Here is a 144,179-nt window from a genome sequence, read left to right as displayed (position 1 = left end):
TGGCACACCAGATAGCTCTGCTTGACTGCTATGTCCAATTGGGGTCAGTAGGCCATATAGCTCCAATGACTGATTTGAGTTTTGTTTCACACACACACACACACACACACACACCACTACCACCACCAGCAGCAGCTATGTTTCTTGACTGGCCTTTCCCCTAATTGTCATCTTGAATACTGATACTTTAAAAAGAAAGGGTCTGGTTATGGGATCAGTGTGTGTGGGGAAAAGGGGACCGGTGGTGTGTATTACTGTAATGCATTAGCCCTGAAGGCTAAGACCTCCACGAAGAGTTTATCTGTGTCTAAAAAAGGCCAGCTTCTTCCCTGAGTGTTGAATTTAAAGGAATTCTTCACCCTGAAATGCTACGTTTGCAAATACTTCATAAAAATGAGTGAAAATTTGACATCTTTTCCTGTACTGAGAAAATAATGGAAAACCTGTTGACTGGAAAGTCACGTATGTGTGGCGCTTTGGAAAAACCTGGCACATGTTGCTGTGGCTAAATTCTGGAAAACAGCCAGAAATGAAGAGTAATCAAGTTTTGACCAAATAGTAATATACTTTGACATCTCTACTTTAAGAAAACATAAATATATTTTTTCAATACAGCATGCAAATGTTTTTATTTAGGCTACTATTTAAACTTGCCATGGGTATGGAGCCAGTTTAACAAACAATGACTGTACCTAAAGATGTCTGAAACCTTGTGAGCTAAGTCCGATTTCTCCACACAGTGAATTTCATGCTTCGATCAATTTGATGGATAGCTACATGCCAGAATAAAAAAAAGACAAAGAGAGGAGTAAAGAGACAACAATGAGGCTCGTGATTAAATGCCATGAGTGATTTTTACCTCAGACAGAGACAAACGTGGATGATGCTGATAATCAAAGTGAGAATTAATTTCCCATCATAAATGTATAATTCTTTTTGCAGTACTGTTGTTTTTCCATAAGTACATTAGGTTATAAATATAGAAGTAAGTGCAAGTCTTTCAGTGGACTGAAATCATTAAATGTATTTTTCTCCCTTTTCACCTGAACTAGACTTTAAAATGCCAGAACTGGTTGAGATACATGCAAAAGAGTAACATATTTCAGTAGTTTTCAGAACTGTATATGGAAGAAAATGTCAAAATATGACCATGTGAAGTATTTTCCATGTATAATAAAAGCCTTAATGTTGAATGTTGATACTGAATTCCATCAAAAAGTTTTAAAATACACCACTATATAATACTAAGTTGTAACTACACCTGTTGCAAACAATTCCAACTCTTAAACACTGGAGGAATGTAGTAAAATTACTGGTTATTTATGCTCTTGTGGTATTCTTGTGCAATCAAACCCAAACAAATTCTTCCCTCTGAAAACAGGACAAATTATAGTTTTATTCATTATGCATAATTGATATTGCTGGAATTCTTTTCTCAGTTACGGGAAATGTGATAAAAGTTTGGCCCATAGTAATCACACATACAGTACACATCCGGCAGATAGAGGTTAGGTTTGAAAAAAATGAAAAGGTTGAAAAGAGTATTCATTCATTAGAGATGAATGAATCAGGATTTGTTGCTCAGTCCGGGGGAAGCACACCTGCGCAGCGCAAGAAGATGAAAACACACACCACAGGAGGTATGCACATGTTTTGGTCTTTCGACATGAGGTAGGTCTTGGACTTGAACGATAGCTCAGTGCATATGGCACTAATACTGCAACTGACATCATTTCCAGTATATGTGTGGCCCAAAAAAGGGAAGCGGCGCTGGTCTGGTCAAACGGCTGCTCTCTACTTCGACTTGCAACATCAAGGCTGTGAGGCAGCTTGTCAACAAATGTGCTCTCCACATTTTGGAGGCTTGCACACTACCGTACGTGCACGAGTAGGTGATTGATTTTGTTTGTCTCGACTGTACAGAGACCATCAGAGTTGCTGTTCATCCTGTGTTTTCCTTCGGACATTTGTGTCTGATTTTCCATTGGGTTGGAAGCATAAATGTACCCTTCAGAATTTATTTATAATTCCTCAGAGACGATGGTTAGTGGCTGTGTTTGTGTAATGTGCAAGCAGAGCTGGTGGTTAAACCATGTATGTGATGCATGGCCTCTGTGTGTGTGTGTGTTATGATTAAATCCACTAATGAGCGATTTACCGTCATCAATGTAGGCCTCAGTGCTAATTAGTGACCCCCACTCCTTTCTAGGAAGGCTGGTTGTGTTCTCTCTGCTTGTTTCTCTCGATCGACCCACCAAACCACCCAGCTTGAGCTCATAAATCATGGGCGGGAGATCAAGAACGTTGCCACCAGTCATTCGTCCTGCAGCGTCCTGCAGCCAGCCTTCTACTAATACCCCCCTGGTTTGAGCATGCAACACGACATTGCTTCTCGAGCCCTACAAAACGATTTTTTATTCATTTTGAGTTAAAACAATTTTATATAAAAAGTCATTCAGATCAGAATGAATTGCTTGATTACCCCTTTAGCCAGAAGATGAGATCATCATATACTGTAAAACAGTTGACATGGAATTCCCAGCATTGGTGTACAGCATTCCCAGTCCTGCTAAACACTGCTGGGATGGGTGAGTGTGTGTGTGTGTGTTCATGTCGCAGCTGCATCACTGTTCCTCGGAACGCTTTGATCTCTCCGATAAGTGCCATACCTAATCAGGTTAAAGTAGCGCACGGCATGGAGGAAGGAAATTCCACTCTTAATGGTAACATATCAGCCCCGGTCCTATGTGTCGCATTCCTCCAGCTCATTAGGAGTAAATACCTGACCTGAGGAGCATCTGTATTAGCCCCTGCCCGTGTGGTCCATCTGCTCCTTTTTTCTGCCTATGCTAATTTGGAACACAGATGACACAAAACACAAGTGGCTTGCTCTCTTTCTTCGATTTTCACTTCATCAAATACACTCGTGATCCTGTATTTTTCTCACATTTCTCTTTTCACTTTTCCAAGGCGTCAGGCCCGATCATTACAGCAGGGCTATCGGTTATTCCGGGGCTCTAATTATCTCCTCTGAGTGACCTGCGGGGTCGCAACCTCAGCATGTGGCTCTCTATGCAACTTTTGTTCTCTCGCACCTCCCTCTCACCGTGCTTTCTTTAGGCTCACTGACTCAGAACCAAAGACACCGTCGCTGTTGCCCTGCGCCTGGTTCAGGGCTCATATTTTGGTGAAATATGAACTCCACCATCATCATCACTTCCCTCCCCACACACAGTGACATAGGGGTATGAGCAGTGATTCATTTCTCTCTTTTTTGTAACATAATGTGTGTTCCAACTATCACTCCAGAATCAATATTTCGCTCTCTTTGTTCTTCAAACAAGAGCAGATGATCATCGAGTGCCACCCAGAGGGCTAGTGCTTATAGAGGCCTGCTACGAATGACAAGAAATTGGTTTTTAATGAGTTATAATTACAGTATCATTTCGTGAAGGAAGTGTCATTATACCTTCTTTTCCTTGTAATCTCTCTGTGTGGTTAAGGTTGTCAGTGATCCATTACCAAAAGAGGACATTCCAGTGAAGTTCTCCAGTTTCAGAGCACTTCCTTAAGTATGCTGTCAGGACACGGAGGGTGACTGCTCACGGCAGTGTGCTTTCACCAGCTCACACAGAACACACTGATATTTAAATGCTTAAAAATACTAAATTGCACAATTTTATGTTGCCATGTTTTTCCTTGAGTCCACAGCCGGAGCAATAAACAGTAAAATACTGTCCAGTAAATGTCCATAATTCTGTTAAGAGCAGCATAACCGGCCTGAGCTTAGTCATCTGACGCAAGCAAGCAGCCACAGTATGTGCCACACACAGAGAGAGGAAGTGGTCTGTCTCAATACACTTGCAGTGGTTTGTGTTGTGACAGAGAGACCAATGCATCGAGTATAGCTAATGATTTTGAACCGGCATGCACGAGTGGATATCAGCCTCCTCTCGCTGGTCCAGCTGGACACTGGTCAAGAGCAACTCTATTTGAGGCTTGGCAGGCAGCTCAAAGGGTGCAATTGTGAGCCACTGTGGGTAGCAGGAGTGGATGGGAGGAAGGCTGAGGCAAGCTGAAGTCACCGCAGAATGATTTGTGAGCCCATGTTTATGAAGCAGCCATAATTTACAGGGCAATCCCAAAAACCAGCCAGTTCCAAATGCTGTCCTCAAGAACCCTCAGCCAGACCGTATTCCTGTCCCAAAACACCTGAATCAGGTAGTCAGAGGCTGTAGAATAGTGATGAGCTGACCAGGGTGTGCTGGTAGAGCTGAGAAACTCTTCCTCAGAAAACTGCAGGGTACCACGGATGAAGAATGTCCAGTGAGAAAAGCAGGAGATGGCTGCAGTAAATCAGGTAGCAGGGGGCAGCTTTGCTGTATCACAGTTTAAGGGTTTCCAGTTCGATCCTGAGCACAGATCACTCTCTCTGTGTGGAGTTTCATGTGTTCTCCCCATGTCCAGATGGATTTTCTCCTAGTTCCCTGGTTTCCTCTAAACTCCCAGAAACTTGCCATTGGATTGCTGACTCTAAATTGCTTCTTCACTCTTAAGGGTTGTTCTTCTAATTAGAAACTAATCATCCAATGAACCCTTAATGAACCTTTCAAGAATACATTTTTACAAGTGTACCAAGTACCAAGCTGGTTTTAATTAAATCTAAACATCTGACAGATTCTAAGTATAAAGAAGAAAATCATTTACAACAAAGGTTTGTACCCCACACGTATCCAGTCTAAGAGTGTACAGTGCTGCTAGAAAGTTTGTGAACCCTTTACAATTTTCTGTATTTCTGAATAAATTTGACCTGAAATGTGAACCCAATTAAACAAATGACACAAAAACAGTTATAGTTTTTACATTTATTTATTGAATGAAATTATCCAATACTAAATATCTTTGTCAGAAAAAGTATGTGAACCTTTGCTTTCAGTAACTGGTATGCCCCCCTCGAGCAGCAATAACTTCAACCAAATGTTTCCGGTAACTGGTGATCAATCGTGAACAGCGGGTTGGAGGAATTTTGGCCCATTCCTCCCATTCCTGCTTAGGCAACTTTTCAACTTTTTCAGAAACTTGCAGTATTTATTATGGCAGTGACTATGCTTAAAGGCAAGAGTTGGGCAAAGGTGACAATTTCTTGTATATTGGATTGTCTATCTTGTCTATCTAAAAGATATTGGGTAGGTTTTCTAATAGAATACAAACTGTTTCATTACAAATTTTATATTCAGCAATAACTTGAGTGAAAAGTAGACTTTTCATAATATTTACTTGAATTTCAGACTGTCTTAGTATTTGACAGCTTCCACTTGAGTTGGCATGGACTCCGCAGGTTTGTGTAAAACCTGATGGTGCATGTAAGAACGAATAACATCATCTGAACATGTGCTTCAGTGGAAGAGAAAATCTGGCCTTTCATACAAAAGCCTTACAATGGTCAATACCACAAATCTGCTGGAATTTAAATAGTCTAGAAATAGTGCAGAGTATTGAATAGTGAAGATATTGAACTTTGTTCTTTGTCTTAAAATTTTCAGAATTCTAAAACTTTTTATTTCCAGATTTAAATTAAAAAAAAAATCACAGATCAACATGGTCAACATGCTCTGACACTTTTGTATATTCTTCAAGTATGCCATTTTTTGCATTGATTTTTAAATATTTCTGTGGGTGTCAGTACTAATATTGCCAGTGTTTTGTGAAAAAATGCTGCTAAAATGGAAGTTCATGAAAAATGAAAATGATAGCCTGGACATTCAGTGTGTAGATTCAAATATTTCATCATGTATCTCAAACTATTCTATTACAGATTGGTGCCTTGTTCTTTAAAGAGGTAGAAAAATTATTAAAGCTACTTAAGATGATCTATTAAACCATCAAATATTATTTATCAGAGCAAAATCAAGCACGGAAGTATAATCACTGCAGCATGTAATCTGAACGTGAGCTTACATGACATGACATTGTTCATGAGGAAAGATCGGGAGGTTCTGAGGAGGTCTTCCAGCTGGCTCCTGCATGAACGCTGCCAGCCTGTGTTTACTCTGAGATGGTAGTTAACTGATCAGAAAACCATATTTATTCCACTGTGGTAACCCGAAGCACATTTCTAAGCCTTTGAAGCGTTTTGCAACCAAAACAGCTCCCAAATGACATGGGAGGCACGGGAGAATGCTGGCGAAAGACTTCACAATCTATTTTCATCTGAATTTCAATACTTTTCAGGAAAATGTGAAATATTTGAATATTATAAAAGGAAATCGTTTTGGAAAAGTCTAAAAAAAGTAGTGGTAAGGCTTTACACTACAGTTTCCATAACTGACATTATTTACCACAAGAACAAACCATGAACTTGGAACTTTGATACACTATAAGGAAAATTAACACGTAGGTCTATTAATTGATTTTTTTTAATTGTTTTAAATAATTGACCAAATAAGCCAAATAATCGATAACTGCATTAACCATCAAGGAGTAAATCCACAATGATCAACATGAATAATGTATTAATTATCACATTTCTGTTTAACTGGCAAAATTCAGAGCTGAGGCTGAAGCAATATTTTTTCAATATTTACACCTGAAGACCAGAATTCAGGACGCTATCAACATTTAGTTACACGTTGTAATTACATTTTTGCTAATTTACATGGACTTATCTTTAGTAATGGATTAAACAATCAATGCAGGTGAAGTGGCTTGACTTTATTATTTTGTTAAAATTACTTATGATTTATTATATGACAGTGCTGCTGAATTCTCAGTTCTGATTGGTCAGAAGGTGTTGATTAATTTTCTATAACAGCAGCTCTGAGGGTAGTTCCGGCTCCAAGACGAATCACAGTTTATATTAATGCACTCGTTCTAAAGCGTTATCGTTTCTATAGTAATAACTAATTCACATGGTTCCTGTATATTGGACATGTTAAGCAAACAAATTTTAAAAATGTGTGTAATTGTTGATGGTGATGTTTTCAGTAAGGAGATGATTATTTAACATTTATGGAAGGAGTCTCCAGTGTCACCACTTTTTAACAGTCAGAGGTAAAGCTGTAAATGTATGTTTTCAAAACAGTTTGCATGAAAATCTGTGTTTTTTTTTTTTTTTGTCATATTAACTTTAAGATGGAGAAAAAGAGAGTCTAATGAGTGAACAACTGTTTATAGCTGTTATAATGTAAGTGGTAACAGGAACTAACTCATTTTGTGGATGTTCCACAACATTAAATGTAACTATAAAGGAATAAAATGTATGGTGTCGTTCTTTAATAAATAAAAAAATCTTACTCTGGTTTAAGAGGAATAAAGCACTTCGGGATGTGCTGTTATAAAATAAATAATCAACTTCATCAGCTTTACACCATTGATTGTCATTGATTATTTTCCTATAACAGCACATACTGAAGTGTTTTATTCCCTACTTAAAGCTGAAGTTCACAGTTTGTTAATGTTAACTAATACAGCAAATAATGTTAATTAAGACATAAAGTGTTACTGGAGTAGTTCTTATGAATTAGTGCACTAGTTAGCGTTGTCATATCAGCATTGAACAACACGTGAACAACTTTTCATATTGCATTTACTTTCAGTAAACCTTGAATAGGGTTAGGTAAACAGAAACAAAAATGCAATTTAATCTCGCCTCATTTTCAATGTATTGTTTTGAACTACATATTGTGGAACCTCCAATTTAAACTCAACTAATTTGATTGGTACTGAGCCAGGAAAGTGGGTGTTCGCTGCCTTTTTTCCTATACATAGTGGTCACAATCATTAAGGATTAGGACAGAAATAGAAATCAATGCACTCTGTAGCTGACTGTCTTCCCTTTAATGTTAAAAAGTTAGATAGATATGGTTTAGGCCTCCAACAATCAACAGACACATACAAATTACAGACTGTGGCTAACTTTTAACGGTAACAGACGTGTGATTATGTGCTGACCACCCAGTGGACCGAAGCGTGTTGGGAGAGGGGGGTATTTTGGGAGTGCTGTCGTGAGGAGACATGCGGGGAATGAAGCCTGCAGGCTCGTGATCTGTGACTGCAGATAGCAGATAGCACAGGTCAAGCAGCCCGGCGGCCAAAACACACCTCCTCCACTCGTCATGCTCATACAGATGCTCGTCCAGAACACACACGCATTAGTGGCCAGGGTCCAGGTGATCGTTATGGGGTCAAGCCCAACACAAGAGTCAGCGAATGAGTGTATGATGGAGTGAAAAGTGGAGGGGTGTGAGGGTGGTGGGGGTGGTGTGTGTTACTGCCAGAAAGAAACTACACAAAATGTATGTGATACACTTTCACAAAAAAATCATACTACACTGTACTTCTTCTTTGCTGCTGGAGTGGTACACATTTGTATGTCTTTTGTACCTTTAATATGTATCTTTCACCAGGAAATGTGGATATAGTGCACCTTCGGAATGTTTTAAGGTACACAAGTGTACGGTAATTACTTTTTTAGAGCAAAAGTTGTACATTATATGCACCTTTCTAGGTAAAAGATACATACTAAAGGTACAAAAAGTGTATGCTTGATGTTATTACCCCAAACAACAATGGAACGGTACTGCATGCGTATTTATATTTGCATTCCTTCATTTGGGAGAGGCTTTTATTCCATGTAAGTGAGGCAGAATTCAGTCTAAGCAAAAAGCTGAGTAAGAAATGTGTGTTAATGGCCAAACATTAGCAGTCTTGGCATTTGAACTCATACTTTTGTGTCCACTGAAATCTTTACCACAGAGCTACCACTTCCTTTATAGCACCATATAGCAGAATGAGTGTGTGTGTGTGTGCGTGTGTGTGTGTGTGTGTGTGTGTGTGTGCATGTGAGTGCACTCCCTGGGGAAATAAGCAGCCCAGGTGGTCCACCATGACCTACCTGTAAATCTCATCCCATCAGGCAAACAGTCTCCTAAAAATGGGAGGAAACTCAACACTTCACACCCCTGCCTGCACCTGACCTCCCCCTCTCTTTTATTTTTGGACCTTTTGTGCTATTTTATTAACTACAATTACATCCAGGGCAGTACAGTGGCGCAGTGGGTAGCAATAACGCCTGACAGCTCCCAGATTCCTGGTTCAAGCTTGAATACTTTCGGTGTAGAGTTTTTCGTGTCTGTGTGGGTTTCCTCCAGCTTCTGAAAAACGTGCCAGTTAGTGGATTGGCTATGATAACTTGACCTACTGAAGGTGTGCATGGTGCCCTGCGATGGACTGGCATCCCATCCAAGGTGTATTCCCCCCTCACACCCAGTGTTCCCTGGCTTTATATTTTCGATAAAGTGCTTACCGAAAGTGAGTGAATTACATACAGTAATTAGAGTTTTTGTGCACATTTTGTTCATTTGCAATTGTACCAACTGACTGACAGGAAAAAAATGGTGGGTAGGGGGCCAAAAACATCAAAATGTCATTTAGAGGTAATGACTCTTACCTTGTGTTAAATAGTTGGACTATTTGCTGAGACAGACAGAGTGTAAGATGTTACAAACACAAGCACACTCCAAAATGCTGATAAAATTCTAAACTGAACTTGACTGAACTTGATTTCACCTTAATGAGCAAGAGCAGAATGATTGATTTTTATTAAATTTCATTCTAATGAAGTGAAAAGATGGGAACCCCAAGCCTTTATAAGTTTATGAAAACTTTTTTTTTCATATGAACATGTGAACTGTTCTGAATTCGCAAGCATGAGCTTGAGCTAGGGGGCATGGTGGCTTAGTGTTTAGCACTTTTGCCTCACCCTTCCAGGATTGGGGGTTTGATTCCCACCTCTGCCCTCTGTGTGTGGATTTTGCATGTTCTCCCCATGCTTCAAGGTTTTCCTCTGGGTACTCCAGTTTCCTCTGTTGTATTGTAGGCTGATTGGCATCACTAAATTGCCCATAGTGTGCAACTGTGCCCTGCAATGGGTGGCACCCAGTCAAGGGTGTCCCCTGGGATAGGCTCCAGGCTCCCCCATGACCATGTGTAGGATAAGCAGTACAGAAAATGGATAGATGGAGACTGAGCCTAAAGTCCTGCTTGCATTCACATAAACTTGGTTCAGACTATTTGTAGCATACATGCAAAATGGAGATTTTCAACAAAGTGCCAACTCAGGGTACATGTTGCATACGGTTTATTGTTTACTTATGCAATCAGAATGCATCTAGTAAGGAATGAAACATGACAGGGTATTTTGTTATAGTTTGAAAATAATCAACAACAGGAACACCAATACCAACATGTCTTGAAGTGTTTTATTCCTCTTATAATACAGCAACGTGCCAACGATTATAATTTTTTTTTGACATGCCATACCCTTTTATGTGTTTATATTGTAGTTAAGGTTAATCCAGTTGAATATTCACAAATCAGGTTAGTTCCTGTTATAACAGCTACATTACCTCATCAGCCTTTCTTTTTATCCTAAGAAAAAAAAAAACTTGTTATTTTACAGAGAAACCAGAATGTGCAAACTCCTCTGTCCTGAAGACTTTCCCGTGGCGGAAAATTTACTGTTACAAAGTGCTGACACTGGAGACTCCTTCCATAAATCTTAAATAATACCTCACCATAGACATGTTTTTTTAATCTGTTTACATGGAGCATGTTCTATATATGTCCCAGTTTATGTTGTTACTATAGAACCAATAATGAGTGTGTTAATATAAATATGTGATTTGCCTTGCAGATGGAGCTGCGGTTATAGAAAATTAATCAACTTCTTCAATCAAAATTGAGAATGTAACAGCACCGTGGTATAATACAGATTAAAGAATTGTTAAAGTCTCCAGAAGACACAGCTCTTTTTGGGTTGCAGGATAAAGGAAAGCTCGATCAAACTTGCTCTGAGTGGCTGTTAGAGGAGCAGCGCTGCCATGTACAATCCCGATGTAAGCTTTAATCAGGGTAACCTGATACAGTCCCAAAGCATCTTTATATTAGAGACATTGCAGAAAGAAATAATAAGGCTTGTCATATTCCATCAGTGTTCCTGAGCGAGTATGATCCAGGCCAGAAGCGAGCAGGCCTCCTGCTGACATGCACTACATCATGGGGGTTAAAAAAAAGGGGGAAAGAACCCTGGCTGTGATTACTAAATGTAGCAGATCAGGAGTTCTTGGAAGCACAGCTGCTTAGAGTAAGGGCCTCCGGAGGTAAAAGGTATTGGCTTCTTCCATTCATCTTCATTTTGCAGGAGGCGGCCTTTGTTCCCTTTCACTTCCTTCCATCACAAAGCATTTTGAGTTGGGAGCCAGAGAAAGTCAAGGATTAACCGCACGCTTGAGGGGGGGAGAAGAACATCGTCTCTCTCCCACTCCCACGTATGCATACCCACAGCCAATCACCCATACACACACACCCTCACAGACACAACCACCCATGCACCACTACACACATACACACTTTTTTTTATTGATTGTCCATTTAATCATGGCCAGAACTGTCTTGTGGATGGAAAAGTACACAATCGTCATGCGGTGGATCCTGTTTACAAAGAAACCTCCCTGCTCTCTTGTCCAATGGAAACCCCTCAGCACACAACAAACCAACCACCTTCGACTGGGAGCCGCTTAAAGACACAAGTGTCAACAGGACGGTGGGAAAAAACACAAACCCAGCCAAGTCCTGAAGAAAAAGTAGATGCATGATTAACCATGATTAGCACATTCCACTAGCATAACATAACTCCTGCTACACATAGCCGTGCTGGCAGAGTGGGCGCTAGGTGTATGAAGCCTAGAAGTGGATGCTGACAGACGCTGGAATGAATGGGGTCCCGAATGAGTGGTGCTGAGAGCGCTGACACCCATCCAATGAACAGCGAGAAACTGAGAGGAAAAAAAGCACGATTTAATTAAAGATTACGACTGAGCAGGGTGCAGGTGTTGACAAGACGATAACGGGAAAGAAACAAGTTTAACTGACAGACACGTGACAGGTTGAGAGAGAAAGAGAGGGGTACAGCAACAAATGTGTCAGAGAAGAGAAAAACATACAGTGATCATTTCATACCTTGGCCTGGTTTGGCTTGTTTAGACATAATTAGTATGCGTTGACTCTCACCTACTTTACAAACTATACACTGCTACAGTAAATAAACTCTCATAGCTTAGCTTTACCCTGTATTTATTTAGTAACCCAATTCCTACTCTGAGGGTGAAGAAGTGACTGAGAAACCAGCAAAGAAAAACCATATGAGCTGTTTTATTTATTTTTTGACAACAGGAATCATTGGTGCCTGATTATCAGCTCTTACTCCAGGGCACTGGTGCATAAAGTATTAATTTATAAGGCATGTTGTAAATTTAAATTTGTGCGTCTTTGCATGAAACGTGCAAATGTTTTTTTCCTCCTGAAAATCTAGCTATATTACAGGTGTAACGCAGCAACACTATCTGTATCTATATCTGTAACTGTTTAGTGCTCCAACTATCTGTATTTGTATTCGGATTTAATCCCAAAATGGTTGTGTCTTAAATTTTTTAAAATTTAAATATTAACCTTATCATTATGTCCTATAATACCCTGTAGCTAACACAGAGTACATCAGCAAACATTACTGCAACTAGCAAGCTGATTTGGCTAGAGTGGTTTCATTTTACAAACCACATTATACAAACCTTATAAATAACAATTATCTCAGACGTACAATGCACATCTGTCAACAAGAATTTAAAGTCTGGAAGTGTATCATCTTGTGATACCTAAACATAATGGATGACTAAGTCTATTTACACACCTAAAGTGTCCTCCTCAGCTGCTCTGAGGTGATTGCTAGAGATTGGATAGCCTTGGAAAGTTTTTCCACACAGTAGACTACCCTTTGCCACTACATTATTAAGACATTGCTGTTTCCATATTAAATTTGACAACTGGAGACGCTATGTGGGAGGTAAACAAAACAAAAGCTTCTGAAAATACTGAGGTCTGGACCTCTGTGTCCTCATAGCAAGTTACAGCCATAGAGTTGTTGCTTTAATGCTTCATGGTCTGATTTACCTTTTACTCAGTGTTTGGTTTATATAAACACACATAAAGCAGTCGACCAAACAGAACGTTCTAGGGTTTCCACTGTACTTGATGGAAACATTATCTGACGCTACTGAAGATTGCTGTGTCATACTGTCCGCTGGAAAAGCAACTCTCACTAGCCAAGGTAGTTTTAAAAATATTTATCCACACATCCTAAAAAAAAAGGTTAGAATGAATAATTTCACCAGGATACTGTAGACTTGTTCATTTAAAGAACTGCTGTTGTAATCATAAAGCCTGTCCTGTGCTCATCCCGGACTTATTCACAATCTGATAATAATTTTTCAGTACACTCACACTGTTTGCATTTTCTTTAACTGTATATTCTATACATAAATTTATAATCTCACTATCCGGTATAGTCCAGAAGATGATGGGTTCTCTTTTGAGCCTGGCTCCACTCAAGGTTTCTACCTCATGTTGTCTCAGTGAGTTTTTTCTCATTGCTGTTGCCTCTAGCATGTAATAAAAAAATGTGACATCACAGATTTGTTACTATAACATATTGTACCAGACTGTCCTATGGAAAACCACTATTAACATGAACATGGCTTATTTTTTTTCCATGCACAATTTGTGTTGACCATCATCTACAACGTGACTAGTGGTCAGTTTTTGACTGTAACACTGCTGCTAGCTGGATATCTTCATGTTCAGGCTTTGCTCAAAGCACCAGTGCTTAAAAGCCCCAGCAGTTCCTACCAACACCATAGACGTCATGATGTTAGTGTCATAGCTGTGCTGAGAACAGTCCAGAATGCAAAAAATATTTGATCAGTGATGGTCCTATGGATGGTGGGCATGCTTCTCAGTGGACCTCACAGCTCCAGGTCCCCAGGTTCGATCCTGAGCTCGGGTTACTGTCTGCTCAGAGTTTCTGCTCATGTTTGCAAGAGTTTCCTATGAGTTCTCCAATTTCCCTTCCAGAAACATGCAGGTTGGTGGATTAACTACTCTAGGTGTGAATGTGTGTGTGCATGATGCCTTGAAATGGACTACCTTCCAGGGTGTACTCCCGCATCATGCCCGGTGTTTCCATGATAGTGTGCTTGACCTTGACCAGGATAAAGCAGTTACTGAAGATGAATGGCTGATCCTGTGGCAATCGCTTTCTATTTATGGGTGGATGATAAATTTTACTAAGCTACAGTTAGTAATTGTATCTACAAAGTGCACCTGTATTGTAAGTGAAACTCATAAAATGTTCATGCGTATGACTACACGGTACAGTGTTAGTAATACACTGGCAACTTGGTGAAAGTGAGAAACTAGGGATAATATTTTTTTTTGTTGGGATTTATTTCCATGTCACTATTGAGGTAGAGAGAGACACCATTCTTGCCACTGGCATAACATTGTTAGATGGTAAAACAGCTTTATATAACACGAGGAAGCAGTTCTGACAGCACTGTAGAAAACTTTTTCACACCATGTAATTCAAACTGCTTTATGTAATAGGAAAAAGACAGATTGTCTGCCATCAGTTCCTGTATTCAGCACCATGACCATGGAAACAGAGGCCAACTAAACTCAGCAAACCCTTGTAATTGCCTCTGTGTGTGTGGAGGCCTTCATTTCGTTTCTCCTTTTATAACTCACCACGTGTCTTCTATCATTATTCTACCAATATAATGATTACGGATTTCTACACTATGGTCAGAGTGTGCCTACAGGCAAGTGTGTGCTGTACCTATGGCACTGATTCCTATCCTGAGTTGCGAATTATAAAGCATGTGGGCCGCAATACCCACTCATTACTAAAATGAAGGGGGTTATAATTTGGGAGTGTGCACCATGGCCAAATCACACCAACTTTAGCCGCCTCCAGGAACGCAGACCTGTCATCGACAAAATGAGACAAATAGGCTTTTCCTGTTTGTGGTAAAACAGGATTTGGAGAGGCTTAGAATATCTCAGGCTGATTTCTTCTTGCTTTTTAAATTAAATTTATGAAATACATCACAAGTAATGCTTAAATGATTATCACTACTATCACTAATTACCTGTAATTATTTTGGTAGGAAAAAAAGGAGGTGTTTGTTGAGGTTTTCTTCAAAATGGAGGCATGACCACCAACATATCTGACATTTCTCCTTCTGTCTGACACACTCTTCATATATCAGGATAAATTAGAGAGAATTTCAATCACAGCTTATCATTAAAAGAAATATGCTCTAAAACACACACATAATAACATCCCCTCATCCTCTCTCTCTCTCTCTCTGTCTCTCTCTCTCTCTCTTTCTCGACCCAAAAGTTATTAATGCACAGCGTTCATTACAGCTGTTCAAACATGGGGTCGGCAAATGACCCGTGGTTTAGGAAAACACTGTGATTTACTCAGCAGTGTGTGCTAAAATAATCCAAAGGGGAGTATAATAACATTTGTCATAACTCACAGGACGCCTGGAGGAGAGAGGTGGAGAGAAAGAACAAGCAGAAAGAAAAAGCAAAGAAATGCAGCGTAAAAGATGACAGGCTAAAATTCATGAACGAGTGTGGACGAGCGGATGAGAGCATTGCTCTGGGTAAGAGCACACTCCTATTAGCAGAGAGGCGCACAGCGGAGGCTGCGCGCTCCTCAAAACCTCATCTCCTTCATCTCCAGAGGAGGTCCGAGAGTTTTCCATAAGATCACAGACAGTCTTAGGAGGCCAAAAGTAAAGTCGATGCCACGCTGTGTGTGTTTGCGTGTGTGTGTCACTCGTCCAGGGCAATTAGCATGAAAACGCCGCCACCAAGGTGGCTGAAACCGCATGGTTCCAGTGGGCAGGAGTGCCCAAACAGAGCCTCCCTCTGAAGTGCAACATGCAACGATGAGGCATGTTTGGATGCTCCTTAAAAAAAGAGAGAGGAAACAAGAATGAAGAAAACAACAAAGGAAAAGGACAAGTAAGGGAAAGGATGAAAGGGCCAAATGGGATATAACCAATAGGGAAATAGATCAGCACTGGAGCCGATACTGGACTTTGACATATTGTCTGATCCAATGTACTGACATACGTATTTTATACTGTGCACATGTGTGATGCTGACTCGTTGACTGAACAAAAATAATCAACCATGGCTGTCAAAACGAATTTTACTGTTTGAACACTAAGCAAATATTCATAATATTTATGCATTTGAAGGCAAAAAAGTAGAGTAAAGTAAAGTAAAGACAAGTTCCCATGTTCTACCTTTAAGTCAAATCAGAAGGTGTTGATTATTTTCTACAACAGCAGCTCTGACAACATTTCAACAGCTAAATCAAAGGTTTATATTAATGTACTCGTTCTAATAGATTCTGTAGTAACAACAAAATGTATAATTATTAATATGGTGAGGTTTTCCGTAAGGAGACATTTATTTCGCATTTTTGGAAGGAGTCTCAAGTGTCAGTGTAATAGTCAGAGGTGAAGCTGTAATTTTAAGTTTTCTGACAAGAGTCGATTGATTTTCTCTAACAGCAGCTCTGACAGTTAATATTAATGCACTCATTCTAATACATTATCATTTCTATAGTGACAAATCATTCAAAAAAACTTCTATGGCAGACGATCCATATAATCTAAGACTAATAAAAAATAAAAAATGGATTTTTAAAAAAATTTTATTTTACAAAGAAAAATCTATAATTGTTGATATGGTTAAGCTTTCTGTAAGGAGATTTATGGAAGGAGCCTCCAGTGTCAGTCACAAAATATTTTGCACTTTCTCTGTAACACGACAAGCTGCATTTTTGTCTTATTAACTTTAAGAGAGAAAAATAAGAGAGGTTAGTGAGAGAATGAATGCTATAATGTAAATGATAAGAACAAATGTCTCTCATGTACCTTCTACAACATTAAACATATCTATAAATGGATAAAAAGTTATAATTGTAAATAAATCAATTGTAATTTTGGAAAATTGCTTTAGTATAAGAGGAATAAAACAATCACATTATGTGCTATTATAGGAATTTTTTTTTAATAATCAAACTAAAAGTAAGAAAAAACTTTCAATTGTTGAAAATATCAAATTTTGTTATAGCAAGTGTTTTATTCCTTGCTTAATATAATAAAAAAAAATAAACATTTATATTTTTCCATTACTTTCCATCTGTGTTGACATTTCCTCCTTCTGCGGAGTTCATTAACCCTGACAACGAGACCCTCTTTTCAAGTAAAGATATAATGAGCTAAAAAATAAAAAGACCGAAGGAAAGTTTATCTGTTTCACAGGCACCAACAGGAAGTCAAGCATGGACAAGTATATTTTGTCCCCATCAGTGTCAGGACACTTTCTCTGTTTTCTCTACGTTGCCTTGTTGGATAACCCACATCAGAGAGCGAGTGGACGTGAATCAGCGTGAGCACTTGTACCGATTCTCCCAATCCCTCCCTCCTTCTCTTTCTTCTTCTCTCTCCCTCTATCCCCTGTCTCCCTCCCTCTTGTGGCCCCAGCCATAGCAGACATTTTTGTGGTGAAATCATTAAACCCACGTGCGGAGCTCTCTCTGTGGTCACTGGGGGTCTTGCTCCTCTGCCTTTAGCTGAATAAATCATAAAGTCTACCACGAGACCACACAAGAAGAAGCAGAAGCAGCAGCAGCAGAGGAGAACAGGCCTCGAGCCCTGCACGGACGCACACATACACACAGAGCCTTCCCGTCTACATACACACACGCACCCCTCCCTTTCCCTCTCCCTAACTCGGAGCTGAAGACCAAAACACCAGAGTGTTGAAAATGTGTGTGTGTTAGAGAGAGGAATAGTTATATAAAAAGTAATAGAACAAAGAAAAAACAGAACAAGAAGGAAATAGGGACCAGATACAGAAAAGATGTTGAGCGAAAGATATTGAGGGGAGACGGAGAAAGAACACATCACCCGAATTTAATGTCAAGATCAAGTTCTGTATCAGTGAAAAAGAGAGTGTCTCTTCAACTCAAACACTCATCCTCATGAGCAAGGAATCATTCAAATATGTGTTTAATCATATGAATAAGTCTGTTTGTCTACGTGTAATTAAAAGTGTATGTTGACTTGTACGGGTGTAATTAAAAGTGCATGTTGACTCAACATCCTCACAAATATAGTGTGTGTGGTTAATCATGTGAAAGGGTCTGGTTTTGTACATGCAATTAAGAGTGTGTGTGTTAAGCCAACATCCTCACAAGTGCACTCGGTGGGTTATTATTTCAGCGGAGCGTAACATGCAGCGAAATAGCTGAGGGAAAGTCTTTGAGTTCAGGAAAATCCAAAAATGCCCATTGAAGAAGTCACAGGAGGCGGACTGCTTCTGCCTGGGGGAATAAGACAGGGAGTGAAGGCATTATTTGTTAACAAGGTAGATAAAGAAAGTAGTAAAGAAAATATACAATATACCTCAAATCAATATAATGTTGTTATTATATCAATAATAGTCCTGTTTAATGTTTCAAATGTCTGTATCTGTATTTAGATTTAAACCCCAAGTGGGTGTGACCTAATCCAGATTTTTTTAATTAAATATGAACCCCAGAAACACTGGAAAACACCAAAAAAACTCAAAAGGTAGAAATATCAGCACTGTCAGCATGGTGTGTGAATTCTGACACTGACAGTTCCTCAGCCTCAGCTACATCACTAGAGATATGTTCAAGACTATGTTTTTTTTTATCTCGCTCATGCAGTTATTGTTTTTGTTTGTTCCTGCCTGCAATATTTTGGTTCTATTTTCCTAGTAGCCTAATTTAAGCACTGTGACCCTGACCAGGCAGTTACTAAGGATTCTGTTAATGCATTATGCAGCGCCAAGCTGGTCTTTCTTTGTCCTGCAAGCTTCACACACCTGAACGCTCGCTCACGCCAACATGAAAGTAAAAATACTACATTATCTACATCATCGGTGATTAGAACCCTGAAAGCACCAAAATAAAGCTTAGATCACAGAGATCTTTTTTCCATCCAATTCCCACCCACCAGCCAATTCCCACCCACCAGCCATGCCCATCATATGACAGCTACCAACCGGGAGGGTGAAGGCTAGCACATGCTTTCTCTGAGACACATGAAGCCAGCCAACTACATCTACTTTTACCGTTAGCTCCTAAAAGCAACAGAGCAATGGCTTCTTTTTTCACTCTCCATTTTCCAGTGATGTTCAATGTCATATTAATCGAGAAATCGAGTGACCTACGAGATGATGAGTGCAAGGATTGCTGTTGACAGTTTTGGAAGCTGATCTATTTGAGCAGAATGTACAGAGGAGAAGGTGAGAAAGCTGGACAGGCTAAAGGATTAAAGCACTGCTGCATCACTCTCTTTAGGTAAAGATGAAGCAAGGGCTAAACCCCACTGGCCCCACTATCAGAAGATAGTCAAATGGCGTTGTGGGTAATGTAGAAAAGAATGTGAAAATAGAGCAACATGTGGAAAATTGAAAGATGTTTAAACAAAAAAAAAAGTCATTACAAAATAAATCTTGGACATCATTGAAGATCACATTGACCATCAGTTATAAAGATTAATATGCAAGTTGCTTGGGGTGGATTTTTTCCTTTAAATCTCTATTTTGGTGAGTCTGGTGTTTAATTAGTTTTGCTTTATTCTGGTAATTATATGATGTTCAGTGCATAATGATGTGCCAAATGTTTGATTCACTTTTAGTCAACATCACTGAGTGGCTTGTTCTTATTTGTTACAGATAACATAATTCCGTACATTGTAATTAGTTAGCAGTTGGGTGAAGTCGCTATTTATATTAAAGTGTGATGACATGAATAGTAAATATCCACAAAACCAAGGTGTAAGAAATGAGCCAGGGCCTTTAGGGCTATACTTGAGGTCAGGAAAATCATTTTTGGCCTTGCATCTGTGCTAAAAATGGACCTTGCTGAGCAGTAAAATATATGTAATTTTGGATCGATGTACATTTGGAAATACCACTGCTGTGGTACACATCCACTTCACCCATGTCAGCAGAGGTACATGTTATTTTTAAAAGTAAGAATGGAATGATTTACTCCCAACCAAATTAGCAACACGCTGGCTAATTTACACTTTTGTTGAACCAGAGCAAAAAAAAAAGAGTAGTCTCTTAAACACAAGGATTATGTGATGTGGTTTACACTTCTTTGTCAGCCCAGAACTAACTTATAATTAAAATATCTATAAACTGTAAGGTATATGTGCAATTATAGATCTTTTCAGACTAGTCAACTTTGCTTTAGTACAGGGGTGCAAACAATACGCCCTGATGGTTTGATGAGTCAAATATGGGGAAAATAATGATTATTGTTCCTGATTTATCTACTAGTTGTAGACTTCCAGATATTGGGCGTCATTCATTCAAACTGGATCTAACAAATTTATTCACAAATCCCAAGATTCACAAGATCATTTACACAATAAATGTGGTAGTGATGAAAATCCAGTTAATTGGGGAAAACTTTTGTATCCTACATGAGCTCCTGAGTTTGTGGAAATGTATATGTAAAGACACTCACTAATGTGAACCTTGAATGATTAGCTTTATTGTGATTTTATACACAGATTATGTTGTCAAGAATAAATCACTTATTTATTTTAATAACACACAAATTTAATGATTTTTTTAAACTCAGTTCATTTCATTTTAATTACATTAAAGAAAGCAATCCAAAACAAATCCATACATTATTACAAATAAGACTAGCTATTAAAAAAGGGAAAAAGTAATTGCAGCTGTCGCACTATGGCATGGTACAGCATGTTCAATTCAATTTTGTTTGTATAGCGCTTTAAAAAATGACATTGTCACAAAGCAGCTTTACAGTAATAAATACATTCAAATTAAATAAAATCAAAATAAATTGTAAATGTGTGAATTTATCCCTAATGAGCAAGCCAGAGGCGATGGTGACAAGGAAAAACTCCCTGAGATGAGGAAGAAACCTTGAGAGGAACTAGACTCAAAAGGGAGCCGATCCTTATTTGAATGACAAGGGATAATGCAATTATAAATAAATCCCTTCTATAACTGTGTACTACAGGGACAAACAGTGCAATTGTGCAACCAGTAAATTCATTAGAGTTTTCACTTGAAGTCTGGTTTGTTGAACCTATCTACTGTCCACTGAAGGAAACCTGGGTACAAAACTGCTCGTGGCAACCGCAGCCCCAAAGCCACCACAGCAATCACAGTCCCAAGCCATCACAACTCCCCATATGAGATCCCCAAGCCATCTCCACGGCCCCCAAGTGGCACCATCCCCAGCAATCCCAATGATCTGATGGATGGCCGTCCATGTGGGGCCAGCCCCAGCAGCAGCGATGAAGCGATGATCCAACCGATGAGGACTCCAACCAGAAGTAGGGTATCAGGAAGGAAGGATAAGGCAGGTCCAGAGAGCAGAAGGGGTCAGGATCACTGGTATCTCAGGAGTAGCATGTGTAGCTTGACAGATAAAGGGAGAGATAGAGAGACAGATAGAGAGAGAGAGAAAGAGAGAGAGATTGTTAGGTAAGCTTTTGTCCCGTAATGGTTAAGGACAATGTAGTTTGATTGCACAGTGCAAGCAGGGACTCCGGCAAGACTAGCTATGAAAACATAACTAAACAGGAGAGCCAGAAGGTAATACAGACATGAGGGTGCCCTGGGACATAAAGAGGCCAGACACTCCAATGTCAACAAACCGAAGTGAATGGGGGGGAGGGGGGGGGGGGGGTGACAGCATCCAAACATCCCAGTTCACCACAACACTCTATGCCTGTGAACCCTCCAGATCTGCTCCTTTACCTAAGAAAAAACTATTCACAAAAGGCTTGACTAAATATGTTTTCAGCCTAGACTAAAACACTGAGACTGTGTTTTCTGAGCCCAGAACACTAATTGGAAGGCTGTTCCATAACTGTGGGACTTTGTAAGAGAAAACTCTACCCCTTGCTGTAGCCTTCATTATTCGAGGTACCAACAAATATCCTGCACCCTTTGATCGAAGTAGGCTTGGCAGATCATAAAAGACCAAAAGTTCACTCAGGTACTGAGATGCATGACCATTCAGTGGTTTATAGTTCAATAGTAGTGTTTTATAATCAATACAAAATTTAATTGGGAGCCAATGCAGTATGGATAAGATAGGGGTGATGTGGTCCTCTCGTCTGGTTCTAGTAAGTACTCTCACTGCTGCATTCTGGATTAACTAGAGCTTGTTTATTCACCTACTGGAACATCCAGACAGTAAGGCATTACAATAATCCAACCTAGAGGTAACAAAAGCATGAACTAATTTTTCTGCATTATGTAGTCACATTATATTTCTTATTTTAGCAATATTTCTGAGATGAAAAAATGACTGGAGTCAATAATCACACAAAGGACTTTTACTGCTGCACATGATGCAACAGAAAAGCCATCCAGAGATAGTGTGTAATCAGAAAGCTTACTTCTAGCTGCATGTGGTCCTAGTACAAGTACTTCTTTCTTGTCAGAATTAAGTAAAAGAAAGTTAATAAGCTTCCAGTGTCTAACGTCCTTTACACACTCCTCAACTACAACCTGGTGTCTGTCTTCTGGCATTGCTGAAACATACAATTGTGTGTCATCAGCATAATAGTGGAAGCTAATACCATGTTTACAAATAATTTTGCCCAGAGGTAGCATATATAAAGAAAAGAGCAGTGGACCTAAAACAGAACCTTGCGGAACACCAAACTTTACCTTAATATGCTTAGAGACAATTTACATCTACAACCTAACAACAATCGGTCAAATAATACCTGAGCCAGGAGAGGGCCATTTTTTTTAATGCCTACAACATTTTCTAGTCTATTAAGGAGAATAGCATGATCAGTGGTATCAAAAAGCTGCACTAAGGTCAAGCAACACAAGCAAGGAGACACAACCCTGATCAGAGGCCAGTAGTAGGTCATTTACCAATTTTACCACTGCTGTCTCTGTGCTATGACGAAGCCTAAATCCTGACTGATACATTTCATGAAATTTATTCCTATGTAGGTATGAGCATAACTGCTGTGCTACAAACTTTTCTAGGATCTTGGAGATATAGGGGAGATTTGATATTGGCCTATAGTTGGACAATTCACAAGGGTTAAGCTCAGGTTTTTTAATCAGGGGTTTGATAACTGCTAGTTTAAAGATTTAGGTACATAGCCAGTGCTAAGGGAAGAATTGATTATTTTTAGAAGAGGTTTGATTGCTTCTGGAATTATCTGTTTGAAGAAATACATAGGTGAAGGATCTACTATACAAGTTGATGATTTTGATGAGGAAATTAGTGAAATTAGTTCAGTCTCTCAAAGGGGAGCAAAACATTCTAATCATTGCTCTGTTATCGTTATATTATTATCTACAGGGTTAGTTATAAAACTGTCTGGTTTTAAATTAATAGTCTTATTTTTTTCCTGATATTTTCAATTTTACCAATGAAAAAATTCATGAAGTCATCACAGCTATATAATGATTGTAAATGTCAGTGTGGACTATGCAACATAATACCCAGAAGCAGTGGCTCTCGCAACATCTCAGCACACAGTGTTGAAGAGGCACTCTTGTGAGTTATCTCCTGAGTAGGAATCCGAAATGAGATCCTGAGTGACCAGGGCATGAATTATTAGGGATTAAATCGATTTTCACCAGTGTTTACCATCCGCATGGATGGGCTGGCCGAAAGGTTTAATCAAAGACTTAAAAATAATATTCGTAAGTTTGTTCACAATGCCGCTCCAAATTGGGATAAGTGGCTCGAACCCCTGTTATTTGCAGTATGAGAGGTCCCACAAGTCTCCGCAGGTTTCTCCTAATTCAAGTTATTGTACAGTTGCAAGCCCTGTGGTGTCTTAGATGTCATTAAAATAAAATTGGGAGAAAGGACTGCCTAACAGCAAAAACATAATTCAGTATGTTCTAGACCTGAGAGCAAAACTCCACACCTTGAGTCAACACAGTAGAATTTGCTTCAGGCCCGGGAACACTGTTCAGCTACAGGAATTCACACCAGGAGTTAAGGTGCTTGTACTATTTCCCACATCAATCTCTAAATTACTCTCAAAAGTTTGAAAGGCCATTTGAGGTCACATGGCAGGTTGGGAAAGTCGAATAGAGGTATGTATAGAGGCAATGCACTACAAATATTTCACCTCAATCTCCTTAAACCATGGAGAGAGGTGATCCCTGTGGCTCTGGAGACTGTGGCTCCTGGAACTGGGGGTGCCCATTTGGAAGTATGTTATCTGGGCTTCCATTTGGGCCATGGGCAGGGGTGTCCCAAAATTGATAAGACAGCAGCGATTGCGGCCTGCCCGAGACCCAAGACCAAAAAGGGGGTGAGGCAGATTGGACATCACCAATGCGAAGATCACTCATCGGTATCTGGCACTTCAGCCATTCAAGTTGGAGGTGGTCCACAGGCTGGGGGCAGAGATGGTAGTGGTTGATTACCTCTCCCACCAAGGTGGCTACAGGTTGGATGGCTCCCCGGCCTAAGTCAGGCAGTGGGGGTTTGTGGCATTGGGGGCTTGGTCAAGTGTCAGCTGCAGATGGAGAGGAGGCGGGTTGAACCGGAAGATAATGCGTGATAATTCTCACCTGTGTCTCATTACTGCCAGCCAACTTATGTGTGTTTCTTTGTGCTCACAATGACTGTCATAAGCCGGAGGGAGAGAGAGAGAGGCGCATAGCTGGCAGTGCAGAAATAAAAGTGAGCCTGGAGCTCTGATGAAATTCCAGCTGCCTCCCAAGCCTTCCTCCGCATCTATACACACCGGGTTCTACAGCAGCCTATAAAGGGAAGAAGAGTTAGTTATGCCTATGGTAGCTGATGAGCTGCAATAGCTGAGATGAATTGCTGGAAGGTTTACCACATATTGCACTTTCATTATTATTTTTTTTCCAGCTCCCTGGGAGTAAACATGCTTGGTATTTAATTACCAAAATTTCTGTAAATCTGGCAGAATTTTTAGTTTCTTGCCATTATTTAGCGCTGCTCCTGCAACTCAGTAGTGCATACATGCTAATGTCTGTCTACAGGCTTGTATTGTGCAACAAACTGAGAAATGTCTCAGAAATGTAAGCTGGTTCCTGAATGCTGACTGTTTTAGGAGAAATGGACAAAGGCATATTTCTTCTGTGAAATAAACCACAGGACCATTTGTTTAATTTGCTCCCAGCAAGTGGCTGTGCCCAAAGAATTTAATATTCAAATGCACCATGAAATCAGTTATGGTAAAAAGTACGAACAGTGTACATGCCAGCTATTGACAGATAGTAAATCAAGCTAACTGCATCTCTCAAAAAGCAGCAGTCTGTTTTCACTCATAGTCCAAAGATGAATGATGTTGCTGTGAAGGCTAGCAAATATCAAGACTACAGGAGTTAGTTTCAATATGTTATAGTTATAAAGCTACAGTACAACAAATGTTTATTGTTATAAAGTTACAGTACTACAAAGTATTAACAACCTGCATTGTCTATTATAGGAATCAGCCAGTCACTGATACCAATTTGAATAAACCTTATAAAATGAATAAGGTACATTTTATTAATGGAAAGTGATTGGATATATTGGTAATAAAACAATGTGATACGGACTGATACAAAGTGGAGTTACTCTTACCACCCCAAAGTTGATTAATGTCCCATTACAGGATGCCTTGTAGTTAGTGATCCTCTTATTGGCAATTTGTCAAAGATAACAATACTTTATTTTTTCAAAGAACATCATACTTTTATCCATTCATAGTTACATGTAGTTGTGTGAAACTTCCACGAGACAAATTAGTTCCTGTTATCACTTAGGTTATAGCAGCTATGAGCAATCATTCCCTCACCAGCCTCTGATTTTTCTCTTTCTTAAAGTTAACAAGACAAAAAAAACACAGCTTGTCATGTTACCAAAAAACCAGAAAGCTGAAAAAAAAAGTGTCCTGAAAATTTACTGTTACAAAGTGCTAACACTGGAGACTCCTTCCATAAATTATAAATAAACGTGTCCTTACAGAAAGCTTCCATATAGCAATCATAACACACTTTTATTGTTGTTGTTGATGAATGGCGGACTTTCAACATACACTAAAAAAAAGATATAGAAACGATATAAAAACAATAATGTATTAGAATGAGTGTATTAATATAAACCTGTGATTTGCCTTGCAAGCACATCTAATGCAGTTACAAAAATTAATATTAAACACCTTCTGATCAATCAGATTCAAGTACTGTAATGACATTTTAATCAATCAGCAAATTGCAATAGTTTCTTCCCCCATGCCATCAGACTCCTTATTATTCAGAAACTGGCCTGAAGGAACACACACACACACATACATATATATACACACAACTGAGCATCCTCCATCCTCTCTGCAATTTTTTTGCAAGTTTTTGCACATTACATTATGCTGCTACAATATTTATTATACTGTACAGAGCTGCTACTCTTATGTTTACACTATTTCAGCTACTAATATTGTACTCTTGTACTCTTTGCACTATTCTCACTAGATTCACTTTCAAATAGAACTGTGTACTGGTCGGCGCTGCACTTGGACTTACTGTGCCCATTGTCTATCCCAGTAGTCATTGTACTGTATTGTGTTGTCTGCACTTTTGCACTTGTGCACTTTATGTATAAATTTATGTAGTCCCTTGTAGTTCTGTGTTGTTCTGTGTTTGTCTTATGTAGCACCTTGGTCCTGGAGAAACGTTGTTTCATTTCACTATGTACTAACTGGCTGTATGGTTGAAATGACAATAAATTCCACTTGACTTGACTTGACTTGAAATTAGTTTACCACCCCATATTTCACCAGTCAAGAATAAAATCTAATCCAACTCAACATTGTTCACAGAAATTTTTCTGCTTGTTTTTTCTGGGACACACATATGCTTGTAGTAATGATTGGAAGTCACGCATATTGTTCTGAAGAAGAAATTAGTCATTACTAAGTTTGAGGTCCTGTTGCAGCCTCTTTTTTATGAACTGGATGTAACCAGAATCACAATCTTGGTGATTTTACACTCAGGAGGATGATAAGCTCATCAGTGTTGTTGTGATGCAAAAATTGTTATCGGATATGTTGCACTTTCACTACATTTTAGTCACAGCATGCTCATGCATGATGTTATTTTTGTGTTGTTATGCATTTACTTCATTTTACTTCATGTTTTAACCAGGACCTGCTCACTTCTCTGACACTTCTGCACTCTCTATTTACCTGCTGCTCTTCCCTACACACATACCCACACATACACACACACAAGAACACAAGAAACACACAAGAAACAGCCAGAGGTGGATTTTGGAAGAGAGGGAGAATAGAAGTAATCCTATCCTCGCCATTAGAAGAGGCCATAGCGCCTCTTGACCCAAGGGGCCAAACCTTTTACAATGACCTTTGGCCTTCTTCACTCCAAGGCCGGTGTTAGGTGCCTGCACCCCGCCCCTCTCTCGTGCTTACTGAGCCTGTGGCTTTGATTGAAGCAGGAGAGGGCCATTATTTAGAGATGGTATCGGTGTCAAGTGCGAACTGCCGATCCCCGACGGTGAAACCCCACAGGTGGCCCACAACACAGCTCGGCAAAGAAGAAAAAAAAAACTGGAGCCCCATGTTTTTGCTTATAGGATCAGAATGTTGAGGTTTCAAAGGGTTTATAGGCGGGAGGTGTTTTAAACCCTGGTCTGAATGCTTTCGGGCTGTGTGTGTTGATGTAGGTTCATGTTTTTAGTTCTCATTGTGAAGTGGATTATCAAGTGCATGACCCCTGTAATCTGGGGAATGTGACAGTCATGACCCAAAATTCATAGTTGGCAAACTGTCTGTACTTCATCAGTTCAGAGAATTTTAGAGGAGGTATCATGTGTACACAAATCATTCATTCATCTTCATTACCTACTTTATCCTGATCAGGGATGCAGCTGATCCAGAGCCTATGCCAGAAACACTGGGCTTGAGGTGGGAGTACACCCTGGATGAGATGCCAGTCTGTTACAGGACACCATGCACACGCCCTAAGACAGTCCACCTATCAAGATGTTTTTTGGAAGGTGGGAGATTCTAGAGAACCTAGAGACATCCAGAGAACATGCAAAAGTCCACACATACAGTAAACCAAGTTTAGGATCTAACAGGATGCCCTGGAGCTATGAGGTGGCAATGCCATGCACTACCAGGATGCAATATGTACTTCAGTATGAATATGAGTTGCAATGTGTAACTCAAAATGTAACTCAAATTTGGTTTCAAAAGGATTTATTTTTATTTTTATTTAATAAGGTCCAATAACCCACTAAGAAACTACATATGAAATATAAAGGTGATCAAATTGATAACCATTTGTAACACTTAATGCAAGTTCACGCTATTAGATTCTATCCATCCATCAATTTTCCGTACCACTTATCCTACACAGGGTTGCGGGGTAGCCTGGGGCCTATGCCAGGGGACTCAGGGCATAAGGTGCAGAATACTCTGGATGGGGTGGCTATTAGATTCAATTATTTACCATTACTTGAAAGCTTGATGGTCCCAATGCCAGTTGGTGCTTTGTTTCTGTCCAAAAAAACAACAGGGTGCTTTAAAAAGGAACTGTATACACCATCATTAGGTACTGACACAAATATTAAAGGCACGTTTGTGAGTAAGTGTGATAAACAGAATACATATACTGATGCACAAAAAAGTGCTTTATTTCCAACCAATATTGACACACATTCATTTAATCATAAAATATAAAATAATTCATTACAACACTTGAGATTTCTATTAGTCCTCCAGCTATTATGAGGAGAGTACTTGTTCCCCATAAGCATTTATCCCAACTGACAAGCTTAGTTCCTAGCAAATGAGAAAAAACAACAAGCAACACGAGTGATTTGTCGCTTGTTAGGGTGAATGTAGACTTGCATTTATAAACATGCTCCTTGGTCAGAACCAGGGTTGCCAGGGTTCAGGAATTGAACCAGGTTGCCCAAGTCTGCCAGTGGCGTATTTTTTTTTTTTGGCAGCCTCCAAGATCTTCTTTGAAAGCAAATAATTGGAATTCATTCTAATCTATTTCTGCAAACATATGCTATGGCAAACAAAGGGAATGTGTAAGTGCAGAAAGTGTTTCTATGATGTACAGACCCATTTCCATTGCAAGATATATTTCAAAGATTATAGAGTGGATAATATCAGTATCAGATTATTATTTGTAAGATATTGCAGATTAGAAATGCGTGTGCACCACAGTGAACTTGTTTCAAATGCAAAATTAGAATATTGTGTCTGCCTTTTTGAAATCCTAACATTTCGGATTAGTTTCAGGTCTTTTTGTATGATTTTAGAGAAGTAGTAGGGGTGGAATTATACTGAGACTTGGCAACTGTGGTCAGAGATAAAGCTCATGAAATACTGGATTACTGGATACATGTGATTCTGCCCTCAAATTTGCTAAAAATAAGCTACATCAGAACAAGGATAGCCTTTATCTGGGGAGCATACAAAAGCTGCTTCATATGCTGTCTATCTAGGTAGCCACTTTCATTGGAACATAGTGCACAGAACAAAGTACCATATTTACACCATAATTAGTGATGCATGCACTGAGCCTGAAGGACATTAGGCAAGATAGCATAGCCTTGTTGTTCCGACTATCTATCATTCATAGCTAATTAGGTGCATGAACATTTTTCAGACTATTTCCTCGAAAATGAGTACCACACAACTAACAAAACAAGATGTTGCAGCTGTTTACACAGCTAAGTCAATCGAAAAGACAATCCAATCAAAAAGACATTTGGAAGCAAACCCTGGTGGTCTACTATCTGTGTAGAGACAAGACTGGTGGGAAAAGTTGAGGGGGGGTGCTTTCTGTGTTGCACAGATCTCTCTTTATGCTTCTGTTTATTATGCTCAAGGCTTGTTCATGCCTTGTGCACTGCACCAGATCCACCATATGTCAACATCTTGCTGGTGGTTCCGTGACTTCCAAACAACAGATAGGGTGCAGTGAACCTGCCCTGTAAACTTTGGACAACGTATTCAGCAGAACTGTAATTATTTACAGAGGCTGGGGCATTGGAATTTGGCTTTTCCACTTTTTAAAAAGCCAATTTGGGCTTTGTTGATTACCCTCTGTGTTGTTGTTACAGTCGACTCCAATTTATTGTAGTGGTGACACTGAAATGGTGAGTTATCTAAGACAATGACTATAGATGGAGAAATGTATTTTTATGTGGTACATGGTCTCTCTGTGTGTGTGTGTGTGTGTGTAGGTTTTTTTATGTTGTTCCACTGTGTACCTTCAGTGCTTTAATGGTCTGATGAAGTTTTCTTGAAAACCTGGTCCACCTTTCCACATGGAAATGCATGGTGTTTCTGTCTGTGTGTATGTGTGTGTATCGGTGTGTGGGGAGGAGGGGTTGTTGGTGGGGGGGCCATATTTGTGAGCACCCCTACAATGCCCCACCTGTGCCTAAGCTGTACCCTGTTGGACCACCCACTTAGGAGAGAGAGAGGATGCAGTTGGGAAGGAAGGCCTATAACCTCTTTGGGTGGGCAACGAGACCTTGAACTGAAGTAGAGTGTTTCAGACAACTGAGAAAGTGAAAGGGGGAAACACTCTTGCCATTACTGAGTTCTACTTCTGAGTATTGCTTGCAAAACAGCAATACAGAGAAAGAAATGTTAAGTGTGTGTGTCTGTGTGTTGATTCATAATGCTTATATAGTTATAGGAAAATAAATATGACCCCAGAGGTGATTATTTTCCAATAATAGCATGTCCTGAAGTGTTTTATTCCTTTTATACCACAGCAATTTGCCAACAATTACATTTTTTATTAATGAATGAAACATTTCATATTTCTTTATCCATTTATAGTTACATTTAATAAAGTGGAAAATCTGTGAACAAATGAGTTCCAGTTATCACTTATATAATTTTAGCATCTATAAACAGTCATTCCCTCACCAGTTTCTCTTTTTCTCTCTCTTTAAGTTAATAAGACAAAAAAAGGCAGCTTGTTATCTTACCAAACACCTGGAAGTCTTATTGTCTGTTTTCAAAGCACTGACACTGGAGACTCCTTCCATAAATGCTGAATAAACATGGCCTTACAGAAGGCTTTACCATATAAGTGATTAGATATTTTTTTTGTTAAAAAAAACAATACATGTTTTAAAATCAGGCTTAGATTATGGAGAGGGTCCACTATAGAAGTCCCTGCTACTATAGAAACAATATGAACTACTGTCAGAGTTGCTGCTTTAGAAAATTAATCCTCTCCTTCTGACCAAACAGAATTGAGAATTTGACAGCACTGTGATATAAATGCATGTAACACCACAAATACGTGTTTGAGGTCTGAGGAATGTGAACAAACACAACTGGTTGTGTTGTTTATATTTCTTGGAGCTATGAATAAGTGAAAAAAAAACGAGTTTATAAAGAGAAATCCCAAACTATGCCTCGAAAACCAAAGAGATTTGCACATTCAGGCAATTGAACACTGTACAAGCTGCATGGTCGAGAAGAGCTGTGCTGCTTGTCCATGCTCGTTAGAGAGCTTGTTAGTTGCTCTGTTTTGAAACAGTAGGCCATGAAGGCTCTAATTGGTGAGATAATCCCAGCCGTGTGTGTGAAAAAGAGCTGGAGAGTCTGATGGATGAGCCAGGGAGGATGAGGGGAAGGAACACCAGCACGGTGGTCCATGGAGGAGCTGAACTCTCAGAGCCACTGTGTACGGCCTGTTAGTGACCTCCATCACCCCGGTGCTGACACCCTGAAGCTCACTGTCACTCTCTCTGCTTCTCTCTTCCACTCTCCCCTTTCGTTTATTCATCCCTCGCAGAAAAATCACATACAGATTAAATGTGATCATGTATTTCACAGGTGATTATGTGAGTAATATGTGATCATGTGAAATCATATGATTATTCATGATTATGTGAAGACTTCTAACTGTATCGCTTTCCCTATTTCTTTCTTCCATTGATTTCTTTTTTACTGTATCTCGTATTGTATCTTGTATTTATTTATTTGGCAGCCATTTTTATTCAGAACAACAAACCCCTGGGGGCATGCTGTTATAGGAAAATAATCAATGACAGGCTAATGTAGCCCAGTGTGAGGTGAAGGTTAGTGTTACCTCCAAAAGTTGAATATTTTTTAAAAACAGCACATCCGTTACCATCAAACTGTTTTATTCCTCCTACACTACAATCATTTGCCAACTCTTACCATTTTTATTTATTAGAGTTTGACACAGCTTACATTTTATCTACTTATAGTTACATGTAATGTTGTGGAACGTCCACAAAACAAATTATTTCCTGTTATCACTTACATTATAGCAGCTATAAACAATCATTCCCTCAAGAGCCTTTCTTTTTCTTTTAATAAGTTAATAAGGCAAAAAAAAGCATGTTACCAAGAAACAAGAAAGCCCAAAGCTGTCTTTCCTGATGTTTGTCTGGAGTTAAAATGTGACAAAGTCATCCAATCCAAGCATATTAAGGGTTAATATCATTGCTTTAAAGTGGCTCTTTGTCAGTTTAGGGATTTAAACTCACAAACATCTAGTTACTAGGTCATTATATGCAAATGCAGATGCAAAAAAAAGGAAATAAGGAGCAATGCATCGTCTCAGACATCAGCTTTCAGTGTGGAACACAGACAGCGGAGATAAAGTCATTTAGGCATATGATTCATGTTCAAATAAACAGAAGGGTGCATGTAGGGGGAAAGATCAAACAATCATTCATTGGCTTGCCCTGCTCAAGCAATACATACAACCCCACCACCTCCAGTGAGACAATTAAACACTGGCGCTGACCCTTGGCATGCCCAGGTTGGCTGGTTTACACCCGGTCCAGAAGCTGTCCCATCCCTGTTTATCCATGCATGCCGTCATCCTTGCTGTGATGGATTATATTGTTTGACCTTCAGTGGCTATAATTGGCTCCGTTGTATAGATTAACCCCGGGATATGCTCAGCAGATCCCAAACATGCCACGCATGGCCCCTGGGTCAATAACACTCCTATCAGTCTTGTAGCCCCCTTAATGGTAAACAGGGTCAACGGCAGCTCCGGCGCTGGCCCATCACAAGACTTCAGCCATTCGAGACCAGACATTCAGACTCACCCATTCCCACAAGTCCTTCTCTGCACTGATAAATATTTACTTCCAGATGATGTGACACAATGATAGTCCAAACAACTCGCTAAACAATTATCTGTATACTGTTCCGCCTATTTGTGGTCAGTGTGGAAAACGATATTCCAAACTCAGGACTTGAGCATCCTTGTATCATTAAGCACTTAGCAGCTAGCAGCCCAAGCCACTTGAAATGATAAAGGAGTGCAAACTGAATTTCAATCAGGCCTAAACAGTGTTTCAGGTTTGACATGCAACCTCTACAATGTGAGCAAACACACAAAGCCATGCTAAAGTGTGTTTGTAAGCCTTGACGGTGGGCAAGCAGTCCTAGCATCGTGTACTAAGCAGTGTTTATTTCCAGGTAATATAAATTCTGAATAGGTCTTCGGTGTCAACAAGCTTTATCCATTTCAACCAGTGATGAACCATCCATTTTAGGTCATTCAGTGCTGCTAATCAAACTATATTAAATCAAATAGATCACAATGTAGACATCATATATTACAACAAAGAGCCTTATACCACAGCGCTGTTGCATTCTTGATTCCAATTGGTCAGAAACTTAATTGACTAATTTTCTATAACAGCAGCTTTGACACTAGTGCCGACTGCAAGACTTAGTCAGAGCATCTCCAAAACAGCAGGTTTTATGTGGTGTTCCTGGTATACAGTGGTAAGTACCTACCAAAAGTGGTACAAGGAAGGACAACCGGTGAACCAGCGACAGGGTCATGGGCACCCAAGGCTCACTGATGCACGTGGGGAGCGAAGGCTAGCCCATCTGGTCCGATCCCACAGAAGAGCTACTGTAGCACAAATTGCTGAAAAAGTTCATGCTGACTATGATAGAAAGGTGTCAGAACACACAGCTTGCTGCGTATGGGGCTACGTAGCCACAGACCTGTCAGAGTGTCCATGCTGACCCCTGTCCACTGCTGAAAGCTCCTACAATGGGCACATTCGCATCAGAACTGGACCATGGAGCAATGGAAGAAGGTGGCCTGGTCTGATGAATCACATTTTCTTTTACATCATGTGGACGGCTGGGTGCGTATCCGTCACTTACCTAGGGAAGAGATGGCACCAGGATGCACTATGGGAAGAAAACAAGCCAGCGGAGGCAGTGTGATGCTCTGGGCAATGTTCAGTGTGAAACCTCTGGTCCTGGCATTCATGTGGATGTTACTTTGACACATACCACCTACTTAAACATTGTTGCAGACCGAGTACTCCCCTTCATGGCAACAGTATTCCCTAATGACAGTGGCCTCTTTCAGCAGGATAATGTGATCTGCCACACTGCAAAAGTTTTTAAAGAATGGTTTGAGGAAAATGACAAAGAGTTCAAGGTGTTGACTTGGCCTTTAAATTCCTCAGATCTCAATCCAATGGAGCATCTACGTGATGTGATGGACAAAGATGTCCCATCCGTAGAGGCCCCACCTCGTAACTTACAGGACTTAAAGGATCCGGTGCTAATGTCTTGGTGCTAGATACCACAACACACACATTTTATATATATATATATATATATATATATATATATATATATATATATATATATATATATATATATATAATATAACTAGACATAGTGTAACTGGAACTAACTTTTTTGGTGACATTCTACAACTTTAAATACAACTATAAATGAATCAAAAGTATGTGCTATAAGGGCAATAAAACACTTCAGTATGTGCTGTTATAAGAAAATAATCAACTTCAGGGTGGTAACAGTAACTCTGCTTTGTGTCAGGCCACATCACACCACCCCATCGTTGATTATTTTACTCTAACAGCATGCCCAATTATGTTTTATTCCTTACTTAATAACAAAGGGTGTCATATTGCTAGTTTTTGTACTTATTGTTTAGATTTTTAGTTTCCAGAAATGCTTAGGCTTAATCCTTTTCTGAAAGCCAAGAACACCCTAAGGATTCCCATTTGATTTCATCTTTTTTTTTTTTTTCAAATGCGTGTCACATTTCTTTCATGCAGATTTCTAAAATGCCTAAGCAAATCTTTCACAGCACTTTGGCAGGATTTGTCCAACTTTGCCGTTGCATTAAACAAATAATTTCACTAATAACTGCACTGCTTATGAAGGAGAGGCAAAATATTCCACAAACAAAGCTGGGTTTTAGTTTTGTCAGATTCCTCAGTGAAACTGCACCAGATCCAGACATCTCTGCAGAACTCAAGATGACTCAAACTGAGACCTACCGGCCAGTACACTCAAGACCTCACACGCTGAAGCTGGCTGCAGCCAGGACATCGATGTGCAGTCATGCTATACTGATAACATGCTATCATCACAGGCATTTCCATACAGCCGACTCATAAAAACGAAGTGTAAAGCAAGAAAAACAGTGTAGTATGGGAACCTGGTGCTACGTATCATCCAGATATAAACTACACACACACACACACACACACACACACAAACACATACTCAGCACACATATGTACACAGTCATTGGATCTGGTACGATGACCTTCAGAATATTGTACCAGAAAATTGTAACATCTTACTGATCATTCAAAACTGTATAACTATAACACTTCCCTAAATCAGATAACTCTAAAATAAATCTCTAAATAGCTGCTTAAATTAAAGTAACTGTGTGTAGGTTTATATTGCTTGCCTGTTTAGTGTCACACGATCTACAGGACCTATCCACCTCTCCAAAAGGAAATCCGGTTCACACTGTTATTACATTATGTCCAGTTTACACTGTTATTTACATTATGCTTTTGAACCATGTGTGTAACTTGCAGACAGATGCTATAACCTACTATAGAACTATATAGTTTGAATACTATTTATATACAGCTATATAAAGTTCCACCTACATGTTTATGGAGTGTTCTGAGAAAACCCATTGGATGTCACTGTGGCTGAATTCTTGCAAATACCCATAAAAGTAAATCTAATTTTGACCAACATCTTTAAGCAATACTTTAAGCAAACATAAATATATATTTCACTAAAACAAGATAGAAATATTTATATATATATATATATATATATATATATATATATATATATATGTGTGTGTGTGTGTGTGTGTGTATATGTGTAAATGTTTCTCATAGATTCTCATGGCTGGAAAATGGCTGTAGGTTATAAATAAAAGCAGGTATAAAGATTTTGCATTTTGCATATTTATTATTTTATTGTTTTATTTATTACATGATTAATTAACTCTTTCATGCATACTAGCTACACTTATGGACAGTCAAATTAAGATTTTTTAAAAATATTTTAGGAAAATTTAAGAGGTAAATTACCTCCAAATTACTTGAGAGCATTACTTTAATGTTACATGAATCATTATCCCGATTCCTGTTGCTCTCTAGCCTATTTGTCATTATCAATGTGTTAGGTCAACACCGGAATCGATAAGAAACTCCATTTCCCAGAACACACCATGGCCTACAAATATGGCCACCATGGACTACACTTCCCAACACCCATGGACTTCGTCACGTTCACGTTCACCTGATTTCTAATCACTCACACCTGAACACAATCAACTCCACACAGTATATAAAGGCTAGAGTTCCACACTCATGTTGCAAAGTAATGTTCAGTGTGTTTCTATCTGAATGGATGACACATCTCCCAGTTGTTATTCTGGTAGAATAAATTACTTTTTTGTGCCTGATTCAATGCTTTAGATTTTAAAAAATAATAATTTTCTGAGTAAATATGTTTTAATGTAACTATGTAAATTTTGTACCTGTCAAGGATATTGCTATATTTCAAAAATTATATTTTGTATGATATTTTTGGTTTACAAAAACATTTTTTTTCAGTTGTTTTATCCTTTTTTACTCATGACATTCCTACACAATCCATTTACTTTAATATAGTAAGTGATATTTAGAGAAAATTAAAATTCATGTGTCATCCAATTTTAAGTCATTATAAAACTTCTTAAGAATATGGATCTGCTTATAAATGACTTATGCATGGAAAAAAAAATTATATATATATATATGATGACCTATATGGACATACTGTATATATGAGAGAGAAAGAGAGATGGATGGATAGATATGGGTATAGATATAGATGTCTTTCAGGGCAACTAGAATGGAATCTTCAAATGCACTTTTAAGGATATGCACAAAAAGTCTATTTATATTTCGGCTCAGGAAAACATACTTTACAGTCGAAACTTTGTTCCCCCACTCAGTGTGTGGCAACACAATGAGTGCTGCTCTCTTGTCAGTTTGAGTTCACTCCATGTGCTTTTGTTTGTTTGACCATGTTTTGGTTTTGGTCTTGTCTCTGCTTTTGTCTTGTCTTTGGTTGATTACTCTATTGTGTTCACCTGTTCTTTCACCTTGATTAGTTTGGTTATTAATGACTTCTTGTTTTTTGTTTCTTTTCATGCACTTGTCTCATTAAGTCTCATTAAATCTTACCTGTCTCTTTGTTTTTAGTTGTACTTCTGTCTTTTGACCCGCAATTGTTTTTGACACTGGCTACAGACTTTGATTTTGATTTTTTGGATTTTCACTAATAAAGCAAATGCCGAGTTTACACTCTTGTGTCCTGCCTCATCAAACTGAAGGGTTTTCCAGATACTCACTTAATTACAATAATGCAGAACCATCATCAAGTAAAATATGTCTGCATTTCACATGTACAAATAAGACAATTTTAAATGTAAAAAGTATATTTAAATGGTCTGTTTGTTACCAATAAAGATTTTGGATGACAACTGAGCTATATACAAAACAACAGGACAAACTCTGTTATTTTCTACAAATGTACACTATAGGAGGATGATAATGGAAGGAAGGACATTGTCCACAAACTGGGGTTCATTAGTTAGTGTGAAATGTCTCTCTTCATGGAAAACAGACTCCATTTTTCTCACACAAACAGAAGCAATGATGCTCTAAAGACAGTGTGGAATTCTCTTTGAGAAGAATATTTAGGAGAATCAGGCAGTGTAGTGGTTGATTTGCAGGAGAACGACAATACTAGATGGTGAAACAAGCATGGCTGAGCAAAAAGAGCTTTCCTCTGCACAGCATAAGAGTTAAATCAGCAAAGCCTCAAGGGTGTTTAGATGTGACTCGTGGGTCCGCAACCGCAACAGTACACTGCCCAATTGACCATGCAAATATTTGGAGTCAGTAAAGTGCTCATATTTGGCAGTCAGCTCAGCCTCAAAGGAGCATGGAAACCACAGGTTAAGAGGGACAGAAAAAAGAAGCCGTCCCAAAGGAAAGACAAGTGCTAAAATGCCTTCGAGAGTCCTGCTGTATGCGCCAGTGATTTATGATGCTTGGTCTCCACGTCAGACCAGGTCCATTTTGACTTGGCCAGGCTGGATGTAATGTCTCGTTTCAATTAGGCTCCTAATGCAAAACATGCAGAGGTGTAGCTTAGCTCACACACAGACTGACGCACAGCACCTTAGTGTGGGAGTAAATAAAGCGTGTATGCATAAATGTGATACTCATTCTGAGATTGGAACATTTGCCAATTGCAAGATTTTTAAATACACATATCTTCAATCCTGATAAACAAGCTTCTCCTAGAGCAAGAACCAGCCTGAAGTTGCTGACGCTAGACTGGGATAGCAGCTCTACAAAGAAATTCGCATTAGATGATGTCAGCTAAATCACCCAAATTGAATCCTGTCTGATTCCTGTTATTATGATGTATATCTATGATTTGCAGAGGTGGTAAAAGTATCCAAATTCTTTTGTCAAGTAAAAGTCCAATTATTCATCTAAGTAAAACCTGAATAAATGGTAAATGAATGCCTCTTTTAACTTTGCTAACTTTATTCCTACTCTGTCAAATGTTAGCTAGCATGACAACTGGCATACAAAGTTGCTGGTTGCTAATATCTAGCTGTCAAGTGTAGATAGCAGTGTCAAATCTGTTAAATTCTTAACAAGTCTAAACTTTAAATTGTAGACAGTGTAGACAGACAGTCTGTAGACAGTGATTCAGTGTGCATTGAGTGAATCCCTGTGCAGTGACTCTATATTTGATAAATCCCTGTGCAGTGAGTCTATATTTAGTGAATCTCTGGGCACTGAGTCTGTGTTCAGTGAATCTCTGTGCACTGAGTTTGTGCTCAGTGAATCCTTGTTCAGCGGGTCTATAGTCAGGAAATCATAGTACAGTGAGTCTATATTCAGTGAATCTCTGTGCACTGAGTCTGTGTTCAATGAAACCTTGTTCAATGAGTCTATAGTCAGGGAATCACAGTACAATGAGTCTATATTCAGTGAATCTCTGTGCACTGAGTCTGTGTTCAGTGAATCTCTGTGTGCTTAGTCTTTGTTCAGTGAATCATTGCTCAGTGAGTCTATAGTCAGGGAATCACCGCACAATGAGTCTATATTCAGTGAATCTCTGTGCACTGAGCCTGTGTTCAGTGAATCTCTGTGCACTGAGTCTGTGTTCAGTGAATCCTTGTTCAGTGAGTCTATAGTCAGGGAATCACCGCACAATGAGTCTATATTCAGTGAATCTCTGTGCACTGAGCCTGTGTTCAGTGAATCTCTGTGCACTGAGTCTGTGTTCAGTGAATCCTTGTTCAGTGAGTCTATAGTCAGGGAATCACCGCACAATGAGTCTATATTCAGTGAATCTCTGTGCACTGAGTCTGTGTTCAGTGAATCTCTATGCATTGAGTGTGTGTTCAGTGTATCCCTGTTCAGTGAGTTTATAGTCAGGGAATCACAGTACAATGAGTCTATATTCAGTACATTTTTTGTGCACTGAGTCTGTGTTCAGTGAATCCCTGTTCAGTGAGTTTATAGTCAGGGAATCACTGTACAATCAGTCAGTGATATTCAGTGAATCTCTGTGCACTGACTCTATATTTAGCAAATCCTTGTGCAGTGAGTCAATATTCAGTGAATCCCTGTGTAGTGAACACTGGTGCAGTGATCAACGTGCAACGTATCAGTGCGCATTGTATAAGCGCAGAGTGACTCAGTATGCAGTGAATCTGTTGTATTTGTTGAATCTGTTTGAAATCTTGTTCATGGGTGGTACATCATGTACATCATGTGGGTAATAGATCATAGCAAACAATAACAATGGAAAGAAGCAAAGAATGAACCATACTGGCAAGATTTACCTTTTACATCTGTGTGTGTAAACAGTAGAATGTTTGCTGTTTAGCAAATGTGAATGTTGTATGCCCTTGTTGCTGTAAACCAGCATACTGACTTCATTTAAACATGAAATCTGCTTGTCGAAATAAGACTGTGAGTTTTTTAGATTTTCACCATGTGCTCTACCAATCCTTAGAATACACTATGCTCAATGAGTTCATGTCCATGTTCAGTTAATGTGTATCTAGTACATTTATGTTGAGTGAATCAGTGTATACTGAGTCAGTGTGCAGTGAGTCAGTGTTTAGTGAGTCGTTGTTGCTCTGTAAGCAGACAGGTCCTGGAGGCAGTAACTGTTTCACACTGAGCACACAGAGACAGCCGTCTCCATCCGCCCGGCTGATGAATGGCCAAGAGAGGGAAGCTCTTTATCAGACTCTTTATTCAGCTTAAGTCAATAAAGTGTGCTTCGAGTCTTTGGTGGTCCTCTCTACACTATCAGCATCTGGAATGCAAACGCAGAGAGGACCGCAATCAACACACATCTCTGTGGCTGTATCGTTGCAATTAGGCGAAGATAAACTTGGGTTTTTGCACTCTGGTGATTTATACTTTGTCCTGTGAAATATTTAGAAAATGGGTTTTCCCACACAAAAGCAGCCGAATATGGAGTGTGTTTATGGTAATAGGCACTACTTAATTTCTTGCCCAAATGAAGCATGGTTGTGAGGCTTTGAAAGGCATGATGGGATGATGTTTGTCTGTAAAAAGAAAGAGGAACTTGGTTTGATACGTGCAGTCTTGCATGCGCACATATACATGTGTTTATTTATCTGTTCATTAGGGTACAGGTTCCTGACCCTGGTCGTCCCTCAACTCAGGAAGTGCTGTTAATTAGCTGATTAGTAAAATCAGGTACGTTGGGAACAGGAAAATCACTAAAATGCACAGGACAGGGGGTCCTCCAAGATCAGGGTTGGGAACCTGTGTATAAGGGAGTAGTACTGTATATGTCTGCATGCGAGCATGTGACCACTCTGACACCTGCATTCCCCAGACAGTAATGAGAGTGTACGTCCCCGAGCTGACTAACACCCATATGTACATGACTAACTGGTGGATGATGGTAAAAGGATATGAGAAAAAAGACCCACAACTCTTTGGAAGTGCAGGAATTCAAAGCCAAAAGTGCTGGCAAGTTGAACCAGAGGGCATGAACACACAGAGTGTGTACAGGCACTTGCTTTTAGGCCACTATTATCACAGCACTATCTGTGTGGCATCAAAAAAACAAGAAAACACCGTTCAAAGACTGAAGGAGCACAAGTAGCGTGACCCGCAGGTTATATTTCATGCAGGGTGGTGAGGGAAAAAAATACACAGTGCAGCCACTGCATTGTAGTTTCTGTTAGATCTACTGTACCTTTCCCTTAAGGAGAGAAAAAACTGCAACAAAAACATTCTGGAATGGGAAGTAGGTCCTGTTAGACATGAGTCATTGTACTTAATCAGATCAAAGACAAAAAGGAAGCTTTCACTTTTGATCGTGGATATAAAAAAGAAAGTGAAAGAAAATGATATAGAGAGAAAAGGAAATAGTTGTTACAGAACGAGACCTAAGAAAGTTTTCTGGGACTAAAAGTAATAAAACTAAAAGTGCTTGCAAAGCTATAACCTTGCATATGAAGATGTGCAGAAGAGAACAAGTGTAGCACACCACACTTATATAAGCCACTTCCTCCTGGACATGTACTGTTTTTCAGCACTTAGATTTGTTGTGTACGCACTGGTGACTGTCTACGATGAACAGTGTGTACAGATAAATAACCGCATAGTCACTCCTGAGCATAATATCTGGGATATAAACATCATAGTTCACATTTCCTAATATTTCCTTCAAATTTCTTAATTTCAAATTGATATCACCGCATTAAGAACTCACACTTTCAAGTGAAATATACTGTAATTCAATTGCCATATCAGGATCCTGGGAAACATCTGAGATGTGACTCCTTTGTAACTTGTAAGAATGTTTTGTCAAATTATATTTCTTAAAAAATGTAGTACCATTCTTCAGATTGGCTGTACTCAGTCAATATCTGGTTTAAAATATGGTATGTGTAATAGGACAGGGTTCTACTTGCTTTTAACTAGGCATAAACAAGATGGCTGCTTAGTGCATCCGGCACTCATTTGGCGTGTTGGAGTGCACATCCCAAAACAATTAACATAACTTGCCTGGTGCAATAACAATGTAGATGGCAAGCAGGGAAGTTTTTGAACCTTTGGGGTCCTTAAGTGACATCCTGCTTGGGTCGCCAAACATCCCACTGACAGTCATACAGGTCAAGTCGCAAAACACAAGGCAGCCCCCTGTGAAAGTCTGAACCATGGTAACAGCAGTAGGCTCACCATCCCTTACCGGCAAAATATTGTTACAACATTATATTTTTTTTGTAAAAATAATGCATTGGTACATGGCCACTTGGTGGCTCAGGGGCCTTAAGTGATGGCTTATAGCTAGAAATGACCCTGACAGCAATCTGTACAAATTATACTCTCCATCATCACAATGATATTGGTTTAATGATGTGATGTACCATCTATGGTGGTGTCAATGCTGATATTTCTGCTGTTTTTTTTTTTTTTTTTTTCAAAATATGCTTTATCAGAAATTTTTCAACTCCCAAAATCTTGAAAATTAGAGGAAGCGATCAATGAAGTTTTTCCAGCACTGGCATATGTTTCAACTCTGCCCCTAGTGGACAGAGTGGACAGACAGCTTCTAATCCTCCAGTTGTACTAAAGGTGCACAGGTGAGTGTAAGATCAATGCTGCTTGTGTATCTGTAATCACATGTCAAGTATAACTCTGGAATTACCAGTTAAATCAACCTTCCTATCTGAAAAAAAAAACTGGGCTCTACTTACTCCAGCAGTTATTTTCAGTGTAATGCATACAACTTTTAAAATGACTGATAGCTTGCAGACCTACTCTGTGATGTTAAAGTTACATTAGCCAGTGTCTTCGCATAATTATTCTTAGCCACTGACACTTGCATCAATCGACTGTCAGGTTAATGCACCCAGCCATGTGGTCCAATCATCAATCATTGGTGTCTATATTGCCTTGCTTGCATTGCGTCTTGCCACTGATATATTTGCCATGAGTACTTTGGCAGAGTGTTGGGCCAGCTCTAGTAAAATGTCCCACTGTTTTGGACACCAGAAGGCTGTAGAAGCCCTCAATTGCTGAAAGAGAGCCAAGCAGGCCCGAGTGGGAACAGATGGGTCGAACACAGGGAACTGCTAGGATCACGGGGAAGGACCACCATCAACGCCACTGGTGCCCACAGCACACCACTCACATGGTCCTTCTCTTCTCCTCCTACTCATTAGCAGTGTATGATGCAGAAGCCTAATGATGCCTCCCTGCAATTTTCACTCACATATGGGCTTTAAGTCTAAGGGTCTGCTCTGGGTCACTGTGTTGGACCTACTGGAACCATTTACAAATAATTACAGTGTAGGAGGAGAAGGAGGTAGAGGGGAGGAAGGGGGGAAAAAAGACATCCATCTGTGGGCTAGTACTGTGCTAGCTTTCAGGATGCAGAGCAGAGCATCATGTGATCAGAATGAGGTTTGGGAGCCCAGGCATGAAATAGACGTAAATGATGTGGTTTGTTCAACATTAGTTGATCCTCTAGACCTCTTATAGAGCAGCTGCAGGTTCTCTGTGGTCTACAGAGAGAGAGATTGGTAGATGATGAAAGGTGTGTAGGGGAAAAAACGCCTCAATGATGAATACCCCTTGAATACCCCTTATGGCCTGCAGAGACATGGTTCGGTGGTGTCTCCTGAGATATGTGGTTTGGACATGCTGATGAAGTCTACACTTCCTGTAAAGAGCACTATAGTTCTCCAGCACACTACTCCAGTTCTGCCTCGAGGGTAAAGTCCAGCACCATCATCAGCCCCTCTGCCTTGTAGTGACACTTTCACAATGAGATGCTGAAATGAAAATACGGGAGTGTGGGCAGGTTGAGGAGTCAAATGTCACATTTAACTGTTAAGGGCTCTTTCGGACTCACTTGCATAACCTGAGGCGAGTCATTTGCCTCTAACAGTGGGTGAAGAGGAGGTGGTGGAGATGGTGGAGGAGTGAGAAAGATTTCTGGGTGGCTTTGCTTTCCACCCAAAAAGAAGTGGTGAGAGAGGAGGGGTATGTGTTCACCACGTTTTATACAAATATTGAATTTTTATACAAATATTGAAATGTGGGAGAGAATGAAAAAAAGGAAAAGAAAGAAATGTGTTTCCATAAAGAGAGAGTGTAATAGTAAGGAATAAAACACAATGAGATGTGCTGTTATAGTAATGGGGTGGTGTGATGAGTTACTGCTACCACCCCAGAGTTGATTATTTTCCAATAACAGCACATGCTGAAGTGTGTTATTCCTCTTATAACACAGCAATTTGCCAGTGTTAACATTTTTTAATGTACTAAGGAATGACAGGTTGTACTTTTTATGCATTTATAGTTGCACTTATTATTACATAGACAAGTTAGTTCCACTTACATTATAGCAGCTATAAATAGTTCTTCCCTCACCAGCCTCTGTTTTTGTCTAATTTTTTAAGTTAATAAGACAAAGAAATTTTCATGTTCTTCATATTAGTAAAAAAACACAAAGCCCCTGAAACCTTTCTCATGTCGAAAAACTTCAAGTTACAGCTACAGAAAAGTTACTTCAACCTTTAGCTCTGACAAAGCACTGACACTGGAGACTCCTTTCAAAAATGCTAGATAAATGTCTCTTCACAGAAAACATCACCATATCGCACATTATTATACACAATGGCAAAACTGGCCACCTTGTGATAACTATGGTAACTTTTGTTGGAGTACTCTTTTAAGATGTTTATTGTTGTAACATGTAGGAGGCTTTTTAGTTATAATCTTTGGTGTTTATTTTATTATGTCAACTTGCTGTAGAATTTAGTATAATAGTAGTTGATGCAAACACACAAGTCAATTTTTTTCTGCTGACTTTTTGGAAATTTGCTATACATTAGGAAGGAACCACAGACAGAAAGACAGACATCCAGTCATAAAAGACCCAGGCTGACAGGAAGAGAGAGAGATAGCATAAAGAGTAAAAGATATCAGACTGGAGAATCAAAAGAGTGGATAAGAAAGGAGCTGAAAGCAGAGAAGAGAACAAATAGAAGACAGATAGAGGCAGAGAACAGAACAGAGGGAAATTCAGTGTGGTCCAAGAGCTGGAGGCACTGATTTAGAGGTTGTTGATCCCAGGCAGTACAACGTCGCCACCGACACATCCCTCACTTTCACGTAAGTCACCACACTTAGAAGTCCTTATGTGTTTAGAGCTATTGAAGTGGAAATTGGGCCTTGCAGACACTAGCTGTAAAGGACTACTGGATATCTTCCTCATTTCGTGAAGGCATTCATAAACACATGACAGGACCTCATTAGATATGTCATAACTACGGAGAATACCGTGACCACTTTCCATGCTCTTGGAATGTGAGAGCTTGTGTATGAGACACTCGTTACCATTACTGTCAGAGAGAAGAACATTGGGCCATTAACTGCTAAAGCATGTGCTTCCTGTGTCATGTAACTGTAGGTCAACCAAGCGGCAAAAATTTGATGGCCCTTTTTTTATGACATCCCATAAAGCTAAATTTACAAATGAACTCTACTAGATTTTAATAGACATAATTAGCTCATCCTTCTGGACAGTCAGAAAAACAAGGTAAAAACAATATAAATATACCCACTAGGGCAGCACAACAGTGGTAGTTATGTAAGAAATAAAATACTTGAGGTGTGCTGTTATAGGAAAATAATCAATGTGGTGGTGTAATGTGGCCCAAATCAAAGTGGAATTACTGTTACAACCCTTAAGTTCATTGTTTTCCTAAAACAACATATCCTGAAGTGTTTTATTCCTATTATACTACAGCAAAGTCCTCTGTCCTGAAGACTTTCCTGCGTGCAGACAACTTACTGACTGTTAAAAGTGTTGACTCTGGATATTCTTTCCGTAAATGTCAAATAAATGTATTTTCACTCACAGATAACTTCACCATATCAACGATTATACTGTACTTTTCCTAATTAACAGCACATTTCCATTTTAAATGAATTTAAAATTAATTTAGTATCAGACTTAGAGTACGTGGAGCATGTGACATACAAATCACTGTAAATGAGCTGTTATTATAAAAATGACAACGTATAACACTTTCTAACCAATCAGAATCCAGAATTCAACAGCACTGTGGTATAAATGTCTAAATATGAACCTTAAATGAAGTTTAAATGTACACTACAGTCAATTTCCCAGATAAATAAAGCTAAGATGTACCCTTGAGGGTACCACCCTATTGGCAAGTGTTAGTACCCTGAAAGTTACAGTTTAGTAGCTTGTTTTTTCTGAGTGTACTGCACCACATGCTCGTAATTATGACAGGATAAATTTGGAATGAACTCCTTTTACCATGGAGGCCCACTAACACCTATAATTATGACAGTCTGCAAAGAAGTTGCTCTGTCATGGACTCTTGGTGTGTGCACGCCTGGACCGTTCCACCATCCATAGGTTATTCTGGGAAATCTCTCTTTCTAGCAGCTACAGCTCCATGATGACTTGTGAACATGTGGCCATTGAGATTAGGTGTAGTTGCATCAAGATTTGACAGCTCTACCTTTTCCATGGCTCTTCTCAACCAAATCATGCCAGGTCCCTAACACATGATGCAAATGAAACACTTAAAATGGACAAAACAATTGCAAATAAAAATCCATTCTTCATGGATTGGCCAATGATTCAATTGGCCCACAAGAAATCACAAGACACATCACACGACATCTGACTTACAGAGCTTTTGGTGGAGCTGATTGATTATGGATAGAAATAGTAGCCTTTCTAAGCAGCCCCCAAAAAAGAGCAGTTAACATAATTACAATCACAATACATGTAATAAATAATCACAATACATGTATTAACAAGATCAGAAAAGAAACAAATGCACAAACAAAGCATACAAGTTAGATAAGCAAGCCCCAAAGTGTTTTATTCTTTTTGTAACCCAATAATTTGCCAACACTAACAATTTTATTACCGGTCCTCTCCTGAAGTCTATCCAAGCCATATCGGTTGCTTCAGTGTTTGGTGGTTGCATATATAGCGTAATGCACTGCACATATGCAGACCTTAAAGGGATCAGACATTAATGTATAGATAATGCCCTGACATTTTTCATATACATACAGCTTCAGGTACAAATACAATGCACCATCATGCCACAAATCCCTGCCACCCCATGAAAAACCTTGTAGAGCCATCACTGCGGATAACCATAACACATAAAGCAGTGTGAGTCACTATGAGGTACATATTAGAGGTTTATATTAAAGGTAATCACAATGCAGAAAGGGAAGCACACATGTCTATAAAGAGTACACATCTGGATGTATGTGTACACACATGCACACCCGTTATGCGTCAATGTTTAAGTGCCCTGATACAATACAATGTTTTCTTTCTGCTTGAAGTAGATTAAGAGTAAATCAAATTCAAAAAGTGGTACTTTGTTACTATGCTTAAGTATTGTTTTGGCATATTTATACTTTACTAGAGTATTATACTTTAATGTAGAGTATTGAAATCGATTAATTTAATTAAGTACTCTTACTTAATTACATTTCCAAGAAAAAAAAACATACATTTTACTTCTTTCATTTTTATTAAGACCTTCAAAGTACTACAAATCCTGAATGTCTCATCTTCCCTTATCCAGCCAATGACTATATACTGCATCAATCCAATGCATCCAATTATTTCAGTTTAGCAACCGATCAAGCTTATCAATGTAGGAAGAAAAAGAATTTTGATAATTGACCTGATTCTGCACAATGTAGTTATCACTATAGCTACCTGTGTGTGTTTGAAGATAGATAAGCCACCACAGTGCTGAAACTGAGGATGACCACCCTGGTCCTACCACAGTAAAATGTTTTAGTATGCTGGAGGAAGCAAATATTTGTATCAAATCAGGCACCTCCTTTGCCTCCCTAGAGGCATGGATTGCATCTAATTTGAAAAAGCATTCTGTGGTAAGATTTGTTATATTTACTAACATTAACTGGCTATATTTATCTAAGTTATCCTGTTTTCTTAAGGAAAGGATAGACTAGCGCCAATAGTCAACATAATTTAAATTTAAATTTAAATTCTATTTAAATTCTAGCTAATGGTAAATAATACAAGCTTACAGAGATTGAATGATGTTTTCAGGCAAAATGGCATAGTTGTTTTAAAATCTTCAACAGCTTTAGACAAGTCAAAGTTAGATTTACATGAACACATTGTTAAATTTTTTTCACGTACATTTAAAAGTAGCAACTTTTTGACTTTCACTTGTCTACCACTTTCACTTTTTTGCCTTCCACTTGTAATTGAGTAAGACTTTGTCACATTATCTACTGTATACTTTCACTTAAGTGTGATTTCTTAGGACTTTTTTCACCCCTGATTACTCATATGTCCACTATCAGAGCAGTATGAAATACTACCAGAAACAGTACCAAATTTTTGTTTGGTTGACAATGATTAAACCACGATGAGAATGATTAAACGCGTCCTGAATACTACACACACCTGTAGCCTTAGCAATGACCTCTATAAGTGGCGGGGGTGCAGAGGAAGGGAGCAGGCAACGCCGACAGGCCTATATTACCTCCTCTAATGACTCTTTAGATGATCACATGAGCTTTCCACTTCTGGTGACTTGCACAGTGCTGGTGGTCCCGTTGTGGTCAGAACCATGTGTGGTTTTCTTTAAGGGCTAAAGGACTATGGGTTATGCCTTGCCATTTTCGATTGAGAAAACCAATTTTGCACCCAGGGACTTTCCCAAATGACAAAGCAAGACATATTCTGGAACTGCCCACCACAGTCAGTGTACACGCTCGGCTTCCTAACCACGGAAGTGTATTTTATATAAAACCAAAGGAACAATTGCCATAAACGCACCCAGTACTATATGACTATGCTTGTTCTTATGATATGTTTATGATTCAGCAGTTTGGTCTGGAAGAGGAGCTTTTTGTATGTGTGTGTGTGTTAGTTGCACCTCCCTAACGTGTGCTGCTTTGTTGGGAAAGTAATGTATGTGATGAGTTTATATGGTGAAAATGAGATCACTGTAGTAAAAGAAAATCGCATCAATTCAGAATTGTCAGAGAGTACAGAACGAGAGGGATAGCGTATGAGAAAGAGGGAAAACATGCACTTAAAGCTCCCTTTGGCAAAAGGGAAAAAAATGCTGGCTTTCTCACAAGCCACTTTAATTCGACCAACAGGCAGCATGGCAAATGTACATATGGATTTGTTTTAGTGGATGCAGTAGCATTGTTCCGTTGTTCTAAAGTGTCCATTACTGCAGTAAACACACCAGCCTGACTGGGGGTTTTGGTTGGGTGGTTTTTTTTTAAAGAAATATTTCCCACAAAGGAACATAAATGGCTATTGGTGAATGAAATCTTGAGCTCATTGGACACTAATATGGAATCGTGCAATAATATGTCTTTGTAACTAAACAATAAAATACAATCATGGGGTGGTCTGATGCGGCCTGTCGATTAATCTTCATTTTCCAATAGCGGCATATCCTATAGTGTTTTATTTCTCTGAACATCTTACAACAATTTGCAGATGATATCATGTTTTTAGTTATCAAATAACAGTATGTTGTGCTTTAATTCATTTACAATTACTTTTAATGTTGTGGAACATCCACAAAACAAGTTGGTTCCACTTATTGCTAACATTATAACAGCTATAAATAGTCATACCCTCACCAGAGCATCTCTTTTTTTTCTTTCCCTCTCTCTCTCTCTCTTGAAGGTAATATGGCAAAAAAAAAAAAATGCAGCTGTTACCGAAAACAGGAAAGCACAAATGCCTGTGTCTTGAAGACTTTCCCATGTTAGAAAACTTAGTTACAGATTTAGCTCTGACTGTTACAAAGTGCTGACACTGGAGACTCCTTCCAAATGTTACATAAATAAATGTCTCCTTACAGAAAACCTCACCATATCAACAATCTGAAGCATTCATCTGAAGTTATACAAATTCATGTGTAAGTTATGTTGAATATAACACACATTGTCTGCACTGGCTAGTTTTGATTTATTGTTCACAACTATCATTTAATTTACCATATCTAAAATAATAAAAAATGCTTTGGCACCACAGATCTTCAGGATATGAGTGTGAACCACTGTTCTCTTCAAGCCTCTCTAGTTCTTTGCATTAGCTCTCCAAGGCAGACGCATTTAACTCTCTTCTCCATGCACAGCTGCCTCCCACATGTTTCCACACCAATCAGGATTGGGGTTCTCATACCTGAGATGCATCTTGCAAGACCTTCCTGCTTTCATATCTGTGTTCTCCCATTCCCTGTGATCATTCTCATCTAAGGGGGCCAATGATGGGCCACACCTTTTCTGGATATTTCCCCTCGAGATCCAACCTAGAATGTTGCAAACATATTAATTGTTTCTCATTATTTTATTGACTAGCACCTGCTAACTATGGGAACTAAATGGGAATAAATACCTGTCCAAGTATGGGGATTTCACAAGGATACAGTATGTAACATAGTGTGTAACTGGGAAAATCTCATGTATGTACAATATACTCCCATGCCACACTGGAGGGCTTTCCAGTTTTCTCGGTAACATGACAAGTTGTTTTTTTTCTCTTATTAGCTTCAAGAGAGAGAAAAAAGAGAGCCTGTGAGGGAACAACTGATTATAGCTGCTTTAATATAAGTCCTAAAAGGAACTAAGTTGTTTCTTGGACATTTCCTAATATTAAATGTAACTATAAATAGGTAAAAAGTGTATCATTCTTTAATGAATAAAATTTTGTAAATGTTGGCAATGTGCTGTGGTATAAGAGTAATAAAACACATTGGGATGTGCTTTTATAGAAAATCAATCATCTTTGGTATGGTCAGTGTAACTCCACATCATGTCTGGCAGCATCATATCATCCAAATGTTGATTATTTTCCTATAACAGCATGCCCCCAAATGATTTATTCCTTACATCGTCTACCTGTTAAAGTCCATCACAACCTTGCGACAGCTTCCCGATCCAGCCATGAGAATGATTTCAACACGTTCTTCTTTTGTCAAAGGCATTTTTAAAGTCTATCTGAAAAAATATATATAATATAAACTAAGTATGAAAAATTCTGGGAGTCATTTTGCTAAAAAGTGTTTATTTCCCCTATGTATGGAGACTTTTGGGACATCCTGTAGTTACAATGACATATTATTATGCAATTACACACTAGCGGTTAATGAACTCATGATAACTGGGACTTCACAAGATTGCTTTCATCAATAACCACTTATGTTGCTTTGTGGGAAATACTTAAAAAAAACAGGGTAAGGAACTGGTCAAACAGAATTTCTCATAAAAAATAATTTACAATGAAATGGGAAACAATTTGCTACAACTTTTTTTTTTTTTTAATCATTTTTTTCCTTTTTTTTTCCCACTATTATTTTTGGTTGTACTTCACATAATATCTGCGAACATTGCTAACCAACAAAATGGAATTAAGTTAAATAGTTACAATAAATAAGATAAGGCAAACTTTTCCCATATGATGCCTGTTTGGAGCTCGGAAGCATTTCCATAACTGTTCACCATTTCACAATCAGCGTGGATTCCAGCTCCTGATCTATAACGATAAGCAAGCAGAGCTCTGGTCAGGGTTAGACCCCCAAGGAAGTGCAGGTGTGGCAATGGAGCTGATTTGAGGTCTGTTCTCGTTTCTTCTCTCTCTCTCTTTTTTTATTGCCGCGGACATTCCCTCATGGACTGGCAATCTGGAGATCTCTCTGAAGACGAGAAGAAAAGAGAACTTGTCCTGCGTTTGGCTCTGTCTTATCAGGAGCCTTCTGAAGAACAGAAATACCAGGCATTCTAACATCCCCACTTGTGTAATAGCGTAGCATGTTTTAATCAACGGAGACCATCCCGCTGTGGCCTCCTGATTAGCCCTGGAAAGAGTTTGTTTGCATTTAATGACCAACAAAAGTTAAAGGGGAGATTCCATTATCTCATTCCCCTGGGTATGCTAGATGTAGGCCTGGTTCCAACATCTAAATCAGCAAGAAAATGTTTCACTGAGTTTGCAATAAGCACAACTGTCCATGACGCCATAAAACTTGCATCAAAACATTTTTTTTATTATTATTATTTTTTTTCCCAGGGGGTTCGGATTTAATTAAAATGTTATTTGTCAGTAAAATATGCAGTATTAGAGAAGCAGTTTCAAAGACTGCCTGTCTTTTTCATTATGGATGTATTCAGTGAAGAATTTTATCCACAAAATACTTACCTCATTTGTTTTTCTTCTTCATCTTCTTCTTGTATTCTTTGTTCATTTATTGTTGTTTTTTTCATTTGGTGATTATTACACATGACTTGCTTTGTGGTTTTAATAAAAAGCAATATTTGTAATAATATTTTTAATAATAAAGCGATATTTGTAATGCTTCCTTACGGTGTTAAGTCTGAAAAGACTTAAATGTTTATAGCAATTTTGTTTTCACCATGTTGTGATAAGTTAGGGTCATATTCTGTGATATGGATAATTTCTACATTTTCAAACTGCACAGCTTTAGGTAGATAGGATTGAGGCTTTTAACTGGAAAAGAGTTTAAAAATGGAAAAAAACAGCTTAATGTTTCTGTTTCTTTTGCACCTTTAGTATGTATCTCAGCTAGAAATGTAAATATAATACACTTTTTAAAAATAGTCAAGGTACATATTCGGACCGTATTGACCTTTTTGAGTAAAACTTTAAAGGTCCACAACATTTATATTTTCAGAAAAAGATATACACTCAAGGTCCGCAGGATGTACCCTTAAGTCTACCACCCCAGGAAAAAGGAAAGGTACAGTTTAGTACCCTTTTTTCTGAGTGCGCAGGGTATCATTTCCCATCCTGGTCTGTCCTGATTTAACTCATCATCTCAAGAAGTTATTTTTTAACAGGGAATATAAACTGTAAAGTGTAGAATTAGGACTCCGGGACCATTCTTGGGAAACATGCTTATTTATTTCACTCTAAACTCTCTGTGACACTAAAAACCCCTTAAAATGTGCAGTGCGTGTGGAACTTAAGGACCTGGATGAAGAAACAGTGCTCTAACACACCCTAACACACACTTATACACTCTAACCCGTTCATTTTACACTAAGCCCTTTCTTGTGGGGGTTTAAATGGGTGTGTTAGAGAAGGGGATAACAGTAACAGTGTGCAGGATTGCGACACGAGCAATCACACCGACCCGTCCCAACAGGTAGCACACTGCGCGTTCGCCTATTGCGCGTTCTCGTCGACGCACGTCATCCGGCTCGCTTCTCGCGCGCTGGTTAAAAAGAAGACGGAGACGGATCGGGACAAGCACGTGAGCGCGCGGAAGGCATCGCGGGAGAGTGAGAGAGAGCCACACGACTAAACTTGGTGCTACTTTTTTACGCACTGCTTTAACGGGATTTAACTTTAACGCGCGAGGAAACCGGCTGAGATTATTTGTTCGGATGAATATACTTCTTTTTAATCGCGCTGCATTATGAAAGAAAACGTTTTTCACGTGTCGGGCGATCCAAAGCTGCACTTGTAGCCTAATTTATTACCGTGAAGTTGCTGGGTGCTTTTTTTCCCCTTGATATAAACTTGATATTTGGTGCGAAGTTACTTTATAAACTCAGCAAACATAAATCATTAGAGGACAGAATAAATTGTTTTGGGGGGAAAAAACTTTTCTTTTAAGTCCGAAGCAGCAGAGCAAACTCTCTTAGAGCCGTTATATATTTATTCCTCTGCAATGAGGCATCTGAAGTTCGTGCTCGTGCTGGTGATCGCCGCTGCCGACCTGTGGGAGTGCGCGGACGCCAAGTGGGGCGACAAGGGCGAGCTGAGTCCGCGGAGGCGGAGATGCTACGACGGAAGTCTGCCGAGACGCCTGAAGAAGAAGGAGCGCAAGGTAGCCGGCGGCGTCGGCGGAGACGTCTGTTCCGCGCTCTACCCGCGCGCCTCGTGCTGCCCGAGCCGCAGAGTCCCGCACCGGACAGACCCCACGGTAACCCACTCACACGCACGCGCTACGCACATGCCACACGCATGCTTGTTTTACGCTCCTGTCATCCTCGTGCTGTCCAAAGTGTACTCCTGCTCTCACACACCTGGTCATGAATCAGGTGTGTTAAAGCGCTGAAATGTTTCCTGGTTCAGCCTGATGATGTCTGAAAATGAGCTCTTGGTGTGCTGTTTGTGCGCTTCTGGATGCATTTCAAACTCTGCTTGTCAATAATCAACGTTGTGTATGCATTTCATTTAAAGTCATAAGAATGGATATGGATTAACCTCTAACCCTACTTGTAACCCAAACCCTAATCGTTGTAACATTTCAATCGAATGAAGTTATGAATGCAGTCTATTTTGGTAAAGGCTGAATTTTGGTAAAGGCTGAGAGGTGACTCATCTCACTGAAAGCATCCTGTAAAGCTTTAGAAATTTCTTCAATCATTATGTGCACTCATACATATTTCAGAACTGAGCAAGTCTTTATCTTGCTCATAACCTTTGTAACAGATTGAAAGTCATGGGAAAGTGGATCTAAAAATCTCATCTTATCTCACCAAGAACCTTCCTGTAAAGCACTTTTCAGTCATTAATGGTAATTTTGTGAGGCTCAGGAATAAACATTTTGTAACATGTTCATACTGGTTTTATCCATTGTTTTAGAAATGTTTGTGATGTGTGGTTCTGCATTACTTCATGGATGTGCTCAATGTCCATGTCCCTGACCTGTCCTGTTTTACAAACTTTCAGTCATTCTGCCCTGTCTTGTGTTGACCAATATTCGCCAACTATCACCTGAACAAATCCTGTCTAAACACCTGATGTTTCCAGCACACAGGTTTCTATTTTAATGCAGATTTACATGTCTAATTGCCAGTTCTTTTGCATCAGCAAACTGGGTCCCATTGGCTCCGTGCTTAAATAAAATCATGGAACAAATAAAAACCAACTTTGGTGATTCTATAGCGAATTCACAGCAAAAAAAAAAAAAAAGTGCCCCTTTTCTCATGTAAAAGGCCTCGGTCGAGCAACCCATGTGGCTGGGTGGCATTATACTTTGGTAGAAAAAAGCCATATTGCATCATTTCATTTGCTCAAGTCATGCAAATAAGAGTGGTTCTGAATGGAACAAAAACAGGGAGTGGACATCTCCTCCTCCCCGCTACACTGCCCACACACGGAGTCTTTTGAGCCGATGGCAAAAGAATAACAACAACACCATTGTATTTGTTAGTTTCACTAATGGCTGGAGCTGGAGAACATCACTCTCCCGAGTGCTCGGCCCTGGCCAAGTGTTAATGCCGTGGGGAGAGCGTTTGCCCTGCTCCCCCACCCCCCTCGCAAACTTACACCTATTCCCCTCGAGGGACCAAAAGTGTTTGGCTTAAGCCCTTAAACACCCGCCAGAGCTGAGCTGGCTCCTTTAGAGAATTAGATAGCCCTAAAAAATAGTCAGGCTAATGTGATTTCACACCAACAGACTCTGATCAGATCTTTGCATCATGTCTGGTGTTGTTTTTGTAAAACCTCCACTTGTACACACTCCCAGCTATCCATGACGTAATGTGACTCCTTGGCCTCCTGGTTGCCTCTTACCGTGTGGCCTTGTGGGACTTCAGCGGCCTCCATTGTGTAAGGGTGAATGACAAGCAATTGTTTTCAAGTGTGTCTTTGTGTGTTTATATGTTTGTTCTGGTAATCTCTCTGACAAAGGGAATTGTGCAGATCTTAATAAGTAAGCCTAGCAGCTGCAATATCGCTCTGGCCGATCTTGGTGATTCCTGATTAAAAAAAAACAAATGATGGCAATGATAAAACAAGGCGTAAGCAACATTTATTTAGGAAATTGGGTCATAGGATATGCACTGAAAAGAACTTTTTAAAGTGCAAGGGGATCAAAGGAAGGTTTGAAACAAATTTATTCCAGGTTTAATGTTTGTTTAATGGGTCATTTATAATATTGCTATTAATGTTAACCTTGTTGTATGACTTGGCCTTCATTCTTAAGTAAGTAATGGAAGCAATATATTCATGAAGCAACTTGTCAGGAATGACGCCTGACTTAAAAAGGCTGAAATCTGCATGACTTTCACTGATGGTTTTTCACCCCTCTTTAGGAAATACTTTCAAATTTTAGAGCACATATAGGTTTTTTTTCCCTACCCCAACAAACAAAGGTGCTCTTGTTTGTGGTACGGGTGATGGCATCACTGGAGCCTATCCCAACAGCATATGGGCACTGGGCATGCTTGAGAGCGCACAAATGCTCCTCTCCATGGACCATGTGCCAGTCCACGGCTCACTAAATCAATGGGCAATTTAGAGCAGGAGAACGGGTACTCGCTGAGCTGGGGAACCAACCAGAAGTGCCAAACTGACACAGGAGAGAAGCTTGAGATGCTTGGCATTATGTCACAGGCAGTATACCTATAGTATGTTGGAGAATCTGAATAGGTTTTGCTTCATTTCCTGGCATATCATCTTCATAGAATTGCTTTGCTGCTCCCCTAAAATTGTATTCTCAGTAGGATTTTAAACCAGTTTCATCATAGTATCTTCTTACTTGTGTAACCACCGACCACTCAAATGGCGTTCAGTGCTCATTTGGCTTAATTATAGACTTAATTATAAAGTTAAAACCCCAACTTTTGTGGCTGTAGGTTCCTGTTTAAGAGGCTGGGGGCAGGCCACAGCTTTAATTGACTTGGACAGACTGCTAATTTGTTGATCCCAGTGGTGGAATGATGTGCCTGTCTATCTCTAAATTGGTGTTTACACACGGACCTCACACAGAGCAGGCGAGTGGTACCAGGCGGCTGCTGCTGGGCCACAGGCACACGCCTGTGGAGGGGAGGCCCATTACACTGTTGTTTTATTACAGCTAATTTGTTACATAAATAAGCCCACTAATTTTCTCAGCCCCAATCTATTTGTTTGCATTTGCTGACTTAAAAGAACATTTAAAATGCACTCATTTTTTTTCTCCATTTCACTTTGCTGTGTTTGTTTTTTTTTTTTAGCATGGCATGCAGCCAACACATGATGTGCAATTTTAGATTTAACTGATTTAAATTTAACTGTTTGTCAGCCTCTACGAACAAATCTTTAAAGCCGATCCGCTTTCTCAAAGTGGCCCAGGAATCTATTTCGGAGATCAAATTTACCATCTATTTTCAAAATCAAATATTTGATTTATTCTGCTGTGAACCACTTGTACTGAGTCAATCAGACTCATCCCAAACCAGCAGGTCTCAAAAACCAATGAAAACTCATCATAATGTCACTCAGACTCACCCTAAAGCCAATGAGATAGAAAAGCCAATGTGACTCAACACAGTGCCAATCATACTCTAAGGAGGTTCTTCCCAGTGCCAATGAGACTCACCCTCCCAAAGCTAGCAAGACTCACTCCAAAGCCAAAGACACTGAATAAGCCAACGAGACTCACCTCAGTGTCAATCGGACACACTTCAAAGCAAATTGGAATCACCCAAAAACCAATAAGACTCCAAAGCCAGTTAGACTCACCCCAAAGCCAGTGGGACACATCCCATTGACAGCCTGACTCACCCCAAATCCAATCACGCAAACGCATCAAAGCCATTCAGTCTTGCCCCATATCAAGTCATACACAAGCGTTCTGCTTCTATAGCAATAATGTTGTGAGAATTCTAAAATGTTGTTGCTGTGATACTGCTTGCCTGATCTCCTCAGATCTTTTTCACCAATAACACGGAGTGTTCCAGACTGCTGGAGGAGATCAAGTGTGCCCGCTGCTCACCAAATGCCCAGATGCTCTTCCACTTATCCGAACAAGAGTCAGCACGACACCGCGAACCAGACCTGCCTCGTCTTTGCCTCGACTACTGCCAAGAGTTCTACTATACCTGTAGGGGACATGTACCAGGTAACACAAACTGGCACAAAAACACTTAAAAGCAAACCATATTTGATGCTACAGAGCTATTTATAATACCATCACGCAATGCTTACAAACCTTAAATGGCAATGTGGAATTGTACTGCACTCCAATTTGTTCCCAAACAAAAATGAACCAAATGTTGTAACAGAAACGGCTTAGCTTATATGATCAACAACATTTCAGCAAACGTCCAATTCCGTGTTTATTCTAAAGGTCTTTTCACTGTATAATACAGCTCCTAAGCTCCGATACTCAGTGAGCACATGCACATTTACAGCATGCATACTTAGCCTAAAGCCAAAGGAAAAGACGTCAGAGCCAAACCCTTTCCAAATGTTTGAATAAAATCCCAGTAAAGGTTAGAATACAAGGATTATCATTCCACAGATGCTACGCAAAGACATTTCGCGAAAGGTACTGCCTTATCCCATAGCAGCGGCCACTGTTTATGGGTCACACACATACACACACATAAATATGGTGCTGGAGGCTTCTGCCAAACCCTAACAAAGCTGATTGATTAGTCCTGGCGTTCAGGACGCACTGCTTGTCTTTTTCTCCTCACAATGCCATCCCACACGATGCGTTGGAAAGGTTCTCTAAGCTCCTCGAGCACTGCCGTTCTATGCTTCCTACTGAAAGGATTATGTGAATGTCTAAATATTTCTGCTTTTTGGTACAGTCTGAAATATGCCAGAATCCTCTTGGATTCACACCGCTTGGATTTCATGGTACAGTTTTTGTTGTTGTTATTGTTTTAGTTTGTGCTAGATAATTTTGATGAATATGCATGAGCACACATGCAAATCTCATGCTTACCACAAACCAAAAAAAAAAAACAGATTCAATTTATATTTTTTAAGTTATACAACATATAAATCTACCCTTTGATAATCTTCAGTGTTAGCACAGTGGACTTTGGCCATAATAAGTTATATCTACTCAGTGCAAGCAGTCATGTACCAAGTGGTGTTCTCACACGCTGTCATGTCGCAGCTGTCAGACACACCTCAGCACCCATGAGTGGACACACATACACACACACACATACACACACACCAAACAAAGCCCAACAATCTAGGATGAATAGATGTGAATGAATGGTTTAATGATGAGTTTCTTTTTTGTATTCCTGGCAAGCGCCTGCGTTTACGTCAGTGGAGCCTGGGTGCACGTGTATGACTAAGGTCTAGACATGACTGACCCTGACACCTTTCCCTACTGCACGATACAGCAGAAAATAGCAGCTGTTTTACGACAGCAGTCTGCTTCATCAGTTTGTTTTTCTTGGTGGTGCATTCAAGAAAGTCTAAACAGTGTGGGCTTGCTGCCGAGCAGAAAGAAGAAAATCACAATGGTTAAACGTTAAGCAGCTATCACAGGGTTTATGTTTTCTCCATAGCATGAATGGCATTAGGAACAAACTTCCTGTGTTTGCCTGGGTGTGTCACTGTGCAAGGCTGCAACTGTCACTGCTTGGCGCATTCCATCAGATGGGATGGTATGTAGATTAGACAGGGGCAGATATGCAAGCAGGCCACACACATACACACTTACAAACACATACACAAACAAATCAGTCATCCTAATCATATTGTTGGGCAAACATACTGAAAATCATCGACACAAAACTGTTGTGGTAAAAGACAGAAAGACACAGTCTGAAAGCGGTAAAGACTAGAGAACAGAAGTCCACAAACCTCAGCTCTCCTCCTCTTCCCTCCTCCCCTCTCCCTCTCTTTCAAAATCAGCATATGTGGTGACGAATGACACATTTATTTTTCTACAAAGGTTGTGTATATGTAAAACTGCTGAAGTGCATCAAGATGTCAAGTACTTTGGGTGGCCACCCAGGTTGCTCTGGAAGATAACCAGATGGAAGTATAACCATAGAAGCGGCGATGTGGACAGAGTCTCGCTCTCAGAGAAGTACAATAAAACTGGGCCGTACTGTGTGGACGCACAGACAGTGTGTGGCCACATAGTAATTTTGCCATATGTTTAGGGAAGTTGTTAACCATAAATGGCCCAAATTAGAACAGTTTTTTTTTCCATGTACATATAATTTATTTTCAAGTGAACACTTCTATATTCTGGGACTTTTTTCCCTGCAGTTTCTTATACAAGACTGAAAGAAAAAGAAAAACTCTCCTTCTCTGAGCTATATAGTAGTATAAAAGGTCAGAGCAGTGTGGATGGTGCAATTGTCATTTATAGTTTATTGCATCACCATGATCAGATTGATTAGGCAAGGAATAAACTTCAGGGTATGATGTCATTGGAAAATAATCAACGATGGAGTGGTGTGATGTTGCTCAACGAGAAATTGATTATTTTCCAATAACAGCAAGTGTTTTATTCCTCTTATACCATTTTATTACTTGCTAGCGAACATCACATTGTATTTTTTTGTCCACTTACAGTTACATTCAGTGTTGCATAATGTATGCACATAGCTATAAAGTTGATTGTTTTCCCATAACGGCACATCCTGTAGTGTTTTCTTCCTTTTATACCACAGATATTTGCCAATGATTACAATTGTTAATTTGTTAATGAATGTCATCATTTTTCATTCGTTTTTAGTTTCATTTAATTGTGGAACATCCACAAAACCAGTTAGTTCCTGTTGTAGTCAGTTATTCACCATCCTTTCTGTTTTCTTTCTTTTTAAGTTTTTAATTTTTCATTTTAATGAGAAACATTTCCTCTCAGAAAACTTTTTTTCAAAAAATATTTTTAAATATTTTTTTTATCCCTGTGTGAGTTGAACAGTAACGTATTACAATGAAGGCAAACTTGCAGTCAGACCTATTGTCAGAGCAGCTGTTATAAAAAAAATTAATCACCAACATCTGATCTATTGAAAATTTAACTGCACTGTGGTATAAGGTGAATTACGGAACTACATTACTAATGTGCTAATCACATAACTGTATACTAGACTCACTTCCAATATTGCACAGTACAAGTAGCAATTTTCCAGCTAAACTAATTAAGTTGTTAGTGGCCTAAATTAAGTTGTTAAATTGTTGTCATTGGTTAAACACCTCGATTCACTTGAGGTTGCTAATGAGTCAACTCACTCTGACATCAGCCTGAGAAAAAAAAAAAAGCCTGGACTGGAAGTCTGGATTGTGTAAAATGAATACAACTGAATGAGCATTATATCCATCCAGGTCTATGTCTACTGGATCCTTGGAATCTCTGATTCCAACTCGCCCAGTTGCCCATAAATGTTGGACAGAGCTGAGGAGACTCTATAGGCCATATCCCTTAAACCTTTCTCTTAAACGTGGTGAAGCCTCCATAAAATGAGTTGTCGTCTCATATGTATTGACTTTATGTCAAGATATTAGAGATGTATTTTAATGGCAGCAGTACTAGTAATCAGTCAGTCAATCCTTTTGGATAACTGGCCATATTTTGTTTCACATATCTACATTTTATACATTTGGCTGATGCTTTTTATCCAGAGCAACTTAGTATTGAGACAGGATACAACTGAGGAGGCAATGCTGGGATTTAAACTCACGATCTTTCGATCAGTAGGCCAAATCCTTAAGCCATCACAGAAAACACACACACACCCCAAACACTTTTTTATGTGCTCTGTGGGGAAAAAAAACTATATAAATACATTGTCAATCACCATTTCTGTAATTAGGAGAAAATGTGACTTAGCACTTGAATTGTCAGCTAGCTACACTTCACTTGATGGATAGCATTGCTAGCAAGACTTTTGTAACTTACATTTTAAATGCCATCACTGCTCATATGCTATATACTATGTTACAAGAAGTCGAAAGCATAAAATGCATTGTTAGATCTTTTTTAAAGTCCTAAAGAATCTGTGTATTTGCTTGTATGGATGTCTTTGTTCATCAGCGAACTGAAACTCCACAGAGGTGCCCTAACGGTAGCTTTTACGGGCGTCTTTCCATCCTTCAGCACCAGAGACACACCAGTCCACTTCCAGACTAGGTAGTATCCCCATAAAGGCATTTACTGCTTTTCCTCGCTCCCTCACACCGCTATGACTCAGCACGAGCACTAGCAGCCCTGAGATAACCACTTGTGCGTGGGTGGCATGGCTGAGAGTGTGTGTGCGTGTGTCTTTGATCTCCTTGTTGTGTTTAGATGTTTAGGGATATCCTATCACCTCAGTTGTTGGTGTGGTCACCCCCAGCACCAGCACACACACAAACACACTCCTCAGGCATTGCAGAGGGGCTTGGCGAAGATGAAAGTAAGGAGTGGAGTGTGTTTGTGTTTCGATCACTGGTGTATTTGCTCTGCCCTCCCCAGCAGACCCTTCTCTCTGTGAGGGTTTAGTTAAGAGGAAATCACCAGCCCAGTTGTTTTTAGGTCACTGTGGAGCTGTTAACAACCTACATTCTTACAAACATTGCTGTAAAGCCTTACCACGTAGGCCACATTTAGGTTTTATCATTCCCACTTCCTAAGTTCTCCGTGTTGTGGGCTTTTCACATCCTGAGAGATTTATGTTGGCTGTTAATAGAGAAATAAATCAGTGTGTTTCCCCTGATAGCAAGCAAGCTAATCTAATCTGCAAAGCACAATCAATCACATTTAGGTGTTCATTCATCATTTATTTGAATTTGACTGACATGTTCCAGATGAAAAATGTGCTTCAGACTGAATGTTTGACAAGTTTGAGTTTGACATGCTCACGTTTGGCGTGTTTAACGCTGTGTTTAAACCTTCCACATATGTCTAAATGAGGTGTGCAATATCTCTCTGCTGTATGTGGTGATTCCAAGATTGTGGTGTCATTAAGCCCTTGTAACTCTAAACTTTATTTTATTAGTTTTGAACACTGGATCTAAGAAAACAAGCATTTAAACATTCCAAAAATGTGTTAAAATAACATTTTTTCGTGGTTTCTTTTCTGAAGACAGCTGCCTTTTGTCTCTTACATAAGTAAGAGTTCTTTAGCGTATAATTAGAAAATACTCATAATGTGGTTATCTAGCATCCATACTAATGGCATGCAGACATTATTTTGAATGAATACTAATTTACTTTGGATTTATAATTTAGGCAGCAGGGTTGTACTTTCAAAGTGACCTTGTGAGTCGATAGCAAAACATCCCTGAAAATAAAGAAGAAAGAATGAGAGAACTTACTTTTCTTCTTCCCGTGATCTTTAGGAAATTCAGAAGATTCCACGTCCTGTTGCCTCCTGTTGAATATGTGGAATTTTTTGGAATATTTCAAATATTTCAGGGGCTGAATGTGTTCAGGGTGGCAGGGTTGAGTGAACTTTGTAGGACACTAAAACTAAAATGTTAATTTTATATAAGATAATATATGATTGCTGAAGTATTTTATTGATTATATTTCAAGGTAATTTGTAGTTATAGTTGGCCGAGACAGGCAAAAGTGCTGCAGACAGTTTTGTTTTAGTTACACATCTGAAACTTGCACATAGTTCGTTGTGAAGGATATTTTCCCTATGTTTAAATTGTCTTTTACCTTTACACCTTTTCCATACACGTTTGTAAATGAAATATCAGTGGCACACCTATCATGGACTCACCCAATGTTGTGGATTACATGTTTATGAAACAAATATAACATTGAGATTTATAAATGTTAAAGCTGGCATCTCACAGTGCCCAACCAGTGCACCATAACCACAGATGGGATTTAGCTTGAGCCTGTGGTGAGACGTCTCGAACTGTGTGAGCTTGCCTGGGGAACAGCTTTAACTACAGGGGATTCTGCTGGTCTTGGAGGCGATGACATCATCCTCTAAGACTCGCGTGGTGTCTGTTTCGGGCTGAGCGCAGTTGTCTGTCTGTGTTTGGCAGAGCTGTTCCAAGCCGATGTAGACGAGTTCTGCCAATACTACGGGAGGAGGAATGGAGGCTTGTGCTTTCCCGATTTCCACCGAAAGCTACTGCGCGGGCAGGACTCCAACTACTTGGGAGATGAGAGAATAGAAGCGATCAACAGGTATGTATCGAAGTACATTCAGATTTCAGTGGTTTATAGTTTCTTTTCTTTAAATGAGAGCAGTCCTGGTCATTCATAGATTAGACAATTTTCTTAACATCCTGCAGCATTGCTTCAGAATTAATTCCACACTGATGATTTGGAAAATTGTATTCATCAGATGATGAATGCCAGCCCTTATCAGCCCATCTCTTCTTCTTTTGCTGGATAAGAGCAGAGGTCACTGATGTCCCAACATGCATGAATGAGCCTACATGTAAAAATATTCCCGGTTGTGCTTTAGGCCTGGCTCAATGCCCCCTCCTTCCCATGGCTGAGCCACGTTTGTTTGTCCAGTGCTGGTTTAGCCAGCTTTAAGGGTACAAAGAAAGTGCTTATACTGCTCCTGCTCTGATCTGGACCAGTGGGCTTTGAAGCTTATGTGAAAAGACAAGGTGAGGGACGGAATCAGAAGAGCACCAAAAACAGGGTTTGTCTTTTGAAAACCGGTTTAGCCTAAAGACCTCAAGAGTTCACTCACATATTGACTTTGAACCTCAGGACTCTGATATGGGATACATCAGTTTAGTTTACATTTGCTTCAGAATACTTTAATCCACCCCTGATTTTTTTTTTTTGCCAAAACATTTGTTCATTGTAGCATTTGTTCAGTTCTTGGAGCCAGAGCAATGAGTAAACACTTTAGGCATGTGCAGTAATGTAAATATGAGCAGATAACTGTTAAAATATCCATATTTGTCTGATATTTATCAGTGTTATGAACATAATATCAGCATCATCACATTGCACGTTCCTAAAAGTATGGCAAATCCCTACCAGGCTGCCAACACCTGCCACCGAGTGCACTCATGCTACTGACGCACTTGGGGGTGTGCTGTTATAGGAAAATGATTGACATTGTGACACTAATGTTGATTATTCTTCTATAGCAGCACATCCTATAGTGTTTTTTTCTTCCTATACTATAGCATTTTGCCAATCATTGCAAATATTAATTTGTTAATGAATGCCATCATTTCTGTCCATTTATAGTTAATGTTGCGGATCATCCACAAAACAAGTTAGATCCTGTTATCCTTGCATTTTAGTACCTACAAATAGTCATTTCCTCACCAGCATCTCTTTTTCTCTCTCTCTTGAAGTCAATAAGACAAAAAATGCACAAAATGTCCTGTCCTGCAGACTACGCTGACACTGGAGACTCCTTCCGTAAATGTAAAATAAATGGCTCTGCACAGAAAACTTTATCATATTAATGATTTTTTTTATCCGTTTATTATTAGCCATAGATTATGTGGTGCTTCATCCTCCATACAAGTCACTAGAGAAACGATAACATATTAGAATGAGTAAGTTAATATAAACCTGTGTCTTGTAACCAGAGCAATTATCTGAGCTGCTGCTGCTAGAAAATTAATCATCATCAATTAATGACTAAATAATGAATTGTTAAAACAACAGTATAAGGCATTTAAATGATCTGACAGAGCCACTCTCTTCAGCAGGAAGCATAAGCACAATTGCTACTGTGCTCAGGAGATCTTGAGTGGGCTACGTCAGCCCGTGGCCGTGGTGCATTGTGGGGATGGCTCACAGCGACTTTTCATCGTGGAGAAGGAAGGCTTTGTCCACATCCTCACTCACGATATGGAGCTTCTTAAAGAGGCATACCTGGACATCCACAAACTAGTGCAAACTGGGATCAAGGTAAGAGAACCTGGATAGTAAAACTGACCTGTTTTTTGGCTCTGGAAAACAGCACATTAAACTTTCATCCAGGCTTATACTATGTGTTGTCGTCTGGGAAAACCTGTCGGATGTCACTGTAGCTGAATTCTAGCAAATTGCAAAAGAGATGAAAAATCAGATTTCAGATAAAAATTAGGTTTTTCTACCAATAATATACTTTGACACCTCAACCATAAATATAGTTCACCAAAACCCATACAACAAAAAAATTTGTTTGTTATTTTGAGAGTGGGCAGTCAGATATAAAGCAAAGAAAGGGCCTGTTAATTAGCCATATAATTAGAGCATATATGGTGTTTGCACTGCACTGCATGATGCATTTACTGTTCATTCATGCATCATCAGTAACTGCTTTAGCCTGTTCAGGGTCATGGATGTTTAAATGACTAATTTGTTTATATTTTGACAAATAGTACCAAATAGGCCATCAGAAAATATATATTAATAATTACAGAACCAGGTGGGGATTGGTCCTTTGGGAGTGGCTGAGAATGGGATTTAAAAAGTCCTGTGCAAACCTCTAGTATACAGCTTTGGTTTTCCCCTCAAACAAGATCTTTTGACTTTTTATGTGGCCCCTAGTTTGCAAAAACCAAGAAGCAATACAAACATATTATAATAATGAAAACTTAACATAACAAAAACAAAATTTAATATTGTTATTGATGATTCCTCACAAAGGGAACAGTATATATGCATTTTTTTATTAAATATTGCTATGACACGGTTCAGTGGGGTCTCTGTGATGTGTATTACCTCAACTCAGTGTGGAAGGATAATGCTGATATTACCAGCATGCTCTGTGGAGCAACTGTAAACACGCATATTCAGTGTCAGGCACGGTCATGAATGGTTTGGGGAGAGAGGAGAGGAGTGCTTTTTGAACACACATCGCTCTGCTTCATGGATTTGCTCCAGACAGGAAGATGTAGACATGTCTGTACTGAAAAGCAATTAGCACCTACTGGAGAGCCATCCAGCCTGGCCTCCTATTATCAGGGAAGTCTGATCTCCAGAACACAGGAGGCCATAAGGCAAATGCATTTTCAGTACATTTTCACATGGTTGAACTGAGGAGAGACTTATGAGGTTTGTATAAAAACCTAAGGCAAGACATTATACCTCCTACCTCACTCTTTGCCTGTTCCCTGCAGCCCTGGATCTTGAATCTCAAGCATTTAAAGGATGATACCAAACCCACTGGACAGATACACATATGGAAGAGGCAACGGCAAATTTTAAACAAGACATGCTAATGGACAAAAAAAAAACATTACCTCAAGCTCACTTTGATGATTGTTTGTTTTTATGTGTGCCCACTTTCTACATTACACTGATTGATGAAATAAGCAGAACATAGTGATTTTCTTTAATCACAGTTATGTTGTTAGAGGATCTGCAGCGTATAATCTGACATGGAGACTATGTGTTATCACACAGTCTGTTATAGAATTTGACCAAGTTTTTCACTGAGATCATCTTGTACAATGTGACAAGTAATAATAAAAAAAACTGAAATTGCACAATTTACAGCAGACTTTGGATGTAAAACACAGTGACATAAGACACTGTATGTTACATGCACTTGCAAATTATTGTATATGCCACTGCCAATAGAGGCAATGTTACATGTTTAAATTCTGAGAAGTAGGAAAATGTGGCCACATGATTATAGGATATCCTCCCATACGTCAGCAGGAGTTTTGCCGTGTGCCACTACGGATGTTTATCTGTCCGCATTACAAATGCACTCTGTTTAAAGGCATTTATTTGCAAAAGTGTCCCAAGATGGAGGAAGCGCTCAACGTTTTGACAGGAAGTTTACATGCGTCGCATGCTTCTTTTGCTTCCCCAGAGAGAGTGATTATGGGCTTCCGTGAATTTGACATGCGAACGCTTCGCTAGGAAGACCTTGTGCACCTTATCGTAATTAAACATAATTGGCTGTGGCTTCAACACTCATTATGTCAAAATTAGGGGAGTCTCAAGCCCTGCTAGTCGTCAAGAGTCCTATTCTGTGAAGTTTGGCTGCTATCGTACAGAGCTACACAGAACGGATGGTGTTTACACACAGCAACAACAGGATGTTGCTCTCTTTGTGTACGCGGTAGGTCCCCTGGTTCCTTAGGAAAAGTAGATAGTATTTTTATCACAACTTTGATTCTAATGTTCTATGTTTCCTTAAATCTCAGAAACAATGCACCCTCCACTAAAGGGAGGTCCCTCAAGCGCTGTGGGTGTTCTCTGCTATCTGTCCAGCCCCAAGGGGATCATTACTCTGAATGATCCTCGTTTTTATTCTAGCATAGTTTGCATGGTTGCCATTTTGCCAAGAGACTTAGACACAATGATTCTTCTTGACCTCTTTATATGTGAAGAGTCAATAGTCAGTGTTCTTCTTTCTCTGCAATTATTAAACCATCCTGCAAGCCAGTGTAATGTTGTTCATCTTTCCCTCAATTAAACCCTGTCATCTGACAACCAAGCCAACTGGCTAATCTGAATTGTTTGCAGTTTCTCAGTTTGCTGTTTGAAACTTTTTTATTCCTATTCAGCTGTGCATTGTGGGATAATGATCTTACTCAGTTTAATCCTCCACGCCATCACAGCTGTGCGGTGTTTACCAGGTTAACCAGCTGCTAACGTTGTCTGGATTTGACAGAGCAAGACCGCGCTTAAGCACCAGTGCTTTGCCAATTAACTTGTTTTGGGTTTGCATTGACTCAAGCTTTTCCAGATGCTGAAATGAACTCCAGTCCTCATGGTGACACGTAAAGACCCAGAGCATGTGTTGATCTTTTAAAATATTTGTGTGAGGGAGAGGGTGATTAAGAGTTTAGCCTTGATTCGTTGCACGTTGAATTGTTAGCAGCAACAGCATGGGACTGCTCCGCTGTTGTGTCTGCTAGACCGGGATGCATGGCGGCAGAGATGAAGACATCTGTATGCAACGTGAGCATGGCTCTATTGCCAGAGCAAGGGCAGCCAGCTGCAATAAAGTATTTCTTGCTGAAGCAAATAGTTCACGGCATGTCATGCTCTCTGTCACACTACACACACAGCTGTTGGATTTTTTCAGTCAGATGAGCAAGAAGGGCTCTCAGACCTGTCTGAGATAAGTACCCCAGCTTTGACAAATGGTCTTTTTCCTCCCCTTCACCCCCTCCTTTTTAACAGATCACTTCAGGAAACGACCACTGCTGTCATCTCACTTGACTTAACTTCCCCCAGCACTGTCCTGATCTCCAGAAGAAAGTTTAGCTCTTGAGGAATGACCAGGGTGGCCAAAAACATTGTGATTTGCGGTCTTCCATACAATTTTCCATTGTACTCCATTTCCAGCTCCAGTAATGTACAATAACAGGTGTAGGAGTGTGTGTTTTGGAGGAGGTGGAACACTAGATGTGTGCGAATCCCAAGCCCCAAGTTGAGGGATCAAGAGTTCAGGTAGCTTTTGAGGTATGCATGTTTTTTTTTTCAGTCTGCTCCCGGGTAATGTATTTTATGTAGGATTTCTCAAGCACAGTGGGATCAAAAGGTGCACTGCAGCAATGTGCGAGATATGCTATGCATCATGCCTTGAAAGCTGATAGCCAGGAAACTGGCAATGTCTTTTTGAAATATAGGGGGAGTGTTGTGTAGTTTGTGGCTGTAGCACATCTCATTCTCGCTTCCTGGCTCTGGTTCCACTACTGGCAGAACACTTGTAAGGGCAGGCTCTTATGGCCATCACTTGTTTGCTTCCCTGAATCTGGATATTGTAAAACAGACACACATTAGATATGCTAAACCTCTGTTAGGAAGGCATTTTAAAGAAGTTGGTGTTGATATAATGCAGTTAAAGACAGTTTGATTTAAAAAGAGAATCCGGAAAGATATCATAGCCTGCCCAATTCCCACTGACTTGAGTAATCTGTTATGGTCACTGTTACATAAGAAAGATATCTTACAATATGTCCAGCTTGTAAATTCCTGAGGAGGTTGCAAATATGTGGTTGGAGTGTCTTGGCTTGAGATGGGGACGCTTGTGCCAGTGTTGCAATTAAGCAGACCTGTTCACTGGGACCGAGTCTGCCAAAAACTTGCCTCCAATGGTATTCCTACTCTTCTAATGATAAATGGACAACAATGGAGTGATTTTGGCATCATTTCAGTACACTTCAGCTGTTAATTTGGATCCAGAGGAGTAGATCCTTCTTGCTGCACAGTATCATCATTAGAGTCTGCCTACTTGCATGCTCAGTGGTCCCTGGCTGGAGACCATGCAACTCACTGGAATTCCTGTCTTGACCTCCCATGTGTTTGTTTTGGTATTTGGGTCATGACATCAGTCCTACATACGGATCAGGTGGTTCAACAAAGTAATAGGAAACACACTTACATTCATTTTTTCAGTTGTATTGTACCTGCCAACTCAGGAACAGGCATTTAATAAAAACCACAAAAAAATGTCTTTTCGAGCTTAATGAGCCCATAAGTCATTATTTATCTGTCAGCTTTCACGGCTTTCCCACTCTTGCGGTCAAATCGAAAAGACTCCAGAGTGTGATTACTCAAGTCTCTGAAGATCTTTTACACTCCCCTCTGGAGCATTCCAGAGATGGTGCAGACTCGCGTCCACATTTGTGCCACTGGCCTGTCCAACTTGGATTAGTGCAGCGCAGCCTAACAGAGCTTCTCTGACCAATTTATGGTCTGTGTGTTTTGGCTCATTCTGCGGGCTGAACCACAGAGTTAACTCAAGCAGTTCACAGAAGACCTCTCTTTACTCAATTCCTGTGAAATATCGGAAAGGAATGCCGCATAACTGACATGACGGCATGCTGTATTTGTTTATTGGACACGCTGCATTGGCTCATTGTGGGGCGAAAACACTCCTCCCATGTTACGTCCGATCCCAAAGCGCTAGATCTCGGTAATGCTTGTTCAAAAACAAGCTTGCTTGAAATGCTGTTATTCACACATTCTGAACACATACGCCTGGCATTCTGTTCATTCTTTTCATTTTCCTAACAATGCAAGAAAGAGAGAGACGAAAGCCCAACCTGATCGTTTGGCCTGGGATTGAAATGATACAGCTGCTTATTACAGCTGACGATGATGAGTAGACCACCAGAGTTGTGACAACTGATGTAGCTGCCCCCGGGGTGAAACAAAGCTTTACCTATTACACAAGCAATTTCATTGCTTTTCTAAACATGTTGCCAAGACAGTGGGAGTTGGCAGTTTGCTCCTTGTTTATTTTTATTTTTTTCTCATTCCTTTTTCCTCCCCTCTCAGATTTTGCACGGATTAAAAAACAGGGGGCAGGAGGGAAATAGGGTGGGGGTCGGGATGGAATAAGGAGGTGGAGGCCCACAGCTTGGGCTGAAGGACTCCTGGGCTTTTTGTGCTCTCTATGAACTGCCAGTGAGCTAATAAATTCTTTCAGCCTCTCGCCGCTGCATTCGCGGATATCCCCCCAAAGATTACACACAAATCACTAGTGTGGTGGAGGCTGCAGGGAGGGCCCAAGCATCATGGAGGGGCCTCGCCCCAAAAATGAGCCACACATAACCAAAAGGAGGACCAGAAAGAAGGGGGTTGCTGGGAGTCAAATGTTTTATAATTGTTTGTAATGCAGTAGTCAAGGAGGGAGAAAGGGGGGCAAGAATAAAAGAGAGCTGGAGCAAGAGGGCATGGGGGTAACTGGCTCCCATATGGAGAGAGCGAGATAGAAAAGGAGAGAATAAGAAAGAGAGGGACAGAAAGGGACATGGGGGGCCTGGCTTTAGGCCTGGCCCTACGCTGGCTTTTAAAAAGGGAACATAATTAACTTCTAGATTCTTTGTGCTCCCCATCTGACTTGCAGGGAGGAGATGAAAGGGGCTTGCTAAGCCTGGCATTCCACCCCAATTATAAGAAAAACGGCAAGGTCTACGTCTCCTACACGACGAACCAGGAGCGCTGGGCAATCGGCCCTCATGACCACATTCTTCGTGTGGTCGAGTATACAGTGTCCAGGTAACAGTCAGCCACTTACACACTGCTCACATCTCAGACTGACCTGAGAGGTAGGAGGGAAATAAAATTGGTTTAATGATTGTTATTAAATGTTTCAGGATATGTGTGGTTTTGAAACCAGGTTTTTGGCTGCCAAGGGTGTTGTAAAATATTTTATGACAGTGATGGATGTTTTTATAGAGATTTAATGGTAGTGCATAATTAAACAATTTCATTGACTGGAATTCTTTTCTGCTGCGTTGCAACGCATGCTGCAGTTAAGAAAGGAAACTCACTTTAGTTTAATTATTGCATTTTATGACTAGGCTCAAAGCTTAAGCACATCAATATAGCAATCAAGAGTGATATTTCATTCAACTATGTAGTACTCAAGAAAATAGAAATTGTAAAATAGAAATTGTAAATCATTGAAAGATTTTGAAAGTTTTTAACATTTTGCAAGATTAGTATTTGTACTATGTTACAGTTCCTGCAAATAAACATGCAAGAGATAATAAATTTCATTTATAAATCATAAATTAATTTGCCATGAATTTCTATAAACTTAAGTTGGCACTTGACGAAATATATTGAATGTTCTCAATGTTTCTCTCAAGGAAAAACCCCAACCAGGTGGACACTAGGACCTTTCGAGTCTTAATGGAGGTGGCTGAGCTCCACAGGAAGCACTTGGGTGGGCAGCTGCTCTTTGGACCTGATGGGCTTTTGCATATCTTTCTGGGTGATGGGATGATCACTCTGGATGATATGGAGGAGATGGACGGATTGAGGTGATTCTGCCAACAATGTACAGCAGAAGCATCAGCTTCTAGTACTGGAGGGTCACAGCAAACATAGCAAACCCTTACATATGATAGTGCATTAGAAACACTAATCCACACACTCTCTAAAGCTCTTAAACCATATGATCAGAATCCAACATTTGATTTGATAGGATGTCTTTGACCTTGATATTAGCTACATTCCTCTGATTCTGTCAACCTACTAAGAGAGAGATTTGCTGCTGCAGTGATTTCACTGGATCAGTTCTGAGGGTGGACGTAGACATGGACCACTGCTCCACTCCCTATGTCATACCAGGGGACAACCCATACTTCAACAGCACCAATCAACCACCAGAAATCTTCGCCCATGGACTGCATGATCCTGGCAGGTGGGTGACAGTATGATGATGCTTCATAAATTTCAGAACAAAGAGCAAGTCATAAGTATAATATGGAGAACTGCTGAGGTTTGGTTTAATCTATTTTCTAGACCCATCTGAATTTTGTTTTGTTTGCTTATGCTACTTTTGCTACCTTCCTATACTTGATTCAGAGAGAAAGGTTACATTTTGTAATCTCTTAAAAAGTGGGTATAGTCTGTAACTATAGATGGCTGACAAATTAAAGGATCTGGTGGCTCTGTTATGCTATGTGGGGCATTCATTTATCATGCTGGCAAGGTTTGGCTTGACGTCTCTGCTTAGAGGGAAACATCATCTGTAAATCAATACAATGATCTTCTGACTGATCACCTTTACCTTATGATGAAACATTTCTATCCTGATGGGCATGGTCTCTTCCAGGATGAATCCACCCCATCTACATGGCACAAGGGTTCACTGATGTGTATTAAAATCATGTAAATTATATACTATGGCCGTCATACTGACCAGATCTCAACCCAGTTGAAAATCTATGGGAGATTTTGGAGCGATGTGTTAAGACAGCGCTCTCCACCATCATCAATGCACTAACCGAGGGAATATTTTTTGAAAGAACAGTGTTCTTCCCTCCAGGAAAGTTGACGTCAAGGCATATTGAAGCTGTTCTGGTAGCTTAATCATTTGTCACCCATCTGTAGGCTATGTTATCATCAAAAACTATTCACGTTCTGGTACAATTTCTGGTACAATGCCTTAAAATTCTTGGAAACAGGACTGACTGAGTGGAATAATGCCAAACTGAGCTTTTTTTTATGGAAATTTATTCACAGCAAAGAGTTCGAGAGAAAAAGATTTTAGATTAGACTTGTTAGAAATATTATCTCTGTTGTACCAATGCAAAACCAAACAATTGTATATTGGGCACCAACCAAGTCTTTGTTGCTGGAATACATTTGGAATAAGCAGAAATTGGGGTTAATCAGGATTTCACTGGCTTTATACAAACACTACTATAAGCTGCATATTCCACACAGCTCTCATAAGTAATACACACTGTGGTCATGCTATTGGCTAATGGATGCCCTAATCACCATCCTGTCTTAGGTGTGCAGTGGATAAACTTCGCATGGACACCAATGGGAGCCTCCTGATCTTGTGTACTGATACAACAGGAAGAAACACAACAACAGGAAGGATCCTGCAGATCAGCAAAGGGAAAGATTATGGTATGTCTGTCTATATTAGTAGAGCTCTAACTGTTAACTAGTTTTCAGCACTAGTTTTCATATCTTTATAACCACATGAGCATTATTCAGGACGTTTCTCAATCACCACTGTTTCTAAAACCATCAGTACAGAGTTGTAAGTTCTAATTTCTAGGACACAATACTACATTCTTTTAGAATATGATAACATGGCCTTTGAGGCATCTCCAACTGTGGAGGAGAAATGAAGAACATAAATACTTTGAATGGGTTATACAGTGTTGCCAGGGGAATGCAAGTTTGTGTTCATGAATATGACATATCATTGTCAGACACAATTAGCATGTAGATGGTGCTTTGGCACAGTTCAACCCACATTGTTGAGAGCCTAATCAATACCAGAAGATCTCAAGAATGTTATTTCCTTTCGAATCTAAGAATTAGTTGGCTTAGATGGTTACACATCTGCCCCCATGGGCAATGTTCATTCTAGCATATGGCCCCATCCTAGTATATACCCCAGCAACACATGCCCCAAAGAAGGTCTACTAAATGGGCAAATTACTGGTCCTTTTACACTATTAAAACATCACCATGCTGAAAGTGTAGGTTCATTAAACAGCTCTGAGTAGTTTTATAACACACTGACTGCAACATTATAATACTGGCCATTCCCAAAGCTGCCATAACTTATGTTGCTATACACACTGTCTCAAACACACAGTACACAAACTCTTGTTAGAAACTGGACCCTCCCTCACACAAGCTGGATGTTAATGATGCCATTTTGTGAAAAGGAGCACAGTCAGCTACCCATAAAATAAAGTTGTCTTTAATGTTCCCAAGCCAATGGGTCATTAAAACCCTCCACCTTTGGCATTCTGAAAGATTGTTGGAAATATGGGATATACGTTTCTGTTTCTCAAGTAGGCAAATAGTGCCTTTGTTAAAGCTATGCTGTGACATAGTGTGATATAATAGGAGGATGCAAAAGGTTTGAAATCAAGACACTTAAGTAACATCTGAATCATAGCTTGTGTGTTTCATAGACCATGTTCTTTCCATTACAATACAGAACTTTAAAGTCTATTATGGCCTATTATATAAGTATGCAAAACATTTTATAAACTAACATTGGTACACTGTTTCTTTTCAGATAATTAACAAGATATGTTTGTGTGTTTTTTTCTGATAGAAAATGAACCATCTATTTTTGACTTGGAGTCTATTGGTGGTGCAGTCCCAGTTGGTGGATTCATCTACAGAGGCTGTCAATCAAGAAGACTTTATGGAAGTTATGTATTTGGTGACAAAAATGGGTAAGATAATTAAGATTATTAAGATAATTAAGCCAATACTAATTGTGAATGGTTGCATGTAGTCACAAAAATAAGTTAAGTAAAACAGATCTCCTTAGCCTTTTCCTCTGAAGTAATTGTAACCTAGGATTAGGGAGTTAGCTCTAATCTGTATGATTGCAGATGTCAAGTGAGATCTTTCCGGTGGTTTTACATGTCCAAGTATACACATTTCCACCCACCCATAGAGGAAAATAGATTATTTTTTCAGTGACATTGAGATTGTGTCATTTGTTCACAATCTCATATCCTTAACACTTCAAACTAACACTAACACAACTGCTGTGTTATTCAAACTCATCTGATATGTACTAATTCTGTACAACAATTAAAATAAGGTGCATACTCTACTTAAAAAATGACTTGTTTTTGGAAACTTAACTTATTTGAATTGTCCTGAGTTTTTTTTATGTAAAAATTTTGTTGCTCTTAGAAGCCAGATTTTACAAATGTTAAATCTGTTCTCAGTGACATGATGATGAAATTTGCACCATGTTGGTATTTCAGAAACCTCAGAATACTCCAGAGACCTACTGAGGACCGGCCGTGGCAAGAGAAGCCATTCTGCCTTGGAAGTAGCAGTTCGTGTGGTTCTACATTGGTAGGCCACATCCTGGGGTTTGGAGAGGATGAACAAGGTAAGTGCAAACTCTGTTTTCTCTCTTAGATAATCATTCTGATCGCTGTTGAGCATGGGTTTGAGATACAAATAATCATTATTATTATTCTTCAGTACCTTGTTCATTAGTCCAGATTAGTCATTTTTGAAATAATAATAAAAAAATTTTGGATACAGGATGCTGGATACAGATGACCTTGAGGCAAAAAGGAGTCAAATTTTAAAAAGACATCTCTGTGATACAGAGCAGGGATTGCCGGGGTCACAGTGGAAAGCCAACTCCTACTCCAAAATACCTTTCCTCCATGGCACATTCCATTATGACAGAGTACTTTAACTTCCTGACACATGACTTCCTCTCTCTTGCTGCTGACAGAAGATATGACCAAGATTCAAAGGTCAGAATGATTTGTCAGTGACTAGGGTTTCCATTTGCAATTAACTTCCCCAACCAAACCACAAATTTAACCTCACGCCCAATGATAACAGCCTCTCTACTCTCTAGAAGAGTCATTTATCTGGACTGTGTGCCAAGTTCGATGATGAAGTTCCTCCATGTTAGAACATAGGGATTGGATTGCAGGCCTCGCTGGAAATCAAATCTCCAAGTGACTCACAGCAAGCCTGTGTTCCATCATAATGTACAATCCCGCTTGACCTCTTATCACAGGGGAACATGAACTACTTGTTCCAAATGCCTAGAATGAGCAGAGTAAGGCACTATCCTTTTGCCATCCAAACAGTGGAGGTCTTCATGGGAGGGCAAGATACTATTTGGTGCTCAGACATTAGAGGGATTCTTTCAAAGGGTTGGGCTTGAGGCCCAAGTGAAAGTTACTTGCAAAATGCAGCTCTGCAAGCTACAGAACTCACAAAAACACCAATTCTAAGGATCCATTTGATTCTTGATCCACAGGAACACGGTAGAGGGAAGACAATTTTATTTGACTAGATCACAGGTGGATCGGGTGTGTTGGGAACAAGAAAAATATGCAGGACAGGGGGTACTCCAGGACCAGGGTTGGGAACCTGACCTAGCAGATGAAGCAAGCCTTGTACTCATCACATCCTCATGGTTTCCCTATCTCCCTTTTCACCAGGTGAGGTCTACATCTTGGCATCCAGCAAAAGCTTAGCCATGCAGTCACACAGTGGGAGGCTCTACAAGCTGGTGGACCCTAAAAGGTACAGAAAGTTTGATTATTACAAAGCTCTTTCCACTCTTGTGCCTAGATGATAGAACTCTTCCGAGACCCACTAACCTGCAGAACTTTTTCCAAACTTCTGGACACAGCTCAATCAACCAATCTCTTTATAAATATTAAAGTAACATTGTATTTACAAGGTGACACAATGATGCAGCAGGTAGTACAGCTACAGGTTTCAATCCTGAGCTTAGGTTACTGTCTGTGTGGAGTTTCTATGCATGTTCTCTCCATGGGCTTCCTCCAGGTTCTCTGGTTTCCTCCCATTTCCAAAAAGATACCAGGAAGTGAAATGGTGAGTCTATTCTTAGGTGTGAATAGGTGTGCGCATGGTGTACTGTGATGGAGTGCCATCTCATCCAAAGTGTATATTCCCACCTCACGAGCAGTATTCCTGGGATAGGCTCTGCACTGCGATCCTGACCAGAATAAAATGGTTACTGAAGATGAATGAATGAATGAATTCTTGCCCCACTGTCAAGGTTTAATATCTAATAACTGCATAGAATTAGAAATGGAATAAAGGGACCATTCATGGTAGATTACGAGACAAAAAAATCTGCTTTAAAGCAACATAGTCAGCAATATTCAGCACTAGTTCTTCTGTCCTCAGTCCAATAATGTGAGCCTGGACCATTTCAGCATCCCCATGATGTAATGTCAAATTATTATCTTGCGAAATAAGACTCTGGTTTCTGTCCACCACTCATTTTTGGTGATCACCTGCATATTAAGCTTACAACAAGAAGAGTGGAATGAGAGCTTGGGATTATTGTAGCTTTTTTACATTCTTTAGCTCGAAGTACACCATACTCTCTCTCTCTTTCTTTCTCTTTCTCTTGCATGCACACACATAAGAACTGTGCCCCTTTAAACAAATCATCACACAACTGCCGGCCTCAGCCAACACAAACCTCAGCCATAATTGGAGAGTAAGCATACCATTTCCAAATGTTAGTGTAATGTGTTTCTAACACCAACACTGTCAGGGCAGTTCAGGCGTCACTGGTTAACTGGGAAGCATGTGTGGTCTGCTGGGATATTTTCCGAGCTTTGACGAGACTTGCACACCTGTCATCAACAGGAGGGATGTTTTCCTTATAACAGCAGAGAACATTCATATGTCAGGGAGTGTTCAGAGCTGAATCCACCCAAAATCCAACCGTATACTATCAAGGGTCTTGCTATTCGCAGGTTAACATGATCAATAGAGCAGACAGAAACCGGAGCAGGCAGGAATTACTGAAAGTATCTTCCTTACTGAAAATATAGCATCATCTTTTCCCAGGTGTTTTTGCTTTTTTGAATTGTTTGCATTGGGAACATGCTAATGATCAAATCAATTCTCCTTTCTTGCTTCTACAATATATGTAATTCTTTGGAACTTTCTCTTGCATGTGAGAATACTCTAGAAGCCAAAGAAAATATGGTTCTGCCTTAATTTAACATATCCCAAAACTGAATTCTTGAGCCATTTTCTTTTCTTGTCGAACATACAATCAGAACAAGCACTTTTCTAAATACTCCAAGGCAATGACAGTGCCACCCAAGTCTAACTCAATTAATTATGCAACAGATGTTTCCTCCTTGCCCAGGCCCCTTGCACTCTCTTTATTTTATTTATGTTTTTTGGCAATGCTGCATTTTTTCCAAGGAACAATTCTTTCCATGATTGATTGGGGTTGTTTAGTCTGTAGGAACTACGGTGTTGGGTGTGCTGATTTACACACTCTGTCAGTTTGCAGGATCTCGTTACCAAATGACGGAGAGCGGATCACACTACTAACCTCACTTGAACCATCATGACGGGTGGTCTTGCATTGATGTACCTGCAACTTCATACCATCATAGACATTCTGTGTTTTGGTCTTGCATCTGTCAGAATTGAAGGGCTTCAAAACAAACATCATGTTTTGATTTCGATTTGCTGTGTTGTTTTTAGTGAATAGTGAGGCTTCGGGCCTGAGGGGGGAATGCATCACATCCAATGAAATGTCCAAAATGTTTCGATAAACATGTTACAACAGAGTGACTCCGTCCATCCATGTTTGTTTAGCAGTGCACTAATGTTGAATAATAAATAGGCGGTGTTCCTGGGATAGGCTCCGGATCCACCTCGACCCTGAACAGGATAAAGCATTTACTGAAAAATAATGAATGTTTTTCTTGCTTTTTACAATGCCCAAAGGAACAAATGTTTTCTTATGTCACCCGACTTGCCACTTGATCACAGAATGTCATATAATCCTATAGCTGTGACTGGACAGGACTTTTAGTAAGCAACACGAAAGAAAATTTGAGCAGACGGTATTTAGATGTGCTGAGTGCTTTACGAGAATGTCCACTTGCACTTTTGTCGTCGAGGACATCCCCGCTGTGCGAGAAAAACTCTTTAATTCCATTTCTGACAGTTCATAAATTGAAAAGTCACTCTCCCCTTTAAGCCCAGTAGGAAGTCTATTAGGTCAAAAGCAGTGGAAAGCCTAGACGCTTTGCTCAAGTTTCTTACCTGCCCACTATTGAAATATTTTTTTTAATTTCATTAATCTACAGACCAGCACAATTTCACAAAATCTGCAAGACAACAAAGAAGCTAATAGCTTTTTTCCATCTAAGTAATTCTAAACTCCTAATAAGCAGTCAGCTGGCTGCGGTGGGTCCTTTTTGGTCACTAAGCCTTACAATGGACCCTTAGAGCATACTGTAAAGTAAAACATAGTATATAAAGCATACGTTTCATGCAGATTTTGCCCTTTCAGTGTATTGGATTTCAGTGCTGAGCTCTTGTGTTCTGAATGGGCTTTTTAGAAGCCTTTTAATGAAGTACTTTCGTTATGGAAGCCACAAATCACTTCAGGCCTTTCTCTAGAGGCTAGGAGGTATGCACGTGTGTGTGCACAAGTGAGCGAGAAAGCCAGAGATGTGTGAAAGAAGAAGTAGGATACAAATACGTCTAAAAACTGTTCACATTTTCTGGTTCTATAACCCCCAATTCTTCACCAAAGACCCCATTATTTGACTTTGTCCCCTAAATCTCACAAACTCTCCACCACGTCCTTTCCTTTGACAAAGACCCTTTGCAGTGTCACTGAATGGCCTACAGCTACAATACACAGTAAATTTTTCTGACACAATGTACTCACAAAGACTGCCGGACAATAGCAAGAGATGACAAAAAAAAAGGATAGGGGGACTGCAGTGAGCAGCGTGACGAAGCTCATTTTGGCATAGACGATGTACGTAACTCCCACAGTACACCCCACTGCTTGGATAACTCCACTGTTTTATTGTCAAATTCAGCAAGTTAAATCCCAGGAAGTAAAACTGTCTTCTGAGAAAAATGCACGTATTGTGGGACTCTTAGGTTTTTGTATGTGCATATTGTTTTGCTGATGGTATCACAGTGGCAATGGGAAAAGATAATCCATTCTTAGGTTCTGTCATGAAGGATTATATGTCGATGCACCAAATATCATATTTACAGTTTTATATACATAGGTTTATGTATAATCTATTAATCTATCATAATCATAATCTATTTAAAAATGCCAAACAAATTTGATGAAAAATAAACACTACACGCATTCCACAATCTCTCTGTTCACACTACTAAGCGACGAGTCGACAGGCAACCATTCATTTTCTATATACAATGCAAGAGACTTAGCTGTGATTACAGTAACAAAGCAACAAGATGACAATTTGAATTGATATTTTCTTAATTCTGTGCCAATTATGTATGAGCCATTAAAGCAAGAAATCCTAGCATTGGCTGAAGTGATTCCTCGGACCAGCCAAGTGGCAGTCAGACGTGTAGTTTGTTCCTCACTCAGAACTTTAGTTGCTACGCGCAATTTGTTTCCACTTTGCTGTTACAGTATACACGCCGTTTCATTCAAAGTGTACAGAGACATTACGAAGAAAAATAAAGCTTGGAAGGAAATAGCAGAAATCATGGGTGCCTCCGGTGAGTGTACATAGCTAGAACAGTTAGCTTGCTTTGCTAATCTGGCAATAAAGCTAGCATGAAGCCTAGCATGTAACATATAAGTCAAGCAACCAAGTTTCAGACTACTTAGACTACATTATTTAATTTGTGATTACCTAGTAATTTATAAGCTTTACAAGATGTAGAAGCTACGTATATATAGTTACTAGGGTTCTACATCTGGGAAAAAAAAGTTGGACAGTGCACACACACTAGAGACAAACTACAAGTAAGACGAGTGGGTTGTCAATTAATAGTGTGAACGTAGAGTTTGTGTTTTTCATAATAGATTGAAATAAACAAATCGATATCACAGTGCAAAGCTGAAATGAATTGTGAGGCACCGAGAGTTTTCCACTCTTAATACGCATTCCATTCTTCACTGATTTCATCACCTGCTGGAATCTTGTTGTTAGAGACTCGTAGTGTACAGGACCCTTACTACTATCGGTACATTACTGTAAGTTTCCAATCTGAACTAGGATCAGGATACTCAAAGAGCCGGACAAAGAGCATCCAAGCAGCTGATGTGTTCAGCCTCCTATTCAGTGCAGAGGAATGGCAGGCTCCAGGAAGGCCTTAAACTAATAAGCCATGGCCCTCCTTTAATTTATCAGTCTGTGTTTTATGCAAGTGGCCTCCCAGAGTTGATACATTCCCACAGTGCCTGTTGACCCAGCTGCCTTTGTCAAGGGCTGCAGCAGCAGGTGTTGTTTTCACGGCCACCCTGCCAGTAATGCAAACTGTTTAGTAGCTGCGCTGACCCCCGCGTCATTAACGGCGTTAGCCCAATCCTCCGGGGAACCACCTCTTTCTCTCCTTTCTCTTCCTCTCTCGCTCTTTCTTTTCCACCCTCCATCTCAGTTTCTTTCCCCTTATTTCTCTCGTTCTTTTTTTTTTTGTTTTAACAACGTACAGCCTGTCACAACAGCACAAAAAACGTGCGGATGAGAGAAAGGGGAGAGTTGATGCGGGTGGTGAAAGCAGCGGTGGGAAGCATGGGAACTACCCCCTGCCACCCCCTTCAGATCCCCTCCACCCCATCCCACCCTTCGAATACAGCCTGCCAGAAGCCCCTTGTTACCACCCTACTCCTGCCATCAGTCACTGAGGCTGTCAGGCTGGTTCCAGCATCCCACACACACACACACACACGTATATACTTAAGTCATGAATTCCTCTACCCAAAAGCCTAAAATATACCAAAGGGAGTTATCTTTCCCTCTCATATATATTTAATATCGTCAGTAATCAACACTCTTTCTCATGCAAAGGATTCTTAAACAATTTGTCACATAAGAACCAAGAGAGCACTAAAGTGTAGAGAAAGGCCTAAACGGTGGCTTGCTTTCAGTTTTCCACTTTCCTCACATGCTGGCCACCTCACTTTCCCAGGCACCACTCCCAGTGAAACACACAGGATGTGAACTAACTAAGTGCTCTTCAGCCTGTTCCTCATAGTCACTGCTTCATTGGAGTCCAATTACAGTGTGCGAGTATGTGTGTATGTGTGTGCCTGTTGGGTATGTCAACAGGTCTGCCTGCTCAGTAATAGACAGCCTTGAAGAGATTCGCCTGGCTCATTAGCCGGTGTGTGGAGGCATTAGGTTGTTTGAAGAGCTGCAGCTCTCACAGTTTCATTAGTAGCTACTCAGCGTGATGGCGAGGTTTCGCCTTCGAGCCCCATTACACACAAAACGGTACTGTTTCCACTTCCAGATGTTGCCAGGCCAAAAGAAACGTGCCGTCATCCATCATATGAAGTCTTCATTGCTAGCAATAATAATTTTCTTTCCATGCTTGCATGTTTTCGCATCTTGAGACAGTGGGATATGTATCCACCCTGATCAATATGTGCCTCAGGGTGTGTATTTATCATTGCTTAAGTAATAAATAAAGCACTTGGCGGCGTGTTGTTATAGGAAAATAGTAAATGAGGGGGGTGTGATGCAGCCTGACACAAAGCGGAGTTACTCTTACCACCCCGAAGTTGATTATTTTCCAATATCAACACGCCCTGAAGTTGGTTAGTTCCTGTTATTCCTTACATTATAACAGCATCACTTTTTTCTCTCTCTCTTGAAGTTAACAAGACAAAAAAAAATGCCCATTCATGTTGCCAAAACCCGCAAAGCACAAATTCTTGGAAAACTTAGCTATAGCTTTAACTCTGACTGGGCTGGCACTGGAGACTCCTTTCAAAAGTGTTAAATAATCCTCTCCTCACAGAAAATGTTACAATATCAATGTTTATCAGTGGCAACATGTTTTCTAATTGGTTTATTATTAGTCTTAGATTATGGGAAGTGTCCACCACCACATTCCTGTGTAAGTTGTTGCTATAGAAATAAGAATGTATTAGAACGAGCGCATTAATATTAACCTGTGATTTGCACCTGCAATACTGCCAGAGCTGTTGTTAGATAAAACTGATCAATACCTTCTGACCAATCAGATTTGAGAACTCAACAATGCTGTGTTATAATAAATGATAATTGCTGGGAGGAATCTAATCCTACAACTGCTTTTAACTGCTCATTTCTTGTGTTGAAGTGGTTCTTAGTAACAGTGTGGTGAACAGTGTGTGATGTTCCTACAGGCCTCAGGTACCTAAGGAATGCCGGCGGCCAGCAGAAGCTCCGGAGATGCTTAGCAGCTCCTGTTCTCGAGAATGCAGAAACGGACACTGCACCCCCACCGGCAAATGCTGCTGCAGCAACGGCTGGGAGGGTCCCTTCTGCTTAAGAGGTGAGACGCATACAGACACACACAAATACTCTTACATATTATAATTAATACTGGTGTTAGAATGTCAAAGATGTGGAGAAATCATAAATTCTTCTGCTCATCCTTCACAGCCAAGTGTGAACCTGCTTGCCGAAACGGTGGTGTCTGCATCGAACCCAACAAGTGCTTCTGTAAGGAAGGTTTCTCTGGGGCGCAGTGTGAGAAAGGAGAGCGAGGCGTACAAGAGGATCGGGAAAAAGATGGCATTTTGGATCACATCATTGACATGACATCATATCTGCTGGACCTCACCAGTTACATCGTCTAGATAGGGCAGGGAGACTGAGCTCCTCTACTCTGATCTGAAGGTGGAACTTTAAGGAGGCGTTTTTGAGGGTTTGCCTTCAGGACACCAACACCCCAACCTCCAACTGCATCCAATCTTCATTACCACAATCATCACCGACTGCCCATGTGGTGGGCCATCACTGGTCAACTAATGCTGGTACTTACTCCCAAATTTGGTTGATGCATTCAAATTCTTGTTGTTTGGGTAAACCACGTGGACTCATCCTGACATTTAGCAGGTTCCATTTTTTCTATTAAATTATTGACAAAGATCCCACACTGAGATTCAGTGCAAATAATATTGGTTCAGAATTATATCTGCAAATTTTGCTCCACATTTCTGATATAGAAGCACTGTCCCATGCATCGTGTTACACATCCATATACACACATAGCGATACAAGTGGGTGTCCAAGAGACGCCTTTACACAATGCTAAAGATTCCAGCACTCAGTGCTTTAGCTATGTCTTTGCTGTGTATCCTTCAGGACTCAGCCCTTATTCCTGCTTCTAAGGTCTCCCAGTGAAAAGGACCCTTCAGATGCCTCAAATCACTGGACTCACAATCTAAGCTCAGTTTGGACAGTCTGTATAAAGCCTGCACATGGCTGTAAACCAATTGTGCAACCAATGAAAGACAACTCTACAAAATCAAGACCTGTAATCAAGGCTCACTCTGGGAAATCAAATGGACAGTCTACCTGACTGAAACTCGCCACAGGAAGTCAAGATGGCCCTGGATCCATAACCTCACACCAAAGGCTTAGCCGAATAACCAATATGATTTAAAAATATATATATATGTGCGAACAGAATGTTGTATCTATTCATTTGATAAATCTCAGTTTATCCCACTCATCATCAAGATTAAAAAAAGGAACTGGTGACAATACATAATGCTAGTGTAATTCCAGCAATATTCATGGAGTCACTTAGTTGGGACTTGATGCCAGTCTATTTAAAGTTTGGTCTAGGCCATTAATAACTCTTGGAGAAAAGTCTTAGTAAAAAAATCAACTCAAACCTGAAGACGGCTGCAATCAGTGTGTACTTTGTATCACAAAAAAGTTGCCAATCAATCGAATGTTTTTCAACAGTCACTTTGATTCCGATATTCCTACCGATTTTCTTTATTCTTCATGACCATGCACGCTGCTTTCGATATAAATAATGTATCATAGATTTACATACATTTCATTAGGTTTGTGTATGTTTTGTTGTTCCTGTTTGAACTTCAGCAAAGAAACAAGCTAGTTTTGTATAAATCTTGTATGTAAGACCATTTTCACAGCAGTATTTTTTAAGCTAGTTACACTGCCACGAGTATAAAAGAATATAATATTAACGAATAATAGATTACCATCATTCACTGGGATCTTGTTTTTAATTCATCAAAGATCCATGTGTCTTTTTTTTTCAATCACTGAATGGTCTTCAGTTAATAGTGTCAAAAGGGAACAAGCATAGTGCTGTACATTTCTGATAGTACTGTACTAAGATAAGTACTACTTAGCTTTGCAAAGTAATATAGTATTACTATTGTTTCAATAGAGGAAGGTTTATTTTTTTAAGTGTAATAATATATGACAGGGGAGAGTATTACTAGAGAGCAGTTTTACATTAAGCCTATGGATTCACATTGTGTATTTTCTCGCAAAAAACATTTCCTGATTTCTTTTTCATACATAGAAAAAAGCTATCGTAAACATATCTGGATTTCTCTACATTGTGCATAGCATTTTGATTCAATCATGAGATTATTAGAAGATGTTTATCTCTATAAAAAGTAGATTTAACATTGGTAAGTGATGCAAGTCAGTGTTTTCCTTTTGATAATGACCCACTGTACTGAGTATGTGAAAAAAGAGGCCTAAAGGCAGAAACAGGAGAATGTGTAATCATATACTCTAAGCATGAGTCACCAATAAAATGAATGATACTGCCAATGGAACATTCCACATTGCAAAAGAGTGTGTGATTATCCTGACTGATTAGAGGTTCCCCCATTGCAAGCAGACAACCTAAACAGATTTGACACTTATATGATACAAAAAAAACCCTGATTTTATATTTATATAATACATAAAACTTGTTTTAAGTCTATATTTGCTAAACCTACTGCTACTCAAATTGCATTAATTCATCACTGTTGAACTTGAACTTGAATTTTGTACATTATCGACCACCACTAGTATCACACGTTGCAAATAGTGGACATTCAATTTGAGTAATTTACTTCAAATGCATCCAAAGAGATGGAAATTTCCTCTATTACATTTACTCTGAGAAACATTTGCCTCTCATTTGATTTCATAAATCAGGATCATATGTGTTATTTAGTATACCGTATCATTAGTTACCCTTTTTTCTGCTCTCAGTGTGGCTGAGAGCGTTACTTTCTTTTGAAGAAGTACACTAACGACGGTATGTTGTCTCTGATGTGAAACTGACTTCATTGCTTTCCGTAAATGTAAGGAATCTATGCTGTAAGTCTATTCTGTAATATTAGCACTTAATGTGAAACTTGCATTGGAGCTGCTGGGAAGGTGTCATGTGAATAGAGTAACCCATTTTTTTTGTTTGTTTTACTACATTATTTAAGTAGTTATGCCATAAAGTTATTTAAGTTGTCTGCAATGTTTGTTCTGTTTCATGTGAAGAATTTGATCATGTATTGTAAATAAAACTAGGGCTATCTTGGTGTCTTCCCAAAAGTATCATTATGTTTATTAAAGTGTATAGCATGTTTTAAGAAAAAAAAAACAGATGCAAGACTGTTTTTTTTCCAATACACTCAATGAATGACTGTGCAGTAAGGTATACAAAATTGTGTCTACAATGAGGAACATATTTAATAAGAATATATTGTTATTCAGTAATGTGTGTTATTACTGAAGAAAGTGTACCAAGTACTATTGAATTCTCAATTCTGATTGGTCAGATGGTGTTGATTCATGTTCTATAACAAGGCAAATCACAGGTTTATATTAATACACTTGTTATTGTTTCTATAGAAACAATGTACACAAGCACAATCCACATAAACAGATTTTTTAAAACATATATAATAGATGATATGGTGAAGTGGAGATTTATATAACATGGAATATGGAAGGAGTCTCCAGTGTCAGTGCTTTGTAACAGTCAGAAGTAAAGCTTTAATTTTTCCTCCATGGGAAAGTCTTCAGACGTATTTGCGCTTTCTGGTTTCTCCAAGCTGTGTGTTTTCGACTTATTAACTTCAAAAGAGTGAAAAAAAATTGCTGGTGAGGGAACAACTGCTTTAAAGCTGGAATTATATACAGTTGTATGAAAAAGTTTGGGTACCCCTGGGCAAATTTTTTATATATACAGTTGTTAAAAAAAAAACATTATTCTGCAAATGTTAGTGTACATTTACTTTACATTTGATGAACTTAAAAAAAGAAACAAATAAAATACTTATTGTGGCATATGCAAAAATTTGGACACCCTTTCATTTGTAAATTCTCAGAACTTGTCAGGAATAACAATTTCAGAGCATTATAAATCTCAGCTAGAACTGCCTGTCATTTAGGCAAAGCAAAATCCTCATATGACACTAACGACATGCCAGAAGGTTTCGCTGTCACAGGAGTAGTGATACAAGTGTAACAGTGGAACAGGAAACAATGCAAATGTAGATGAAAGAATGGATTCCAGCAAATTCTGGAACCAAATGTGACGTAGTCTTTCAAGAAACTGAAGCTGAAAAGAGGCTGGCTTCTGCAACAGGACCATGATCCAAAACATACCTCAAAATCCACCATGAACTACTTTAAGAAATGTGAGGTCGAGTTTTTGGAATGGCTGTCACAGTCCCTGACTTTAACATAATTGAAAATACGTGTGTACATCTTAATCATGCTGTGCATGCAAGATGACCCAAGAAGGAAGAAAATGTAGGTGAAAATTCCTCAAACAAGACTAGAAAGACTTTTCTTTTTTAAAATAGTTTGCTGCCAAGGTCTTCTTTTCACTTCAGAAATCAATAAAATATGTAATTTGGGCAGGGGTGCCCAAACTTTTCATACAATTCTAAGTGATAACAGGAACAAACTTGTTTTGTGGCCATTCCACATCATTAAATGTATTTTAATGTTAAACTGTAAATGGATAAAAAGCATGTTGTTTTTTCATTAAATAAGTACAAAATAACACATAACAGACCATGCGGAAATAATCCATCCCAGGGTAGCGTAATGCAACGATGCATAACACTAAGTGTATTATTTTCATGTAACTGCATGATCTGGAGTGTGTTATTCCGCTTATACTACAGCGATTTGCCAGCGATCACAATGTTTAATTTATTATTGAATGACACATCATGCATTTTAACAATTTAAAGTTAGATCTGATGTTGTGGAACGTCAGAGAGATAAGTTAGTTCCTGTTATTACTTACATTATAGCTGCAATAAACAGTCATTCTCTCACCAGCCTTTCTCTTTATCTCTCTCTCTCTCTCTCTCTCTCTCTCTCGAAACTAGAGAAAATAGAAAGTGTAAAACTTCTCTGTCCTGAAGACTTTCCCATCCTGGGAAACTTTACAAGGGTCCATGAGTGTTACAAAGTGCTAGCACCGGAGACTCCTTCCATACATGTTAAATAACATTGTTAAATAAAACATTTGGGGTTGGATAATGTAAAAATTTTTGCTTTTTGTTAATGAAATAAAAACATTGTTTTTGGGTGTCGACTCAGATTTTCATACCTGGCTGGGCTATTTGTATGCATGACTGAGCATAGATTATCTGAAACTGTGTCCACAACAGGTACAAGGACACACTGAGAGGCTTCAGTGTGCACACAGTGTCCAGCACACATAAATATTTTAGCATCCCGCCGCAAATATATCAGAGAATATTTCTCTGTGCAAACAAACTATTGCTTTACGTAGATGCCCCTGGTGTCTGTTGTGGCTCAGTGCTGGGAAGTGTCTCATTCCTTGTGCGTCACTGGCCAAATTTCCAGTGAAGGTTTTTTTTTTTTCATCAACGTACAGTGCACAGAGAGACGTTCAGAGGACGCCAAGGAGGCCAAGGTGGCCGCTAGAGCAATATTTCAAAAATGTTAATCCAGAACTAAAACCCTGGATGCTGAATGCTACGCTCTCATACTGCTGTTACAATACCTGAAGAAGACAGGGTGACCTCAATCATGCAAACTTTCCATTTCCACTCTTCCACAAGGTGCGGATTTCGGGAAACAAACGCTATCAGATTTCAGGGGTGCACCCCAAATGCAAACAGCCTTCATATGAGTTGAGTTTATAGCACACAAAGATATGCTGGATCTAAATGAACGTTTGCGGTTTCGCTGTGCAGACTGACAGTGTTTAATTAAATTCTTCAAATAAATATAACACATCACCAGGGGAATATCACCAAATATCAATCAGATTGAGTGCTCGTTATCATAACAAATGAGGACCACCCACATCATCGAAGCCACCACAATGTATTCAGAGAGTCGCACGATGTCTGGTTGTCTGTTGAGTGTTTGGAGCCAACTGAAATAGCGAGAGCCAGTGCGATGGGGTACGTTTTAGTTTATGTGTTATCTGTGGCATGAATCATTTCTTTTCATTTGGAATGGTTTTCTTTCTGTCCCCCAAAGGGCCCTTGTCTGGCCATCTTTAATAAACAGTGTAACCCAGCACTGGGTAAACATGACGAGCCTGTATACTAAATATTTCTCAGACTTGGATGGTTGGTATGATAGAGGTATGTTACAATTCTTTGTACATGTACAGAAGTTATTCTTATGGATAATGGTTTAAAAACAATGACCAAGGATTAAAAAAAAAACAATTGTGATTTTGTACTCACGCTCTGGTCTCTATTTATTCAGGTTCATCTTCCTCGCACGAAAAGCCCTCATTAGCTTTATTATTTTTTTTTTTTTGGAGTTATAAGGTATAATCATTTTAAATAATGGACACAACTGTCTAATTGTATTGATATGGTTTGAAAGGGATTGAGTAAACAGCTGATGTAGTTTCCTTGCATGACAGTCCCTCAGTTCTGTATCTGGTCTTGTCACGGCCTTGATTGCACAGCGTATTCTGTTACTTCATGTGTTTACATGACTGAGTCATTGAGGACTACTGCTGCAGTGTGTGTGGCCGTGAACGAGGAATTCTGATATTCCTGTCAGTACACACTCACTGAGGAAGCCAGGGACCTGAACAAATTTGTGCCTTCGAGGTTTTACATTAACTTTGCTGAAGATAAAAGGCTTTAAAATGGAAAAACAACAACCTAATCATCGAGATAAGATGGATTTAAAGTGTGTAATTTTTTTTTTTACATTGGGCTTAATCTGTAACCGTGCTATTTATTACACAGATTCTATAAAGTCTCTTGTAGAATTATAAGCATCAATCATGAACATGAATAAAAACCATAAAATGACCTGTGAACTATAAATAGAACATTTGGGAGTGTGCTGTTATCAGAAAATAATCAATGATGGGGTGATGTGGTGTGGCTTGACACAAAGCTGAGTCACTGTTACCACAGTAAACTTGATTATTTTCTAATAACTGCACATCCTTAAGTGTTTTATTCCTCTTGCACCACTGTAATTTGCCAACACTAACAATTTATTACTTATTAAAGAATAACACGACATAATTTTAAGCAATTTAAAGTTAAGGTTGATGTTGTGGAACATCTACAAAACAACTTCCTGTTATCGCTTACGTTAAAGCAGTTATTCAGTTGTTTCCTCATCAATCTCTCTTTTTTCTCTCTCTTGAAATTAATAAGACAAAAAATGCAGCTTGTCATGTTGCAGAGAAACGGGAAAATGCAAAGCCCTTTGTTTTGAAGACTTTCCTGTTTTGGAAAACTTAACGTTCCAGATTTATCTCTGACTGTTACGAACTCTGACACTGGAGACTCCTTCCAAATATGCTAAATAAGCATATCCTCACCATATCAATGATTATATGTATATGTTTTTTAAATCCATTTATGTGAGTGTCCACTATACAAGTCCCTGTGTAAACTGTTACTATAAAAATATAACAGGATTCGCCTCGTAGCCGCAACTACTGTCAGAGCTGCTGTTATAGAAATTTAATGAGCACCTTCTAACCAATCAGAATCGAGCATTCAACAGCTCTGTGAAACTGCAATCTTTGGGTTCTTCTTTGCCTCCTTCACCATGATTCCACCTTATTCCACCTGTATCGTGGTCTGGGTCATGGTGGATCCTGTGCCTATCCTGGGAACATTGGGTGCAAGGCAGAAATACTCCCTGGATGAGACACCAGTCCATTGCAGGCCTAAAATAAATTCTATTAGTTAAAAAAAAATAGGTAAGTAAGGCAGTGTATGCCATTTAAAAAATTATACACTCTACATTGCTTAGTCCAAATTAACTTCCTTATACCAACCACGGTTTCTACACCTTATACCATCTGGTTCATGGCGCTTTCCCAATTTACATCCATCACACTCTGAACACAGCCAACAGATGATCCAACCCAAGCATGCATGGTTTTTATGTGTTGGCTAGAACATAAGCTCCATCAAAAGCCTTGGTCCTCCACTCATGTTTACTGCCTGTAAGCCGGTACGCTGACTCGCATCCATGAAATGATGCAATTAAGGTTCCCACTGGGGCCCAATCTGTCATGTAAACACACACCAAGCCCAATCTGATGGCAGGAGACTGGCAGGAGAAGACAGGTAAGTGTCAGGAAAGGAGGGCCAAGGGGATGGGTGTGGAGGAATGAGCTCATGGTCTGAGCTCCGCTGCTGCTCTGCTGTTAATTACCCGTCGGTATCAAATGCATCGGTTTGTGTGCGCAGGTACAGCTGTGTGTTTGCATAGTTTTAAACAAAAGTGTTTATATGTGAACATGTGCGTTAAAAGAGAGAAGGTGTGTCAAGGCCATTGTGTGCGGTTGTGAAACCAGACACTTGTCTTTTTTGTCTGTTTGTCTCAGCTGTGATCCCTTGAACAGCGAAGTAAACAACTGGATGGGTGGAAAGAGACCACCTAGGTAAAAGTTTCCATGCTGAGGTATCTTCACAAAGTGACTGCGCAATTTTTTCCAAACACATTAAAACAAGTTATGCAAATGTTTTATGGTGGTACTTGTGTAGAGTGGTGTTATATTAACCTGCACATGTCGCCGTTCATCTTGCCTACTTGCCTACTTTCTGTTTTTTGTTGTTTTTTTTAATCCGTTTGTGCTTTACAAAAGTGAACACAGCTAAATCAAAGAGTGCACTGCCAAAGTTTTGGCCCTACTGCACTGGTTTCATTGAGAATTGATTACTGAACATCCCAAAGCATAAGATTTTATGAGCCTAAAAATCTGAAAAAAAAAAAGCCTCTTATGAGACTTGAAGCTGCTACAGGCATGTTCTACGACCCATTATAAATAAACAATGCAAAACCACTGTTTAAACTTTAGCATTTATGGTAACTGTAAATAAATGTTATTATTATTTTAACACTCATTTTAACAACTTATTTTTATATATTTTTTTCCTTTATTCCTTTTTTTCTATAGGCGTACTGTAAAACACAATGAGCAGCATGCATTTTAACCCTTATATTTTATTCTTATAAAAGAACCATGAAATTTTTTAAACGTGAGCGTGCAATAATACTAAAAAATTTAGATTTTCCAACATTCTCCATGTGCTCAGCTCCATTTCTCTGACCTTTTTAAAAAAATCCTACTTGCACTTATATAGTTAGTTATATCAGTTATCAAAATGCTATATTGTGATAAAGCCATTTTGTCCTGTTGTTGAGAGTTACAAGGTGAAATGTATGTTGACAAAATGACCGGTGTTTGTAAATTTTAACCTAAATCTATGTCATTCCCCGCAGCTCTTCGAAGGCGTGGGTTGGGCTTTTGGCGCTCTATTTCCACCAGTGTTGTTGATATTCATCAGATGATGACAACAGAGAAGAGAAGATAGATCGTTTTTGCTTTTTGTTTTATTTGACATGTATGTATTGGTATGTAAGGAATGAAACGCTTAGAAACATGCTTTTACAGGAAAATAATCAAGGATGGGATGGTGTGATACATCCCAACATGAAGCAGAGCTACTCTTACCACCCTGAAGTTTATTAGTTCCCTATAATAGCACATCCCAATGTATTTATTTCTCTTATACCACAGCAATTTGCAAAAAAACTCATACTTTTTATACATTTATAGTTACATTTAATGTTGTGGAACACCCACAAAACAAGTTAGTTCCGGTTATAAGTTGCATTACAGCAGTTACAAACAGTCATTCCCTCACCAGCCTCTACATGTTGAACGTAATAAGACAAAAACCCAGCTGTCATGTGACCGAGAAAGTGCAAAGCCCTCCATCCTACAGACTGTCTGAAAACTTAAAGTTACAGCTTTACATCTGATGGCTATAAAGTGCTGACACTGGATAGTCCTTCCAAAAATGTTAAATAAACTTCTCACAGAAAACTTCACATGTCAATTACTACACGGGTTTTTTTTTTATCCATTTGGGTGGAGCATCTGCCAAACAAGTCCCTGTATACGTTGTTACTATAGAAATGATACCATGTTAGAATCACTGTCCAAGTGCTATTATAGAAAATGAATTAACACTTTTTCAACAGCATGGTTGTATAGAAAGGGTTAAGTTTTGGTCTGGGGCACTGGGACACAGTAGTTAAGAGAAAAGAAGGCTTATGGTAGGTGTGATATCAATACAATAATAATGCTGAATAATGCTATTATTATTAGCAAGCACTCCACAAAGAACAGAAAAAAACACTACTGATGTAGAATAAGAGATGTGTACTAGTGCATGTTCATTCAGATTAGTTTTTGTTAGTGTTCAGGTGGTTATCTGGTCCGTAAGGCCTGCGCACCGATGTGCGTGATGATGCCCTGTGCTTGTGTTGGCAGCTGGCACTCCGTAGTTTCTCTGAGCTTGAGGCGGGAGAAAAGAATGTGCTGTTTACAAACTGCATTCACAATGAATCAGAACAGTGAATGTCTGCTCGGTGCAGGCCACACGCACGCTCCTGATCCACATGTGCACGCACATGTGCACGCACACACACACACTTGTTTAATGGAAAACATCCTGATTCACCAAGAACACTGTCACGAGTTTTATTCTAATTTTAGTCATGGCTGTGTTCTCCAAATTAATTAATCACTATTAATCACAATATCTCCTAATGAATATCAGTGGAGTGTCGTGTTCCTCTCACATCCTTGATGAGGCCTGCTACTTTGATATCATTCTTCCTATTGGATTCACATCATTTGCATTTCCTTGGCACAGGATGCATCTTTTTTCCATTGCTTTAAAAAGACCGGCGCTCTGGTTTTCATACACAGACTTGTGTGGTGCTGTGTCGTGATTCCCCACACGAGGTGGTGCATAATATTTTCTAAAATCATCCTCAGCCCCCTCAGAGCTTTAATCTAAGCCAAATGATGCCCTTGCATTCCATTTCAAGCACCAGCTTTAAAGGAGTCCGGCTGTAGGTCAATGCTTTAGAGAAAACCCTTCAACACAAAGGATAAAGGCTCCCTCTGCTGAAGTCCTTCAACCAGGAATTCTGCTGGTTCCGACAAGACAAGGCCGGACGGCATCTAATCAGCTCATGGTAATTCCACTCTGCTTTTCAGATGCTTTCTCAACAAGTAGAGAAGAATTGTCTGAGTATCAACAAAAAAGGTGAAAAAATATTATATGCTCTAGATCACGGGTCGTCAACTGGTCAGATTGTTATCTGGATGTGAACCAAGCAAAGTAGTTCAGCAAATCAAACTGAACGTTTGAAAAATACCGTGGCAGAATTGATAAAATATAGTGCCTTAGTTCATTGACTTCAGCTTTCTAAACAAGAACCATCACAGCTTCTGTAACAGATCCTCTGTTGCAGTTTGTTGTAGCCAATCACAAGCATTTATTTTAAATTATTTAGCTGAAAACAGCTCAGTGTAGTGACCGGTTAGTGGTCATATATTCTCCCCAACATCCACATGCCAGTAGGTGATTTGGCTACTACCCTAGGTGTGAATGAGTGTGTGATTATGTGAGTACCCACCTCATGCCCAGTGTTCCCGGGATATGCTCTAGATCCACCGCAATGCTGAGAATAAAGCGGTTACTGAAGATATATGAATGAAGGCAGCTCATTAAACCAGGGAATAACTGCAGATAGAGACAAGACAAACATAATGTTTAAAAACTATTGGACAGAAGAATGTCTTTATTTTTTCATTTTCAAATTCAAAATAGACGTCTCATCTGCTCAGAGTCCGTGGCTCTAGTCAAAACTCATAATGTGAAACTCCACTACAAAACAAAATATAACCACTTCAGAGTGATGTGTTGTATTTATATCCATGAACTAATCACTAAAACTTAATCACTAAGCATTAAAAGGTAACTGTTGTCTCCATTCAGTCATGTTAGTTACTTATCAAGACCTTTACAAGCACGGAATTTTATGCAGCTGGACCTTAGATTTTCACAAATACCACTGCTCTAGATACTGTAATTAACACTAACAATACCACTGTCACCTCACATTTCGAGTTTCTGTGTCAGCAGTCTGCAAACCAAAGAAATTTCGCAGCCATTTTGACTTAACAGTTGCTATAACATAAATACAGTACAAATACCCAGCCACAGTCCATGCAATGCAATATTCATCCATGATACACCCATCCGTCTCCATGCAGGTGCCCCATCACACCCTCCAAACCCTGTGACCTGACCTCTGACCTCACACACCTGGGAGTCAGTTCTTTGCAGCGCGACCTTTGGCTATGGTGTGTCTGTCACTTCCAAGCACCTGTTAAACTTATCACAGTGGCAGGCTATTCTTCTTCATGGGTTCACAGGACAGCAGGTGATAAAATGCTTCCCATGCTCACATTTCAAGGCAAGTAAAAGCTTTCTCTTGTTTTAAATATCAAGACATTTAGCAAATCCAACTGTGGAAGGAGTAAGGTTTCAGCAGATGCTGCCAAAATCCGAAGTCTCTTCATCCAAAATGATAAATGGTCCAGAATAATGAGACACTTTGAGGTTTTAAGCCACTGTCTTTTCAGTGCAAACAGAAGGTGGCAGTCAACCCATACAACTGAACCAAATCAAGACTTCTTTCCATATTAGCATAACCATTGACTTTCCCCAGTCTGATCGCAACTCAAAAGACAATCGTGAACATTTTCCTGTTTTCAGCACCTTGGAATCACTGTACAATCCATATTACAATTTGAAATCCTGTTTTTTCCTTCCCAAACCTCAAAATCAACCACTTTGACCGCACATTAATCTGAGCAGAAGTGCACTGTCATCCACTGAGATGGATGAGCTTCAGAGGCTCTCATCTTACAGATGAAGTGGGTCATGTGGGGATTCGAGGAGGTAACCGTTATAATCGGCATGACAGAGAAACCCTCTCGAGAAGCCCATCAATCTTGATGCCACACACCGAGACAACCAGGGAGCTCTGCCTCAGCTGTCTTCTACCCGATCTTTCTCAGCAGCCAGTACTATATTTAATTATGTTATCATGATGAACAGACTCTGAGGCTTGGCGGGGAGTCAGAGGCAGATCATGCATAACTGTTTCTCTGGTTTCTTCCCACTCGGTGATGTGCAGCGGAGCACTTCAACAAAACCACGCTGGCTTCACACCGAGAAATCCAGTTCCAAACCACCCTCACCCTTCTCAAGTGATTCGTTATTTGGAGAAAGTGCTGTGGTTTGCAGGCCTTGAATATCACATATATACTCTTATACTTCACTGGAGAAGATCACACACTTACTGGAGGTTCTCTGACAGATTACAATATTTATATGCTGCTGCATTAACAGTCAAATAAGAATGACTGTCACGCAAACATGAGAAACATCATCCATGCTAATAAAACCATTGGCATTTAAATGTTTCACATGAGGCTTGGAATAGTTTACATAGACAGTACAAACATGGTATTTTACAAAGGATTTCACAATTAACTGGGTAATATTAGACCAATGTCAGCTGGATAGATGGATGAATTGATGGATGGATGGATGCGTGGGAGGGTGTGTGGCTGGATAGCTAGATGGGTCAGTGGGTGGGTTTGTGGGTATGCGTGTGGGTGGATGGACGGATGGATGGGTGTTTGGATGGGTACGTAAGTGGATGGATAGATGGATCGATTAATGGAAGAATGAGTGGGTGGATCGATAGATATATAGATGGGGTGGTGGGTGGGTATGTGGGTGGGAGGTTGGATGTTTGAATGAATGGGTGGTTGGATGGGTAGGTAGGTGGCTGGATAGATGGACTTGGCTGGATGGACAGGTTCAAGTAGATGTGAATAAACTATTCGCTCAGAGGAGGAACTCTCTGTGGCAATCTGTAAATAAGAGGAAAAAACATCTAACCAATCAGGACAAAGAGGCATTGTTGCCTGCCTATTGTGTTGCCTGTTGATTCAGAAACCTCCACCTCTTACACTAGCATTTAGGTTCTAGTCTAGGCAATGTCAGAGCATGTGTTTTTAAAGGGTGTTGCTTTGGAGAATCACCTAGGGGAGGGGTTATATTTGTTTGGATTATGAGTTTCAGACGCAGCTTAGTCTTAGCTTACTCCAAAGTCGAGAATTCTCAGAACAGTATGGTACATTTTTTGTCAAAATGTACAGTATGTCACATTTTATAAACACACCCAAGACCCACCTACATTCACAGAAAGAGGCAATTTAACTATAAAGGCAGATGACCAATCACATTTAGTTTTCCATGACCCATTGGCAAACACTCAAGATTCTCTTTGACTCAATGGTAACTGCTTCAAACCAAACACTTTAATAACTTTTAAAGATGGGATACTATCAGCGTTTTTTTAATCCTGTGACAATATCTAGCTCTGAAAACCCTTGTTGTTTCATGTTGATTTGATGTCAACATTGATTTCATGTTAAAAAATTTAGTTTTACCCAAAAATGCATAGAGCAAAACAAATTGCAACCATCAGCATCAGGAATCAGGAATCAAGAATCACTTTATTCACCGTAGACATTAGAAATGTATTAGGAATTTGTGATGGTGTTTGGTCCAGCACACCACATCAATCAAACACAGCCAACATACACATACACATACCCATACTCATATAAACAAAAGGATGAAAGGTAGCAGCTGTATGGTAACAATGCTGTGCAATTGTACTTGTCTATCTTGATGAATGAAGATGGATTTCAATAATGTAAAGAACCTGAGGAGGACCATAATAACAGCAGTACAAATCGGTTGTGCCACAAAGTGCAGTAGTAAATCAAGTTTATCTTAATTATAAGCTTAGAAAGTGTCTAATGTGGGAACCTGACAAGGGAGATAATAACAGCAGTGCAATACAGTTGTGCAAGCTTAAAATGATGAACATTCTGAAGCTTGTGGCCAAAAAACAAAAGATATCAGACACTCAATAGCCCGTGGCAGTGCGTCTCAGGCTGAGACTAGCTCCAGTTAACTTCTGGCAAAATTGGTGTAAGTTAGGGAGTTAAAATAATAAATGACTCAGTAGTAGGATTGCAACAGTAGGCATGTCAGTTGCACCCAGGCATAATTGATGAGGTAGGAACCTAAAACGGTACTCCTAAGCACAAGAGCAGGGATATCATTCCACTAACGATGGTGCTTCGTTCTTCTCATGTCATACTATTTGGTACAGCAGTATGTGTTTATGATCGTAGCCATGTTCTAACAAAAAATTGTTTTTCTACAGGTACAAATACACTCAAGGGCAAGTACTATTTGATAATACTGATTAGCTAGTAGCTATGATTTGGCTAAATTTTCCAGTCTAAAAAACTGAAAACCACAGGTACATGCTGAATCATGGACAAAGACTTATCTATACTGTTACCACAGTTCTAGTTAGGGGGGTTGATTATGTTATGACACTGGTCTATTTAAGGTCTGCTAGAAAAAAAATGTGCCTAGAGTAATTAAAATGTAATTATTTTTCAGATTGAATCGACCGGCTGTGTACAGAATGAAAGAGATGTATCACACCTACCCCTACCAGGCCCTTCAGCTGGGATAGTTCCACATTACACAACACCTTAAGCTGTACAGTGATTATGTTGTTGAATTTGCCAATAGAAACTAACATGCTCATGGTTTCATAGATCGAATTCAATAGATGTGTCAAGAATGATTTCCTTGCTTCGCTTGACACCACAGGATTACATAAATGAACACTTAGATCATTGACAGCGTGCCGAATGCTTTGTTCCCATGTTATATTGATCATAGTGATTCATCCAATATGCTACAAATAGAACCATTCACATTTAGAATATCTAAAACAGCAAACGCTGACACAGTGTGTACTATTTTACAGGAAAATAATCAACAACAGAGTGGCGTGATTCGGTCAGATGTTAAGCAGAGTTTCTGTTACCACCCAAAAGTTGATTATTTTCCAAAACCTGCACATTCTAACGTATTTCATTTCTCTTACACCAAAAGTTATTCAAAAAAATTCATCATACATTTACTTTTTTATGTATTAAAGAACATAATACTTTTTTATTCATTTATAGAGTTACATTCAGTGTTGTAAATGTCCATGAAAGTTTCTGTTACTGGCTTCATTTTCTTGAGGTAAACATTTTGATCATAATAATTTGTACCAGAGGTGGGATCAAGCAGTGTTTTAGAAGTCATTGGCATTCAAGTCCCAAGTCAATTTACAAGTCCTTAACTTTAAGTTCTGAGTCCTAAACAAGTCATTATGTGCTCTTTACCAAATTTAAAGCCAGAGAAAAAAATTGACTCCATCACTTTCTAGACAAACTTTATAACTTAATGGAAATACATGAGGATTTTGTCTTGGGATAATAGATGCCAAACAAAATTTGAAGTTGTTGCTTGTGCATCTGATATTCTTGAACCACAGGTTCTACATGTTGCAGCCCTTTTGTTGTTGCAAACAACACAATCATTATAGGCAAAGACTACTATCTTTGGGAGCATGGCTACCACAAAGTGCCTCTGTCATCAGGGAATGAGCAGCCTTTCAACTTTGTCCTGCAAGCTGATTGGCTGTCAGACTGGTTGAACGTTGACCTTGGACATGAAGATTGATGCTGATTTGCTGAAAATTAATTCCTTGTTGGGAAAAAGAATAGCTGATTCACTGTACACTTCTAAATGTATAATTATTAATTTTGAAAATGTATCAAGACTTTTCAAATCAAAGGGCCAGAGTCCAAGTCACAAGTCAAAGACAAGTCGAGTCGAAACTCAGCAAATTTGTGACTCGAGTCCAAGTCATGTCCAAGTTGTGTGACTTGAGTCCACAACACTGATTTACACCCTACAAATATAACCATTCACTTAATATGTCTAAAACTGGAAATGCTAACATACAGTGTACTGTTTTACAGGAAAATAATCAACAAGGGGTGGTGTAATGCAGCCTGTCAGGAAGCACAGTTATTGTTACCATCCTGATGTTGATTATTTTACTATAACAGCACATAACATTTTTAACGTCATACTTTTTATCCATTTTCAATTACATTTAATGTTATGAAACATCCACAAAACAGGTTAGCTCCACTTGTAGCACCTATAAACCAGCTTTTATATTTTTTCTCGCTCTCTGTAAGGAAAAGTCACTTACAAAAATACAAATTACAACCTACATTTATATATATACTAATTATTATCATAAATGTTGAAAAGACATGCAGCTGGAGGCTGTAATAACAGACTTCCCTGTTCTTCTGTCCTGTCCTTCTCTCTCCACCTCTATCTCTGTCTCACACACACACACACACAGGTGGTATAACATAAGATGTACTTATGTCACTTTGCCTTTCCTTTCACCAAATACACCACTGGACCAAAGGACATGGATCCTGGAAAACAAACATATTCCTTCTTGCAAAATTCAGAATAACCACGATTAATTGACTGAAGCAGTAACATGGTGCCATCTACACACAGTAAAACTTCTGACAGGAAAATTCAGAAAATTCTGATAGCTGCTTTTCTTTTCTTCCAAATCTGCATGGCCTCTCCTTCCAACAGGTAAGTTCAAGGATTTTAGTGATTTTTGATCCACTTATGAAATCTAATAAGATTTCATTGTGTGACTGTTATTATGATAGAAACAAAGTTGTAGTATTCAACCCTTTTATCGTTTTGTCTTATGTTTACATTTTAATTTTATTTATGAATGACAAAATGATGAAAAATTATGTTTAAAAAAAGCTGCTATGACAAAAATCTATGGTGATAAACACAGTAACATGAATGATTAGATTTTAAATATATTAGATTACCCTTTCAATTTTATTTAAAGGGTAGCTACATAGGGCATTTATAACCCATTCATAAGAATGGCATAAATTTTATTTTATACAGCAATGCTGCAGAACTTGTGAGCTGATTTTAAAGGTTTTCTGTGATCTTTACATGAAAAGCAGAAGAGAGAACCCTTTAATTATCTTTAATTATCAGCAGCTCAATTGATCATTTTTATTTGTTCATCCTTTACTTACAGAATTCGTTAGTCATTTTTATTAACAGTACATAAACACTTGTTTCATGCTAGTGTTATAAAGGTAACATCAAAGGTATAAATTTGATGTAATTTAGTTTAAGGACATTAAAATTATTCATTCATCTGGCATATGGTGTTCATTAATAAGTTCTGTCATGAAACTTACATAAGCCTAATCAGTTCAGTTTATAATCATCTAAACATAGAAGGCTGCACTCTGAAAAGATGACAGTGGATAAAGTTTTTAAAAATGTTATTAGGCTATATTAGGTTATAAAAGTAGACGTAGGTGGAGCGTTGTTCAGTGACATTCAGTGGAATTAAATCATTAAATGTCATTTTCTCCCTTTTCACTTTTGGGGGTAACCAGATTTTAAAATGTGCAGTTTGAATTAGCATTATTGGATCACAATAATGAGTAGCTGAAACCACACAGGGAAGAGACAGAGGTGTCTGAGCAGCACAGGAAGCCAGGCTTCTGCTACTTCGGAAGAGTTCAGTCCTGCTGCTATGGCTGGAGAAACGTTAATGGAGAATGCCAGCGTGAGTGATGTGACTTTTCTAATATTATGATTATGCAATGTATGCTGAGCCATAGATAATAGATAAAACACTTAATAAAACACTTTTACTTAGGAACTGATATAGCTATACCCGCTATTACAAAATTGTACAAATGTTATATGATAAAGAATAGTTTCAAGAATAAAGAATGAGAAGAACTGATATAAATAGAGATTCAGTTCTTTCAAATGAAGAAACAGTTGCACATACATAGGTCAAAATGGCTTCATTAAAATTCTTGTTTTTTTTTTATTTTTACAGCTGTGTGTATAAAGCCGTGCATAAATGGCATCTGCATTGGTCCAGACAAGTGCTCCTGCACTGAAGGCTACACGGGGGAACAGTGTAATGAGGGTAAAGTAGAACTTACAGTCCACGTGTCCACTTAAAGGAACATCTCTAGAGATGCACTGATCCAGTTCTGAATATCGACTGATACCGGGCTGATACTGGGCTGATACTGGCCTGAAAAGATGTGTCAGTATTAGAATGGATTTTTACATATTATACAATCTGATCTACTGTCTGGTCTACTAATCTACTATCCGTGTGATGCGAACATTGTGCAACGTTGTATTGAAAGTGGAAAAAGTGAAAAATCAGTGTGTCGCTAAACATTTTATAATTTTTTACAACAACTAAAAGTTATAGCACAGCACTACTGAATTCTCGATGCTGATTGGTCAGTAGGTAATGATTAATTTTCTATAACAGCAGCACCGACAGTCATTCTGGCTGCAAGGCTAATCACAGGTTTATATTAATGTGCACATTCTAATACTTTATTGTTTTTATAAGAAACAACTTACACAGGAATTTGTATGGTGCATGCTCATATAATAATACTTTTAAAAAAAACAGATTTTAAAAAGTGTTGGTAAAATATGGTGCCATTTTCTGTAAGGAGATATTGCTTATTTATCGTATATGGAAGGAGTCTCCAGTGTGAGCACTTAGTAACAGTGAAGTGCAAGTTTTTCTGGACGTCCGGAGTCTTTGGGGGAAAAGGAGTTTTTTGCTGTTTCCAGTAACAAGACAAGTTGCATTTTTTTTACTTCAGTAAAGTGAGAAAAAGGGGGAATGATGGATATAATGTCCCACAATGTTAAATGTAATTATAAATGGATAAAAAGTATGATGTTTCGTTTGATAATAAATAAAATATGTGTAATCATTGGTGAATTTCTGTAGTGTAAGAGTGTAGTATAAAACACTTCTCAACATGCTGTTATAAGAAAATAATCATCTCTGAGGTAGTAACTCCACTTTGCATGCGGTGTCTTCATGCCACTCCATCACTGGTTATTTTCCTATAACAGCATGCCCAATTGTCTTTTAATCCTTACTTATGAGTTCAATTTAGGGCAGTTAACAGCCTAGTGTATGTCGTACTGTCATAAACAATAGGTGAAATGTGGAAAAAAGGCCAAAACCCCAACACCACTCACAAAGATTATGAATATTTAAATAATATACAGTATTATAATTTCTTAAGAATACAGTATGTTCATTAACTTAACTGAGTATCTTAGCTATCCTTTTTGATATTTTAATGGTAGACATAAACGAGTGTGGCCGACCCAGCAGGCCTTGCTCCCACAGCTGTATGAACACACCTGGCAGTTTCCGCTGTTATTGCGATCCTGGATACACGCTGGATGCTGACGGCAAATCCTGCAACCGTAAGTCAGTCTGAAGTTTATAGGCATCAGCATTTTTTAGTTGGCATTGTAATCTTTTACAGCATGGCAGTCAGACTCTGGGAGTGTTTTACCTGCTATACTTTAGTACCAAACCATAAATGAGATATATGAGGAGAGTACAGAGAAACGTATTTCTCTAATGTGGCCTGCAGCTTCTGTTAATTTAATAAATGCTGTTCTATATCAGTATTTTTACAGAAGTTTAATTCCATTTCTTTTGTACCGAAACTAGTCACTGACTTTACAGAAATCTGGATGTAGATTTAGATCCCTAATGAGCACGCCAGATGTGACAGTGGCAAAAAAATAAAAAATCAAGAGAAAAAAAGACAAGAGAAGTCCACGACCAATAATCATTTTTATTAGAGCAGTTTCGAGCGAAATTGTTCTCAGAATCTTACTTTTATAGCTGTCTGCGTAATCCCTGTGTAATACCCTATTTCCTTTTTTCCTTCTAATTGTTGTTACTCTGTGTTCTTCGTTCAAATGTTAACATATGTTCCAGCAGTGATATCTGCAGACAGCTCTTAAAGGCTAACATTAGATATTGACTTCAAATATAATTGTCCAACATGACTACTCTTCAGAACTGCTGAAATCAAACACTGAATTTAATAGACTCCGTCTTGTGGACAAAATTCATTTCCCCCATTTGACTCCATCTTTGTACATGTGAAAGATTTTGTTAGTCACCTTTTTTCCTTTTTTTTTCTTTTTTTGAGGTCCAGAGAAGCCTGACTGCACTCGACTTCACTGCCAATTGGGTTGCCAGATTGGCAGTAATGGTGCGTTGATCTGCTCATGCCCACCTGGACTCCAACTGGCGCTAGATAAGAGAACATGTAAAGGTGAGCCAAAGGTTCTCATCCATACTTCACACAGACATCAACTATATCTCTACAATATGCTGTGATAACACACTGAGTTAAAACATTTCTTAGATTTTTTTTAACCACAGTCCTTTTAAATGCTTGATTCTGATTGGTCAGAAGGTGTTGATTAATTTTCTATAACAGCAGCTCTGACTGTAGACTAATAATTTTCCACTATGGGAAAGTCTTCAGGATAGAGGCATATCTTTCAAGAGTGAGGGGAAAAAAATAAAAACTAACTTATTTCATGAATGTTTCACAACTATAAATGGATAAACATTACGGCATGTTGTTCTTTAATGAAAAACAGTGAAATTGATGGTAAATTATTGTCATATAGAAGGAATAAAACACTTCAAGACGTGATGTTATTGGAAAATAACCAACTTTAGTGTATTGACAGTAACTCCGCTTCACTGTGCTGCATCAAACCTGCCATGTTTTATTTCCTAAATAAGAAATCTAATTTACAAAAAAAAAAAAAAATCTGGATTTTTAACCAACTGTTAATAGTTAGAGGATATTCAGTGCATATACACCCACTTTCCAGTTTAATAGGAACACCTGCTCAATTATGAAGTGATCCAATCAGTCAATCATGTGGCAGCGGCACAATGCATAAAATCATGCAGATACAGGTCAAGAGCTTCAGTAAATGTTCACATCAAACATCAGAATAAGGGGGAAAAAATAGACCTCTGTGGCTTTAACCATGGCATGGTTGTTGGTGCCAGATGGGCTGGTTTGAGTATTTCAGAAACTGCTGATCTCCTGGGATTTTCACACACAACAGTCTCTAGAGTTTACACAGAATGATGCACAAAACAAAAAAACATTGCGTGAGCAACAGTTCTGTGGGTGGAAATGCCTTGTTGATAAGAGAGGTCAGAGGAAAATGGCCAATTCATATAATCACTCTTTACAACCATAGTAAGCAAAAGAGCATCTCACAGCATGCACAAAACATCAAACATATATAACAGTGATGGTATAACATTAATTTAATATCTTTCATTTGAACATCACACAGCAGATCTAATTCAATTCTCACAAAACTGGAGAAATAACATTTTTTAATGGAAACTCTCAAATACAGATTTGCCACTGAAGCAACTTCATGTTTAAAAAAAGTCTCTTTTTTTACACCATTCATCTTCAGTAAGCACATTATCCTGGTCAGGGTCGAAGAAGAAACCGAACGCTCAGTGCAAGGTGAAAAATACACCCTGGATCTCAATCTAGACCATCACAGGGCTCCACACACTCATTCATACCCAGGGGCATTTTAGCACTCATACCAGCATGTTTTTGGGAGGTGGGAGGAAACCAAGGAACCCAGAGGAAGCTCACATGGACACAGGGAGAACACAAACTCCACACAGACAGTGACTCAAGCTCAGGATGGAAAAGTTGTTTGGTTTATTGGCAGGTTAAATAATTACATAACAACCTGAAGTGCTTATGTGTTGGACTGCATTAGAAGTTTTGCAGTTAGAATATCTTTTACATTGAACATTCCACAGAGCCACCAATCTAAGGTAAACTAGTGGATGCTTGTGAACGTGTCAAAGCTTCTGCCCCAAAGCTCTCAGAGAACACTGGAGAAGACAGGTTCCCATGCTGTAAAAGAGCATAGTGTTTACAAACTAGCCTGTTATTACCCATACAGTCATGGAGACAATCTTCTGTCCTGCTCACACTCAACTAGTCCACTTTATCAGGAATTCCCAAAGCATTGCCATGACTGATTCGGTAATGTCTCTGAATTTTCATCAGTCAGTATTAAACACGTTGTTTGAAAGCCTACAGTGAGGTTTCCATCATCTGTTTTTATTGGACTTTAAAAAAAAGGACGGAAATGTCAGAATTCTGGAAGAATGTCTAAATATGGAAGGTTTTGATGTTTGGTTGAGGTGGAAAAAAACAGAAGACGCAATATGGGGTGATGGAAACAAACGGAAACACACTTACTACGTCATTGTTTATTTTCGAATAAACAACGATGTAGCAAGTGTGTGTTCCAGTCTCTCCACAAACACACACACACGTTTCACTGGTGCTGTTTTGATGACATCATCTTGTGAGTCCTCTGTAGAATATTCAGCAAAACAGTAGTTGAAAGAAATGCAGAAGGATTCACGTTTTCTTTGGTGTCTTTTTTTTCTTTTTTTCTTTTTTTTTTGAAAAATCTGCTTAATTTGGCAGAACATTCAGATGGACAGAAATTTAATGTTGGGATTGCTGTTATATTATAATAATACCAACAGACCTTAAGTCACATGAACTTCACCTGTGATATTTATACATGTGGTTTTTAGACTCTTTCCGTGATATGAGTCATACGTTTCAGTTGTAGTGCATGTGTTTTTGTTTTCACAAATTTTCTTTTCACATGATTTATTTTTCCAAATGATTTTTTTTCACATTTCATTTAATTTTACATGATTCATTTATTTTGCATGTAATTTTTCACATTATTCATTTATTTTATATTATGTGATATTTCTCACAATGTTCATTTATTTAACGTGATATTTCTCACATGATTCATTTATTTTATCCTGTGATTTTTTTTACACAATTTATTTTCAATGATGTTTTCACTTGATTTTCATTTATTTTCACAATTCGTGATTTGTTTCCTCATTTGTTTCACATGTGGTTTTTTTTTTTTTACATAATTTGTTTATTTTCATATGTAAATTTTATTCATATAGTTCATTTATTTTCATGATCCATTTATTTTCTCATGTGTATTTTTTTCACATTAATTTATTTTCACAGTTCCTTTATTTTCTCATTTATTTTCACATGTGAATTTTTTTCACATGATTTATTCACTTTCATTTTTTTTTTTACTTGATTTATTTTCTAATACGACTTTTTCATACAATTCATTTTAACATGAAATGGATGTGTTTTTATTTTAACATGTGATTTTATTTCACCTGATTCATTTACGTCCGCGTGTACGTTTTTATTTTCACGTGATTTTCTCATACGAATAATTCTTTTTCACACGTGATCACCTATTGTTCACATGTTGTCATGTGTTTACTTGAGTTTTCATTTGCAATTTCAGGAAATGCACCTTCACATGTTTTTTTTTTTCACGTGACCACATGTTACTTATAAACACATGAAAAAATATGTGATCACGTGAAATGTGTGTGAATTCTTCATAAGGGACTGTATAACACTGTTCACAGCAATCACTTACATTGTGCATGAAACATACAGCAGTGCAATGTTGTGGTAGCTTTGATTAGTTCATCATATAGAAAGATTCTGTATGTGCAGTTGTGAGAACTTTTACATTGTTTTAAAACTCTAAGCATGTGCATTCCTAGGAAATTAGAGATTGTGCTAAATGTCCATAGTTTACATGGTGTAAAAGTCACAAATTAGTACAGAAAAAAATGAGCATTTCAGCGGGGTTATTCACGCTGGTAGTTGACTTACCATGGGTCTGTAATCTATTTTTATAAAGGCAAGAGACAAAGAGAAGTGACAGAGACAGACAGACAGAGAAAGAGAAAAAGAGAGAGAGAGAGAGACATAGCAAGAGAGAGAGAGTTCCTTCAATCCTTTGTTCTTGCTCTTAACAGAGGTGTAGATTTCAAAGCTGTGTGATGTGGGGACTGTCAAAGTGGTCATTTACGCCAATTCTGGCTTCGTTTGATCACTACAGGATAGTTGTTTGTGTTTAGGGCTTTTTGTTCGGGCAGGAATCCAGGTGCACTAAACCTGTGTATGAATGTGTGTGGTTACGTCTTTTTGTGAATAAGCGTCTAAGGCTGTGAATTACAGATGGGTGACAAATTAAAGGAAAATGCCAACATACAATGTGTTAGTAAGGTGTTGGGTCACAACAAGTCACCAGAAAAGCTTCAGTGCTCCTTGGCATCAATTCTGCAAGTCTCTGGAACTGTACTGGATTTATGAACACCCTTCTTCTCTAAGATATTCCTTCAGTTGTTGTGTTGGAGAATGCTGTCTGTCACGTCGCGTCAAAATATTTGATAGTTGTTTAATCGGATTGGGAGCTGGTGACTGTGAAGTTGCATTGCACATGATTTACGTCCTTTTCATCTTCATCAGACGCCTTCAGAGGAGAACGGCCAGACTGGTTCAAGCTGACAGGAAGGCTATGGTAATTCAAATAACCACTTTGTTCAACCGTGGTGAGCAGAAAAGCATCTCAGGCTCACCAAAACTGGACAGTTGAAGATCGAGAAAGCTAAAAAATGTCACCTGGTCTGATGAATCTTAATTTCTCCTGCACCATGCAGATGGTATGGTCAGAAATTTGACATTGAATCCATGGACCCACCCTGCCTTGTGTCAACAGTTCAGTCTGGTGGTGGTGTCATGGTGTGGGGAATGTTTTCTGGGTACATATTTGGTCCCCTTAACACCAATCAAGCATCAGGCTATCTGAGTATTGTTGCTGTCCATGTGCATCCATTTGTGGCCACAATCTATGTGTATTGGCCCACAATAATCTTATAATGGCTACTTCCAGCTCAATAATGTCACAAAGCTCAGGTTGTCTCAAACTGGTTCCATGAACATGACAATGAGTTCAGTGTCAATGAGTTCAGTGAGTTCAGTTTAATGTCCTCCTCAGTCAATAGATGTGAAGCCAGCAGAACACGTTAGGGATGTGGTAGAAATTTGCATTGAGTTTCACTGCATGAATGTGCAGCTGGCAAATTCAATTCAATTTCAATTCAATTTAATTTTATTTATATAGTGCTTTTAACAAAGGACATTGTCACAAAGCAGCTTTACAGGAATCCGGATATAAAATTTTAATTAAGTTTTTTTATTATATAAGCCAGAGGCAATAACATGAGGAAAAAACCTTGAGATGAACCAGACTCAAAAGGGAACGCATCCCCATCTGGGTGACACCGGACAGTGCGATTGTAAATAATTTCTGAAAAAAATCTGATGCAATCATGTCAACATGGACCAGATTCTCAAAGGAATGTTTCCAACACTTTGTAAAGTACATGTCACAAAGAACAAAACAAGTCCTACCTAGTATTTGTATGATGTCTCTAATAAAGTGGATATTTGTGTGGCTGCAGCAGGATTTGTTCATACCAGCAGCATACATAATACAAAAAAATTTTTAAATAATGTTACTGTTATTTTGACCTTTGCTTTCTAGTAAAATGTAAGGCACTGGTGGCTCAATGGTTAAGGTCAGAAGGTCAGGCGTTCAAGTCCCAGCACCGCCAAGCTGATACTGTTGGGCCCTTGAGCAAGGCCCTTAACCCTCTCTGCTCCAGGAGCTTTGTATCATGTCTGACCCTGTGCTCTGACCCCAACTTCCTAACATGCTGGGATATGCGAAGAAAAGAATTTCAATGTGCTGTAATTTATATGTGACAAACAAAGACTTGTTCTTCTTAATTTAACTTAATATACCAGTATAATTTATTATATTTTAATAATGTGTCAAAAATGTTGCTATATGTATAAATACTGCATATTATGGCAAAAACTGCTTAAATAAACCATTTAACTATTTAAAAGTTTTTTCTGATTTGTTGTTTATGCTGCAGACGTTGATGAGTGTAAAGGTGCCTTCTCTGCCTGCTCAGAACGGCAGACCTGCAGGAACACTTTCGGAAGTTATGCGTGCGTGTGCAGGTCCGGTTACATGTTGGGAATATTAGGGAACTCCGTCACATGCCGAGGTACTTTCATTCTTTTATTGTAGACTATGCTCACACTAACTGGTACATGCAAGTAATACTTATAAAGTTATAAAGCCACATTCTTTGCCAAATTTCAAGATATAGTCCGTCTAACGAAAGGAACATTGGATTTGGCTATAACAGGCAGTCCAGCTTTATTTGCAATTTTTCAGCACAATTCTTGTGAGGCAAGAGACGTCATTTTCTCTGCCTCGCCTTTGTGCCTCACCTTACTCTTTTGCCACACTGATCCAATTTTGTCTGTCCCTTTAAGAATATAAATTTTCATGTTCATTTTTTAAACTGTAAAGAAAAAAAAAGGTGACATGAACGTAAAGTCTACATAACATTACATTTTTCAGCTACGCATTGAAGTTTTATTCATTTTGTAAATTGGTTTAAGTCACACTTTCTCACCAAACACATCCGCAAATCTGTGGGCAATTACTAAAGAACTGCGTACAGTGTAAATACTCAACGATATGCATCCATTACTTTTAGCTACATTGGCCATATTACGCCAGACTGAAACTGCAGAAAGAAACCTTGAGCACACAACTATATTAGGAGTAAGTGTATAAATTAGATTTTACCTGAACTGCTCTGTTAATTGACTACTAATTGATTTTTTTGGCTGTATGCTGCTACCAGCTTCTTGCTAGCTGACCACTAGGCTACAAGTGTAATAGTTCCACCCAGTGGTGAAGTTGTATTACGTCTCATTTCAAAATTAAAAATTTAATATAATTAGAATGAACTAGGCCGACTAGTTTTTGTATTTCACAGAAGTGTGTGTATGTCTTTGTATTTATTCCACCAGCTGCCACATCGCCCTCCAGGGGCCACAAAGTGAAAAACACTGTTTTAAATACAAAATAAAACATTACGGGTCATGCTGTTATAAGAAAATAATTAACAATGGGGTGGTGTGGCGTCATTTTGCAGTAACAGCACGTCCCAAAGTGATTCATTTCCCTTACACCACATCAATTTTATCAAATATATAAGTTTTTTATATATTAAAGAATGTCACATCCTACTTTTTTATCTTTTTATGCTTACATTATAACAGCTATAATAATAATTCCCTCACCAGCCTCATTTTTTTAGTTAGACAAGAAATGCAGGTTGTCATGTTACCATGTCGGAAAAGTTAAAACTTTACCTCTAACTGTTACAAAGTGCTCACATTGGAGGCTCTTTCCAAAATTGCTAAATAAAGATCTCCTCACAGAAGACTATGCCACATCAGTAATTATTTTTTAATCATTTATCTGGGGTGCCTGCCATACAAGTCCCTGTGTAACACATTAGAAAGAGCACATTAATAAAAACCTGTGATTTGTCTGTCAGAGCTGCTGTTATAGAAAATTAATTAACACCTTCTGAGCAATCAGAATCAAGAATTCAACTATGTGGTATAAAGTAGCATATCATTATATAGCTGGCAGCCTAGTGGAGCCAGTTAGCATGATATCAGTTACATAATGCTAATACCTAATTATTAAAACCAGTTCGATCCTACAACTCATTCATCACTAAGCACAGCTGTATTTCTCTGACAAAATGCAGATTTTTATTGCACTGCACAAATGCTTTCTACAGGCTCCATGCATGTGAGAACAAGAAAGCATTAGTTCTGTACAGTGTGACTAAATTAAAAGCACTTGTAGTGGGCACAGCCACATGTTTCTGGAGCGGTTTAACCCTCCTGTTTACTAGTTAGCAACAGATGTCTCATTGGATCAGGTCGACTCTTTAGATTTGGTAGCAATACAATTATAAAATACATACTTAAAATATTTGTATAAACTATACTACATACTCATTTTCGGTACATTGGCAGTTAGCTCCAGTGCAAAACTTTGTTCAGATAGGAAAACTTTGAGGAGATGCTTCATCGCCCTCCCTCACATACCCAGTGTGATGTAGCAACCTCATTATTATTATTGCATTATGCCTCACCATTCCTGACATCCTGCAGGTGTGGAATGTAAAACTTTCCCTTGCTCTCTCATAACTATTGATCTCTTACTTTGTGTTGATTTTTTTTTTCCAGTATAATATTTGTACCTTTCTTTCTGACAGTTATAAACAGCTGTTCTGGAGATGCAGCAGAAGATTTTATTGTAGTAAGTGCAGTTTTTGAGGTGGTATAGGGGTTCTCATTCATGGGTGTGTTTCCCAATAACTCACTCCCAATGAATCTTAGTGAATAATGAACAACATAATGAAGGATGTAGCTATGTTATGTTGTTCTTTTGGCTGCTCCCATTAGGAGTCGCCACAGTGGATCACTGGTCCGCATATTTTTGGCACAGTTTTTACGCTGGATGCCCTTCCTGATGCAACCCCGGGCTTGGGGCTGGCACTGAGAGTGTACTGTCGTATGCAACTCCAGTGGCTGGGGTTGGTTCCCTGACCAGGAATCGAACCCGGGCCATGGCAGCAAGAGAAATGAGGTCTAACCACTAGTCCTCCAGAGTTCCGATGTAGCAATGTTATGTACAAGCCAGTTTTGGCAAGTGCTTCCCAAAAGGCTTCATTACCAGAAATTCAACAAATCCATTGTACTGAGAACTCGGGAAAATCCGGCATCCAGCATGGAAAGATGGAATGGAGTAGTCACTCAGTGTTGAATTCTAACTTGACAAAGCTTGATAAATCTTATGTTGTGGAAAGGTGTTTTAACAATTTTGTAACATAATTCCATCGATTTCATCCCAATCTTTCTAATGTGATAAGATGATAGTGACAGATCATTTTAAAGATCTGTCAAAGATGAACAAGACAGTTGACCTACCAAGTTTCTCTTCACTACTCACACAGAAATAATTCATGTAGAACTTCTTTATATATTAATCAAATTCAGAGACTAGCCATACAAAAGCCACACAAATTTGACCTTGCTTTGAGCACATGCGAAATGCATGTGATTTTTTTCTGTGAACTATCAGTGTATGTGTGTGTGCAGATAGCACAAAATACATAGTCTATGTATTTTCTGCACACACAAACACACCTCCTACATACCAGCACTGCATAAAATTCTTCATGAATGTAGTCTCTCATCTGCACAGCCTCTCCCAGTCTCACCTGCGTCCTCCCCCTCATGTGTCCCTCACAGATGAAGACGAGTGTGTGACAGGTCGCCACCGCTGCAGCCGCCATGCACAGTGTGTGAACACAGACGGCTCGTACACCTGCCAGTGTGAAAATGACTACGCTGGAGACGGCTTCAGCTGCTGGAAACGGAAAAGTGGAAGGTCACAGAACGGCATGTACTTCCAATATAAACTCTCGAAACGAAGCAGGACGACAGATACGGGCTGATGAAAGAAGCCTGGAGAAGGTCTACAGCTGTGCTCTCTCTGGCAAGAGAGAAGTGTCAAAAGAGTGCACTGTGTGCTCCTGATGTTTGTTTTCTCATCCGTGTCTTATAACAGTTTAATTCCGTGTGCATGTGTTCATTTGAGCAGCTGTGCTTATTATTAGCATGTCTATTTTAATGGCTGTATTAATGGAATCTGATTATGTTTTGAATTATGGACCAAGAAAAATACAGTCTGCTGACTTTCCACCACTGTTTGAGTGGCAAGCTTTTGCTTATGTAGAAACCCTTTTTCCACCATAGGAGCTTTTTCTGAAACTTTTTTTCAGCACCTCATACACTTTAACCTCATTTCCATTGGAGGAAGCCAGACGAATTTCAGTTCCTAGGCCATAGCTTTTATCCTCATTTTTACATCCTATTGCAAAACATGTACTTCCCCCGAGTGTTTAAGTTAGCATAAGAACTGTCTCTGTCAAGCTGGGAATAGTGAACACAATCCAAAGCTTAGCATAGAACCATATACACTTCATTATTAAACTTTTACTGCTGCATGATTATAAAAACCTTTTCACATATTCAACTTCTCTATATGTGCTGCACAGATAATAATAGTTTTACTGTCATCTCTCATTTGAAATGTCATACTCACACAACAAAATTACAATAAACTACAAATCAGCTTCAGCTTCCTCCATGTTGTATGCCAGGATGTTTATTTTAATGAGCAGTAAACAGCAAAACAGCCAATAAAGGAAAGAACTCAGATGATAATTTACCTAAGCATTTAAACTGTATACATTCCTGTAGGTACAGTGTGGAGCAGATTTGTAATAAACTTGACTTGTTGTTTGTTCCAAGTTTAATGGAGAACCTGATATACAGTAGTTGTTCTGTTTCTTCAAGCAGGGTTGCCAGGTCTGAGCAAAACTTTCCATCCCACCTACATCTCAAAAGAGCCTGAAATTTGGCCAAAAATGTTGGCAATGTAAGACAGAATATAAGACAGTGACAATATAGTTTATGTTTGTTTATTCATTGGTATGAATATCCACATTTTCCAATGTGGCAAGATCTGGCAACCCTGTATTCAGGTATAATCCCAGTTATGTTTTTTTTGTTTTTTTGTTTTTTTATCAGAGTCATGGCCTACCAAGGATCATTCACAAAATATGAATTCTTGTCTGTAACACTGAATTTAAAAGTATGTTTAGAAACATTATAAACACGCATGAACTAGGCGTGTAAGACAACATTTATATTTCAAAATGTACCATCTCTAAGACTTGCACAAAATTAAGTTTATTCTGGGAGAGGAAATGAGGGGGAGAGGAACTGAAGGACTAAATATAGTCTTTTTTATACAACTTTTTTTTCTTTTTAACCACTGACATTCTAGTTTTGCAAACAAATCAGCTCTTTAAGTCAGCACTGGGGGTTTGTTGTATATCTGAAGAGATGAACAGCTAAGAGATAAGAGATAATGGTCAATTAGAGTTGGCCTTTGTAACTCAGGAGCAGAGTGAGGATCCAAATGCAAGAGGTTTATTAGAATCGAGGCAGCTAAAGAAAACACAATCCAAAAGCAATATTAGAGGCAATGGTCAAAACATAAGAATATAAAACAAGGCCAAAGGAGAATCCAGAGAATAATCCAGAATACAAGGTCAATAATCCACAAGGCAGTCAGCATAGAATAACTACACATAAATGAGGGCAAGACTTTGCAGATAAGGAATGTGCTCAGTTTGATTAAATCCAAGACCAGAACCTGTCCCTAAATTCTGAGGAATGCGTCCTCCACTGGTGGGAAGGAGAAATGTCCTGGGTTCTTGTTACAGACAGCAAGAAAGGGGTTAATATATAATGTAAAAGTAATGAAGATCACTAGGGATTTTTTTTTAGAGTAAAATGAGCCAGAGTTAACACTTGAGTAAATTTTCTTGGGCTACTGAGTTATACATTTGTGGGGCAGTTGTGGCCTAATGGATAGAGTCGAACTTGCAACCTGAAGGTTGTGGGTTCGAGTCTCAGGTCTGGCAGGGATTGTAGGTGGGGGAGTGAATGACCAGCGCTCTCTCCCACCCTCAATACCACGACTGAGGTGAGACCCTTGAGCAAGGCACCGAACCCCCAACTGCTCCCCGGGCGCCGCAGCAAAAAAGGCCGCCACCTGCTCCAGGTGTGTGTGTGTGTGTGTGTTCACTACTGTGTGTGCACTTGGATGGGTTAAATGCAGAGCACAAATTCCGAGTATGGGTCACCATACTTGGCCACAAGTCACTTCACTGCACTTCACTTATACATGAATGGCTAATACACATGTGCTAAGAATCTGGAAACTCAGTGTACCTGTATCAACAGAACAACAAGGACATGGACACAACCTTTACAGTGACTAAAAATGTAAAAAAAATTGTAAATTTGTAAAACTGTAAATTTTACAGCAACTTGGGTGGCCAGTAAAGTACTGTAAAATTACTGTAAAACATATTTACATTAAAGTACCGCAATATCTTAGCAACTAGCTCAACTGACTTGCCTTGATTCAATGCAATCTTTTAGTGGAGTTAATTCAGTGGGTGAAGTGGTAGAATCAGTGCAAGCAAGCTGAGCTTGTTGTGGTGGTGGGTCAGTGTTTGAGGCTTTCAGTGACAGAAGATTATAAGATTATAAATATGTTTTATGGTTGTTAACTGTAAATTTTGCAGTATTTTACTGGCATCCCAATTTGCGAGCAAATGACTGTAAAATCTACAATTGTACAATTGTATCTTGAATACAGATTATCCCATCTGGAGGGATTAAACATTTGTGTGAAAAAAAATATTTCACTGTCTGGTGGCTATTTAAATCTGTTTAAATATATGTAATATTCTATATAATAAGGTTAAATTTACAGTGTCCACAGTGTAAGAAGTCAGATTTCATCCTGCAGTCCTTTCTGTCCTTTCTGAAAATGCATCACAGCCTGGTGAGGACAGACTTAATTTCCTAAGTTTATGCCTAATTTGCAAAATCGTTATGGTTTGTGCAGTGGGAAAGCAAGATAGGAATGTGTTCATGAACTGTTTAGTTTCTGTTCAGGGTAGTTAAACATCTCATTTCATTAAATGATCCTAAAAACTTAATGAAAAAGAGCCTTTAAACATTTGCTCCAAATGTACTAGGTTGGATTAAAATTAATTATAGAAGGTAAACTGCAGTGCACACGTTAGATATACCCTAGATATATACAGTGTATATTAAATATAGTGTACTTCAGTAAAGGAACACGATACCTTATACAGTATGTACATGCTTAAGTACATCTCAAAACCAGGGAGAAAACAGTAGGACATTATCACTGTGTGGCTTTGCATGTTATACAGTATACATGAAAAAAGTGAATAAAAATCTCCAGTCTGCAACTGTCTTTTGCCAAACAATAATTCAAAACAATTGCCAAATAATAATAAAATAATAAAACACAAACTTTTAAGCAATATAAGCAAGTCATTGTGAGGATAGTAGCTAGTATAAATTATTATTATTATTATTATTATTATGATTATTATTATTATTATTATTATTATTATTGTTGTTGTTATTATTATTATTATTATTATTTTCCATACATGATATTTTATATAGGCTTCCTCATCAGTAATGGCTTTATCCTGATCAAGGTCCTTAGTGAAATCTCGAATAGGAGAGAATACACCCAAGTTGTGAATCTAATTATAGACAAAATAACTGCACCTTTGCCAGGCCTGAAATATTGTGGTGCTCCACAGCCATGGTAATGTTAGCACATCTACCCATATAAATATTCCAGCTTGTCTAAAGTTATAAAATATATCCAGAGAGCCATTTTAGTCATTGAACAGCCATGAAATAACAGTAATTTAGGGTTAATATGGAAGTAAGTAATGAAGGTCTATTTTCTTTCTGCTTTTCCTGGTGGGGGTCAGGAGATATTTGCTTTTGAAAATATAGTCAAATCTAAGTCGACGCGTTTATACTTGAGTAAAGAGATTAGGTGATTTTCTCACATTTTCTGATGGCTCAGAGGTTATGAATTTTGTTTACAGATAGGATGGGTGGAAGCTAGAACTTTTCAGGGCCCTTAATGCTCAATGTTCCAATTATATCCAGTCTCAGTGATAGGCGTATACAGGCATCAGCAAAATAAGCAAACGCCAATGCAAGTTACTTAAGAACAGTAATGAAGTATGATGTAACTCATATGTACATTTACAGCATTTGACAGACACCCTTATCGAGAGTGACTTACATTTATATAACTGAGCAGTTGAGGGTTAAGGACCTTGCTCATGGGCCCAGCAGTAGTAGCTTGGCAGTGCTGGGGTTTGAACTCACAAGCTTCTATTCAGTAGTCCAACATCTCAACATGTCAACTTATAGTGATATCCTGGAGAGGTTTTTCTTTTTTTTTCCAAGTAATTTCAATTTTATTTGTGTAGCACTAGACATGGCCAAAAAGCAGCTTTACAGAAATGAGAAAATCATCCTGAGATGACATTAGTAAGAAACCAGACTCAAAGTGGAGCCCATCCTCTTCTGGGTGACACCAGATAGTGTGACTATAAATCATTATCAGGTCCAGAAGAGTAAAGAAAAGTATTAATTGTGTTGAAAGGATGTTCAGTATGAGCAGATTGTGAATAAGAGTTCTGGGTTGAAAACAAGTGAGTCTTTATGATTACAGCAGCAGTTCCTACATACAAATCTACAGTATTCAGGTGAGATTATTCACAGAAGTAAGAGTGACACTTTTTTGGGAATCTTTGGAATGGGAAAGGGTGGAAAGGGTGTCCATGTTGGACCATTCACATCAGTAGAAGGTGAGCCACAAGTGCAGAAGTTCCCAGCAGAAAGGATTTGTTTATAAAATACTGCTCTCTGGTGGGCATATAAAGCAATGTTTTTTGCTTTTATGATGTTTCTTTATTGTATTTGAGCCTTGGACTTGCCTCCATACTGTTATTTATATTAGCCATTTTTTTTTTTTTTAGTTTGATTGAAATTGAGAGTGTCACACTTTTTATCTATTTATAGTTACAGTCAATGTTGTGGAACATCCCAGGCCCTGGAGATGGAGTAGTTTGACTGGGAGAATGTATATATGTTTATTACAGATATAACTGCATATGAATACATTATTTAGCTTGAACAGATAGTATATTTCTAAACAGATGCAAAAAAACTGATAGCAATATGATGTGCACTATTCGTATTTATTCTTTTTTACGACTGGGAAAAAGTTTTTTAAAAAATCAATATGAACATTGCATTTACTCAACTAAAATATCACAGGCAGTGACAGGTTGTTGTTTTTGTTTTTTTGCGTTGAACGCATATCTCTTTTTGAGACCAAGTATGAACTTGAGTGATGTAGCTGAGTTTGAGGAACTGTCAAAGCTAGAATTCACACACCATGCTGACATTTCCACCTCTCCTCTAGAGTTCTCCATTGCAGTTTAGGGTTCATATTTAATTAAAGAAAATCTGATACAGATGTGGATATTTGAAGCACTAAACTGATACATATACACCCCTAATGTGTATATGACTCAGTGGAAGAGGTGCATCTTGTCCAGAGACAGCAGTGGGAAGGAGCAGCTGCAGCGAGTTTGTCCCTGACCTCATTCATTCTCACCACAGCAGGTGTCACACCGGACCCTCAGGCTCGCACGCAGGGCCAAAGCACCCTGCAACCCTGGAACTACTTACGGAACGGCCAAGAACAAAAGGGTGAAATCAAGGAAAAATGCAGCCTCTTCGAATAACTCACACCACAATGCCTGGAGTAGCGGGGGGAGAAACCTGGTCTCTTTCTTTTCAGAGCCATCAGAAAGTGTCTCTACTAAAGCTCAAATAGAACAACATCGCGGATAAAAGGTTCCAGGCCCCTTTTATGAAATGGACCTCACACTAAGCTGTGTGTAATTCCTACCAGAAACTGGTTTATTTACCGAAAAATAATAAGATTTAATGCCAAGCAGTGACTGGGATACAAATAAAGGAAACAAGAAGGGAAAGGGAAGGAGGGAGGGAAGGAAGGAGGGAGCAGCCAGGATAGCAAAGACAGAGGAAGAGAGAAAGTGAAAAGGAAACTGGAAACTGGAAAGTTTCTACATGTCCTCTGTCTCATTTTCTCCATCCCAAGAAGAGTTGATGATGCTGAGAAGCCTGTGCCACGGTTCAGGAGGGAAAACAATAAATATGTAAATCTAATTTGGACATCTGCAGTTAAGACGACCCTGGCTCTTTAGGAACTCGGCACCCAGCTCGGCTTTCATTATGAAACAATATCGCCGTTTTCCAGGCAGCCAGGGTGAGTGATGACTCGGAGGGGTGCGGAGGGCCAACCACAATACGAAGCCACACACACACACACATACACACAGAGGAGAGAGGAGGGAGAGTGTGATGGTAGTATAACCTGCCACCCACGTTGCTGAAAAGAGCGTACACTGGAAACCCAGGTAGTGAAGTGTAAAACCACAGAAACCCCTGCTTTACCCAGACTGCCCCTTTCAGTAAAAAGGGGGTGTTAAGCAGGGCCATCAGTCTGCCATGCCTTCGTAATGCCAATGCAGCGCTAGTGAGGAGCAACGCACTGTTTCTGACAGTAAAGGCCAGAGAGAGATTGAGAGAGAGAGAGATGATGATGATGACAAGCTCTGCCTGAGGTGAGGGTTTTAAATCAAGGCGACTCAGGACTGTGCTTACAGAATCGATTTGCTACTGATTTTAACACCCTCTCAGACCGCTGATGCTTCACTGCAAGCATGTAATAATGTTCACTTAAAAAAAAAAACAGAACATCAGCAGATCTGGCTTCATCATTTTTTTTTTGACTTTATATTTTTTGCATTAGCTTCAAAATCAGGCTGTGATCATATACAGTGATATGCTGCTGAACGCTCAGTTCTGATTGGTCAGAACGGGTTGATTCATTTTCAATAACAGCGGCTCTGACAGTAGTTTCGGCTGCAGGGTTTATATTATTGTGCTCCTTCGAATACACTATTGCTTCTATAATAAGAATGTACACAGGAGCTTGGCAGATGCTCTGAATAAATAGATTTTTAAAATGTGTGGAATTGGTGATATGGTGAACTTTTCTGTAAAGAGATATCTATTTATGATTTTTGGAAGGAGTCTCCAGTGTCAGTGCTTTTTAACTGTCAGAGTTAAAGCTGTAACTTAATGTTTTCTGACACAGGAAAGTCTTCAGGACAGAGAACTGTGCTCTTTCCGGTTTCTCTGTAACACAGCTAACAGCTTTTTTTGTCTTATGTTCAAGTGAGAGAAACTGGTTTTGCAGACATCCACAGCATTAAAAGTAACTATAAACAGATAAAAAAAAAAAAAGTGTGACATTTTGTTCTTTCGTTAGAGAGGAAGATTGTAATTGTTTGGCAAATTGCTGTGGTATAAGAGAAATACAACACATCATGAATCAACTTCAGGGTGGTAACAATAACTGTCATTGTTTATTTTCCTATAACAGCACACCCTGTCATATTTTATTTCTTACAGAAATTATAATGTCCTAAGAAAAATGTTGACCTTTTCAGATCTGGCTCAGTCTACTGTTTGTAGAGCAAACAAAGAGAAATTTAAATCTTTTTCACTGTGTTAATCCTTTTGACAAGTTGATTTAAATATTCTAGAGCAGCTCCCGCGCTATAGGCGTGACATTTAAATCCACATTGACTTCCTTCCTGCACAGGCTTAGCATGTCTGAGACCTTTCTGGAAGGCAAACGAATATTCAAAAAGTATTATATTCATATAAATATTGCAGAGCTGTAGGAATTGCATGTTTTTAAAAATGCTGTGAATTTTATAGACATTCACAGAAAGCAAGGTAACATTTTATTGTAGAGTTTAGATGCTTATCAAGAAGCAGCCTGAACAACTGAACAACAGCTGTATGTTGTCAAATTATGATCTTTTAAAAAACATGTCATAAAATGTATCAGTAGAGTCAACTTGAACTGAAGCTGAACTTATGATTTGCACTAGAAATGAGCTGATAGTTTAAAGATGATCTCCTGACAATCAAGAGCTTTAAATGGGACCCTCGAAATAGTAGTCTATAGAGTGTATATAGATTATCTACTAAACATCAACAAGCATAAACTGTTTAGAACCAGATGTTAGGCTGGTCGATGACTGTCACCTCATGACCTCACTATTGTAAGAGTCTAGTTAGCATTTTGGTTGAAAATGAGGTACATACATTTCAATACTGGAGGATTGTGGTGTAAAATGTGAAGAAAAAATAAGGTTCTATCTGTCAACCAATCATCATTCAGGATGAACATACAATATAGGTGGCCTTGACCAATCTCTTTACAGCCTGAGAGAAAAGAACATACTTGAAGTCTGAGAACCTAACTTTTAGCTGTAGATGTTGTACATATGCTCCATGAGAGTAATAAAAGTAAATGTATAAAACAGGTACAAGTTTACTATACTCGCTGGTTTTACAGTGTGCAAATCTTCTGGCACATTCTTCAGCCCTAGCAGAAAGCTAATGTTGAGGCTAACATCAGATAAAATTTGCATTAAATATGACTGATATTAGATATCAGACATGCAGTAGGCCTACAGTGTGTTTAATAAAGCTGAACTTTTCAATGTAGCCAGGGACTGAAGGTCAGCTAGCAGACTTGTGTGCCATGTTTGTGTGGTTGCAGAAATGTGTAGTGTATGAGTTGGCGTTTGAACTTTTCTCCTGTTCCAACAGAAGCATCCTCAGGAAATATTAAAGATGATTGATTAAACTGTAGGTGGTATGAGAACAAGGGAAGGTGTTTAAATGACCGCCAAACAGTACAGTTGTGGAAAGCACAGGTTCGTAATGAGACGCTTTGTCTTAACCCACAAACAAACAGTGAGACTTGTGCTTTTTGTCTTTAACAAAAAAAAAAAAAAAAACTGCGTCAATTATTCTTTTGATAATCCTGGAATTTCCGGCCACAAAAAATGTTTCTAATACGCAAAACAGAGACCCAACAAATCCTGACGCAAGTTGGCTAGAAACCAGAAGCCGGAATGACACGGAGTGTGTTCCTGAAGTGGCTATACCTCTGGGATTATCCCTCCAGAACAGGAAAGATTTTCATCCTCATGGATGGGAATTCCCTTTTAAGTGCCATGCTGGAAGGGGAAGGAAGTGGCCAGGAGAGGAGCTGCTGCTGCTGAAAGTGTTTTCTCTGTATACTGATTAGTCCAGGAGATTTCTGCTTTGATACGACTAATTCTGCTTGAGATCACCTAATGGTAACATAACAGGCGGTCATTCACGGGTCACCCCGAAAGGAGGAATTTGAATCACAATCCTGGGTATTTGAAATATCTGTGTTGGTGGCCTCTGAGTGAGAGAGAGAGAGAGAGATCCCTCTTTCTGGCTGTGAGTGAGTGTCACGTTGCTGCCTCGCACACGTCCTGTTTCCAATGTTGAATGAGAGAAGGGGGTGCCATTGGTAGACTACAAAAAAGACTATAGTGAAGGAATCAATTATGCCCCGATTAAATGAAAAGGAGGGTAGGGAAAAGGGTGAAAGCAGTAAATTTAGTTTAGAAAAGAGCTGGTCAATAACCCAATTGAAACGTGCGATCCCGGGCAGCTGTTGTTAGGGAGGTTGGGGAGCGCAGAGCGGATGGTGGTGGTGGTGGTGGTGGTGGAGTTGGTGGTGGTGATGGTGGGGGATCTGGCAGTAGCAGCGATAAGAACAGATTTAATTAGTGTCGTATTGGAAGTGAAACAGTAGAAGCGTTGTGGAGCAAGACAGAACAGCTGCGGTGGACGTCTGGGTGCTTGGCACTCTCACTTCTCTTTCTCACTGTTCAAGATCTCTGTCTCTTTCCATTTAAAATCGCATTAACTCTCTCTCTCAAAGCTCAGGTGTGTATATGCCTAGAGATTTTACAGGTACGCATGTACACACTTACACTAATGCCAACAAACAATACCAATTATTGCCATAACAGACACGGATTTGGAGCCATGGTTCTCAGAATGAGGACTATGCAGCATTTTAGGTAAAGAATAAAACACCTGGGGGTGTGTTGGACATGGTGGTGTGTTGTAGACTAACATAAAACTGGGTTAATGTTGGAATTGTTAACACTGAAACTGATTATTTTTGGCATTTCCCAAAATAACACGTCACACATTTTATCCATTTATAGTTACATTTAATGTTGTGCGTCATCCACAATACAAGTTTATTAGACAAAACCATGTTATATTACAGAGAAACTGCAAGGTGCAAATCTTTTTACAAAGCTCTGACACTGGAGACTCCTTCCATAAATTTTAAATAAATATCTCCTTACGGAAAACATGATTGTATACAGTTTTTCTTTGTTAATACAGTTTTTATCCATTAGTTATTTGGCTTAGATTGTGTAACATGTTCACCTTACAAGTCCCTGGGTAAGTTGTTATGATAAAAAGAATACTGTATTAGAATGAGCGCATTAATATATAAACCTGCGATTTGAATTACAGCTGGCACTGTTGTCAGAGCTGATGGTTTTGAAAATTAATCAACACCTACTGACCAATCAGAATCAAGAATTTAACAGTGGTGAAGATAACAATCAACAGCTATCACTAAGTTTATTAATTATATTTATAAGTCTATATGACAGGTCACTTGAATGAAATGTGTTTAATACAAAGCTCAAAAAGCATAAATAATGTTTACTCTGATGTTAAAACCGATTATATAATATAAATAATATATAAAATATATAATTTATATATAAAATAAAATAGTTTAAATCAAAATGTAGCTGATTAGGGTTCTGTTTATCAGAAAAAATCAGGAATAAAAAGAGCCCCTGGTTCCAAAAAATAAATGTGATTAATTTTTGAATATTAAAAGTTGAACTTTAATCATAAAAAATAAATCTGTGCTTCAGATTTTTTTGTTTATACTGGGTGGGGTCCCTGTTCGCAAAAGGACAAAGCACTCTAAGCAGAAACTGGTCCAAAAGCTTGGCCCATTACTTCACTTCTTACATAAATGAAAATATACCTAAAGCATAAAAGGCAGAAAATTTCAAGAAACTGAAAGCACCCAAAAATAAAATAAAATTAAATACTTGGGTAATAGGCTTATGAATTAGCTAATTAATCAATTTTTTCAATTAATTAATTAGTTAATGCATTTACTAAAGCTTACTAACATATTTTTTTAACCATTTAGAAGCAATCTCTAATTAGTTTACTATGTATTATTTGCTAATAAATAGTTTCTTACCATACAGTAAATTAACCTTAAATTAACGTGTTAACCAGAATTGGCTTTGAAAATAAAGTTTCATTTCGTCCAGAGCTGTGAAATAGAAAAAAGTGGCAAATGCTTCTATAACATGTGACATGTTTTTGAGAAATGATGAGATGCAAGAATGAATGAATGAATTAGATAGATAGATAGATAGATAGATAGATAGATAGATGCATACATACATACATACATATGTACATAAATAAATACCAGTTGAAATAAAACAGACTTGGACCAACCTGAAACTGTTCCTCCACCCTGTTCTGGGGTAAATGTGAGGAACATTGCTGCAACACAATCACACTCTTTTAATATTAGAATGCAGTGCAACTCAGTTTACAGATGTTTTTAATATGCTATAAATGTCTGTATGAATCATATCCAGATTGCTTTTATGCTTCAAAGTGCTCTCCACTTCCATAAAAGTTCATTTTTTATGGGGCAAACTTTATAAATCATTTTGAATAAAGTAAATTCTAGTGCATTTCCACAGTTAATGCAACAGAAAACTGTCTGAGAGAGTTTTCAGACAGTCAGTCAGAGTGAAATGAGTGGACAAAAGGTTTGGGTCTGTCTCCTGTTTGGATATGCTGACATCTAGTGGAATATAAAACAAAGGCAAACAAAACTAAAGCAATAAATACTTTTTTTTTAAATCACGTTTAAAAATCATATTTGCATTCTTTAAATTTAAACCGAAGTGTTTTTTTTACATGTTCTACTTGCAGTTCCCTAGATTATCTCATTGCATGAATGAATTTGAGAGAAAATTGCATTAATGCAGATAAACATTGCACTGAGGAACCGAATGCAGATAATTAGCCATGGTTTACTTATTTTGTAGGAGTCAGTCATGGAGACTGGATTTAAATCATGAAGATCATGTTCCGCTAACATGAGACATATCATTTCTACTTCAATATGGTGGATAAAGCCTGCTATCTAAACACAGGGTGTGAATTACTATCTATGATTTCATGACATTCTCACCTCCAGACCCTGGAGCCGTGTCAATCTCATGATGTCACATGTCTGAATTATATGAGGTGCCATTACAGGGAAGGTTATGTTTATATATATACTGCAGTTTATTTGACATTTTGCAGTATTGTCTCTAATACTTCTACACTCTGTGTGTACAAAAATATTGCAAAGTATCAAAGTTAGGACCCACTTCTGTCCTGAGTGACTTGTATATTAATCTTTATAATTAACTTGTGATCTTCAATTGTGTGCAATATATATTTTTATAATGACCTTCCCATTGACTTTGTTTAGCTTAAACGTCTTTCATCAACATGGTCTAGTTTCCTACATTTCCTACCTGCTGATAGTGGTGCAGTTCGATTTAGCCATCACTTCATCTCTATGTGAAGAGAATGATGCAGCAACGCTTTAGTCCTTTAGTCTGTCCATCTCTCTCACCTCCTCATCTGTACACTCTGCTCAAACAGTCAATCCCATTGCGCCTGTCTTCTCATAGCTGAGCCAAGTCTCTGCTGTAACACAGTGTAACTGAGTCATATAGCTGCATTGCATTCTGGGATTTTGAGTCCATTGTTTGTGGTCTCCACTATTTCTGTGCATTGGATTTCGCATTGGTATGATGTTGAATGTCACCAGAAAATGCTGTGTCAGACATTATCACTTATGTATGAGATCAGTGGATTTTTTTTTCCTTTTAAACATCATTTTAACTGCTTTAGCAAGTCCCCCCGTGACATCAGCATTGCAAGAAACCACTAAATTCTCACAGCAACAAGAAAAATACAGCACCAACCAACAGGTGACCAACATAACAGCTAAGCACAACATAAATATTTCAATATTAGTGTCTCAAGATTGAGTTTTTCTTTTTAACACACCTTACACAGCTTCTTAACAGCCTCTCTATCATCTGTAAGGAGTTATTACTACATCTATAACTAAAATAATAGTTGGAATATAAAATACTTGTCACCTAGAGTACTTCTCTTCATGTATACTTACAAATGCCAGCATATAAAAAGCAGTACTTTTGTCGAAGTACTTCAACTAGCATACTAAAAATACCATAGTGTACTTCTCTTCAAATAAACTTAGACATGATTGTATAGCAAAAACAATCTGTACATCTCTTCATAATTACATTAGTGTGTGTGTAGTAAACTTGGTAGACCATTCGAATGAACGTGACACGTGGTTAGTTTGGCAGTTCTGAAAACAGCGTGTGACTTTGTTAAGAGAAATAAGAGAAAAGACGTATGTGAGGATACTTTTGTCTTGGGAGAAAAAGATGATAAAGAGGAGACTTAAGCAGACGTCTACCTTTTATTTTCATTTTATCTCAATGCTGTGAGAAGCTAGAGAGATAATAAGAAGATCTCGTTAACGTTTCTCTTTCAGGTTTAGCATTTTGATTTTTTTTATCGAAACACTAAACATCTATATACATAGAAAATATTCGTAATTAAGAGATTATTTGTAACTCCTTGGATGGCGTAGTTTCTGTAAGAAAGATCATTTATCTTTTTATTTTATTTTTTTTTAAGGAGCTTTGACCCTTATGGCTTTCTATAACGTCACCCACCCACCGTTTTAACCTGCTTTATTTTTTTTCCTATCCATATTCCGACAAATTCCACCTCCTTCTCTATGATTGGTTAGTACTTCATACAAGCAGTGTGATGATTGGATAGTTGTGAAGTCCCGTACGATAAAGATATAGTACTTAGGAAAAGAAATACATTACAGTTATTTAGAAAGTTATGTCAATATGTTACAATTTAACGTGTTTTTTTCATACTGAGAGGATAGAGTACAGTAAAAAAAGTCTAACAGGCATGTTTTCTCCATCCAATCTGCGGACTGCTTGTGGATACAAACAGCCAATCCTAGAAAAGGGGGCGGGATTTATGGACGAAATACGGGTGGGAAAAAAATGACTGGTTTTAATTTACCAAAATTGCAACGTAGCTGTCTGTATGTATTAAGCAAGACGTGGTGGAGCGCTAGTGGTGAGTCTGTGGGAAAAAAGATAAACATATAAACATTAGTGTGTTTCTCATGTTGTTGTTTTTTTAGTTTGTCCTGGTGACCGCACATTAGCCGTTGCAGATGACGTGCTAAGGCTAGTTGGCTAACGTCTGTTAGCTTCTAATAAACCCACAGCTGCAGTGTGACAAGTTGTGATAATTTATTGAAGATTATCGTTTAAAAAAACATTCGTAGAAATTAGTAGAGATTGTAAAGGTGACTGTTTATGCAAGCCAATTTTGTTATCTGACAGCTGTCAGTTGATATTATGGAACGCCAAAGAATCGTTAGTGATGACTGCATAAGTTCTCGCGAGAGCTCACTCTCTCTGACGTCATCGACGTGCGTATTAATAATGCTAATTAACCTATGCTATGCCTGAAACTACACCCTATTCACTACATTGTGCAATATTCTGTGGGCCTTCCTCTTTTTTTTTTTTTTAATAATCCATATCAGAATGTATAGTGGAGAATTATATTGCGTTTATGAAATCCCACGATGCACTGCTTAGTGCTAGGCTAAATGTCCACTGAATATTTGCAGTTACTAATTTTTCCTCCATGTTGTTTCATCCAGATGGAACTACTATACGTAGACGGTACAACGTGAAAGGACGCAATTGCAAACGGACAACGGAAAGATGTCTTTTGTCCGATTGGTCACTGCTGTGTAGCTGCTGCTTGTAGTTTGCATAAAGTTGAAACCCGCTTAGCTTTTCTTGACAAACCACAACAGAAGTTATCGCTGCTAGCTAGCCGGTGACAATTACATGCATGCATATGTGGATATATATATATATATATATATATGCTTACATGCATGCAGTGGATACAGCCCAGAAACTGAATTTAAAAATGGTCTTGTGGACCCTAATTGATTTGAAAGAAAAAAAAAACTGAGCTACTGTCTGTTATTCCACTAGGGGCAAAATAGAGCAATAAATTCAGGGCCTTAAGCTCAGCCATTCACTAAATGTGCTATTGACGCTGTAACCATGTCTCTTTCCAAAAGAACTAATTTAGGAATTTTGACGCAAATACAGGGGCAAATACTTTTGCAAACCTTTACCTTTTTTTTGTTTTGTTTTTTTGCAATCTCTCACTTCAAAATTATGGGCTATTTTGTGTAGATTCATGAGATATAATCCCAATTAAATCCATTTCAGTTCCACACTGTAATTTTTTTGGGAGTGAATTGCAGTCTCTTCATCTGGTTTGTATGCAATGTATGTTCTATCCATTTCAGAGGAGTTTTTGGTGTGTTATTGGTCTACCAAATTGATTTTATTGGTCCGGCCCACTTGAGGTTGGCTCTAGTTCAGGGCTCAATCCAGAGAATTTCAGTGGACTGAACTGAGTACTTGGAAAAAATACTGAATCAGAGTGCAGTTTTCTGCTCGTGAACCAATCACAGCTTCTGGACTAGATCCACTGTTGTGGTTTATCCAATCACATGCATTTATGCAAATAAATGCAGATGATTTAGCTGAAGGCAGCTGATTGGACCAGAGACTAGCTACAGGATCAGAAAGTATAGGAAGTTTTTATAGGAACTGCATTTTCTTGATGCACATTTTTTCTGGTCTGTTTATTTTTTAGAGAGCTGTAATACGCTTTTTAAGATATTGCCCATATAAGCGTGTGCAGTTAAAGACGTGTTGTCGTGATGATGTTAAAATGTAGCCTGCTGTCTCTGTTTCTGCAGTGTACATTGTGCTAAGCTCTGGGAAGGGCTCAGTTTGGCCCTTTCCTAACAAGACCCTGAAAGAATGTCTGAAAAACCGATCCGAATTGCCATAGTGAACCATGATAAATGCAAGCCAAAGAAATGCAAGCAGGAGTGCAAGAAGAGCTGCCCGGTGGTCCGAATGGGTAAGAACAGAGGAAACTCCAGTGAAAAAGGAACCAAACATCTGTTTTTCTCTTTCTGAATTTAAATGAAATTAAAGTTCCATTACTAGGGTACGTAGCCTACATTGAACATTTGCCTAAGACAAGAATGACACACCGTGATGTCTACATGTACAGAGGGCGGGGCTTATGTGAGAAATTAAAAGGCACATCTATATCATCTACCAGCAAATGAATTACATAGATCATCTTTCTGTGGTTGACCCCTACCCCCTGAATCAATGTAACTGCAGATGCATTTTCATCCAAATCATGAGTGTAAGACAATATTCCTTAAGAGATCAAACACGTCGTTGTTGTGGTCATGCAGTAGTGGTCGTCCTCCTGTTCTGATGTTCGTCAGAAAATTCATCAGATGCTACTGTGAGTGACAAACAGCCAAAATGACGAAGGGTCAGGTTTTGGCCTGAATTTGTCCCCTTTTCTTTAAGAAGCTATAAATATATTTAAATAAAATATATTGTTTTATAATATAATCCAATATACTTTAATTAAATGATGTGGAAATGTTATCATTTATTAGCTATCTTGCTTAGGCTATCATGTAATGAGTAAGGTTAACCCAGCACACCGAAAACAGTGAAAACAGTCAGTCTGCCTAAAGATCGCTAAAATCTTGTTAGCTAAGTGTGATTTTCCCCCACAGTCAGTCAAATTATTGGATAAGCTGCCATATGCCATAGTGAACTAGACATAAGCCTAATTTGTTAATGAGAGAGGTCAAAGGAGAATGGCTAGACTGGTTCAAGCTAACAGGAAGGAACATGGTAACTCCAATAATCACTCTTTACAACCATGATGAGCAGAAATGCATCTCAAAATGCACAATATGTCAAACTTTGAGGCTACAGTGGGTACATGCAAAAAAGACCAGGTGACACTTTTCCCAGCCCACAATAAATATATGTATGTTCATTAGGGGTATAACAATACACTCCGGTCACGATCCAATTCGATTAACGATACTGGCTTCACGTTTCGATTCGAAAATGTACTGAAGGTTCATATGCATATCTTTAAAATAAATAAATAAATAAATTCAAATTTTTAATTTGCACTTTAAATTTATTTATATACATTTATAAAAAATTTCTGACCCGGGGAAAATGTTGAAAATGAATGAAACGTAAGCTCCATAGCAGTGCCTTGGGCATCATTTTGACCGGAAATAGAGCTCCAAATTCAGCTAAAATGCCCAACATCTGCAGCCTCTTTCTCGGGCACCATAGGTTGCAGATGCGCAGGACTGGTGTCGTTGGAAAGATCATGAAGAGCTCTTTTTAATGGTTATAAAAATCTATAATCATATAATGTATAATGTGTATCAGTTGTTTTGATCCTTAGCTATTAGGCTCTCAGTCTCTTCCCAAGTGCAGATGATTCCCAGTAATAGCGCAGCCTTTCCACTGAAGAATGCGATTATGTGACCAGCATATGCTCCATATATTTTAACTCTATACGATGTGCTGTTTGGGACCGCTGGGGTTCGAACAGTGTAGTTGCATTAGATGTATAATTAATAGAATGCTGATATCGCACATTTCCACGATGCACATTATCACATTTTTGCATCGCAATGCATCATGTCACAATGCATGGTTACACCCCTAATGTTTCTACAGTATGCATTGCTCTCTGTTGTAACTGTGAATAATGCTTTGCAGGCAAACTGTGTATAGAGGTCACCACACAAAGCAAAATCGTATGGATATCTGAATCGCTCTGTATAGGATGCGCTATCTGCATCAAGGTATGTAAAGTTATGAGAACTTGCTTGCGTGCATGACTGTGCGCAAACCAATTTAATCAGCCTCACTGCATCACTGTTTTTTATTGATGTTCAATAAAATCTGCAAAAAAAAAATTTCTATTTCTGTAGAAATGTCCATTTGGTGCTTTGGCTATCGTCAACCTGCCGAGTAACCTGGAGAAAGAGACCACACACCGATACTGTGCCAACTCTTTTAAACTACACAGGTAAGAAGAACAGGTTAAGATCAAATATTTAAAAGAAATGCATATGCTATACATTGTGTCGATGTGTTGTATGCTAGCCAGTGCTTTGTTCTGTCATTATTACAGGTTACCAATCCCCAGACCAGGAGAGGTTTTAGGGCTGGTCGGTACTAACGGCATTGGAAAATCAACAGCACTGAAGATCCTCGCTGGAAAACAGAAGCCCAACCTGGGGAAATTTGATGTAGGTAGCACAATATCACCTTTAAAGTTCACCTAGATATGAACTTTATACATTTTCTGTACACTGTTTGACATTTCTTATTTAAGCCTGTTGCTGTGTGAGGGAGATAACATTTACCAAATTTCTAAAACACCCAATGCAGTTGTTGTGTTTTTAAAAAAAAAAATATCAGACAATAGTCACCAAAGCTTGAGGCTTGAAAAGCATAACCACTTCTTCTTAGCGTGGCCTACACACAGCATAGCGGTTATGCTAACGCTTGCTTCTCTCTTGGCAGACTCCCCCTGACTGGCAGGAAATCCTGGCTTACTTCCGAGGATCTGAACTGCAGAACTACTTCACAAAGATCCTGGAAGACGATCTGAAAGCCATTGTGAAGCCTCAGTACGTCGACCAGATCCCCAAAACTGTCAAGGTTTGTCATCTAGCTGCTCTCAGAACATTTTGGATGTATTTCTGATGTTAATTAAGCATGAATGTTGATTGTAAATTAGTGGCTCTGTTTTGCAGGGAAGCATAGGCTCTATTCTGAGCAGGAAGGATGACACTAAGACAGAGACTGTAGTCTGTGAGCAACTCGGTATGTTTTTTTTTTTTTTTTTTGCACAAGTTATATGTAATGTACTGTAAGTAAGGAATAAAACACTTAGTGCAGTGCTGTTATAGGAAAATAATCAATGGTGGTATGATACAGCCTGATACAAAATGTACTGTCACAACCCCAAAGTTAATTATTTATCTGTAACAGCGCATCCTCAAGTGTTTTATTCTTCTTATAACCACAGCAATTTGCCAATGATTACAATTTCCATTTATTAAGTAAGACGCATAATATTTTTTTATCCATTTATAGTTACATTTAATGTTGCGGGATGTCTATAAACAGTCGTTCCATCACCAGCCTGTCTTTTTTCTCTCTTAAAGCTTGTCATATTACTGGGAAACTGTGAAGTCCTCCTTCCTGAAAACTTTTGCTTTACCTCTGACTGTTACAAAGCGCTGACACTGGAGACTCCTTCCATAAATGTTGAATAAACATATGTCTCCTTTCAGAAAACATTACCATATCAATGATTACACATTACACAAAAAAAAATTATGTGGAGTGTCTGCCATACAACGTTCTGTGAAAACTGTCACTATAGAAATGATACCGTATTACAATGAGTGAATTAATATCAACCCGTGCAACCAGAACTACTGTCAGAGCTGCTATGATAGAAAATGAATCAAGACCTTCTGACCAATCAGAATTGAGAATTAAACAGTGTTGTGGTTATAATGCTAGTTAGATGATGATATTTATAGATATTAAATATTACTATACTGGGATTTTGTCAATAATTCATTCCAGTTAACAGGTCTACATGACTTTAAATAAAGTGATCATTTCTGACGTGTGTGTGTGTGTGTCGTGACACAGATCTGACTCATCTCAGGGACAGGAATGTTGAGGATCTGTCAGGAGGAGAGCTGCAGCGTTTCGCCTGTGCAGTGGTGTGCATCCAGAGAGCAGACATGTATGCTTCTGCAATCCTGTTTATACACTACAGTACAATCCAGAAATGCATGGACTTGTGTGTTGTGTGTATGTAAACCTTACACACAAATGGATATTACCAGTTAGTTTCCATTTGTTTGTTAAGAAGGTGATTTTATTAGTGTGTGGCTCTTAGTGTGTGGAAAAAATAAATGGTGCTGGACTAAAGGCTAAAACATTTTGGGCAAGACGCTACAGGTGAAGACATTTTTTTTTAAACAATAGCTGTCACAATTAATTAGTAAGTTATTTTTTATATTGGAACTTTTTCAAATTTACATTTATGTCACAAATTCTCACACTCAGTGACAAATGCTGCTCTATATGGATTTATTTAAGTGTACCGTACACATGTATGTGTTGTGATTCGAGTCTTGTCTCCGCCCCTGTCCTGTCATTGGTCTGTATCCTGATTTTACTTACCTGTTCTCTGGTCTACCCTTGTTATGTTTGTCTGTTGTGTTTTCATGTTATTGCGACATCGTTAAGTCCAAGCTGTGGTTTTTGTGGGGTTTTTTCTAGCTCCGTGTCCTTCCTGGTTTAGACCCTCACTCATGTTTCCCCTTTTCTGATCACAGATTATCCTTGTTTATTTCTGCCTACCTGTGTTTCGATCGATGCCTTGGACATTAATAATAATTTTTGGATTACTCCTAATAAACGCCACACTGCGTATACGCACTTGCATCCTGCTTCAGCCTACCACACATTACAATTTATTTATGCAAATGAAGCTTTGTCTAATTGTATATGCATCATTTATACAGTATGCTTAATAAAATTAAAAATCTTGATTTTTAACTTTTTAGAATATCTTTTTAAAATTTAGTTTACTATGAAGAGAATAGGAAAAAACTTTACTAAAACATTTGTTGGAATATAATTTCTTTATTGTTTAGCCAAGAACGTACCATTCATTTTTGTGTGTATTAAAAAAAAAAAAGAAAAAAAGAAAAAAGGAAACAAGCTTTTTGGGGATATATGACATTATGTGATTGTATAAAGTGGGCCGAGCTTAAAGCCATCATCAAAGTTTCATATAATGTGGTTGGCATGAATAGACAAAAACAGTTAAATAAACTTATGTTAAATTTTGATATTTTTTACTACAGTTCAAGAGCCGAAGTGTTATAAATACAGTTTATCCAAAAATCTGACGTGACCGAAATTCTCGTTTCTACCTGTAGTGTCTTGCTTTAAAGCTTTTTTTCCAGAAATATGAAATTAAGAATTTTTGACTAAAACTGGATTGGAGAGTAGGGCCTGTATACTTTGTGGGCCTAAATATCACAAAAGTTGATTTGCAAGCTCTGTGCTGTATTGTAATAATCCTATTTGTATTGTTCTCATGGACACCTATAGACATGGAGAATTAACTAATCCTTCTTACTGTTGCTGTTTGTGTTGTATCCGTTAGTTTCATGTTTGATGAGCCCTCCAGTTACTTGGATGTGAAGCAGCGTTTGAAAGCTGCCATCACCATTCGCTCTCTTATCACACCAGACAGGTGGGTGGAACACAACCGAGCCTCATGTCACTGCTGTGCCATATATAACCGCTGTGTTCTCTTTCACACACAGTCCTGACTTGGCCTCGATTTACAGAACGCTACACAGAACTCGCTCAAAGACACATAGAGTTATAGACAATAATTAGATACTGACTGTAACTCTAGAAGTGTTACACTGATAAAAAAAAAAGCAAGCGATCCAGCTGAACTCGAATAAAGTGTTGAAAAAGACTCCAGAATTGGATAGCTAAATAATTATATACAGTACAGCTGAATGTAAAAGTCTGGAATGCGTTGTAAGATGATAATCCCACTCGGATATCGTAGATTCGTACCTAAGAACTGCAGGTGTAATCGTAAAGTCTATCCTGTACTCATCCCAGGACTCTTATTATTGTTTGATGTTGTCTCAGGGATTTTTTTCTCGTCACTGTCTCCTCTGGCTTGCACATTAGGGATCTACATCTGCATCAGGATTTGTGTAAAGCTGCTTTGTGACAGTTTAATTGTTTCGAATGAGACAGGCATAAAGGACCTACTGCACAGGAGCTAAATGTGCTCCATTATTATTATTATTATTATTATTATTATTATCTACACTTCCTCTAACCATCTTAGTGCATCTCTCTGACCTCTTTTAGATACGTAATTGTTGTAGAGCATGATCTGAGTGTTCTGGACTACCTGTCGGACTTCATCTGCTGTCTGTATGGAGTACCCAGTGCCTACGGTGTCGTTACCATGCCCTTCAGTGTACGAGAAGGTATTGATCACCTTCACCATCACGTACATGTGATCCATGTTTGCGAATTTAAACTAGTACTGCCAGTTTGCATAAAAGTGTTAACATGGCAGACACACAGTTAACACTCAAGCTAAATAATTATATTCTAAAATACATTGACTCTGGAATTCATGAGTTGTTCAACTATACACTAAAATAATGTGGAGTCTCATTCGCTTTACTCATTTTTACTATTTCTATCTGGAGTTCTTACATAAGGTGCTGTAATTAAAAAAATAATGGACTTTAAGGTGATAACAGTCACTCCACTTCACGTCAGGCATCACGCCACCCCATCATTGATCATTTTCCTATATTAGCATGAACGCAAGTGTTTTATTCCTTGCATATTTAATGTCATAATCTAGTTCATATCTTGTTTGGCCACAAATATTTCCCACTTTAAGCATTACAAAGTTAACGTTGTGTGAGACTGTCGCTCTGTATCCACTCTTTCATGGTCCCTGACCCAATATCCAAGGCATCAACATTTTCCTGGACGGATACGTGCCGACTGAGAACCTCCGGTTCCGTGACACTTCACTGGTTTTCAAAGTAGCTGAGACGGCCACTGAAGAGGAGGTGAAGAAGATGTGTCGATACCAGTACCCCAATATGAAGAAGGCCATGGGTGACTTCGAGCTGAGGATCATTGAGGGCGAGTTCACTGACTCTGAGATCATGGTCATGCTTGGAGAAAACGGTGAGACATGATTGAGAAGTGAGAGCCAGGCCTTTTGGCTGAAAAGAATGAGTGTCATATCTTTCCTAGTACTCGGTTACAACTCGTCTTGCTTTAATAATAGCATCCATCCTGTCAGGTGAAGATTCACCGCTGTTCTGAGTGAAGATTCACCTGACTGGTGTCAGTTTGAGTCCGTTAAGTGTCCGTGTTGTGTTCTCACACACTTCAGAATTTACAGTGAGGCGCTGCATATGTTGGACATTAATAAAGTGTTGGAAAAGTCTCTATCAAATAATATTAATATTAAATTAATTCTTCCAGGAACTGGCAAAACTACATTCATTAGGCTGCTCGCTGGCCGATTAAAACCAGATGATGGAGGTGAGCGATGTGTATTACTCTTTGTTGCTACCACCTGCATATTTAAAAAGTCTTAAATTCAACCTGTTCTGTTCCAGGAGAAGTCCCGATCCTCAACGTCAGCTACAAACCTCAAAAGATCAGCCCCAAATTCAAAGTACGATGCTGTGCCATTCTATATCGCTGAGCATCTTGGACACTGCGTCAGACACTATCACTATCTAACACTTCCTGTGTGTGGTTGTGTGTCGCCGCAGGGTAGCGTGCGTGCCCTGCTGCACGAGAAGATCAGGGATGCGTACACACACCCGCAGTTCGTCACAGACGTCATGAAGCCTATGCAGATTGACAGCATCATCGATCAGGATGTAAGTGTTGAGGTTTTAAAGCTCTCTGCTGTTTGCAATGTGAATTCCAGCTGCAGTGACTGTCGTTACAGGTTCAGAACCTGTCCGGAGGAGAGCTGCAGAGAGTAGCGCTCGCTCTGTGTCTGGGTAAACCTGCAGACGTCTACCTGATAGACGAGCCCTCGGCATACCTGGACTCAGAACAGCGGCTGATGGCTGCCAGAGTTATCAAACGGTAATGTCGTGTTTATAAAAATACCTCTCTGATGCATTTGTAGCAGTTGATCAGTTGTCTTGAAGGGGATTTTTTTAAATGTTTCCTTATACTGAGAAAAAAAAAAAACTTTGTACTGGAAATTCACTATTAAAGTATATGAATGTGTAAAATATGTGACTATAAATTATTAACTCAGTATAAATTAGTTTTTTAGCAAATTACTTTTCTGTCCTTTTCTCATTGAATGCGAAGAAATACTTACGTAAATACGTTGAAAGATCCTGGAGTATTCCACTAGTTCTGTCTCTCTCTCTCTCTCTCTCTCTCTCTCTCTCTCTCTTTCTGTATGTCTCCCTTTCTCTCTCTCCCACTCTGTCTGTTCCTGTCTCTCTCTCTCACTCTCTCTTATTCTCTGTTTCTCTGTCTCTTTCTCTTTCACTAGCTCTCTCTCCCTGTCTATTTCTGTATCTGTCTATCTGTCTGTCTCTCTGAATCTCTGTATGTCTCATTGTCTATCTCTCTTTTCTCTCTGTCTCTGCCTCTTTCTCTCTGCCTAACTCTCTCTGCCTCTATCTATCTCTCTTTCTGTTTTCTGCCTCTCTCTCTGTCTCCCTCTTTCTGTATCTCTCTCTGTGTCTCTGTCTCTGTCTGTCTCTCTGTCTCTCTCTTTGTCTCTCTCTCTCACTTCTTTGTATCTCTCTATGTCTCTCTGTCTGTCTCTCTGTCTCTCTTTCTTTGTCTCTCTCTCTCACTCTCTTTGTATCTCTCTCTATGTCTCGGTCTGTCTCGCTGTCTTTCTCTGTCTCTCTTTGTCTTATATGCTTACGTTTGCTCTGTCCTCACAGATTCATCCTGCATGCAAAGAAGACAGCTTTTGTAGTCGAGCATGACTTCATCATGGCCACGTACCTGGCTGACCGTGTTATTGTGTTCGATGGAGTTCCGTCACAGAGAACGACTGCCAACACGTGAGCGTACATCAGCTTTTTGCATATAAGCGCTGAAAAATCAAATTCAAGTTTTATTTATCACATGCGTAACCATACACAGTACGACTTGCAGTGAAATGCTTTATACAACTGTTCCGACATAAAAAAGAAAATATAGACAAATATTAAATATAAAGAAAAATATATACATAAATATATATAAAGAAAACTCTTAAGAAAAATATTCAATGTAAAAAAATATATACATGAAATTTACATGAAGAGATTTTTAAAAAATAAAATAAAAAAAGTAGACATAAATCATTTTTCAGTATATGTTTTTATCCTCATAACGGTTTGTTCATCTGCCTCTCAGGCCACAGATGCTGCTTGCTGGCATGAACAAGTTCCTTTCACTGCTGGAGATTACGTTCAGGAGAGACCCCAACAACTTCAGACCAAGAATCAACAAGCTCAATTCCATTAAGGTGAACTCTTGGCCTCCTCTGCCAGCTTATCAATATTATATATTATGGAATCTTATGATATTATGTAATCAGGAGCTTTTTGTGGACTTTAGTCAATAAATTTGGATTGAAGCCTAAAGAAATTATTACCTAATGTACAAAAAATCACATTTTGTCTCTCTCATTTATTAGCTCCCATTTTTTTGTGTGTAATATTACATTTAAGAATATTTACCATTATCCATTTAACAGTAAAAAGAATTTTTTTTTTTTTTGGATTATAAACCAGATCTCTTTTTTTTTTTTAATTTGCTGTTTATACACTGTCTGATTTAACTTTCTATTTCTTTTATTCTTCATTAATCCACAGGATGTTGAACAGAAGAGAAGTGGCAACTATTTCTTCCTCGATGATTAGCTCTACACGTCATAAACTTCGATAAGAGAATGAAGGAGGAGGTGATACTCTGCTGCTTCTGAGGTCTTCTGTAATGCTGCTTTAAGTGAGCTGCTGTTAGGTGGATTTGATTTTCCATCCACAAGGAGTTAGTATCTAGCTAGTATTTAAGAGGCAACACTATAAATATAATCATTTCCTCAGTGTGGGTCTTCTTAATCCAATTTCAGTGTTTGGCCACTAGAAGGCAGCAGACTACCAGTACTGCTGTCAGTATGGCTCTAAATTCTCCTGTCTTTTAATATGTGGATTAAAAGTGATATGGATGAGAGATGCTGTGGTTGGTTTCTAGTGTCTACACACAGCTCAGATCTACACTACACTTTGACTGACACTATTCACAATTTGTCAGCACACCACCAATGCTGAGCAGACATTATTTGTGTCCTGGATCAATCTCAGCATCCCCGTGATACTGATATGATAGAAGCATGTTAATTCAATAAAAAGATGTATATAGCAACAATTATGAAGCGTTCATGGCGTTTACGGGAACATCTCTAGTGGCATTCACGACTTAGGAAATCAAAGTTGTATTACAGCTCTAAATTCATGAGTTGATGTAGCGTTAACATTTCAGTATACGTTTAGTTTTCGTCCACCATCAGAATAATATCTGGTCAACACATATTCGGATTATATTTCTCAAGTGCACTGGGTAGTTTATTTAGTTAAACCATTTTATCTGCTCCCAGGCTGGCAACATTACAAGGGTCATAAATTGTATCTTCTAATATATAATATGTATACACCGATCAGCCATAACATTAAAAACACTGACAGGTGAGATGAATAACATTGATTATCTCATTACAATGGCACTTGTCAAGGAGTGGGATATATTATGCAGCAAGTGAACAATCAGTTCTCTAAGTTAATGGGTTGAAAGCAGGGAAATTGGGCAAGCGTAAGGATCTGAACAACTTTGAAAAGGGGCAAATTGTGATGGCTAGACGACTGGGTCAGAACATCTCCAAAATGGCAAGGCTTGTGGGGTGTTTCCAGTATGCAGTGATCCAAGGAAGGTGAACCAGCGAATCAGCAACAGGGTCTTGGGCGCCCAAGGCTTATTGATGCGCGTGGGGAGCGAAGTCTAGCCTGTCTGGTCCAATCCCACAGAAGAGCTACTGTAGCACAAACTGATGAAAAAGTTAATGCTGGCTGTGATAGAAAGGTGTCAGAACATCACAGTGCATCACAGCTTGCTGCATATGGAGCTGCGTAGCTACAGACCAGTCAGAGTGCTCATGCTGTCCCCTGTCCATCACCAAAAGCATCTACAATGGGCACATGAACATCAGAACTGGACCAATGGAGCAATGGAAGAAGGTGGCCTGATCTGATGAATCATATTTTCTTTGATGATGATTTCTTTTACATCATGTGGACAGCCAGCTGCAGGTGCATTGCTTCCCTGGGGAAGAGATGGCACCAGGCCGTACTATGGGAAGAAGACAAGCCGGCAGAGGCAGTGTGATGCTCTGGGCAATGTTCTGCTGGGAAAAACTTGGGTTTTTTTGCTGGGAAAAACTGGCATTCATGTGGATGTTACTTTGACACATACCACCTACCTAAACATTGTTTCAGACCAAGTACACTCTTTCATGGCAACGGCATTCCCTACTGGCAGTGGCCTCTTTCAGCAGGATAATGTGCCCTGCCTCACTGCAAAAATTGTTCTGGAATGGTTTGAGGAACATGACAGAGAGTTCAAGGTGTTGACTTGGCCTCCAAATTCCCCAGATCTCAATCCAATCAAGCATCTTTGGGATGTGCTGGACAAACAAGTTCCATCCATGGGTCCCCACCTTGCAACTTTCAGGACTTAAAGGATCTGATGGTAACATCTTGGTGCACAAGGGGGACCTACACAATATTAGGCTGGTGGATTTAATGTTATGGCTGATCCATGTATCTCCAATATATGATGTAGTAAATGTCTAGGATGGCACGGTGACGCTGTGGGTAACATTCCCACTGCCTCGGTTCAATCCAGAGCTGTTACTGTATAGACTTCTTCTTGTGTCCACCTGGTTTTCCTCCAGGTTCCTCAGTTTCCTCACACCTCCCAGGTGATCTGGCTATGCTGGTCTATGTAAGTAAGCCTGTTGAAGGAAATTTCTGGAATAAATAAAAAACTCTGTGGCTCCAGTAAATAATATTATTGTGCCTAATATATGAATATGCCTAATATTTGAATAGTTAGATTATGTTCATAAAATAAATCCGTACTGAGGTGGTCCACAAAGCTTGTTTTATAGTTAAAGGGGTCCGTGGCTGCAAAAAAGTTTGAAAACCTCTTGTTTATAAAAAGCAGAATGTTTCAAATCTACTTTTCAACAGAGAATTTTGGTTCTGTGTGTAGAAAGTTTAGGAATAAAAATCCGTAACTGATACAAGAAGTGAATACAACTGTGCAATGTACACAGTTACTACACATCACAGTAACGAATAGAAAGCTAACAAGGTTTAACTTCAAGTCCCAGTATCTGTTCTGCTCATCAGTTTAATGTTAAAGAAGCACATTTATTATCTGTATTTAACTTTTTCATGTTTACAGAACAGATGGCTCTTCTCTGCTAGGTCCATTTAAGATGTAATTTTGTTTGCAGCTGCATTACATTACTGAGATCCCAGGACTGGATGTAACACAAGCAACTGCAGTTATCAATTTATCTACAGGTTCAACACACGCGCACACACACACTGTGCACCATCACCACACACCACAATATATATTATGTTCAGTCAGATCATAGCCTGTTGTAAAACCTGTGATCTGAATCAGTGATCTGAATCAGCACCAGAGTTTATTTTAATAGATATAAAGATATAAATAAATAAAGCTAAACAATTGGCCAGTTATCATGCTAAGCACATACCCCACATGGGAAAGCTTATCAGAGGCCAGTGTCTAGTCAGGAACTGTGAGCGAGTAGGGTCTGTCTCAGTGTCTTTAGAGTGCCATGTTTAATTGGCGCTGATCGATGGTGCTCCTCTGTTAGAAACCGAGGGAGCACAGGGAGTGCGGGCGAGAGAGAGGGAGGGGAGGATGGGTAAACTTGATACCCACAAGCCCTCTCGGAAATCAGCCGGTTCGATGAATGCAGTTTACCGGGCTAACTGCACGACCTTCGACCCCCGCTGCTATAGTTAGAGCACTTTGGTCTCTGCGATGGCAGAGGGAAGATCGATGGAGTGTTTGGTGGTGACATCATGCCTCTCAGACCTCATCCCTCTCAAATACATGTACGGTCTGAGGAATTGTCTTTATTTTATCACAAAACTAAGATACAGAGATTACACTCTTCATGCTGATATTTTTTCCAAAATGCTGAGGCAGATCTTTTGTTTTGTTTTTTGTTTTGGAGAAATATTGGCATGAATTCTTTTTTTGTGATCAATTCTTTGGTTTAAAACCTTATAAGAAATTTACTATAAAATGATTTATTTAAATTAAGAGATATATTAATTATATATCAATTATTAGATGTAAGTAAATAATAAAATTTAAAAATGTAATACGATTATATGTAAATACTAAAACATTTCCAATCCTACTATACATCCTCTGCCATCTCAACCCCCTGGCACCCAAGGAGTGGATAAAAATATTACAGAAATGATTTTAATATCACTATTTTCCAAGAACTAGAAATATATGTAAATTGTCTGATCACACACCTTTTGTTTCATTTTTGTTTATTATGCCATTTAAGTGCAATGTTATGTAATTAATTCATTGTTATTTAACACCATATTTAATGAATTTTTCTACAGTCCTCTGTTGGTGATGATTTTGCCCATAGTCTTTTAAACTCTTTTTGTTTTGTTTTGTTTTTCCAGGTTAACATAATGAAATTCTGATTAAGAAATAGTTTTAAAAAGTTTTTCATAACCTTTTCAGAAGGAAAAGCAGCTGTTGGTAAGGATCTCAGATTGTTGGACTCTACTGTGTTTAACTGTTCATGGATCAGTATGTGCATAAAACTGGGTAAAA

General features: G+C 38.8%; 3 protein-coding genes across 5 annotated transcripts; all 3 read left to right on the top strand.

Annotated features, from left to right (window-relative positions):
* The first annotated feature begins 53,626 nt into the window (after positions 1 to 53,626).
* On the top strand, positions 53,627 to 87,290 carry hhip (hedgehog interacting protein). 3 transcript variants are annotated; one of them, XR_008301463.1, is made up of 14 exons: positions 53,627 to 54,429; positions 58,146 to 58,338; positions 64,191 to 64,335; positions 65,838 to 66,042; positions 71,936 to 72,087; positions 72,684 to 72,857; positions 73,097 to 73,240; positions 74,339 to 74,460; positions 75,635 to 75,758; positions 76,305 to 76,435; positions 77,517 to 77,601; positions 84,209 to 84,357; positions 84,468 to 84,841; positions 85,173 to 87,290. XR_008301463.1 is itself a non-coding variant. In XM_026939957.3 (13 exons), exons 1-13 carry the CDS (start codon positions 54,175 to 54,177, stop codon positions 84,662 to 84,664), a joined length of 2,073 nt encoding a protein of 690 aa, XP_026795758.1. In that variant the 5' UTR covers positions 53,627 to 54,174; the 3' UTR covers positions 84,665 to 87,290. The 3 variants fall into 3 exon arrangements, 2 of the variants coding, with proteins under 2 accessions (XP_026795758.1, XP_026795750.1); XM_026939957.3 differs by having other exon boundaries at positions 65,841 to 66,042; positions 84,468 to 87,290; XM_026939949.3 differs by having other exon boundaries at positions 84,468 to 87,290.
* Positions 87,291 to 101,553: 14,263 nt separating this feature from the next.
* On the top strand, positions 101,554 to 115,196 carry LOC113541269 (nephronectin). The gene is made up of 7 exons (XM_026938153.3): positions 101,554 to 101,779; positions 102,691 to 102,797; positions 103,080 to 103,172; positions 104,378 to 104,500; positions 105,244 to 105,369; positions 110,970 to 111,104; positions 114,232 to 115,196. The coding sequence occupies exons 1-7, from the start codon at positions 101,676 to 101,678 to the stop codon at positions 114,435 to 114,437; spliced, it is 894 nt and encodes a 297-aa protein (XP_026793954.3). The 5' UTR covers positions 101,554 to 101,675; the 3' UTR covers positions 114,438 to 115,196.
* A 13,450-nt stretch (positions 115,197 to 128,646) lies between these two features.
* LOC113537592 (ATP-binding cassette sub-family E member 1) lies at positions 128,647 to 140,450 on the top strand. Its single transcript, XM_026932161.3, has 18 exons — positions 128,647 to 128,751; positions 130,478 to 130,644; positions 132,348 to 132,433; positions 132,563 to 132,660; positions 132,766 to 132,883; positions 133,161 to 133,298; positions 133,394 to 133,463; positions 134,307 to 134,403; positions 135,841 to 135,930; positions 136,575 to 136,696; positions 137,199 to 137,420; positions 137,724 to 137,783; positions 137,861 to 137,919; positions 138,020 to 138,130; positions 138,202 to 138,344; positions 139,172 to 139,294; positions 139,632 to 139,743; positions 140,093 to 140,450. The coding sequence occupies exons 2-18, from the start codon at positions 130,542 to 130,544 to the stop codon at positions 140,138 to 140,140; spliced, it is 1,800 nt and encodes a 599-aa protein (XP_026787962.1). The 5' UTR covers positions 128,647 to 128,751; positions 130,478 to 130,541; the 3' UTR covers positions 140,141 to 140,450.
* Positions 140,451 to 144,179: the final 3,729 nt, after the last annotated feature.

The sequence above is a fragment of the Pangasianodon hypophthalmus genome, chromosome 3 (assembly GCF_027358585.1).
Source record: "Pangasianodon hypophthalmus isolate fPanHyp1 chromosome 3, fPanHyp1.pri, whole genome shotgun sequence".
In the NCBI taxonomy this organism is placed as follows: Eukaryota; Metazoa; Chordata; class Actinopteri; order Siluriformes; family Pangasiidae; genus Pangasianodon; species Pangasianodon hypophthalmus.
Note: the sequence above shows the minus strand (reverse complement) of the source record. Positions and strands in the feature narration are given on the sequence as shown.

Excerpts from the sequence above, each read along its gene's own strand:
- hhip (XM_026939949.3), top strand. The coding sequence starts at position 54,175 with ATGAGGCATCTGAAGTTCGTGCTCGTGCTGGTGATCGCCGCTGCCGAC. Across the intron at positions 54,430-58,145 it reads CGCACCGGACAGACCCCACG|ATCTTTTTCACCAATAACAC; the intron begins GTAACCCACTCA and ends TGATCTCCTCAG. Across the intron at positions 72,088-72,683 it reads GTCGAGTATACAGTGTCCAG|GAAAAACCCCAACCAGGTGG; the intron begins GTAACAGTCAGC and ends GTTTCTCTCAAG.
- LOC113541269 (XM_026938153.3), top strand. The coding sequence starts at position 101,676 with ATGGTGCCATCTACACACAGTAAAACTTCTGACAGGAAAATTCAGAAA. Across the intron at positions 103,173-104,377 it reads GGGGGAACAGTGTAATGAGG|ACATAAACGAGTGTGGCCGA; the intron begins GTAAAGTAGAAC and ends TTTTAATGGTAG. Across the intron at positions 111,105-114,231 it reads GAACTCCGTCACATGCCGAG|ATGAAGACGAGTGTGTGACA; the intron begins GTACTTTCATTC and ends TGTCCCTCACAG.
- LOC113537592 (XM_026932161.3), top strand. The coding sequence starts at position 130,542 with ATGTCTGAAAAACCGATCCGAATTGCCATAGTGAACCATGATAAATGC. Across the intron at positions 132,661-132,765 it reads AACTCTTTTAAACTACACAG|GTTACCAATCCCCAGACCAG; the intron begins GTAAGAAGAACA and ends TCATTATTACAG. Across the intron at positions 136,697-137,198 it reads GCCCTTCAGTGTACGAGAAG|GCATCAACATTTTCCTGGAC; the intron begins GTATTGATCACC and ends CCAATATCCAAG.